Raw genomic sequence first — 144179 nt, 5'->3', positions numbered from 1 at the left:
AGAGACAGAAAAGGAAGATGAAGTATGTTTGGCATTCTGAGCCAAGGATGAGGTAAGACACTTGGGGCTTCAGATGAGAGGAAGGTCATTGGAGGACAATAAGAAGAGAAGATATTCAGTAATTAGATGTTTTCTCTGCCTAATATATAGGACATAAAAAGTTATTGCTGGTGATAGCTCTTATAATGGACACGGCCCCCAATTTAAATTCTTTAAGAGACAGGTAAAAATTTCTTGTGAACCTGCAGGGTCTCAATTGTATTCAGCTCAAAACAATTCATGTGTCTAAGCAGCACATCTTATTATGTAGCTTGGCTGAGATCACATAATTGGTGAATAGCAGATGCAGGGTTTGATCTCAGCCTGGCAGACCCCAGATCAAGCCACCCAACTCTCCACCCACAATATCTACCAAAGTCTTTCTTCTCCCCTTTTTTTCCTTTGCCTTTTATCCCTCCTGTGTAGGATGACTGACAGATAGAAGGGCTTGGTGAAGATCTGACCATGAGGTAAAGGAATTCTCTGAAACCCCTTTTGCCCTGACTACAAGCCCAAAACACTTCCTCTGGTCTTTCTTCACTTTGTCTAGGAGTTTCTATTGCTATTGCTATGCTATTCAATGACTAGCTCCCAACTGGAACCAAGAACTAGATTCAGATATCCTGACTTAGACAGAAGGCACTGTGTATCATTCTTTTAAAAAAATCTATAATAATAATAAAAGCGTAATATGCTAATTAGACCAGATGTCCTTCCAGACGACCTTCCGGACAAAGCCGCGGGGGCAGGGGCTGAGGCAGAGGTGCCACCGTGGTGGGCGGGTGCCAAGGCAGAGGTGGCCGCTGTGGTGAGCGGGGGCTGAGGCAGAGGTGGTGGGGGCCGAGCCCTTTGCACAAATTTTGTGCATCGGGCCTCTAATATATATATAAAAGGCTAAGTGACCAACTGTACATCCATCCAACCATCCGACTGACTGGCCAGTGGGCACATATGACATGCACTGGCAATTTAAAAATAAACATTGACTCACACATGCGCAATACATATAAAGTTCTCACTGGCACCAATCACACGTGTGTGTTTTGATTTGTCATTGTTGATCATATATTTGGTTGTTTTTGTTGACATTCTAAAGCTGAAAGAAAGCAGCAGCATCGACAGAATATGTCTGCAGACCAACTATTGGCACAACATACCATTTGAGTGATGATTCCATCGATTCAACAAATGATGCTGAAAAGGAAAATTTTCCCATTGAGTTTCTTAATAGAATTACTCCTTTGGGAATGCTGTGTCATAAATTAAAATTGAGAGTAGGTGTAATCATCATGCTACTGAGAAATCTTAATAGTAAATGGGGTCCTTGTAATGGTACTAGATTTATTATCAAAAGATTGCACCCTAACATAATCGAAGCTGAAGTATTAACAGGATCTGTGGAGGGAGAGATTGTTCTGATTCCAAGAATTGATTTGTCCCCATCTGACACTGGCCTCCCATTTAAATTAATTCAAAGACAGTTTCCTGTGATGCCAGCATTTGCGATGACTATTAATAAATCACAAGGACAAACTCTAGACAGACTAAGAGTATTCCTACCTGAACCCGTTTTCAGACATGGTCAGTTATACATTGCTTTCTCTCAAGTTTGAAGAGAGTGTGACATTAAAGTTAAAGTTGTAAATACTTCATCACAAGGGAAATTAGTCAAGCACTCTGAAAGTGTTTTTACTCTTAATGTGGTATATGGGGAGATATTAGAAAAAGTTTAATCAATTTATCAGTCATTGTTTTATCAATGTTGTTTTTATATCATGTTTTTGTTGTTTTTATATCATGCCTTTGTTGTTGTTATATCATGTTGTTATTGTTTATTAATCAATTTATGTTATTGTCATATTCATTTTACTATTTTTTTTCATCTCTGACACTTCTATTATAGAGAAAGGGTGAATAGTGATATTAAAATATTTCTTCTAATTAATATCCTTTCAATGTGCATGAATTCATGCACTGGGCCACTAGTATATATACACTGAGTGGCCAGATTATTATGACCACCCCATCAGTACTTTGTTGGGCCACCTTTTGCCTTCAATACTGCGGCGATTCTTCTTGGCATTGACTCCACGAGATGTTGAAAGGTGATGTGAGGAATCTGACACCATGGTTGATGAATAGCACTGTCCAGTTCTGTGAGATTTGATGGTTGTGGAACCAGCTTCCTGATGGCTCTTTTAACTTAGTCCCACAAATGCTCAATTGGATTGAGATCTGGTGATTGTGGGGGCCACCTAAGCAAGGTAAAGTCTCCCTCATGTTCTTGAAACCACTCCTGCACAATATGAGCACCGTGGCAAGGCGCATTGTCTTGTTGGAAGAAACCATCTCCATTGGGATACACCATCAACATGATAGGATGAACTTGACCAGCAATGATACTTAGGTATGTTGTGGTATTCGGACGTTGTTCTACACAAATTAAAGGGCCCAAATCATGCCAGGAAAACATGCCCCAAACTATACCACTGCCCCCACCAGCTTGAAGGGTTGTACTCATGCATGTGAGGTGCATGCTTTCATGCTGTTTCTGCAAAATTCTCACTCTGCCATCTGCATGATGCAACTGGAAACGTGATTCATTGGACCACATGACTTTTTTCCAATTATCGACTGCCCAATCCTTGTGTTCCTGTATGAATTGGAGACGTTTTATCTTGGTGACTGCAGACAGCAAAGGTGTTCGAACAGGCCTTTGGCTTCCATATCCCATAAGATGCAGTGTATGGCGAATTTGCCTACAAACGTCAGGTGATCATAATAATCTGGCCACTCCGTGTATATTGACTTCAGAGAGGAAGGGAGAGGGAGAGAGATAGAAACATCAATGATGAGAGAAAATTATTGATTGGCTTCCTCCTTTATGCCCCCTACTGGAGATTGAGACTGAAACCCAGGCATGTACCTGACTAGTGATCAAATCACCGATCTCCTGGTTCATGGGTCGATGCTCAACCACTGAACCACACCGGCTGGGCTGTATCATTCTTTACAAAGGCAGAAAAGAATTCCCTACTGAACACCAGAGAACAATTTGACACAAAAACATGGGGGAGGGGATAAAAAAGGAAAAAGCAATAATAGACAAAAATCTGTTCAAAATTATGTGTCACTCATGTTTTAACCAATTATGTCACACTTCAGGGCTAAGTGTCCACTAAAATATAATGTAATGCTTGATTATAAATTGTCTTCTCTGTTTCTTTATTTCACATCTATGAAAGTCTTCAAGACCCAATCCAAATACCACCCCCTCTCTGTGGCTGCCTCACTGCTTCCTCCTATGGCAGTTCACTGAGTGTGCCCTTCTCTGTGTCCACAAACTCTGGTACATATTGATCCCATTGTTCCATCACTGCATGTTCTCATATGCCTTTCTCCCATGAACAATGGGAATTTTCTTAAGAATAATAACTGTGCATGGAGGGACCTGGAGAGTATTATGCTAAGTGAAATAAGCCAGTCAGAGAAAGTCAAGTATCACATGATCTCACTTATATGTAGAATCTAATGAACAAAAGAAACTGTTGAACAAAATAGGTCAGAGACACAGAAGCATGGGACAGACTGTAGAATCTCAAAGGAAGGTGAGGGTGGGTGGGAAGAGATCAGCCAAATAACTTGAATGCATATATGCATAACCCATGGACACAGATAATAGAGAGGGAAAGGCCTGGGGCGAGGGTGGTGGGGAGATATGCAATGGGCATGTGCTATAAAGTGTCAATGGGAGAAAAAAGGGGACATATGTAATACTTTCAACAATAAAGAATAAAAAAAATAACTGTGGCCCTGGGCAGGTGACTCAGTTGGTTGGAACACATCGTCCCATACACCAAAAGATTGTGGGTTTGATTCCTGGTCAGGGCACATACTTAGAATACAGTTTCAATCCCCAAGTGGGGCAGATATAAGAGGCAACTGATCGATGTTTCTCTCGCACATCAATATTTCTCTGTCTCTCCCTTCAGATCTCTCTGAAAAATCAATAAAAGCATAATCTTGGGTGAGGATTTTAAAAAAGAGTAATAACTGTGGCTTGTGAACATATATTTTTCCATTCTCCTTAAAGTGCCTGGTACAGGGTAGTTCAATTAATTAACCAGTCCCACTGGTCTTTCTTCAGTGCTTTTAGGACATCCTGCATTTTCCTGAGTTAAGGCTTATGGTCTAATTCCACCTGGTTGAGTGAACATGTTGAACTTGGTGGGGAGCTTTCTGTTAAAAGCAACTCTACTCTACCCCTCCCTTGCCTCTTCAAACCCACTGCTCAGAGTCATTCTGAACAACACCACAATGAAATTCCAGGAAAATCTTGTAATCTTTCTGTTCCCTCTCAAGTAATAGATAAATCGTCTCTTTCAGATGCAGAAGGAGTCATGGAGCTGGTATTGATAGAGCCAGAACCAGTGTCCAGCTGTCCAGGCCCCCAGATAGTTTTCCTTTCTGCTTATAAATTCATTTGTTGGAAAAACCCCTATGTCTTGGGGGGAATCTGCCTGAAACATCTATGCATCTAGAGAATACTTTACATTCTAACCAGTCAAAAACCTGCTCTGAGAGCCCTCTGGGCATTTGTGTTCTCTGTCAGTCTCTACTTCATACTAGCAGTAAGTCAAATGTTGGCTTGGTTTGGATCTGTCAGATCCACAGTCACTCCTCAAACATACCATGCTGTTCCATGCCTATGTGTTGGTGTACATGTTACTCCTGTTGATAAGGATGCCCCTGCATTAGTTAGTGCCAACATCACCTGTTCTGAGTCTTTGCAATCAGGTTTGGGGGCTCTTTCCGCTTTGCTTCATTGCACCTGTGGCATACCTTTACCACATAGTATGTACGTGAGCATATAAATGTGCATGTTTGTGTGTATCTCCATGAGACTCTGAGCTGCTGAAGAGAAATGGCTATACCTTCTATATCTATATAGCTTTAGCATCTAATTCAGTGTCTGCCATTCAATAGTACAAATTTTATTGAGCACCTATTACATACCAGGGCCTGTGTTACACATTTTGTGTATGGCACAAAATCATAGTCTCTGTGCTCAAAATTTTCAATAATAATTGTTGCAAGTTCCCACAACCCATCTTTCTTGCCCCCCCCCCCCCATGATTGCATCTAAGTTCTCAGCATCTTATATCATGCTGAGGTATTGAGTTCTTGAGCAGGGTGTGCGTGGGGTTTCATCTTCAGTTATTGTCCATGCAGGACTCCAGCACATTGCTCCTGGGAGTTTTGTCTAGAAAACCTGTTGGAGTCAGACTTTCTGTCTTTAAAGCTAGTGCTTTGTACAAAGATTCATTCTCCTCTTGCCACCCTACCCACACCTCCCTGGCCATAGGAAGCTCAGAGACACCGGCCAAGACCTTATCTACTTCCAGCCTCTTTCCCACACATGGTATCTGCTCTTAAGTCTCCCTACATTTATTGCGGGTTTGCATCATGCATCATGCCCTCTGGATTGTCTGCTCCCTCCACTCCAAGGCACAAGGGACCCTTTCTCAGCCTTTGAGGATGTCTGTCACCTCTTCCCCATGCTGAGGGAACAGTTTCTAGTCTCAGGAGGTGGAAAACTGTTCCAACTTACCATAAGTTCTTTCTGCCTCTGATTTTGAATTTGAATGTGAAAAGCCTTTTTTACTTCCTTCTGCTGTAGCAATATTCCCCAAAGCAGTGGTTTGTAATGATAATGGCCCAAGTAGGAAAAGAGTAATAGAAAATACCAAGGAAATAAATTTCAGAAATATTATTGAAGAACAGCAATAGCAATAGCAGCTTATCACTTCTTAGCTTTTATAATGCGCCAGGAACTACAATAAGTAATTAATATGCTTTATGTAATTATGATCACAACAACCCATGAGTTAATTATCACCCCTGTGTTACCAATGAGACACAGGCAAAGTGGCCTACAGTCATGGAGCCAGAATCCACTAACCACCCACTCCTGTTGCCACTGTACATCCTGTGGCTCATCCTAGACACAAAGTAGCTGAAAACAGTGCAGTATGGTAGAGTCACATCACAAACCAGCACCACCAAGCAGGCACCCAATAAATATTTGCTAAAAGAAGGCAAATTAACAAATACAAAATAATGGCTACTAAAGACACACACAGAGTCAATTCATCAGGGAAATGATGTGGGGGCTGGTCACTATATTCTCCAATAAAAATGTTACAAGTTGGAATTTTTTGCATGTTCTAGAAGAAACAATGACTGTCCTGAGCACAAAGCTCTGAATACTTCTGTGTCCAGATGTGACATGGACCAGAGCCAAAAGCCTACAAGAATCTGAAAGGAACTCCCTGGAATGAATATATTTATATTTCTTCCATGAACTTGTGCTTTGCAAACCATGACATCCATCAGCACTCTTCAAAGTCACTCTTGCTGGGCTGAGAAAGTGGTCACACTGGAGCTATTTTTAGCTGCTCTGTAGGTTGGGCTCACAGACTGTTACATGTCTGTTTTGGTCCTGGTATTTTTCTTTCTCTTTCCTTAGTCTTGGAGCCGTGTTTACTTCATCAGCAGTTAGCACTGAAAATCTTAAGGGCCTTTAATGGGGAAAATCAGTTTCGAGTGTTTTTAAAGTTCTTAATAGCAGTGGTGCTGGTTCATCATAAGGAAAATTAAGGTGATAATAAAGGTTTTCAAGAGACCTCAAAATGTGTTTTAAGTGCATAAAAATTGGTTTTAAAGAGCAGTGAGCCATGGAAACTTAAAACTAGAGAAATCCTCAGATTAAAAATAAAAAAGCAATGGTCCTGCTTTAATACCACAGGAATAGTCAAGCTATGATAACTTCATATAATATTTTACTGACATTTGCCCTGGACTGTGCTAGGTTTGGGCAAGGAAGTGCTATTAGTATGCATATGAACTTTTTTACAGGATAAGTTATGCACACGTAAAGCCAAACACGTCAGGAGCCAAATGAGACATGCAATTTAGAGACCAGTGAATCTCAGACATTGAGTGCTAAGTGGTTCCAGGAAGCGAGGTCTCCTGGTATGGGCTGAACTGTGCTTCCCCCCAGTTCATAGGTGGAAGTCTCAAATCCTTGTATCTCAGAATGTGTATTTGGAGATATGGCCTTTAAAGTGATGATTAAATTCAAATGAGGTTATTAGGGTGGGCTCTAATCCAATATGACTGGTGGTCTTATAAAGAGAAGAGATTAGGACACAGACACGAGAGAATAGAGAAAAGACCATACAAAGACCCAGGGAGAAGATGACCATCTCTAACAGGGTAGGGGAACGTCCTTGACCTCAAAGTTCCAGCCTCCAGACCTGAGAGAAGACCAGTTCCATTGTCTAAGCCTCTAGGCCAGTGGTCCTTTTGTTCTGTCAGCCCCCAGCAAACAAATACATCTCCTGAGCTGCTGGGTGCAGGATGGCCGCCTGGAGGACAAAGGAACAGAAATGGGCCTGAAGGATGGGTGAGATCTGTGGATGGGGTCTGTGTTCCCTGGCAAAGGACAAAAGATACTAACTGACCCAAATGAAACTGCTGATATCTGACCCTTTGGACCTATAAAGATGGCAATTCCATATAGTTCAAACCAACATGAGCAAAGGGCCTTGGGCAAGAGTGTAGCTGCTTGTCACACCTGGTGAGTGGTAACATATTGCAGTAGAACCTCATGGTCACAAAGTACTCACTCCACTCAGTGACTGGGGTAAGTTTCCTCTCAGACCCTAGTTTCCTCTTCTATAAAATGAGGGCAAGATCTTGCACCTGCCTTGCAGGATCGTGGGGAGCTTTAAAGTAGATGATGCCTGTAAGTGCTTAGCACAGGGCCTGGGACATATTTAAGATCTCAGTAAATGTTAGGATAGCTTTTAGGGTAGGACTCCCTGTGTTGCAGGTAATAGGAGCTTAATCAAAATAGCTTAAGCAGAAAAGGGGGATTATTAAAGGACAGAGATGCCTCACAGACCACAAGGAAAAAGTGCACTCACCCGGAGGGAGGGGGTGTGTGTGACTGTGGCCTCCAGGGGTGTTTGGCAATGTCTGAAGACAGCTTTTATTGTCACAACTAGGAAGATACTACTAGCATCTAGTGGGTATAAGCCAGAGATGCCATTTAACATCCTACAAAGCACAGGACAGCCCCCACAACCAAGAAATATCTGGCCTCAAATGTCAACAGTGTTGCTTATGGAGAAACCCCAGGCCAGGAGCTTAAGTCACCTGAACTTTCAAGACTACAACCTGTCAGTGTGTCCTGGCCATTAAGCTTTGTTCTCTTAGCACCAAACACACTTTTGTCTCTTCTTTGTGATGCTGGAGCTGAGTCTCTGAGAATCACATTCCTGCTCTGCCAACTGGTTCCATGTCAGGCTCTGTGAAGGGCAAGGGATGCTGGAGGGAGTCTGCAAGGCTGGGGGAGGGGGAGGGACTTGCTCCTGCCAGCTGATTTGCTGTTCCTGACTATCACCTAGCACCCAGCTAGTTCTATTCAGTAGTGACTGATTCCAGTTCCCAGCTTTGCTCTGCACATCTACAATCTGCCTCATGATGACCCTTCAGAGGTGTCAACTCAGCCAGTCAACACCCTGCCACAGGGTCAGTCCACAGAGACTTCCTGTGAGCTCCAGATTCACCAATGCCAGTGGCACAGTGCCCTTCCTTAGAAGTCTGGGTTCCAGCTCTTCCCACCCTCTTTCAAACATCCAGGTTCTGGAAACTCACAATTCTTCCCTTTGTTCCTCCAGCTCTAAGGATGTTCCTCCAGCTCTAAGGATGTTAACTACTTCCTGACTTTACTCTCTGTCTAACTTTCATGTCCCGCTTTGCCTCTATGTCTTTCCAGTACCTTTTGGCCAATTCCTATCATTATATCTTCTGTTTAATATCAACAATACCCACAGGCTACTAGGCAACTGGGCAAACAGGTGCCCAGGGGCACCATAGTGTCTGGCTAAGAACACAGACGCTGGAATCAGGTTGACATGTTTTCAAACCTGGTTTTGCTATACACTAGCTGTAAGACATTGGACAAATTATTTCCATTTCATCTGTAAAATGGGACTGATAATGACATCGCTGTCTAATTCTCTTATTGTAGAGGATGAATGAGATAATGACAGTAGCTATCTAATAATACTCTTGCTGTGAAGAATGAATGAGATAAACCGTGTAAAAGCACTTAGCTCAGTGAACGCCTGTTAGGAAACTTTCAAGAGCAGTTGGGTTAGCTTAGCTCTTATTATTTTCTGTCAGTAAGCTTTGGGGGATTAGTATGAGAACTTTGTAAAGCCTAGAGGCAAAACCATTTCAGATAGATAAGGAAAGTAGGAGGATTTTTAAGGCATATAGATTCTTGAATTTCAGAGTGCATTCCATTTGTTAATACCCTTTTTCTCTTGTAGCTAAAAAATCTTTCCACTTTTCTCCAATTAGTTGTCGCGGCCGTCTCTGACCAATGGGGTCCATTCTTGACATCAACTAAGACAGCAGGTTCCTTGCTTGGCACCATGCATGTCTCTTAGGTTGGGCATTGTTAATAGAGAGGTCAGTGCTGATTTGGGGCTATGTGGCCATTAGCCCATGGACCAGAGAGAGTCCCTCCATGAATCAATTTTGAATTCATTGCATAGCAGCAACCCAGAGACTGCCTCAGGTTTTCAGACTTATCCTAAAACAATCCCAAATGAGACAGTAGTTTAAAAAATATTTAAAGGAGAAAGGGTGGTTTTTAAATTATGGCAAATGTTTCATATTAATTGGCAAATCTGAAAATGCCCACTGAAATAAAAGTCTGCATATTTATGTTATAAATGACTTGCCCATTTCTTTCAGCAAAAGAGTAGATAAACAGATTGTGGTATTTTCATACATAGAATAACACACAGCACTAAAAATAACTGAACGAGGTTCATTGTGAATATGGATGACTCTTAGAAACATGTTGAATGAAAAGAGTAAAAGCAGAAGAATTTTACTTTTATAAAATGGTATGACACAATTTTCTAATGTTTAGAAGCAAGCAAAATTAAAAATTAGACTGCTTATGGAAGCATTCATATACACCAATAAAGAAAATAAAAAGGATAATTTGCTCTAATTTAAGAAATTTTTCTTTTAAGAAGAGAGATGGTGTGATATAGTCATACAATGGAGTATAATTCAGCAAGAGCAAAGAACAAATTACTGACCCATGCAACAATGTGGGTGAATGTCACAGACATTATTCTGAGGAAGAAGTTAGACACAAAGGGTATACACAGTATAATTCCATTTATATCAACTTTAAGAACAGGTAAAAACACTCCATTGGGATAGAGATCAATATAGTGGTTACCTCCACATTGGAGAAGGCTGGGGTGCAGAGTAGGGGTGTGAGGTATTAATTGAAAAATTCCCTGGGAGAGGGTCTAAGGGAACCTCTGTGGTGATTTTACTTCTTGATCTGGGTGACTATTACATGGATATTTATATATGTAAAATGTCATTGAAATGAACACTTAAGATGTGTGCATTTTACTATATGTAAGTTATGTCTCAATTAAAAATAGTTTAAATGACTCTAATAGAAGATAGTGATGTATATATTTAAATTTAATGTCCTTTTTGGTAACATAAAAAATAGGCAAACCCCCATAGTTACCAGAATTTTATTTTGCCATTATATTGATCCATTGAAATCACAAATAGAAACTCCACTCCAACCTGATGAATTTTCATAGCACCCAATCCATATTAATTGGAAAACCTAAAAATGTCCACTGAAGGAAAAGTCTCTGCATATTTTGAATACAAATGACTTGTTTATGACTTACCTCTATCAGACACAAACACCAGCAGAATAGAAACCATGTCCCCACGGTTTCCAAACTGTACACCAAGGCACCCTGTGCTGTGGGATATTTTGAATTTTTGAGAGAGATACAGCAACATCTTATCAGATACCACATGCACTTCTAGCTTGATGTCTTTTAGCTTCAGGGTTAGAGTACACTGCATTCCTTCTCATAATGCCATATTAGCTGAGTTTAGAGGTCACTGTCATAAAAAGCAACTAAGCCTAAAATCAATATGGTACAGGAAATGAGAATGGCAGCATCCAATCTGATTCCAAGGATTGAAAATCTGTGCAGTACCCAATAGGCACATCCATCCCGTTTATAAGTATTTGAGGTTATTTAGAACTAATATAAAAGTGCTTTTTTTCCCAATTTATGACTAGCTCAAATGACCTAGCTCAAGTTATTAACCCATAAATATTTATTAAGTTGTTTTAACCTAACTATTTAAAAAAGAGACTTGTTAGTTATTACTTTGAGCCCAAGGGTGCCATGAAAATATTACTGAAATACTAAAGGTGCCATGGCCAAGAAAGTTTGAGAATCTCTGCCAGACTCTTTATGACATATACATGAACATAACTACACACACACATACACATTACCCAGCACAATGTCTGATGTTTAATAACTTCTCAACGAAGGTATTAGAGAATGAATGAATTAATTAATGAAGAGCAGGAAATGCTTCTCTGGCTTACTTCCTCATGCTTCCAAGTGTGCTGAAGTTACTCGTCTCAGTTTGCAACCCCCTTCATTAACTTAATTCCAGCCTTTCATTGGACAGGTTGTGGACAAGGATGTGGAACCCAGGTGAGGTTCTGAGATGCTGGCAGCACCACCATGGATGTGTATAGGAAGGTTTCACAAAGCAAGTGAATGTTACAGAGACTAAAGGTGTAAGACTGAGAGAGAGGCTGGCATCTCCGAAAGTGTCTGCCATAAGGGCTGTCATGACTGGCAGCACATGAGGAAGCCTGAGAACAAATACAAGAGCAGCTGAGAGGGGGCTGAGGGAGAGACTGAACAGAGGGGAAGGGAGGTACAAGATAAAACCAGAGCGAGGCACAGGAAGCATCAAAGTGAGACAAGGCAGGATCAGGAGGTCACAGCACTGAATCTGAAATTGCTTAGGATTTATTGAAGAAAAAGAGCAGGCCAGATATCTAAGAAGGGGTGATGTGGTCAGAGTCTCAGGAAAGAAATGTAATTTTCGTGCTGGTGTGGGCAGTGAGGCACCCAGGGTACCAAAGGCCACCTGGTGAACAGGTAGCTTGCAGAGTCCCAGATGGGCTCTGAGCATGATTTGAAAGGTATTCAGGAGTGAGAGGGAGTGTGCAAAATAGAAGTCAGTGTGGATTCACTTGGGTGAAAAATCTGCTCTGTTAGAGTGGTTGCAGGTGAATAAAAATGATTTATGGTTTCTCTTTAGGCTGAGAAGTTCCACACTGAACACACTCCTACAAATGTGGCCAGAGAAGTGGGTCTAGGTAAGCTTCTCCTTCAGGCTATCTGTGGAGGTGAGTAGGATGTGGCTCAGATATCAAAATCTGCTCACACACCGATTATATCGTCTGAACAAAGGCTTGGATGGCTCACCAGGCTGGCAGTGGGCTCTGCCTGCAGGGCTCATACCAAGTTTGGTCTCATTCTGCCTTTAAGAGGGCTCATTCATTTTGTATGACAGCTCACATTTCAATGTGGATCTTATTTCAGTGCTATCCCAACATCACCATGCCACTTAAAATAAGGTGTTTGCATCTGCGTGAACTTGGAATGTTTTACAATTTATTCTTGGTTGAACCATTCTTCTCTTGGAGTAGGTTATACATTCATTCTGAAGTACCAGTTATCTTTTTGCTAATTCTTCGAGGTTGTGTTGTGTGGTGGTCTTTTCAGTGCCCTTCTTAAAGCAAAAACATCTTTGTATTCAGTACCCTCTAGAAATGCCAGGGAGGCAGGTTAGTCTTATGGATAGTCACTCAACTGGGAAACCTGAGATCAAATCCCAAGCCTATCACACATTTGCTGTGACTTTGCCCTGCCCATCAGGGTACCTCTCTGAACATCTGCTTCTCCATCCATCAAATGACAAGAGGTGGTATGTCACTGTGGGCAAACCATGAGCTTCGGCTCCTGTGAGCCTGGGTTGAATTCCAGGTCCGCCATTTACTAGCATTCTGGACCCAAAGAAGTTACCCTAATCTAAATTTTATTGAGTTTAAAATACAAATTATAATTCCTTCCTCATTGGGTTATTAAGAGAAACAGAGGATTAGTAAGGTTGCCTGATATCTGAATTGAACTTTACTGTTTGGTATTTGAGCCCTCCATTGAGAGCATGGTGGGGGGGGGGGGGGGAGTGAAAGAGGGGGAATTTAATTGGGCATTTGTAATTTCATATATATATATATATATATATATATATATATATATATATATATACTGTAATGGTGATTGTTATAGTTATCTTGTCATGTACAATTATTCCTGCTTACTCTCTAGGCTTATGCCTTACTATGCTGATTTGCAAATTTGACGTTAAGTGTGGGATGTGATTCCTCATAAATTTTGATGTGCAAAGCAGATGGCTCTATGCAGTGAAGCACAGTTAAGAACTTGGAGCTGGCAGGTAGCAATTAGACATAATGTTGAAAACTTCTATTTTATGAACCTACGGTGCAAGTCAGTCTTGGGTCTTTTTTCTTCTTTCTCATTTATTCAACCCTTCTGTTTTCCTGATTTTTTTGTTCTTAAACTTCATTTCTTATGATAAAAATAATACGTAGTTATTTTTTAAAATTAAGAAAATACAGATGATTAAAAAAACATCAGAAATAACCACCAGTAATATTTTGGTGTATAGTTCTAGTGTGTATGTATGTGTGAGTGTAGGTGTAGATATACTACTAAATGACTATCAATATAATTTTAATGTAAATGCAATTTCATAATTTATTTTGTAGGCAACATAAAATGTAACATTAAACATTTGAAAATGTACAATTCAGTGGCAGGCATCTGTTTTATGACCATCACCACCGTCCAGTTCCAGAATTTCTAAAAAACCTCAAAGGAAACCCCATTCCCTTCAAGCTGTCACTCCAAAATCCTCACTTCTAGCCCATGGCAATCACTAACCTGTTCTCTGTTTCTGTAGATTTTATATTCTAGCTGCTGCAAATAATAGAATCATAAATATGCAATTTTGTGTCTGACATCTTCCACTTAGCACAATGTCTTCAAAGTTCATCTATCTGTAGCATGTACGATACTTCATTCTTTTTTATGACTGAATAATATTCCATTTATGTATATGCCACATACAGATCTGCCTAGGGGACTGTATTTCTCATATTTCTAATTCTCACAGCAATCCTGAAAGATGTATAATATTATTTCCATTTTGCAGGTGAGAAAACTGAGTCAGAGAGGGTTATGCAAGTACACATAGTATTCATTCTAAAGCCAGGATCAGAACCCAGGTCTGTCTGTTTCCAAAGTCTGGACACTTTGCCTTTCTGTTCCTTATACATGACTATTTCCTTAGGATAAAGTTCTGAAAGTGGGATTTATAAGTCACAGGACATGCAAAATTTTAAATTATTAATTGCAGAACTTTTTCAAGGCAAGACACTGGTAATTTCATCAAGCTTAAATCAAAAATTTTAAAGATTTAGTTTCAAACTGCCTTTCAAAAATCAATGCTATAGAATAAAAAACAAAAAGAAAATGAACAAGACAAAAAAACAACTAAAAGAAAAAAAAATCGATGCTACAATTTCTGGGCATGAAGGCCATATTCAAATTGCAGAAAAATGAGTCTCTTGTTTATGCCAATCATAAATTGACTGCCAAGGCACAAATATGAATTTAGGCGTCTCAGCTTCTAGGAGTAGTTAGAATTCACAATATCATGCTTTGAATCTTTTGCTTTGGGGCTATCGTGATCAATCTTTTGGTGGGTAATTCAAATCTGGAGGTTGTCATAATTTGAACATAAAAAGGGGGGGCTCCCTCCAACTCCTCTTTAGGAGGAGAGTTGGTATTTGGAACATGATGTTCAAATTCCTTGAGAAAACATTATTTCTTGATAAGTGGAAATTTCTTTGCAGGGAACCTGCTGCTCTGTGTAAAACTAGTTGGTAATTGCTCTAACTTCTGCACTAAATACCAGATAGAAAATAATTTTTTGGTGCTATGAGTAATTCTGGTTTAATGGCTATAACAGAACCAGTCTTGAGTCAGAAAAAACAACAACCAACAAACAACTTTGTGTTTGGGGATTTTAAAATACTTAAAATACTTTCACTTACTTGGTAAGAAAAAAAAAGTAATGCAGATTGTTGTCATTAAAGTTTCCATCATGCAAAAGTAATTTATTTGATAAATTGTTTCCATCTTGTATTTTTGTTAGAATGATCTGACAACCCTAATCCAATGTCAAGTGCAATGCCTGGCCTCTTAGAAATGATTGATTTCATTACTTGCATTGGTTTCAATAAGTAGTGATAAGATTAAAGTATATTAATTTATGCAACAAATATTTATTGAGCACCTACTGCATTAAATTGTTCAGGACATATTAATGAGCAAGTCAAATAGCCCTCTACCTTCATGGAGGTAGACTAGGTAACATAATAATTGGAGAATACAAACCAGACAAACAAAATGCTATGTGTTTGATGGTGATAAATAGAGAAAAAGCAAGGTGAGGATTAGGATGTGACAGGGAGGGTAACTTTTGAGCAAAGACGTAAAGTGACAGAACAAGCTATGTGGTTATCTAGAAGAAAAACTGGTTAAGGCCAGGGATCAGCAGGAGTAAAGAACCTGGAGAAAGATTTCATTTGGAGAATTTGGGAACAGCACAATGGCCAGTGGGACCAAAGCCCAGTGAGTGGCAGGGAGGGAGGTTGGCAATGAGGTTACTGAAGTCTAGAGCCATGGAGACCTTTATAAGGATTTTGGCTTTTCCTCTGAGTGGGAAGCTATTGCAGGCCTTGAGTAGATGTGGCATGCTTATGAAAAGTAAACTCTGGTTGCTATGTGGCAATAGGTCCACAGAAGCAATAGTAGGAACAAGAAGAACTTTTAGCCTTAACCTGTTTGGCTCAGTGGATGGCGCGTCGGCCTGCGGAGTGAAGGGTCCCAGGTTCGATTCCGGTCAAGGGCATGTACCTTGGATGTGGGCACATCCCCAGTAGTGTGCAGGAGGCAGCTGATCGATGTTTCTCTCCCATCGATTTTTCTAACTATCCCTCTCTCTTCTTCTCTGTAAAAACTCAATAAAATACTTTTTTTTTTAAAAAAAGAACTTTTAGAAGCCAGTAATCCAGGCTATGATGGTGGTAGTGGCTTGAGTCCTGGGGGAGACATGTTAGAATGCTAGATTCTGGGTGTATTGTGAAGATAGAGCCAATAGGGTTCACTTATGGATTGCATCTGGGGAATGAAAAAGGAGAGCTCAGGGATGATTTTGAGGATTTTTAGCCTAAAAAAAAATGAAATTGCCATTTATTAAAAGGGGAACATTTCAAGAACAGGTGGGTTTTTAGCTGTTTTTGTTATTGTACTTGGTCATGGGGCGATGCATGAGTTTGGTGTGGAATACGTTAATTTCAAGATAGCAACTTAGAAGTGCAATTGGAAATGCCCAACAGTCCAGCAGCCAATTGGATGTACATAACTGAGCAGGAGTCCTAGCTGGTTTGGCTCAGTGGATAGAACGTTGGCCTGCGGACCAAAGGGTCCCGGATTTAATTCTGGTCAAGGGCATGTATCTTGGTTGTAGGCTTGTCCCCTGCCTGGGCCCTGGTCAGGGCATGTGCAAGAGGCAACCAATAGATGTGTTTCTCTCACATTGATGTTTCTCTCTGTCTTTCCATCTCTCTTCTACTCTCCCTAAAAATCAATGGAAAAATATCCTTGGGTAAGGATTAATAAAACAAAAATCAAAACAAAAACTGAAAAAGGAAGGAAGGAAGGAAGGAAGGAAGGAAGGAAGGAAGGAAGGAAGGAAGGAAGGAAGGAAGGAAGGAAGGAAGGAAGGAAGGAAGGAAGGAAGGGAAAGAGAGGAGAAGAGAGGAGAAGAGAGGAGAAGAGAGGAGAAGAGAAGAGAAGAGAAGAGAAGAGAAGAGAAGAGAAGAGAAGAGAAGAGAAGAGAAGAGAAGAGAAGAGAAGAGAAGAGAAGAGAAGAGAAGAAAAAGTGAGCAGGAGTTAGACATTTAGGAAACATCGGTATTCAATAGTGTATAAAGGCAAGGTTTAAGGTAAGTATAGATAGAGAAGAGAAAAAGTCAAAGGACTGAGCCCTAAGCAGCACCGAAGATTTTAGAGGAAATGGAGATGAACAGAAATCTGCAAATGAGGTTGACGAAAATAGAGCCATAAGGGAATAGTGTCTCAAAGTTAAGAGTAGAAAGTATGTTCAGAGGAAGAGAGTGTTTGGCTGTCAAATGATGCTGAAGGTCAGGTATTGTCTTAATTAGTTCCGATTGCTGCAACAAAATACCACAGGCTGGGTGGCTTACATAACAGACATTTCTCACAGTGCTGGAGGCTGGAAAGACCAAGATCAAGATCCAGATTCATTTCCTGTTGAGAACCCACTTCCTGGCTTGTAGATGGCCACCTTCTTACTGTGGCCTCGCATGTCAGAGAGAGAGGGCTCTGGTATCTCGTTTTCTTCTTATAAGGATGCTAACTCCATCATGAGGGCCCTACCCTCATGACCTCATCTAAACCTAATTACGCCCCCCCCCCCCCCCAGAGGTCCATCTCCCAATACCATCACATTGAGGATCAAGACTTCAACGTATGAATTATTTCAGGTACCCAAGCTAATCCATAATGATGAGCACTGAGCACTGGATTTGGCAGCATGAAGTCACTGTTGACTTTGAAAAAGGTAGTTTTAATGGTGTAGAAGGACATAGTCAGTTAGAGACTGTATGAGACAAGAGTCATCATGGAGAGATTACAGGTTGTGCTTTGCACAAAGGCACCCATCTTAGGGGCAATGGGGCTTCTGAACTTTGCTGGTCAAGTTCTCTACCCACCCTGAATGGCTTTGTCAGCCCAGAAGAAAGAATAGTTTTTTAATAATTTGTCTGCCTGGAGTAGGCAGAATTGTAGCATAGTATCCAATATTCTGGCCCTGGGTATACATATAACTCCCCCAGTTACTTAATCAAACACTAATCTAAGCACTAAGTACTAGGGTGCTGTTACAAAATCTGCAGATGTAATTAAGGTCTCACATCAGTTGACCTTATGGAATATTTATGGGTGAACCTGGCTTAATCATGAGCTCTTTAAAAATATAGTTTTCTCTCAGTCAGAAAAAAAGTCAGAGACACATATTCCAACTGGCCTGCAGAAAGCGAATCTCCAGGTTGTGAATTGATTATGGGTGCCACAGGGAAGACACTGTAGGTGCCTCCAGGAGCTGGGAGAGGTCTCCAGAAAATAGCCAGATGGAAAACAGAGACCAAAGTCCTGTGACACAAGGAACTGAATTCTGCCAATAATCGGTGAGCTTCAAAGAGGAACTTAAGCCCACATGAGACTGTAATCCTGGCCAAGACCTTAATTTTATCCCAGGACAGAGGGAAAAGAGAAATGGAGTGGGAGATGAGGCCAGTGTAGGCAAAATACAAGCCATGTGTGTGGGAGATGAGGGAGGACCTGAGGAGGTCCTCACTTCCTCATGATGGCCAATGAGATTTGTTCCGATGGCCTCCTGGCAGATGGGGGTAAGGGGGTTGTGAGGATTGGGATGCAGGTGGGGTCCTCATGTGACACGCAGCTCTTTTCTTCCTGCTCCCACCCCCTTTATATCTATGTCCACCCGTGGCAGTAGAAGGGGAGGAGCGCTGTATGTGAACGTGCTTGTAGAAGGATGGAGCGTGATATGAAGGGGACACATTTGTTTACAAGTTCATCTGATAAAAAGGTGACATCTGTGAAAAAAAATCTCCAGCCCTAGTTTGATTCCGCAATAGCACCTCAGGCATCCACTCAGGCCTCCAACAACTCCCACTGCAGGCTGGAGCCCGACCCAAGGGAAAATTAGAGCACTTTCTTTCAAAATCCATGTCTCCGTCTGGCCAGCACCAAGAAGGTCCAAGAACAGACTGAGCTCCTAGCTTATGATCAGAGGTGGAACCTAAATTTTGTAAGTTTGGTGCTTTGGAGCCCATTTTCAATGTGTTCCTAAATTAACAACTTTATTACAAACACAGAGTCCCAATCAAAGTGTGTATCCTGGGAGAAAACATCTAGTGCCTCGCGACTTATGGCAATGTTTGTATTAAAAATAAAAACCTGCACAGCAGGACCCTCCTTTCAAAGTGCCATGGCAAGTACACATTGGCAGTCAAAGTTGAGTCAGAGGGGACATGAGTTGCCAGAGGACTTCGAGCTATTATGTGATGTCCAGATAACAATAGCCAAGTAAAGAAAAGTCTGTGGACATACAAACATAGGAAATCCAAGTGGGGCAAGAATCAAAAGTGCATCTTACTGCTGCCTAATGTTCACAAAGAAGTCTTACCCAACAGTGTGTGTGAACTTTTTGTGACTCCTACTAGCAGAATGGGTATTCTGGGGACTTTTAGTTGGCCTTGCTCACCATGTCATGGGTGTAAGAGGGAGCTTTGAGATGGGTCTGGTCTTCATCTACCGGTGGTGTTTCCCGTACAAAGAATAGTTCTGGGAAACAGCTGGTCCCCTAGGATCTGAGGACAATTTTTACAAATGGAGCACTGAACGCTCCCATTAGGAATACCAGTAGGGTCCTTGGCCATCAGAAATTGATTTAATTATGCTGATTACTAAAGCGCACAGGAAGAAGGATCTGGAGGACACCCAGGATCATTTCTTTTCCATTTGTTTTGCAACTGTTTAATCTCTCTCCCCAGCCCCCAACACACAGCAATCATTAGAGCTAACTCTTTCTCCTGGGAGCTGACAGGGGTGTGCAGAGATGGCAAACCAGTATTGCTATCAGCTAAAGAAATATGCACTCTGTAAACTTCTTCCAACTACAGTGATCTAGGTTCATAAGCAAACCTCCTAGTACCCACCCCCCATCATAGTGCCCTTAAATTAGAGGTTGACTCTGAGGGACCCATCTCAAACTTCCCTCTCTGAATGGCAATACTCAGGAATGCACTCTGCTCATCTTTCCACCACCTTTGAATGAACAGGCAACACAACTGCCACATTACTTGAGCAGAGACAACATGCAGTTAATTCATTTAAAAACATTTCAAGGTCATAGATTCAGGGTGACACTGAAAATCTGGCTTGTTGTCCTTATGTATACATTAATCTTTAATCTCCAATCGCTAGACTTCAAAAATACTAGGCTTCCTGGGTTGTAGTCATTTCATCACTTCTTGATTCTTCTCAAGGGAATTATTTAGTTCTTCAGCATATGGCCTCTTACTAAGATTGTAAAATCAATCCTTTAAGGAAACAGAGTTAGTGGAAGAAAGCTGAGGAAGTGTGGCACTCTCCAGGGATATATGAAGCCACCAGTACATCAAAGGACATCATTAGCTTGCTTTGAAAGGGACTGCAAATTTTTATAAATGGAGCACTGAATGCTACCATTAGGAATACCAGTAGGGTCCTTGGCCATCAGAAATTGATCTCTTGGCCTAAGTGAACATGAGGATATTGGAATTTCAGTTATGTCTGGAGTTGCAGAAGGTGGAGAGAGGAGAAAGATGCATAGCCTGTAAAGCACAGGGTTCAGGGTTGAGAAAGGGTTCAGGGCATCTGTGGGACCCAATGAAAAGTCCTGGGCACCTGCTCAGAGGAAAGCAATGATGAAGGATGACCAAGGCAAACTTCACCTACCTTTCTCTTTTCTTAAGTCAATCCAGTTGCTTCTCTATTATCCAAAGAGAATAAACTTTTCTAGGAAACATTGTTTTAAATGCTTGGTTTTTAGGTATGTTAAAATAATTAAATTTTCATGGTTGGCCACCAGACAGTGTATATTTTCTCTCAAAGCATCCCACTGGCTTTACACAGAGGTGGTATTTAGGGGGATCAAAATGGAATTGTACACACTGGAGGCCTTTTCATATGAGAAGAAATTTCTGAGGCTTTTTTCTACCCCAGTCCCCTCCTAGCCTCTGCTTGAGCTGCCAAATACAATCACCAAAGCCATCAGAATTAGAGTGTCCTGGTCTTAGAAATTATAAATCTGTATTTTCAAAATTCCCCTAAGTAACCAGGTTTGGTAAGCACAGAAAATCCCCAAGAATGCTAGGAAAGATGGAGGGGAAAGAGATGAGGGGACCAGTGGCAGAGGCCAAGTGGGAGAAGGGGCTGGCTATCTCTCTATGTCCTTCTGTAGCAGGAATACGACACTTCTCATCCCTTATTTCTTCTTGTCTGTCCACCAGCTACTGGAAAGAGTAAAGGACAGCTGAATGAAAAGGCCCTTGCCTGCCCTCTACTAGTGATATCTGCATTTTGGGGTAGGACCCAGTGCAGTCAGGTTGCTTGGCTCTTTGTGACCAGTGTGAATTACCTAATTCACCCAGCCTCAGTTTTCTCATCAATAGCACTCACTAAATGGCTGCCATAGTCAGCTATGGGCCCAGGCCAACCCAGAGTGGGCCATGATTTAGAGCCTCCAGACAAGTCCTCACTTGGCAGGTCTGGCATCCCCAGGCCCCAAAGATGTGCCAGGGCAGCAGTGAGGTGATTTTTAGTGCACAAAAGCCCTGATGGAGCTCCGAGCCAACCTGGGATATGGACCAAGTCTTTCCCATCCTTTCTCACACTCCTTTCTATCCAGCCCTGCAGACTCTGAACCCCCAAGTCCCCTTCTCCTCACCATCGTCTACCTACAAACTCTATTCCTTTGAAGATGGCTGCCGATAATTATTGGTCTGATTAAAGCAATTATCCTGAAAGTATGGATGACTGGTGCAATTGAAACTTTTCAGGGAGTATTGTGTATTCAAATACATCTCTGCGTGATGAAATGGATTGAGGAAACAGATCAATATGGTCTGAAGGGTCTCCTTGACTATTCCAGAAAACTCTTCCCCCAAAACTGATCCCATAGCTTCACTGGACAGTTTTGTCTATAACTCCATACTACACAGACTATTAAATGCACAGACACTCCTGGGAGGAGACAGTGTTGGCCAGAGTTAAGACTCCATGAGAATATTCACTAACATCCTTTTTCTTCAAAAGCCAAGGAGTTTTTCGATGGTGTTTACCTGCAACTGTATTCTATTCCCAAGCTCACTCTGCCGGTTTGTAGGCCTCTGATTCCACAATCTTGAATGAGTTAACATCTTAAATAAGTAAAAATGTTGCCCCTTCAAGGCCAGGAACATAGTTGAGCTTTAAGACATTAAGAAGCTCAACCTTCCCTGGGGAAGTTGTATGAACTGCCTATCTTTCTTACAATTAGGCATGGCTACACATGACAAAAAGTAGGAAAAAAGATAGAAATATATTTCTCTCTTATATAAAAGTCTAAAATACGTGTCCCAAGGCCAGTGTGGAGTTGCAGGGGTCACTGAACCTGGTTCTCTCTGACGCAATGCTCTTCCCTCAGCGGCCTGCATTCCCGGTGAGCACATGATCCAACATGACAGCTCTTGTCAATATGTCCACATTCCACCGCAGAAAACAGGTGGGGGAGACTTAAGGCTGCTCCATTTAAGGACACTTTAATAAATTTAACACAGTTTCTATTGAAGTCCCACTGACCAGCATCTAGTCACATGACTAGGCCTTTCTGTAAGGAAGGCTGTGAAGTACAGTCTTTTATCCAGGTAAGTTTCACTTCTAGGTTGTTGTGGGTTTTCTTCTGCCCTCCTGTCTTCCGTAACCTCAGCCTTGGAGGCATCCGCAGGTATGTCACTGGCCAGATACCTGCTCTGGAATTTTCTCTGCATTTTTGTACAGGCTCATTCTTCCCTCAACCTGACAGTCAGTGGTTACATTTCCAGTCTTCACTTCCCTGGTCTGTTCCAACCTCATCTCTCATAGCAAGTCAGTTCTGTAGACAGAAAAAAAAAATCTAAGCAACGTAGGGGTGAAGAAAGGTATGGTAGGTACTTTCCAAGAAGGCCCCCAATGTTTCTCATCTCTTGATATTCACACCATTATATAGTTCAACCCATATGATAACAGGGTTGGTCTGGGTGACCACTGAATATGGCAAAAGTGATGGTACATCACCATGAGGGCAGGTTATAAAAGACTTTGCGACTTCTGCCTCTCTCTGTGTCATCGCATCAAAGCAAGCCCAGTTCCATGTTATTAGGACACTTCCAGAACCCTATGGCAAGGTCTGTGTAGGGAAGAACTAAGTCTCCTGTCCACAACCATGTGCGTGAGCCTTTCTGCAAGCAGGTCCTCCAGCTCCATTAAGGCTTTACATGGCTGCCGCTTCAGGTGACATCTTATCTGCACCTTCACGGAAGACCCAGAACAAAACCTATGCAGCTGAGCCAGTTCTGATTTCCTGGCCACAGAAGCTGAGGTTAGAAATTGTTTTACATCATTATTTTTTGGGATAACTTATGTGAAATAGATAACTGATACTAAAAGCCTTCCACCTTCTTCCTCAGTATCCCCCCTAGAAGAGGTAATGCATATCTGATTGGCCAGATTTCACTTAGCACAGACGGCTCCTTTTAAAAGAGTATAGTGGGAGCTATTGATGAGATAAGATGTAACCATCCCCATTTATAACTCTTCATATTCTCATGAGCAAGGTGGGAGCAAAGAGAGGTGTTAAAGATATAACCATCTATTAATTTGCTTTTAGCAGAGGGAGCTAAAATCTTTCTTTTCAGGGAATGGGCAAATATCAGAAAATGAGTCAGAAATTTTAAACTGAATAACCTTAGGAAGCTGCAAGACATGAAAGAAAAAGATAGGAAGTGAGGAAGGCAATAGTTAGGTAGCTGATGATCCCGAGAGCCGCAGCCATGGGACCAGAGCATTGTTCTTTAACATTAACCAGAGAGAACAAAAATAGCACTAAATTCCTGCACAGGCTCTGGGGTGGCAGAACTTTAGGATAAAATCAGGTGAGAAGAGGCTTCTGTGATCCCTGTCCACCAAATTGCTTTGAAGGCAGAAAGTTAAAAAACCCTGAAGATTAGAGATAGAGTAAAAACGACTTAGGGGAATGTGATTGAAAGACTAACTGGCTCTCAGAAGATTTCTATGCCACATACAAATGAATGGGATTTTGAAAGTTCAATTATTTTTTTAAAACCAAAAATGAATCTGCCTTGTCGAATGAATAAGAACTCACTGCTTAAAGAAAATAAAGGCCTTGCTTAAGAAAGATTTCATCCACTCTGTGGTCTTCTCCCTGTTTTCTTTTATATGCATGAGAATCTGACCTCACCATGGGACTTTGGTAGACTTTTTTTAGTCTTCTGATAAGGGAGTGGTCAGGCCTATGAGAGGGCAGAAAAACAAGGAGGGAGGAAAGTTAGGGCACAGGGTTTGACTTAGCCCCTATTGACAACTGCCACATTTCTGCCCAAACAAGTGACTACTAGGAAAATTTAGTCATCAAAAAATGAAGAATAGCCTGTCCGGCGTGGCTTAGTGGTTGAGTGTCGACCTATGAACCAGGAGATCATGGTTCAATTCCCAGTCAGGGCACATGCTCAGTTTGCGGGCTCGGTCCCCAGTGTGAGGTGTGCAGGAGGCAGCCAATCAATGATTCTCTCTCATCATTGATGTTTCTATCTCTCTTTCTCTCCATCTCCCTTCTTCTCTGGAAAAAAAATCAAGAATATGGAAAGGTCTATGATTAAAGTTAGTGAACAATTTTATTTTTTCATTTTTATTTCAACCTCTCATTCTCCACCCCCAGCCTAACACAAAGTCCCTTTACCTGTTCATCCATAAGTAGCATAGCATAAGCCCCATCCTGACACAGAGAGCCCATGATTGCTGATCTGTAGTCCTTAGGCTAGGTACTCAAGGCCTGGGGCAGGAAGATCCTTGCTCTTAATGATGACCAGGTCTATCACTGAATCTTCCTGTGGCAGGAAGAATTGTAAAAATGACATGGACACCTGTTCTTGTATCATTTCCTTCCCTTTGAGTGTGGGTAGAACCTGTGATTATGATGAGATGTCACTCCATGACTGTGACTTTACATGGACAAGGAAGATTGCCCAAGTGAAGATGGCCCAATACACGACTCCTTTCAAAAGAGCTTTCTCCAGCTGGCTGCCGAAGGGGATGTTAGAAATTTGAAGCACAGAAAGAATTTGATGCACCCTTGCTGGCTTGAAGATGGAGTGGGCTGCATGGCAAGGAATGTGGGTGGCTTCTAGGAGCTAGGAGCACCCCTGGCTCAGAGCCAGCAAGGGAATGGGAAACTGGTTCCCAAGGAACTGAATCTGGCCAACACCCTGAGTGAACTTGGTCTTCTGCCTTTTCCAGCTTGCAGAAGCTGACCACATTCCTTGGCTCACAGCACCCTTCCCGCAATCACATTGGTTTGACCTCTGCTTCTCTCCTCACATCTCTGACCCTCCTGCCTCCCTCTCTTAGTAAGGACCTATGTGATTAATTACATTGGGCCCACCCAGATAATCTAGGACACTCTCCTCATAGCATGATCCTGAATCTAAAGAAAGTCAAACTCTTTGAAAAGGGGTTTCCAGGGGCTGCAGGTGGGCAACTAGGGAGAAGTTGGCAAAGAGAACAAACTTTCAGCTGTAAGATGAATAAGGCCTGAGGAGATACAGCAAATCATGGCGACTATAGTTGATAACACTGTATTGTATGCAGTGGCTCTCTGTATCCATGAGTTTTGTCTACACGGTTTCTACATCTAGGGATTGACTAACTGCAGATAAAAAATATTTCAAAAAAATGTTACTTTGTTGCTGATGTGTACTAGGTAGTTAGGCCCATTCTGATTGCATCTGTACTGAACATGTACAGACATTTTTTCCTTGTCTATTATTCCCTAAGCAATCTCTATATATAAAAGCCTAAGTGACCATCCGACCGTTCGACCAGTAGCTATGACATGCACTGACTACCAGGGGGCAGACGCTCATCACATAGGCATGGAAACATGGAAAAGACTGATGAATCTCAGAGGGAAGCGGGGAAAGGGGAGGGTGGGAAGAGATTAACCAAAGATCTTATATGCATACTAGAGGCCCAGTGCATGGATTCAGGCCCTGGTAGGGTCCCTCAGCCTGGCCTGCAGGGATTGAGCTGAAACTACCCGGTGTACAGATTCGTGCATTGGTGGGGTCCCTAGGCCTGGCCTGTGGGGATAGGGCTGAAACCAGCAGTCCAACATCCCCCAAGGGGTCCCAGATTGCGAGAGGGTGCAGGCCAGGCTGAGGGACCCCATCGGTGCACGAATTTGTGCACTGGGCCTCTAGTATAGTATAACAATTATTTACACAGCATAGATTGTATTAGATATAATGAGAAATTCAGAGATGATATAAAGTATATAGGAGGATGTGCATAGGTTATATGCAAATAGTATCTCATTGTATACGAGGGACTTGAGCATCCGCAGATTTTGGTATCTGTGGGGATGCCCTGGAATGAGCCCCTCAAGGATACTAAGGGGTGGCTGTAATTGAAATTTGATAAAAGAATAGAACTGAAATGTTCTCACACAAAAAAAGAAAAAAGAATAATATGTGAGGTGATAAATGTGTTCATTAACTAGATGGGGGAATCCTTTCACAATATCAAATTACTATGATGTAGTCTTAAATATCTTACCATTTTACATGTCAGTTATGCCTCAATAAAGCTGAATTTTAAAGAAACTCTTAATCACACATGTAAAGTTCCTTTGCCATGTCAGGTAGGCACAGGTTCCAGGGATATGGATGTGAGCATTCTTCAGCCTTCTGTAAAAGGCTTCCCTCACTTTGGTCTCTTTAATTGTTTTTAATTTTCAATGTTTTTTTGCTATGCAAAAGAGAGTAAGATGCTTTTGAAAGACTTTCTTTCCCAATCACTCATTCATTTACTCAATAGTTATTAGATGCCTCGTTTGCAGGAGAAGCAAGAATCAATAATCTGTGTAAATGACATTCCCCCCCGACGTTCAGTTTATATGCCAAACTATACCACTCTGCTGATGCATGTTAGACATTGAGATATAATGGTAAGCAAAATGACAAATCCTTGCCCTTACTCATCAAACACCTGCGGAGGTCTAGGATGGTGTCTGGACACGTGCATGTTCTAAAGCTCCCCAGGTTATGTTGATGTGCACTAAAATGTGAGGACCACTGAAGCCCTCACGCCTGGCACCACCTAGACCTGCTAAATTAGGATTTCCATGGGAGGGGCGTGAAGCTAGGGGCCACTATATTTAAAAATCTTCCTTGATGATTCTGATGTACACAAAACCTTAGGTTGGCCAGCTTGAGACATAATGGTCCACAAATTGGTGCCTGGAGAGGATAGGATATGTGAAGTGATGTTTGACAAGTTAGAGAAGAGAAAGGTATGCAGGTGTTTATGGGAAGCCAGAGGAGATACCTATCCTCCAAGACCTGGGGATGATAAGAGGTCTCATAAGGAAAAAAAATCCCCTTTTCTCCACTAGGAAGTATGTCTAGGGCACCAAACTAGACTTCAGAGACCTATGAATCCACTGGTGAGTGAGGACTCTTTGGTATTTCTAATAGTTTGAGGGACCATCAGGGAGGCATCTCCAAGCCGGATGGAATTTGTCTTCAGGGGGTTAAAGAGAGACATGCCAGGTGAGGCTGTTTACACCTATCCAGGCTATAAAGAGCTAAGAAATATTTTTTAGAAAAGTATTAGACAGAAAATGAAATAGGCAGATGAAAAGTCTACTTACCACCATTAAGGGCAAAATCACCTCTGAGAAGCACCTGAGGGCAAGAGTCAGGGTGAGAGGATGAGAATAGGATTCCATCCAAAGGCTGAGCTGGGAGGATACCCACACTGGGGGACAGAGGCAGCTGTGGGCTCAGGGCCCTGAGCAAAAGCAAAACCCTCTTGAGGCCATGAGTGGGAAGAGTCTTGACTGGTACCAAGAGGAAGCCAAAGGCCAGAGCTCTGTTCTGCACAGAAGGACTGTCCGGGCTTCAATTCCAATCCCCTCGGCCAGGCAAGAAAGTCCAGGGTTCCAGGGGTCCAGTGAATGTCGGCTCACTAGCTTCATGGGGAGTGCCATGTGGCTTGTCATCAAGACAACTTTATGACAACACTAAAATAATTTTAAAGGGAAATATTCACCCATGAAACCATCTATCTCATCTAACAACTTAATAAAGTCTTCAAGAATGTTTTTTCCCCCCATTGATTTTTAGAGAGAGTAGAAGAAAAGGGGGAGAGAGAGAAACACTGATGTGAGAGAAACACATCAATTTGTTGCCTCCTGCGTGCGCCTTGACTGGCACTGAGGATCAAGCCTGCAACCGAGGACTGTGCCCTTGACTGGAATTGAACTCTCGACCCTTCAGTCCACAGGATGACATTCTAACTACTGAGTAAAACCGGCTAGGGAAAGAATGGCTTTTTTGAGAACCAACGTTCTTATAGACATCAAACACCTATTCTGATTTAGAAATTAGTTATTTCTTTAAAATATCACACTTTCTACATCTAATGTTAAGTTGCAAATAATAAATAAATATTAGAACATGGATAAACATGTAAAATAAAACTCAAATAGCACAAAGAAACACAGTTTCATTTGAAAATAATCTTAACTCCTGCCACATTATGTAAGTGACTATTCAGTAACACACTGTGTATGGAGGTTTTCTCCAGTTCTCCACAGGCAGGTGATGCATTTTCGTGTGCAGCCGCTGGGGGCCCCAGTCCACTGTGCTCCCTGGAGTCAGAGAGGCCGCCAAAGATGGATTAACATTGATTTAAGCAGTAACATGTTACAGATATTAAGATGGTCCAGTTGTTTGCTATTATTAAAAACTAGAGGCCCGATGCACGAAATTCATGCAAGAGTAGGCCTTCCTTCCCCTGGCTGCCGGCACCATCTTCCCTCTGGCACCCAGGACCTGGGCTTCCCTCGCAGCCCCAGCTTCGTCCAGAAGGTCATCCGGAAGGACGTCTGGTCTAATTAGCATATTATGCTTTTATTATTATAGATGCTGAAAAATATCTTTGTAGTTAAATTATCTTTTCACATCTCAGAATATATTTTTCACTTTGTTTTTTATTGAATTTATTGGGGTGACCTTGGTTAATAAAATTATATAGAATTCATGTATACAATTCTGCAATACATCATCTGTATATTGTATTGTGTGTTTACTACCCCAAGTCAAGCCTCTTTCCATTATTATTTATACCCCCTTTACCTTCTTCTAACTCCCCCACCCCCACTTCACTCTGGCAATCACCACACTGTTGTCTGTGTCCATGAGTCTTTTTTTTATTTTTTTTTTACTTAATCCCTTCCCTTCTCACCTAGCCCTAACCCCTCTGACTAGCTGTTAAGATTAAATTTCTGGAAGTATATTGCCCTGGCTGGTTTGGCTCATTGGATAGAGCATCGGCCTGTGGACTGAAGGGTCCCAGGTTCGATTCCGGCCAAGGGCACATGCCCGGGTTGTGGGCTCGATCCCCAGTAGGGGGTGTGCAGGAGGCAGCCAATCAATGATTCTCTCTCATCATTGATGTTTCTATCTCCCTCTCCCTTCCTCTCTGAAATCCATAAAGAAATATATTTTAAAAAATTTCTGGAAGTATAAAAGTTAGAAAAGATTATATATATTAGATAAATATTAAAAATTTTCCCTTCAGAGAGGATGAGTCAATTTATACTTCTGTCAGCAGTATGGAAAAGTGACTGTTTCCTACGCCCTCACCAACACTGGGTAGGATCATTTAAGAGTCATGGGGGGGCGGGAATAAAAAATAAAATAAATAAAAAAAATTTAGTGTGGAAAAAAGTGATGGGGGAGTAAAGTACAGCACAGGAAATAGAGTCAATAATATTGCAATAACTATGTATGGTGTGAGGAGGGTACCAGACTTATCAGGGGATCACTTTGTAAATTATATAAAAGTCTAACCACTATGCTATACACCTGAAATTAAAATAACATTGAATGTCAACTATAATTGAAAAATTAAAATAAAAAAGTCATTGTCCATTGAGAAGCAAAAAATGCTATCTTATCTTAAATTATTCCTTTGATTACCCATTAGATTCATCATCTTATTTTTTGTCTATTTATATATTTTCTTTATGAATTACCTATTCATAATGTCCTATGCCTATTTTTCTGGCAGAAGTATTAAACTTTTACTTATTGATTGGTATTTATTGATATATAAGATTCTTATTGTATAACAAATATAAAGATTATAATATATTCTTAGTTGATTATGTAGATTTTATATATGTTTAATAATATAAGAGTACAATAGGTAATAATATAATAGATAAGAGTATAATATGTCTTAGTCTACCTTAGATGTTGCAAATATTGACAAGCTTAGTTCCATTGGTTAAGTTCATTGGCATTTATATTCTCCAAAAATTAGTGTTAAAAGGAGCATAAAAGGGGACCTTGATGGGAGAGAGACAATATGATACCTAATAAAGTCCAAATGCTTATGAAGATGAATGACAAGATATTACTTCTGGAATTCATATAGTTCAATTTTCTTGATATTTAGGAAGAAATCCATTCCTTCTTCTTCACCTGCCGTAGAAGAAAAAAAGATTTACTTGTTGCTTTGAAAGATTATTACATGCTTTCCCTTCATTTGCACCCATAACAGACAAGAGATAGAAGAAAATTAAGTCCTTAAGTTACAGAAATTGTTCATCTGATCCAGTGAAATAATTTTGTTTTAATTTTTCTTTTAAAGTCCAAATAGGTTTATGATTACTTTTGCACCTTTATTTTTCCCAGATGTTATTTATTCTTTTGAAAAAAATATATATATTTTATTGATTTCAGAGAGAGGAAGGGGGAGGGAAATAGATAGAAACATGGATTGGCTGCTTCCTGTATGCCTCTACTGGGGATCTAGGCTGCAACCCCGGCTCTGATTGGGGGGAATCCAACTAGTGACCTCTTGGTGCATGGGACAACGCTCAACCACTGAGACACACAGGCTAGACCAGATGTTATTTATTCTTGAATTTTCTGTCACCATTTACTGGCCAGAAGAAACCTCAAAAGTGTTGGAATTTCAATAGGCAGCCTCTGTTATTTTCTTTGCCCGAACTGGTTTGTATATAAGAATTGTTTTTGTAAACTGTTCCCTAGGATCTTGGGAATTACTTTTAGGTAAAGTTTTTCTCTTTGTTATACACTCCCAGGATAACAGTAGTTAATTTTGTGCAACTTGGATTTTTTGGTTCAGCAACATTTTTGCTAATTCCTGTTGATGTAAGAAACGTCCAAACCTATTGAGAATTTTTATGAGTTTATTTGAGCAAAACTGACAACAGCCTCCCAGAAGCAAAATTTTAACAGATTGGGAAAAAGTAAGGAGGGTTACATGACATCCATTGGTGGCAGATTAAGGAGAAAGGCAAGGGTGGGGGACATTTCTGGCATTAGATAAAAAATAAAATGAAAAGACACAAACTTCCTTTCCATTGGTGGGTACAGGATAGCTAATAATTAACATTTACAGCACATAGAGGTGGTATTGGGGAACAAGCTAACAATGAGAGGTTTTGTTGTCTCGTGCCCTGGGAGGGGAGGGGGGCTGGAAAGGGAGATTACTTTGGCATTTCAAAGTTATGTTATCTTACAAGCAAAAAGACAATAGTCAGGTTCACTTAAGATTGATTTTTGTTAAGAAAGCTACAGGCCTAGCATGTGACTTCCGGCCATGACTCACTTTTAGTTAGGAATTCTTATGTTCAGATGATCCCAAGCGGTTACTTGAGGTCTCTGAGTTTGTAAGGCCCACCAGGCAGGCCTCCCCCAAGCTTGTCAGGTTTAGTATGTGGCCCCTTTCTTGTCCACATTACAAATGTCTTGCTTCTTTGGTAGAGAGTCAATGACACATTTGGAGTAATTTTATTTTTTTAATAGTCAACAAAATACCAGTCATGTTTCATAGCTTTCATTCAACATGAGAAATTTACATGCTTCAATTATTATGACAACTTAATTTAACATATATTTGAGGTATTTTAGCACATTTTTTCCAGAGTCAATATATTAACTTTATCACTTTTCCTTTGTTGTGCTTGTTGTCCACTGCCCCCCCCCCCACCTCCCCACCCCCGCCGCCTCCTATACTCTGGATTATTTATGTCAGATTTAATACCTTGAATTCAAGTTTACATCATTCAACAATGACTCACATGAGGTGAAGTATATTGCTGCTATCCGCCCAGTGAATGTTCATTGGTTAGCCTTGCTATTCTGAATCACAGACCAGCAGGAGCCCCCATTGCCCTGAGCAAGTCACTTCATCCCTGTGAAACATAGAAAAACAAGATTGAAAGCATGAAGTGTGTAATCCTCTTGCCAGAAATTCAGGTCCTTGGGGAAGTTGTGGGGGTGACATGCTGTTCTTGGATGCAGAACTCATATGTTGTTGATGTTCATGCAGTACATGGGGAAATAGAGCTCCAATCATATTAAACTTCTCTGTGCTTGTCAATAAACCTATGACAATCAAATTTATGAAAAATGTCCACCATGTGTCATGATGCCTTATTTTGCAACTATTCTTATTTCTCTTTTATTTCTTTTATATTAGCTTTGCCTTTTCATTCAGGAAAGTTAAAGGATGTTTTGGTGTTTTTTTTTTCGGTGATATTTGAACTTTTAGATGACTAAAAGTCATCCTTCATCTACTTATTATAATCTTCTTCATAATAAGAATAATAGTTGATTAAAAACTTGAATCCATTTTTAGTGCCATCAGAATAACTTGGGGGAAAGGGAAAGACTATATATAGTACAGAATGAAAAGTTAGGCTTATCATTTATACAATAGTCATCTGTAAGTTCTCCAGAGAAATCTCAGCTCACATATCCTTGTGTGCGTAACAGCAGGAGGTGGGAAGTAAACCACAGAGGAAGATTGTGTGCCAGGAACATTCCTCAATGGGAATCTGAATCACAGTCCAACTTGCCCACTTGCCGAGGATTGGCCAATTATCTTGAGTAGACCTGGACCAAGCTTCTACTTCAAATCAGAGCAGAGGGGCCTTGTCTTCTAGAGTGAAGACTCTGATCTAGAGAATGAAAAAGAAAATGTGATATTTCACAGCACCCAGGCCATTTACTGGCCAACTAGGCACTTGACTTGCAAAAAGCTGAGTGCTCCAGAAGGACCTGCCTTTCCAGACATCTCTCTCAGGAGCCGGACACAGGGCTGCTATCCACCTACATGGAGCACCTGGAACTCTTAAGGTAGAGTCACTTCTTGGGACCAGAGTATGAATGCTCTATGCCTTTCAAAGATTATATCACTAATGACATAAGCTGCCTGGGTAGCATGGAAGATTTTGCTCCCATCCTTCCTTCCGATTGAAATTAGCAAGTATTTTCTATCATTAGAATATAGGTCCATGAGAATTAGGACCTTATCTTTTGGTATTCACTTTGAGTTCCCAGCTCTTATCACACTGCCTGTCAGAGAAAAGGTGTTCAAGGAATGTTGTGGACTCTGTGAATGTGGAATGAACTAATGAATGAATGAGATAATGCATTGAACATTTAGTGTACTAGTATACCATCAAGAATATGCCTTCTGTGACTGATGTTATTAATTATAAGACAACATTCTGTAAAAGGGCACTGCTAACCTGTGTTTACCTCCTGTGGATGCTAAATCAGACTAATAGGTCCTGTCAGGTCCACCCACCCCAGATATCCACTTGAGAGAATGCCTGACGGAGTCTGAATTTGAGATTTATTACAAAGATAAAAGCCATTGATGAGGTTTGGTGACAATCCCACACTCCTAATGAGAACAAGTTTCAGTATCTTAAATCCAGTCAAACATGAGAGACTATGAATGGCCGACAGTGGGTTTTTTTAATGGGTTTTAGTTCCTTTTTACTAACAAGCTGGTACCCAACTTACCCAAGGTGGCTCAGGCCTCATGTAGGTCCCAACTGTATATATTTTTGAGGGTTTCAAGTTGCTTTTGTCTTCCAAGCTCCCCTTCCTTGTATGATCACAGAGTCTTCAGTCTTTGTTAATCGGCTCTCATCGCTCGGAAATCCTATCTGTATGTTCTGAGCCACCCATGGAGAAGGATTTGGTTCTGGAGCTCTTTGCAAGGAGGCAGAAGGAATCTCTTCCCTCTTAGAGTCCTTCAGAGATTGCATTCTGCATTTGTCAACACCATAGGTATCCCCTTTAAGCATCCCCCAGACGAGAGCCTCTTGGGCCCTGGTGTTTATGCCTTCCACACCCAGAGCCCTTGCTTACACCATCATGTATTACTCTATTTAACCCCTATAATTACTCTGGAGCCAACAATCATTACCCCATTTTTCAGAATTTGCTAAAGGCAAACTCCCTAGGTGTACCCCATAAAACATTAGTCAACCAGAGACTTCACTTTTAAAAAAAGTATTTTATGATCAAGCATGTTTGAAAAAAGATGCATAAATTTCCTTCTTGAGTATTTCCAATGCACATTAATTCTGAAGTAAAGACATTTATTTAAGTTTGTTGAACCCAGGATTTCCCATGCTGTGATCTCTCTATTCTTATATAGCATCTTTGGAAATGCTGGTCTAAATAACAGAATAGGTAAGAAGAAGAGGGAGGGGAGAGATGTAAATATATGGCTTGCCACACAGTCTACCTTCTCTAGACTAGTTCATTAATATGTATGTTTATCATAATATACACAAGTTTATCATACTATACATAATGTACCCCACAGCATACCACAGTGCCTTCTTTCTTTTTACTGATTTATCAATAATAAGTTTATCTGAATATTTCAGTGGAATGCTGAAGGGAGAAACTCTGAAACTAAGGAAAAAATATACAGGACCATTTTGTGAGTAAGGGAGAATAGGGATAAACACACAGAGAGGGATACTTCCAGGCTAAGTGCCTCAACAGTGACTTAGAATGAAGAAGGGAAGGTTGAGGAAGCAGCCCAGCAGACTCCAGATTTTGGGCATTACCATTAATAATACCCTTCACACTTACATGGCACTCTATAGTTTGCAAAGCATCTATAAATGTACCATAAAATGGGATTCTCATAGCCAACATGGCTGGTCAGATTTTGCTGTTATGAATGAGGAAGGAAATTACCCAATGTCCATGCAGTTTGTATTCTAGTTGGGAGTTTAACCCAAATCTCACTATTATTTTAAATCCAGGGTCTTTCCAGGGCAAGGCTGTGTGATTGATGAGGAATGAGGCTAAAATGGATAAGGAATAAAATCTGGGGACAAATTAAGATGCGAGGAAAAGCATCTTAAGGTCACTCATTTCACAATTCCCCTGGAACTGGTCACACATTGCCAGCCCATTTGGGGGGCCAGCTCAGAGCTGGTAGCCTAGTCTGACATAGGAAGCATATTCAGCTTTGCCCCTGAGAGGTATCACCCCATCTTTAGCTGAGGCTGATGAGATGTTTGGGAATGTTAAGAATTAAATGGGTTTGAAGTAAGGATTTTCATAGTTTCAAATTGCTCCCCACAGATCAGGCACAGGAGTGTAGGAGAAATTGGAAAAGCTGGTGAATCAAGGGTTAGGGGACAGGAAGAAGGAGGATTTGAGATAATCCTGAGCTAAGAGGGAGAGGCAGCTTGGCAAGGGGTAAAATTAAGAGTCTGTATATAAAAGGGGAAGAATTCTTCAAAAGAAGGAAAAGCAAGTGTTCAAACATCCCAGAAGAAACTTCAAGGGAGTCCTAATTAAATCATGTCGATTGAATCATAAATTATGTCCACAGTGAATACAATGCATTTCCTTCTCTCTACATCATTTCCTTAGAATTTCTTGTGTGTGCATTTTACTAAAGCACCAATCATTGTGGTAAGATGAAAAAGTGGCTGGTCCCATTGACCATTACGAGAAATGAAGCATAATCCCTGAACCTCACCCCAGAAGGAAAAGATTAGTGATGGAGGCCTTTCTGGTCTCCTGTCAGCTCTGTGCCATGCAAATATCCAAAATAATATTTTATCCCCCCAGAAAATGAAAGATGAGTTTCTAAAACCCTGGCTTCTGAAGTAGGAGTAAATCTTCCTCTTTGTTAATCATATCCAGATTTCTTCCCTCAGTGCTGCAGAGCTCTAACTTCTTCAGGCAATTTCCCTCCAGGACTCACAGGACTAGGAATTTCCTGACCTTCCTCCAGGAGCCTGTGACTCAAGTTAGGATCTAACATCCCTCTGAGCATGGAGTATGTCTATTCATGCTTTTGCCCCAAGGAAAATACTTCAGTGTTTTCCTCATCACCTGCAGGATAAGGTCAGAATTTTTTAGCACAGTGTGCAAGGTCTTCGGGATGTGCCTCAATCTCCATGTCCAGTCTCAACTGGCAACTCCCCAGCTCTCGCTCCATACCTCAGACTCTCTGAGCTGTTTGCCTTCACTCCAACAGCTCGGTCATGTTTTCTCCCACTTCCAAGGTTTGGCTTAACACCTTGCCCTAACCTGAAATGCTGTCACCATAAGCTCCCACCCCCTAAGTTCTTTATTGGGCCACATTCTTACAATCTAGAATTCAAGTGTCATTTCCAGAAGTTTTTCCTGTATTCTATTCATCCCATAACCCAATATGCCTTAGACAAACACCAGTCTGATTGTCTCCCTACTCTATTTATATCGCACAATTATTTTTGAGTGCTTGCTGGATGTTGAATATTCAAAGCTGATTAAAACAAATATCCAGCTTACGTTGGAGAACACCAGTGATCAAATTATCACATAGAAAAATGAAAGCATTAAGTAAGAACTAATGAGTAAAAGGAAAGGATCCTACGGATACCTAATATTATAGGCTAGGGAAGAAAAGATGAGGAAATAATAACTGGGCTAAAATACAAACCATAAGTAAGAGTTAACTAAGTGAAGAAAGGAGGAAGCATTCCAAATAGAATGGTAAGTCCTGCCTTTATCTTAAAGCCCTGACAAATAGAGGCATGAAACCCATTTGTTGGGAGATTGAAAGCCTGATGAATGAAAGAGGGCTTTAATAAATACATGTTCTATGAATCATCTCATGTCTCTATATTATCAGCCAAAGAACTTAATCTGAAAGGCATTGACTCTTCCCACTGCCCTCAGATAAGGAGAGCTGTTTCAGTAGTCAATCCCAAAGGGCCACCTGCCACCAAAGGCTAGTCCAGAGGAAGTCGGTAAGAAAACAGCTTCTTGGGAGTGGAGACCAATAGTCAGCGGCCAAATGAGCTGAAAAATAATGGCAATGTTGGGAAAGAGGAGAGGAAGTGGAGATGAAAGATGAGAGTAGGGATCATGCAAAGATAGTCCTGGACCTCGAAAAAGCAGCTGGTGACTTTCTTTAGTTTGGTCGAAAGCCAGGCATAATTATTAAGAGTAAAAACGTATCCTAGAAATGGTGAGAGGAAACCCGAACCCTTGGGCTCTGCAGAAGTCAAGTTTGTTTGTTTTCCCAGCCCAAAGTCTGTGTTTGTTCCCAAGTCTTAGGGCTATCTGTCCCTGTTAGGCCCCGAGGGACTGAGGGAGGCGTTGCCATGGAGAATGGGCCTCTTAGGAGGGAGAATGAACGGCCTTCTAATCTGGAAAAGCATGAGTGCTAGGAGTCAAGCTGGGACCAGTTCTATGTGACGATCTTCCTCCAAGGCCAACTTAGGGAACGTTTGTTTATATTTTTTACAATAAAAATGGTATTATTGTTACCCTAATTTCATTAAGTCCTTTTCTCTTTCATTTTTTTTTTTAATTCACTGTGTAGGGAGTTTAATAATTAATTTTCTTTTTCTCTTAAACCTCTAAAGTGATGCCAGGAACAGATACACAAGAGTTCCTCTTAGGAGGGAGAACGGCCTTCTAATCTGGAAAAGCATGAAAGAGTTGGTCTCCATCGATTTTTAGTCAGAGTCATTGTCAAACAACATAATCATAGGCAGCTGTCCATGTCCAAGGAAGCTATTTGCTCAAATATGTGCTCTTTCCTGTTGCTCTGAACTTAAGTACTAACCTTCAAATCCATACTTGGCTTTTAAAAGGGATTCTAGAATACCTTCTAGAAACAAGGGCATATAGAACTCACTGGCATATGCTATAAAGTGTCTCTGACTAGAACTCAGCCACTTGAAACCTCAACTTTATAAGAAAGGTTTAAAAAACCAAAAATGAAAAAGAGAACCAGGAAATAAAAGTCCCATGAGCAACCAGAAGCCATAGAGTAAGTTTCATGGATGGAATTTTATACAGATTACTTGAACAAACACGTTTCCAGATCCTCAAAGAAGCAAAAAGATGGTAAGAAAAGAATACTAACTCTGAAGCTACGCAGCCCTCAGTCAAGTCCCATCCTTTCCACTGACCAACCACGTGAATTTTGGTAAGAGGCAGCTCCCTAGACCTTATGTTCTCTATCCATAAATGGGCAAGATAAAACTTAGCTTAAATGATTGCTGGTATGATTAGAAATGAGAAAATATGACCTCAAAATTAATTCTGACCTACTTAGCTTTATTTCCAACACCAATGCAGCAGGCTTTCTCCTCTGGACTTCCCCAAGTCCACCACTGAATCAGACAATAATTCAGAGTAGGAAGAAGTTTACATAGATGGTGGTGGTGAGAAATGATCCCTGGTCTGCTGACATCAAAGAAAAAGCTGACACTAGAACTCAAATGATACATCTTTCTGGAGTCTGTAGGCCCAGAGTGGGATAAAATAGTCCTACCCTCCTCAGTGGGCCTTGAGAGCAATGTAAAAACTTGGCAAAATAAGACTAATTCAATATGACAATCTCTGCCCCCAAAACTTTTCAATTTATCCAGAATGTTGTAGTTAAATAGGCAGGGAGAAATATTTTAAGAAACATTTTTATCTATTATTCTTCAAGTTTCATTCATTCAACTTCTTAACTGAGCACCTGTCATGTTCCAGGCACTGTTCTATACTAGGAATATACCACTTAGCAAAACGGACAAAAATCTCTGTCTTTGGGGATCTTAAATTTTTGCAGATATAAACAGGCAATAACCAATGAATACAGCAAATAAGTAAGCAATACACTTATGTTAAAAGGTGTTAAGTGTGTTGAGGAAATATAGGGCAAGGATGATGGAAGTCAGGAGAGATAGGAAAGGGAAGGGACAGATTATGCTTTTAAACGGAGTAGTTAGGGAAGACTCCAAAAAAGTTTTATACCAAAAGAGAAACCCCTTTGATGTTTGAAAAACACAAAAGGAGGCTGGTTCTGGGAAAGCTAAAAATAAATAAGTAAAGTACAACTCTTTTATTGATATTGAATTTCTAAACTGAAATTTAGCTTTATATCTCACAACCCAAGTAGACTTAATTTTTTTAGAATAAGCTCAGATGGATCCCACACTGTACCTATAATATCAACAAACATTTACATGCTCGATCTATTTTGATGAATGAATAAATGAATAATGAATAAATGAAACATTATCTGCTGAGAAATCATAGCTTAATTCACTCTAACAAATTGAACTATTATCTTCCAAGTGGTTTGTTTGCTTATATTGTTCCCCAAAACCTCATTCTCCCTGTTTTTCTCCCTGGTGAATTTTCCAGGAAAGAACATCTATTTTAGCCAATATAGCACTTTTCACTATAAAACTCTACTCTTAGGCAGCATCATACCAAGCTATCTCATGGCTGGATTTCCTTATGATCCTTTTTGTTGTGACGAAGACCAGAGGACCAGTCTGCTGTGGTCAGGGTTGGAGGGTCCCTGATAGACAAGAAGAATTAGATTACAGACTGAGCCTCTCAAGACAGATTCTTTAGAAGGAGGCTATAAGAAGGGCAGCCACATATAATTTATGAACCAGCAGATATAAGTAGTTTCAAGAACAAATTTAAAAATGGGGTGAGTGGGGTTAAAGTTGTTAGATTTACTGTGTGAATCTCTACTTTTTAAAAATTTTATTTTTCAATGAAGCTTACATTAATTGCCGAATGCTTTTTCTGTGTCTATGGATATGATCATGTGATTTAAAAAAAATATGTTTATTTTATTTTATTTTAGAGAGAAAGGAAAGGAGAGGGAGGGAGAAAGGGGAACTGAGAGAGAGAGGGAGAGAGAGAAAGAGAGAAACATTGATATGAGAAACACCAACTGGTTGCCTCCTGTACATACCCCAACTGGGGATTGAACCTGCAACCTGGGTATGTGCCCTGACCAGGAATTGAACTGATGCACAAAGCGACGCTCAACCAACTAAGCCATACCGGCCAGGGCTCATATGATTCTTTTTAAACCTTTTCTTTCCAAGTCCTCCTTTATATTCTTTTAAAACAAATAAAATAAATATTTTTTATTGACTTCAGAGAGAGAAAGGGAGAGGGAGAGAGAAACATCAATGATGAGAGAGAATCATTGATTGGCTGCTTCCTGCACACTTCCTACTGGGGATTGAGCCCTCAACCCGGGCATGTGCCCTGAGCAGAAATCAATCCCTGACTTCCTGGTTCATGGGTAAACATTCAACCACTGCAGCACACCAGCTAGGCAATCATGGGATTTTTATTCTTCATTTTGTTTATGTGATGTATCACATGTATTGATTTGCAAATATTGTACCAGCCTTGCATCTCCAGAATAAATCCAATTTAGTCATGGTGTATGATCTTTTTAATGTATTGCTGCATCTAATTTGCTAATGTTTTGTTGTGGAGTTTAGCAACTATATTCATTAGGGATATTGGCCTATAATTCTCTTTCTTTGTAGTGTGTCTTTATCTGGTTTTGAAATTAGGATGAAGCTGACCTCATAAAAAAAGCTTGGAAGTCTCCCTCTTGGATTTTTTGGAATAGTTTGAAGAAGATAGGTATGAGTTCTTCTTTGAATAGTTGGCAAAAGTCACCTATGATGGCATCTGGTCCAGGGCTTTTGTTTGCTGGGAGTTTTCTTTTATTACTGCTTCCATTTCATTAGTTGTTTTCTGTCCATTCAGGTTTTCTGATTCTTCCTGATTGAGTTTAGAAAGAATGCATATTTATAGGAATTTATCTATTTCACTTAGGTTGTCCAGCTTGTTGGAATATAGTTGTTCATAGTATTTTCTTACAATTCTTTGTATTTCTGTGATGTCAGTTGTTTCTTCACCTCTTTCAATTTTTTACTTTATTTATTTGGGTCCTCTCTCTTTGTTTCTTAATGAGTTGGGCTAGTGGCTCATCAATCTTGTTTATCTTTTCAAAGAACCAGCTGTTGGTTTCATTGATCTTTTATATTGTTATTTTATGTTATTTATTAGTAGAGGCCCAGTGCATGATTAAATCATGCACGTGTAGGGTCCCCTAGGCCTAACCTGCCATACAGGCCATATCCACTGCCCCACAAAGCCTAGCACGCTCCGCGGACACTGCTAGCAGCCTGCTCCCCGCTTTTGATGGCAGGGGGTCCGCTGGTGCTGGAGCGGACACACAGCTCCCCGCTTTCGATCGTGGGGAGCTGGCTGTCTGTCCGCTGGTGCACCAGGCCTTTCGAAAGCCTCTGGTGCGGCAGAGGCTTTCGAAAGGCCTGGTGCTAGAGCGGACAGACAGCCAGCTCCCCCACTTTCACTCCCCGCTTTTGATGGTCCGCAGCAGGACGTGGGCTCACTGCCCCAGAGGCCCCTTCTGTGCCGCAGCACAGCCATGGTGCAGACGCTGAGCTCGAGCCGCCGCTGGCAACGCAAGCTCAGTGTCCCGCCGGCCCAATCAGCCACCCTGGCCACCCCGAGTCCCGCCCCCTGCGCCTCCCGCTGGCCCAATTGTGGGCGTAGCGGAGTGATGGTAATTTACATATTACCCTTTTATTATGTAAGATTTCTGATCTTTATTGTTTCCTTCCTTCTACTTACCTTGGGCTTTTCTTGTTGTTATCTTTCTAGTTCTTTTAGTTATAGAGTTAGATCACTTATTTGAGATTTTTTTTGTTTCTTTAGGTAGGCCTGTAATGCTATGAATTTCCCTCTCATGACTGCTTTTGCTGTGTCCCAAAGATTTGGGGTTGTTTTGTGTTCATTTTCATTTTTTTCCAGGAATTTTTTTTATTTCTTCCTTGATCCATGTGTTTGAATATTTTTGAGTGCTTTTATGGTAGTTGATTTCTAGTTTCATGACATTTTGATCTGAGAAAATGTTTGATATGAAGTCAATCTTCTTGAATTTGCAAAGGCTTATTTTGTGTCCTAACAGGTGGTCTACCTTAGAAAATGTTCCATGTGCATTTGAGAAGAATGTATATTCTGCAGCTTTGGGATGAAATGTTCTGTAATTATCAATTAAATCAATCTGATCTGGTGTGTTGTTTAAGGTCGCTATTTCCTTGTTGAATTTTTTGTCTGGGAGATCTATCCAGTGATATAAGTGGGGTGTTAAAATCCCCTACTTTGTATTGCTATCAATCTCTCCCTGAAAATCCTCCAAGAGGTTTTTTTCTTTTTTTAAATATATTTTAGTATTTCTAAATTGGGTACATATATGTTTACCAGGGTTATATCCTCTTGTCGGGTCTATCCCTTTAGAATTATACAATGATCTTTGTATTTTTTATCAACTTTGTTTTGAAGTCAATTTTGTCAGACAGAAGTATTGCTAACCCAGCTTTTTATTTCCATGCCCTTACTTTCATCCTGTGTGAGTCTTTTGTTCTAAGGTGGGTCTCTTATAGATAGCATATTATGGGTCATGTTTTTCTAATTCATTCAGCTACCCTATGTCCTTTGGTTGAAGCATTTAATCTATTTACATTAAGCTTATTATTGATAGATACCTATTTATTGCCATTTTTATTCTTTTTAAAAAAATTTTTATTATTGATTAAGGTATTACATATGTGTCCTTATCCCCTCATTGCCCCCCACCCCACTCCTGTTCATGCCCTCACCCCCCTGGTGTCTATGTCCATTGGTTATGCTTATAAGCATGCATACAAATCCTTTGGTTGACCTCTACCCTTACCCCCACCCTCCCCTACCTTCCCTCTGAGGTTTGAGCATCTGATCAATGCTTCTCTGTCTCTGGATCTGTTTTTGTTCATTAGTTTATGTTGTTCATTATAATCTGCAAATGAGTGAGATAATGTGATATTTATCTTTCTCTGACTAACTTATTTCATTTAGCATAATGTCTATGTTCCTCTCCCTATTATATTTCTTCTTATAGTAGTCTTTTTAGTATTTCTTACAATTCTGTTTTAATGATAATAAACTTCTTTAGCCTTTTTTTGTCTGGGAAGCTCTTTATTTCTTCTTTAATTTTGAATGATAACCTTGCTGGAAATAGAGAGAAACGTTGATATGAGGGGGAAACATTGATTAGCTGCCTCCCATTTATATCCCAATGGGGCATTGAACCTGCAACCTGGGTATGTATCCTAACCAGGAATAGAACCAGTGATCTTTTGGTGCATGGGACAACACTCAACCAATTGAGCCACACCAACCAGGGCAGCAGCCATAATTTTTCAAGTGCTTACAATGGACCAGACATCATTCTGAGTTTTCTTCAGATATGAACTCATAAACTTCATACAACTCCATGAAATGTATCCTATCAATATTCACAGGTTACAAAAGGGGAAACTGAGGCAAGAGAAGTTCAGTGATTTGCCAGAGATCACACAATTCTAAGTGACAGAAATCCAAAGAAAACCAGAGAGAGTTGACTCTGGAATCCCAGTGCCTGACCTATAATCTACCCTGCCTTTAAGATGGACCAAACATACTGGTTCTTTAAAACTTTTCTAGTTTTGTGATCCCTCTTTTGTTTCATTACTTGGTTCAGTTCTAGCCTCATAAGTTTTCTTCACCATATGTATATGAACATTTACATACAGGTTCTTATTATACTATACGTAATTCTATATAATAAAAGCCTAATATGCTAAGTGTCCAATCGTCCAGTTGGCCATTCAACCAATCAAAGCATGATATGCTAATGATATGCTAAGGCCGCTGAACCACTGGCTATGATGTGCACTGACCACCTGGGAGCAGACGCTCCGACCGGTAGTTTAGCTTGCTGATGGGGTCCAGCTGATTGGGAATGAGTGAGATAGGCCGGACACACCCTGGAGTCCTCCCACGGTCCCTTCCCAGCTGGCCAACCTCCCAGAGGGATGTTGGAGAGCTGGTTTCGGCCCTATCCCGCAAGCCAGGCTTCTAGTAAGTTTTATATTTATTATAGTATTAGCCACATTGTATACACATTTTATGTCTATTAGCAAAAGTGGATTTACAATTGTTCGTATGGAAAATAATGCAATAATTAATGTTACAAGAATAAACTCTGTGTTTTGTGTACTCACAACTATAAACCTACTTTGCCCCACCCTTTATGTACAAAATATTTATTCATCTGTTCACACTCTGAGGGTCCTTAGGAAGCAGGAAAACTAAGGTACAGATATTGGCAGCTTTTTGGTGGAAATGAGCCATGACTGGTTCCCAGAGGAGGTGGCCACAAGGGTGTGGGGGAGAGATGAATGTGGCTGTCACAAAGACTGAGAGCTTCTAAGCCTCATGGGTTTTTGGACACAACATGTGCTCTGGCGCAAACCACACACTAAGTGAAGTTTCTCAGATTCATCTCAGTGCCTTCTTTCTCTGCTCAGATTCTGGCAACTGTTTCTAGCCAGTCGCTCCCAGGCCATCCTCCACAGCCCAGATCTGCTTCAGCAAATTTGGATTTTCCCCCCAAACGGTGGCTCCCTTGGGCTCTCTCATTATTCCAGCTTCCTCTGCAATCAGTATCTTTTCTCTTTTCTGATGGCTCCTTTATTAACAGGGCCTGAAGGCTAAAATCAGTTTTGTTCTTTTTTAACAAAATAAACTACTTCCATGTTATTTTATTTCATTCCTGAATACTCCCACTTAGGGGTGTTTTTTTGTTTTTGTTGTTTTCTGGGGTTTTTTGGTTATTGTTTGTTTAATGAAGTCCTGGCTGAAGGCACTGCCCCTGGAGTCTGGAATTTTCCTTCAGCCCCAGCCAGCCACGCCCTCTGCTTCCTGTGGGCCTGTCCCAGGGGCCTGCAGCTGGAGCAGCTCTGCCTGTCCCCATTCCCTGTTCTCCTCAGGCTCCTGCTCCACTGGCCTCTCTGAGAACCTTGAATACCCAAATTCCCATGCTCCTCCCCAGATACTCCCAGATCCCCAGTCTCCTTGGAGAATATTTCCTATATTTATTTTTCAGCACTTCATAGTTTAAGTATATATATATATATTAGGGAAGGTGCAATTGATTTCTTTCAAAATAAAAATTTTCTGGGTAAGTCTACAAAATGAGCACTCCTATAACATGGTATTTGCCTCACCTTGTCCCTAATTATTTTTATTTTTTTTTAAGTACAAGGTATTATAACCAACACTGAAAACCCTAAAGATTCGAATATCATTTGGATTTCAATAGTCTTTAATTACGCTCCACGAAAGCAGAGCCTTTGTTCTGTATACTGGTATATCCCAAGTGCTTAACATTTACTAGGCACTCAGGAAAACATTTTCTGAAAGGAGGAAAGGCCTCATTATTTAAGAACCATTACTAAAGACTAGGAAATACATGAGAGACTCATTGATAGAGCTTGTTGAGTATAAACATTGAAATAATCTAACCTATACCAGTGTCTCATCAACCTGTGAATTTAAGTTATTTTAAGATTTGTCCCACTCTTTATTTTACTGAATTTCAAATAATCAAGGTATCCCAACAGAGAAACAACCCACAAGAATACAAAATTTAAGGATGCTCATTTTTAATCTGAACATTAAATTATTTTTAAAAAATATTCCTATAGTGTGATAACATAAAAACATTCAAACCTGTAAAGAATTTTTGTGAGTTTATTTGAGCCAATCTGTCAACAATTGCCGGGAAGCAGAATCTCAACAAATTGGGATAATGCTCCCGAGAATGGCGAGTTACATTTATATTTATACATTGCAATCAATGAAAGGGACCTAGGTGGGCTACATGAATTTCATTGGTGATAGACCAAAGAGGCGGGAGACAGCAAAGTGCGGAAACCCCTGGGACTGGATAAAAAGCAAAATGATGGACACATACTTAAGTGGGTGTAGGAACAATTAACATGATAATGAAGGAATTTGTGGTATCTGTCCAGGCGCCCAGGCACATTGGTTTGTGCCCCAAGGGGTCCAGAAAAAGGGAAGTTACAACTTACCCAGACATTTCAAGGGTATGTTATTATATATGCAAAAAGACAGATAGGCTCAGTTAGGGTAAAGGTTGACCTTGTGAGTGAAGATACTGGCCTAGGATGTAACTACCCACCATCACTGCTTTTAGTTAAAGTTTAATTTCAGACCATCCTTTGTGATTACTTTAGGTCTCTGAGTTTGCAAGACCGCCATGCAGGCCTTCCTGAGCTTGTCAGGTTAGCATGTGGCCCCTTTCATCCACAAGTGCAAATGTTACCTGAGTTTTCAAGATAAAGGCTTTTGTTGCTGTTTAGATAAAGTATATGTAGTAAAATATATTATTTGCTATAATTAATTTCAAGTCATTCCTGGATAGTTCTCTGGCAAGGAAGTCCTTCTCTTTCTTCTAGCAAATCCAATGTTTAAGCAAAAAAAGTCTTTGTTTAATATCTTTATATTTACTAGTATAGAGCCTGGGACATAATAGATACTCAATATGTTTGTAGAGGGAATGAATTTATCGATGTATTCACATAGGGTTAATAGCGCCGTATTTCAAAGGCTAAGTTTGACCAAATGGCCAGTGAGTGACATTGACATACGAACCCCATGGAGCTACCATCTATCTCTGGAACATGTTATTGTCCTATATTTTGAAAGAAGAACTAAAAAGTTCGGCCTAGTTTATCTTATTTTGCAGAAAATGGGGTTCTGAGAGATCTTCACTAACTTCATCAATCTTGGAAAGAGAAGAGGTTGTGGGTGAGATAAAGTGGACTAGAAAGTTCCCTGGGTTTGGAATTTTATAGAATTAACAAACTTGTGTGGTCTTAAGACAGACACTGATATCTGGATTAATAGAGACATGTGGCCCCTGTCACCCTGTCCCCTAGTTGACAGCCAGTCAGCCATCAGACATATGAGGGAGACGATGCAGATCTGCCCAAGAATTAACTGCAGACACACAGTGAGCCTTGCCAAGATCTCCTAAGCCGAGCTGACTGACAGCTTCACACCATTAGCCCACAGATTTGCAGGCAATATTAGATAGCTGTTTTAAGGAGCTGAGTTTTGAGGTACCTAACCAATGCACACCCATTTATGTTTATAATTTCTATAGATAAGCAAGCTTAGGAAACATTAGCCTGGAAGATATCTGCAACTTTCTTGAAATCAAGAGATAAGTCTGAATGCCAACCTGTATAAATCCCTTGGTATTTGGCTCTTCTGTCCCATTACTTGAACACAAATATAATTAGTAAAAGCTTACATTGACTTTTAATAGCTTAAAAATCCACTGAAAGCTATAAAAATAACCATATTCCATGATCACCACAGTCTCTAAAAATGTATTTCAGTTTTTCTATCTCTAGAAATAAAGGACACAATTAATGTTTAAAGTAAGTAATGATTCTTGTGTTAATTCTAGAGTAATGAGCTATGGTATCAATGATTTTCAAGTTCATAATTTGGGAGCCTGGAAATAGATACTGAATTCTTTGTGATTATTTTTTTGTTTGTTTGTTTAAGCCAGTGGTCGGCAAACCGCGGCTCGCGAGCCACATGTGGCTCTTTGGCCCCTTGAGTGTGGCTCTTCCACAAAATAACACGTGCGGGCGCGCACGTACAGTGTGATTGAAGGAGTACCCTAATTAAGTTAATAACAATGTACCTACCTATATAGTTTAAGTTTAAGAATTTGGCTCTCAAAAGAAATTTCAATCGTTGTACTATTGATATTTGGCTCTGCTGACTAATGAGTTTGCCGACCACTGGTTTAAGCAATAGACACATTCTGTACTCCTTCTAATCCCTTGCCTAATAACAACACTATATTTTAATATTAATGATTAATACCTATTGCTGATACATGCTCAAGATTAATGGCTTGAGCCCTAGCTGGTTTGGCTCAGTGGATAGAGTGTCCGCCTGTGGACTGGAGGGTCCCGGGTTCGATTCCGGTCAAGGGCACATGCCTGGGTTGCGGGCTTGATCCCCAATGGGGGGACGTGTAGGAGGCAGCCAATCAATGATTCTCTTTCATCATTGATGTTTCGACCTCTCTCTCCCTCCCCCTTTCTTTCTGAAATCAATAAAAATATTTCTTAAAAAAGATTAATGGCTTGATGACTGAACAGGAAGTCCTGTGTATGTCCACAGGCAAGTTCTCTTAGCTAGTTATTAATCACCAAAAAGTGAACTGTTCTGAGTCACAGCAGCAAATGAAAGAGAATAAAAGCTTAGTTATATTGATCATTTTTAATTTGTCCTTAGGCAGCTAGCATGCATAAGGCAAGGCATTATAGGAAAATTATATATAGTAAAAATACCAGGAGTCAAGTTGACTGAGGGATCTCACATTTCATTCTTCTTCAGAGGCTGATGAATAAGCTACAACATGATTCTAATGATCTGACAACAAGGAAAATGAACTAGTTTTTCAATTAACACATTGATTAAAGATTTCACAAGTGCTTTTATTCTCCTTTTACCAGCTAATTAGTTTTCTTATTGAACAAAAAATTAGCAGCCTGGCATGGTCTTGCCTATTATAATATTTTGCTTAGACCTCTGATATTTTGAAACAGTAAAAAGAAAATAGCACCATGAAAGTGATTCAAAAAATAACCCCTCTTTGAACAAATTTGCTTGACAGTTACAAAGCATATTAAGTTTTATCTAGCATAAAATAACTATAGAAGAGCCTTTATTTTTTGAGAAATCCTTTATGAGCTAAAATAACCATATATCAAGTGGAAGAAGACTGAGGGAATAAAAGAAACTGGCTGTGTGTAGCTTTGGGGCTTCATGAAGCTCTATTGTATGGCTGTGATAGTTTCCTTTGATCCCATCTAAGAAGTAGACAAGGCATTTTTTTTTTTTTTTACAGCCATTGTATAGATAGAGAAAATAAAGTTCAGTGATATCAACTTCGTAATTACTGCACAGGTTGTACATGCTAGAATCAATAATCAAGCACATTTAAAACAAGTAGGAAACTTCCAGTTCAAAGTGGTATATTAGACATACACATCTCCTACCTGTGCCCCCACTAATTTATTGCAGGGGACTAATAATATTAATTTAACGATTAATATTAATTTTAACTTACAACTAAGAAGAGAAAGGGGTGCATCAGTAGATTTAAAGTTTTAATAAATTTCTAGAAAAATGGAAAGCAGATGCAGGTATTGTGGATGATCCAGGTGGAGGAATTTGTGGTCAAGAATAGATAGAGATGGATGAGCATCTGAGAAGGAAGTTGACCTGCCCTGACTTAAAAAACCACAGGCAACCTTGAATTTGGGCATTCTAAGTACAACAGAGGGTCAGGATGGACCATGAGGTGAAATATGGGATAGAGGACAATTTAATCTATAGAATGCAGGTCAAATCATCCTTGACCCCAAGAGCGAATGCACAAGTCGACAGTCATTCACCCTTTCAGTAAGGACAAGTCTTTTATTAAAAATTAAACAAAAAATTCATGAGAACTAAAGCCTTGTTGTTAAAAGGTACCCGAAAGAAATGGTCTGTACATTCTAACATTAGGGTTTCCAAAGCAAAAGAGCTAAGATACCACACTTTCACCCTAAATTATATAATAAACAAGCTCTCCCCTTCTTCATACAGCTGCTTTCCTTAGAAACACCTCTGGCCTATTTGACTTTTTCTTTTTTTAATTGATTTCAAAAAGGAAGTGAGAGGGAGAGAGAGATAGAAACATCAATGATGAGAGAGAATCATTGATAGGCTGCCTCCCACATGCCTCACACTGGGGATTGATTGAGCACAGAACCCAGGCATGTGCCCTAATGGGAACCGAACCATGACCTCCAGGTTCTTAGGTCAACAAAACCGCTGAGCCACACCAGCCAGGCTTGACTTTTTAACTACCCACATATTTTTAAAAGTTGTTTTTATATATGTGGAAATTAAAACCTGAAGTAACTTTCTTATTAAATTCTCTGTCATCTTAGAGCTCATTTCCATTTATGTTTATAATTTCATATTAATTACAAGTTATATAATTTATAATTTTTCTGGCTTAAAAAAACATATACACTAATATAATTTTTTAATAATGTGAATTAGTTACCAGACTGATTATCACAGCATTGGATATTGTAAGAAAAAAGGTGAAAAAAGTCAATATAGAAATGAAAAAACAACTCACTTACATGAAAAGAAATGCTATGAGGCCAGTCAAATTTTTAAAATATGATTTATTTTCATAAAAATATGTCTATCATATATTATTGAAAACAATTTATAAAATACAGCATAAGGCATTATTAGTTTTATTTAAAAGTTATACTTAACTTTTGAGAAAAGTCAAGAGAGATATTTAACAAAATGGTAACTGTAATTGGTACTGGATGATGAGCTTGTTATGCAAAGTTCATATTTTCTTTCTTTTTTCATGTTTTTAAATTTTCTTTTTACACATGTTATATTTAAATATTTTTATAGTTTTTTCCTTAGTTTTCTACTTAACATAGTGTAAGTTCAAGTTTTTTTTAAATGGTAAATGCTTTTAGTTAAAAGGTTTTGTCTGATGCACTTAGATTCTTCTCTTTGAAGACATGTACATACTAGCATATTACTATATCAATTTATTTCAACACTTCCCTATTGTTGCATATTTTTGAATTATAATGGATGCTAAAAGGAAAATACTTATTCAAAATCTTTATCTTATTTCTGAGAATGTTTTCCTAGGAGGGAAATTACTAGACTTAGAAATATGAATTTTATTAAAGTTCATGGTACATGTCACCACATTTTACATTTGCAAATATTTCTCCATCTCCAGTTTTTTCATATTATTTCTTAGATTTAACTCTGTCATATTTTTATAGTTGTAAGATATGACTTTAAATTTAATTTTATTCCCAGGTATTTACTAGTAGTCAATATTCCCAACAATATTGTTCAAAATCATTTCTTTATATTAGGTACAATATTTATACATACATACTCAATTGGTTACAGAACTACTTGCTTTTTTTTCTGGTGATTTCTTTACATTACCTTTTGGTGCTAAGAATTATACTGTTTCGATTATCAAAGTTTTGAAATGAGTTTTAATATCTAATATAATAAGCTCCTTTTTAAAAAGTTTTAAAGCAATTCTTAAAGTATGACTTTTCTATTGCTGTGCCATAGATTCAATTACTACAAATAGTGGCTTAAAACAACACAAATTTATTATGTCACAGTTTTTGTGGGTCAGGATTTCACAAGGCTGATGGGGTTTCCTATCTGAGGCTTGGAGTCCTCTGCCAAGCTCACTGGCTATTACAGAATTCAATTCCTTGTGGTTGAATGATACTATTTCCAATAGGAAAGACAGCACAGATACTCCATGGTGTGACCTGGCGATAGAGAAATGCAAAAATCACCACTTAATACTTCTAGTCAACAACTTATAAAAAGCCAGTGTGAAGTGTCACCCAGACATTTTTGTACTTTCCAACATTTGAACATTTTCGAATACTTTCAAACATTTTTGCAAACTAATGAATATAATGAGGTAGGCTAGGTGCTCTTAATTGTGCTGGACAAAGTTAAAAAAATAAAAGGATGAGTTCAGGTATTCTAATTCCCAGCTCAGGTGCTGCTGGGAATGGATAAATGACCTGAAAGCTTCAGTATGTGCCCTGAAGGAGACCCTAATCTGCAACCGTAGGGCTGAGATTGCTGAGAATCAATGTTACAGTGGATTTATTATTTAAGATCTACTCAGTCACACTGGGAGGGTCCAGAAGACATAGCTTTCACCACCAATGTGAAAAATAAGCTCATGGGGCAAGCTCTGGCATCCCTGAAGAGTGTGGTGAACCCCCTTCTCTGTAGGCCAGACCTTACAGTGGGAGCTGTAGTCACTTGACTGGGAAACCTAAATGCAGTGGGAGTACAGTTGTCCCCCCTTATCCAGTTTCACTTCTCGTGGTTTTGGTTGCCTGCAATCAACCTTAGTCTAAAAATGTTATATATACTCTGCTGGATTATTTCCAGTTTTTAGCTACAATGAGTTGTGCTGTTACAATCATTCTTGAACATGTGCTTTGAAGGATATATACCTATGGGGATTTTAAATGGAGCTTTTATTAAATCTATACATAACTTTGGCAAGAATTTAATACTTACCTCCTTTGACCAGGACCATGACAGATGTCCCCATTTATGAAAAATTCAAGTTTCTTTCAGTAATGCCTCTTCCCTATGCACCCAGATTGATGCCCTTTGGCCCTGGCCAAGGAGATGGAAAGACGAGAGGAGCAAGTAAATGCGGCTCTCTCTTTTTTACTTGCTAATGTTGCACCATCTTGGCAGAACATTGGTTTAAGCCATTTTACTTATATTCTGTTCTGAGAATAGGTACGATGCCTTTGCTTCGTTCCTTTTTCACAAGTGTTCATTGAGCACAGTCATTAGCTTTCACAACACCATCCTTGGCTTTCATTCTTGATTATCTCTTGCTCATTCAATTTTTTTGTACATGACCTTTTAAAATGTGCACTCAGTGGAGAGTTCCCTGGGGGACAATTTGGGTTGTTTTAGAGACTTCCTTTTCTGCCGCATGCACTTTTTAAAATGCCCTTCCCTCTTGAGTCATACTCCTGTTTACAACCCATTCTTCACATTAAAAACATTTATCTGCTTCAGTAAAATCTTGGGAATATGTCAGATTCAAGAAGAGAGAAAATAATCTCTGCTTACTGATATGACAAGAGATGTACATGTGCAGGTTGGGAAAGAATTGTTGTGCACCATCTTTGGAGACTCACTACCATGGGAAACAAAAGAGAAGTACACACCCTAGGGATCCTTCTAAAACACGTCAAATCATGCCACTTCTCCACTGAGGATCTTACAATGACCTACAAAGTGCTGCAAAACCTGCTCCAACCCCTGAGCCTCTCTTGAGTCCAAGTTCTTGCGCTCTGTTCCTAGATCATTGCATTCCAGACCCACTGTTAACTGTTTCCTGAACTCCCCAAGCACTTTCTTATCTCAAGGACTTTGCCTTTGCTCTCTTGTCTGGAATGGGAAGCATTCTCCAATTATCCAAAAGATTCCTTTCCTCGCTTCTTTTAACTCTCACATCAAAAGTCAAGGAAGCTTGTCATGACCGTCTTACATAAAATAGCAGCCTCCATTGTCTCACTACTATGGACTACATACATCATGCCTCCTCCCAATATGACTGCACTTGAAAAAAGAAATAGCTAATGTTGAATGAGGTTACAAGGATGGGGATCTACTCTGATTATTTGTAAGCACTCTCTCTCTCTCTGCCATGTGAGGAAAAGAAGGCAGCTGTTTACAATTCAGAAAGAGAATGCTCACCAGGAATGGAATCAGCCAATACCCTGATCTTTAACTTCCCAGCCTCCAGACTGTGAGAAATAAAAGTCTGTTGTTTAAGCAACTCAGTCTATGGTATTTGTATGGCAGCTGAAGCTGACTAAGACACCCACCAGCACCCTCTGCCCACCTACCCTGCCTGTAGTCTCTCCCCACCGAACTACATACTCCCAGAGGAGAATCTTTGTCTTTTATAAACTTGGTCTGTTGCCCTCTCTCTGATACCTAAAAGAGGGCTGCATAAAGAGCCTACTGATAAATATTTGCTGAAAATTTTGAATGAATGGGTAAATAGGGAATTCTTTAGCATTAATAAGGGTAGAAGCAGCATTGTTTTTCACCAGCTAAAACTATAACATTTCTCCCCTTTCCCAGCAAAGACAGCAGATGTTTTCAAAAGATAGCACAGATGAAATACTGCTGGGATAACACATTATTTAAACCCTATGAGAACAGAGGGGAACAGGAAGTAAAAGGTGGGATGATGCTAGGTGATTCTGGACAGTGCACAGCCCAAAATCTCTAAGGTGGACAAATTTTGCTTTCACACCTGTTCATAAACGTGCATGTAGTTGAGTGCAGTATTTGAGTGTCGTTTACCCACAGGAACCTGTTAGTGCCGCATAGGTTAGTAGATCAGTCTGTCCACTGGGAAAAGGGACTCAGTTCATTACAGACCCACCATGTGTGTTTTGAGTCTGCGGCAACACCGCAGGTATATCTCAGAGCATCTTCTAAGAGCTCTGGAGGTTTGTTTCCATAGCAGGCTTGCTGTTGGTGCCCACTGAGACACTGTGTAATGAGTCTGTGCCCAAATGGTTTAATGCCAGGACATTAACCCTTTACGGGAGATCCTCACTAGCTCAGTCACAGGAAAGGGTAAGTCTGCAGCAAGCTCTGGGACGGACTGGGAAGCAGCCGTGACACCTGTTCCCTGGGCGTTGTGAGTACTTCACTTGTCTGTGACATTTCTTAAGTGCAGACTACTCGGTCTTTCTGGCTGAAAAAGGCAGCTGATAGTGCAGCCTGGTTTACCGACCTGGAAACGGATACTGAGTTAATTGCTTAAGGTTGGGTCACAGAAGGAATTAAAGAGAAATCAAGTGGAGGAGTGGAGGAATCAAACTAATGGTCTGGTTTTTAATGCCAATTCCACAGCGAGAACATAAAAGCTACCACCTAAGAGGTCATATTTAAGGGACACTTTTCTAGCTTCCAAACCAGAATATCCAGCTCAGTTTCTCTCTTATCAAACCATTTCTCTGAAAATGCATCCCCAGAAGAAACGTGAGAGCTACAGGAATCAGGTCCACAGAAATGAATTTGCCAGGCACCCTGAATTAGTTTCCTAGGGGGGACATAACAAATTACTGTGAACTTGGTGGCTTAAAACACAGAAATCTATTCACTCATATTTCTGGAGGCCAGAAATCTGAAATAAAGCCTTTGACAAAGTAGATTCCTTCTGGGGATTCTGAGGGAGGGTCCCTTCTATTCTCTCCTAGCTCCTAGTGGTTCTGGCAACCTTTGGTATTTCTTGGTTTATGGACAAATCACTCCAATATCTGCCCCTGTCTTTGTATGCCTTTCCCCTCTGTGCCTCTCTGTGTCTTCTTTTCTGTCTCTTACAGGGTACCCATCATTGGATTTGTTGATATCACCAGGAGATTCTTATCTTACAGATGCAAAGACCCTTTTATTCCAAATAAGATCACATTCTAAGATTCCAGGGGTTAGAACTTAGACGTGTCTTTTGGGGACACTATTCAACCCACTACACACTCTTAACCTACACTTTCAGTAGGCTCCCAGTCTCATAGCCACAAATGTTTGCATTACTTGGTTTTAAAGCACAGATAAGATGAATGGCATCGAGCTTTTTTAACCTGTAATAATCCCTCCCTTCTCTAAAGCCTTATTTCATTCTTTCTTTAAATCTCTTCTCCATTTATATTTTCTCAAACATATTTAATATTTTATAGATTCCAGCCACTCCCTCCCCCAAACCCATTTGCTCCTCAGACATCTTCATTTTTACAAATCCATATCCAGTTACAGAATATGTTGAAGAGCATATGATCCTGACCCTGTGACTTACAACTTTGTCATGTCACATTGAATGAGGTACTCACCGTCGCAGGGTTCAGTCTCCTTATCTGTAAAACAGTGTTTGCCAGAAGAATTAAGGGCATTATATATAAAGCACTCAGTTCACTGCCTTGTTCATAAGTAGCAAGGGCTCGGTCAATGCTAGCCAGTATTCTTCTTCTTCTAGAAAACACATTTTGTCTGTGTGTTATTGAGTGCCTTATCTAGATGTGTCACAGAAACAGGCATTGTGGGGAGGGTTTTTGAGTCCAGAGAAGAAACATCATCACCCTTAGAGAATTCACAAATGGATTGTTTTATGTTCTGAAATTCTAAGAGGCAGAAGGCTCAGTAAAGCCCTTGAATCAGAACACAACCTGCATGGATCATGCTCTTTCTGTGTCTAGGAAGATGTGCACTATCATTACTGATACTAGGTATTTATACTAATTTAAACCTCTTCCCTAGCACTGGCTGGTGTGGCTCAGTTGGTTGGAGTATTGCCCTGTGCACCAAAGGGTCACAGGTTCAATTCCTGATCAGGGTACATACCCAGGTTGTGGGGTTTGATCCCTTTGGGGTGTGCATACAGAAGGCAACCAATGGATGTTTGTCACATAGATTTTTTTCTCTCTCTCCCTCTTTTTTCCTCTCTTAAAAAAAAAAGAAAGAAAGAAAAGAGAAACAAATTAATAATAATAAAAGCTTACTAAATCTCTCCCCAAAAGAAATTATCTTTCAATAACAACTTTTTCTCTCCTGAAAACTTGCTTTCTGCAGCAATTTCCTGACAAGTCTTACCAAGTAATTTTCCATGTGATTACTAATTTTCAAACATCCAGTCACTTTTTAGCAATCTTTTCTTAAATTGTGGTGTTTTGATTTGCCCAGAAAATTCTACAGATCTAACCTCACCACAGCAAACTCCCTTTGAGCTGCTGCACTATCAGAGGAAAAACCTCTACCTGTGACGCCCTTGGGTTTCCCTGGAACAGTGCAACTATTGGCCCAAATGATGCCCCAGAAGCACTGTCAGGCTCCCCTGGTGTCTTCCAAATCATTAGACGAATCGGTAATGATCAGTCAAGTCTGGATGCCAAATATATTTCCCATTTCTCTGCCAATTTCATGGGAATAACAAATCTGCATATTGTTTGTAAAATGAAGCTCATGGATTGTAACCATGCATCATAAATCATGGTATTGATAGCCAATTACTCAGTTTCCTGATCTTACTAGATAGCAGAATGCCATTATTTCTGGGAACATTCTAGCCACCACTATTTAAATCTTTTTTTTTTCCTAGAAAGTTCCTTTGTACTTTTTTCTTTATTTTATTTTATTTTTTCAATTAGTTTGCATTCAATATTTTTGATATTAGTTTCAGGTGTACAGCACAATGGTAGACAATCATATACTTTACAAAGTGTTCCCCCTGATATTTCTAGTACCTGGTTCCATAGGTAGTTATTACAATATTATTGGCTATACTCCCTTGCTGTACTTTACATCCCCATGACACTTTTGTAACTACCAATGTGTACTTCTTAATCGCTTCACCTTTTTAACCCAGTCCCCCACACCATCCCTCCTCTGGCAACTATCAGTCTGTTCTCTGTATCTAAGAGTCTGTTTCTATATTGTTTATTTGTTTTGTTCTTTAGATTCCACATATAAGTGAAATCATATGGCATTTGTCTTTCTCTGTCTGACTTATTTCACTTAGCATAATACCCTCTAGGTCCATTCAGGCTGTCACAAATGGTAAAAATTTCATTCCTTTTTATGGCTGAGTAATATTCCATTATATATATCTATCACCACTTTTTTATCCACTCATCTATTGATGGGCACTTGGGTTGCTTCCATATCTTGGCTATTGTAAATAATGCTGCAGTGAGCATAAAGGTGCACATATCTTTTGAATTAGTGTTTTGGGTTTCTTCAGATATATAACCAGGAGTGGAATCACTGCATCCTAAGGCAGTCCAATTTTTAATTTTTTGAGGACCCTTCATACTATTTTTCATAAATAGCCACGAATAATTAAATCTTGACTCCTCTTTTAAGTTCCAGACAAAGGTTACACACTGAAATCCCATGTAACTAATTCAGACCCCAAATGAGTTTTGTTTGGAAGATATATTATAGGCAAATTGTTTGGGGAGTTTGGGAGGGAGTTTGCTTTTAGGGGTCAAGTGCTTCCTGGTTCAACATGGTCCCTACCACTCTATTGCATTTTTATCCATTTACGTTACTGCCTAAAATCATTTTAATTGGTAAACCCTGAAGAAATGTAACAATGTCATTTGATGTGCTCAGTAGTGTTGGCTAACAGGTTCACTTAGAGTTACTAATATCTCATAGTCTGCTAGGCACACCCATGTGGAGCTGGCTGGGTAATCCTGACTCATGGTTTTATATTTCACCCTTAGTCAGGGAGTTAATTGTCAGATTGTTTGATTCCAAGAACCACATGCTAAATTTCATTCAGTTACCGAACTTTGGTATTTCCTAAGCTTTGCTGTAAAAATACCAGAAACAATATGCTTGAAAATTTTCCTCAGAAAAATACTTATTTGTTAATTTAAAATTTTAAATAGCATCTAATCTGGCCCAGTAAATCTCAGAACAAAGTTTAAAGTGTTCCCAGGAGCTTGAGTTCATGTGGCAGAGCTAACACCAAATGAACATATCAGTCTTTCCCACATGGAAAGCTTGTCTACTAAAATAGGTAGGTGTTCCCCAGAATAAATGTTCCTTTGTCAAATATACTGGGCCAGCTCTCTAATAAATATAGGTAAATATTTTTTTAATTAGGACATCTGGGTTGTTACTATGCTCCAAGAAGAGCAATAGCCCATGTTATTTCCCAAATTCATTTGTCTAGCAAAATCTTTGTGCACAGAACATCTGTTCACCAGTATTCCAAGGCACATTAAGAATGGCTGAGGCTGACTGGTGGGCAAAATTTGTGAGAAATGCTTAACACTTCCACGTCATCCTGGTGACTGAGCCACCCCCCCAAAAAAACACAAAAAAATATCAGACCTCTCTGCGACCTTGAGCAGGTTTCAGAACTGCTGTGAATCATTTTCTTCATGGAGGAAGTGACCGTTAAATGCTCTTCGGGTTTGAATAGTTTCGGCTTTCCCCCAAAGCTTTATAAAATCTTATGTGGCAATTTTCATTAAATTCCTAAATGGAAACAAAAAAGAGGGTACTACTCTGTAAAACAGTTCCTGGTCTTCCCAGGCCCACCTGATTTTGCACAAATACAGTAAGAATTTCAAGGCCAAATGGTAATTATTTTCCCAGAGACTCATTGCATTTTCCTTAAGTGGCATTTCAAGCCTTTGAGTGTTAGGATCACTGAAACTGTCCACTGTGGCTGCTTCACCAACCCAAGATTTTTTAGGAAATTATTATCAGAACCCTGAGACAGTCTCACGTGGGAAGGGAAACCAAGAGAGGCTAACAAACTTAATTATTTGGTTTCTTAATTGTGATAGAAGTAGGTGTGAACTTAGACCCCCTTCCGTGTTTCCAGTTTATCCATGTGTTGAGTTTTCTCTCTTTATAATGGGGAATGAGGACGAATAAGGAGGTCATGGGCACATCCCCTCTCCTTCTGAGTCTTCACTTCCTGGGGTTTAAATCTAATGACTCATTATTGTCAGAATTGGCTTTAGTGGTCTGGCAGCAACCCACTATTTTCAATAATAATTTGCCGTTTGATGGTTCAGGAATAAGTGGAAGTAGTTAGTACAAATCACAAATACAGGCCACCAACCTCTTTAATTTATGACTCTTCTTTTCAAACCCAAGAAATGGGAAAATATATTTATGCTTGTTTCTCAGCCTAAGAAAAAATAGATTTTCTGCTTATGGATGAGAACAGAGCTTTGTCAAATGGTTCATGAACGGGTGAGAATTCCCACCTGCCCTCATCAGTTATACTTGTAGCGTAATGAGCTCAGTTTTCCATATTTTACATGCTAAACAGATGTGTAACTGAAAAAGTATAGTCACATTCAACCACCTGATTTGATGACATGGAAGGTCCTGATCACATCTGAATCCATTGGTCTTCTTCAAATCTGTCCCATTAAAAATATCTCAGAGCCACTGATTTCATCTTTCTTTAATTTTTTATGCTCCCTTTGGGGCATAAATAAGAACACTTTCTTAAAGTTTCAGCCAACCCCACTAGATTCCCTAGTTTTAGACCTCACACATTATGATACATTTTGTAGATAATGAATGTAAACCCATTCTGTCTGTCTGACTTAGTAAATAACTTGACCTCTCAGATAATCTTGGATTTGTCTGCTACAACTTGCCCAAATCTTGGTTGCTCTCCAGCCAGTGATTCTGCTGGAATGGTACTAATGAAGCTGGAGCTACAGATTCAGTTCCCCTGGGGACTAATTAGCTTCACACAGAGGAAAAAAGTCTTCCAAATTTCCTGTACACCCCCAAGCCATCTATTTTGGAAGTACACTCACTGGGGAAGGAAGGGTATTCTAATTCATTCTCTCTAAATCTACAGAATCTTTTTTCTTCTCAACTAAGTTTCTAGCAAGAGATGTTTTAGATTCATTAGCTCTGCCTCCTTATTTCAGAGTTATTTCTTAAATGTCTGGCTTCCTCCCTCCTCCCAACACTCCATTAAAATAATTCCTGCTAAAACCACCAACAATCTGCTAACTATCCTGAGTAAGGACTATTCAGGGCCAATCCATTTCTCCAGGGAGGAAAAACAATGGCAAACATGGCCGCGCTCATGGAAAATGAAGGAGCCTCAGTGGATGCTGTACTGCCAGACCTCCCCTCCGCCCCCACCTGCTGGGGTGGTTGGGGGCTGAAGGCTCTCAGCTGAATTGATCTTTGGGAATCCCTGTCAGCTGAAGGAAGCCATCTCTCCCAAAGTCTTGTGCCTTTCTGGGAACAGCCAGCATCCAATAACTGGTTAGTAGGAGAGCAAGTATTAAGGTCCAGCCCCCTTATCTTAAATAAAGACAACCCTGAGGGGCCATCCTTATTCTCAAGCTCCCTGTGGAATCTATTGAAACCTTTATTGCAACTGCCATGATATGACACCATCCTTTGATGAGGACTACATTGGACTCGTTCACCATGGAAGGGACAGTGTTTGATTCTGACAGACATATGAACACATTTTGGAGGATCTGGGTTTGACTTTCCTCTCCATTGGGCTTCAGCCAGCAACACTATCTGAGAGTGTACAGAGAATTTGAACTACTGACATGGTTTCTATATAATGTTCTGTTGGATCAAAGAACCCACATTACAGCAAAGAGATGTGGCAATGGTCATATGACCATAGAATCTACTGGTCCCATTACTTACTGCACCACTCAGAAGCTGCTGGCCTGATAGAGCAATGGGATACATTTTTGAAGGTGCATTTAAGGTGCCAGCTTGGAGATGATAACCCTGCAAGTATGCTGCGTCTCCACAACTAAGGAAGGATTCAGCATAAATCAGTGATCATTATATGGGGTTAGGTCCACAGAAGATAGAATACATATAACCAGAATCAAGAGGCGGAAGTAGGAATAGTTCTATCCATCATGTCTGGTAATGTGCTTTTGGTATTAATAGCTGTAGTTTCTATGGACTTAAAGGTCCTAGTTCCTAGCAAGAAAACACTAGCTCCAAGAGGTAAGACAGTAGACTCATTAATTTTTAAGCTCCTGGGCTATATCCAGTCACTTCAGTCTTCTTATGCCAAGGGTCTAAGAAAGCCAAGCAAGTTGTCTCCAACATGGCAGGAGTGATTGATTCTGCTCATCAGGAGGAGATTAAGGCTACTGGAAAGGAAAGACTATGTTTACCACCCATGTGATCCACTTGAACTTCTCTTGGTGCTCCCCCGTCCAATTTTGATAGTGAATGGATGAATATGGCAGCCATAGCCTGAGAAGGGCATATTGACCAGTATTCAGAGCCCTCGTGGTTGAGGTTCTGGGTTATCTCACCAAGTAAACCACTTAAACCAGCCGAAATGACAGCTGAGGGTGAGATAAATGTAGACTTGGCAGATCACTTGTAGTTTTGAGACCAGCTATAGTGGTGGGACCTGTCATTTATCCTACTAACCTTTTCTTATAAGTTTACCCAGGGAAAGAGATCAGCCAGGATCCTGGGGAGTTGTTCCCAGAAGGTGTTATATGAAAAACTTGGATCCAAACAGTGTAAAGTGTAGAGAATAGGGCACCACTTAGATCCTTCCTCTCAATATTAAAGCATGCATTCTTCCAGTTGCTGGGAGTGTTGACAACAGAAGTCTTTCAGATGAGTTTTCCTCCAAAAATTGCCCTATGTTAAGTAGAGCAACCTTGCACAAGGTCATGCCTTCTTCTCATTAGCAGCCCCCATCCAGTGACTGGACAATCCTGGGAGGGTATAGAGAATCAGCCCCTTTGCATCAAGGCAGGACAACTCTGAAAGACCTGAGTGTCTCTGACTATATTTCCAAGGCTGGCAGATGCCCTCCAGACCTTGAGAACCAGGTCATCCAAGGCTCTGGTTGCCTCTGGTTCCCTGGCTCCAGACTACAAGTGTAACCCTTCTCTGAGATTCTCTGGCCATTCCAGAGAAGCCACGGGACATGAGATCTTTTCTGTACTCACTTAGGCAGCCTGAAAAAAAAAAAGAGTTAAATCAAATCTACTTGGCGAAGCTAATTACTTCATTAAAAACACTTCAAAATGCTTTCTGCAAATTGATGCACAAGTGATGGCTATGTATTCCACAAACATTTATTATCTTCTTCGTTGTGCCAGGAACTTTTCTGGGTGCTAACTCGTGAGAGGTAAGAATGCCTCAGGAAAAGTAATGGTTGTTTTATAAAATGCACATTGACTGAGATCCACATTCCTGCTCTAGACAAGGGCTTTGCTTATGGTTTGTCAGGGTGGAGATGATCTGCTTTGACTCTATTCAGAGTTCTACCCTCTGACCTTTATTTGGGGTATTGCAGCTCATCCTGCAATCCGCTCGGTTCTGAATGCCCTCTTTAGATATGATGTCAAGGGCAAGCGCTGTCTCCAGGAAATGCTGACTTCAGAGGCTGCATCCTTCCTGGTCCAGTTAGTCCAACCTCCTCCAAAACGCTTACCAGCCCTAGCTGGTTTAGCTCAGTGAATAGAGCGTCGGCCTGTGGACCAATGGGTCCCAGATTTGAGTCTGGTCAAGGGCACGTACCTTGGTTGCAGACTCCTCCCTGGCCCAGGCCCTGGTTGGGGCTCATGCAGGAGGCAACCCATAGATGTGTTTCTCTCACATTGATGTTTCTCTCTGTCTTTCCCTCTTTCTTCCACTCTCCCTAAGAATCAAATGAAAAATATCTTCAGGTGAGGATTAACAAATAAACCCCTCCCTGCCCCCCCCCAAAAGAAAACCAAAATGCTTCCCAGACTTTTTTGAACTCAGTTATGGTACTATGGGCTGAACCACCATGCTGACCCAAACATTTATATTATTGCTTAACCGATTTGTTAAGTGTTATCTCTCCAGATAGTGGATGAGCACCTGGAAAGCAAGAAAAAGATCTTAACATTGTCCTAGCTCAGTAAATCTAACAGGTATTCAATAATTTGTTTAAATGAATATTGAATGAAATTCATCAACAGTTGGAAAAAGTGAATGAATCTTGACATTTCTCTCCTCAATGCCTGCCATGGCTTCCCATCACACTCAGAGGAAAAGCCAGTTATTCTAGTGGCCACCAAGGCCCTCTGTGACGCAGCCACCTGCCACCGCCAGGACCTCAGCTTCTCTCAGTCTTCCCCTAGCTCATGTCTCTGGCCTTCTTTGTTCCTTGAACACACCAAGCATTCCTCAAGACCTGGCAAGGGTTGCCAGATTCAGCAAACAAAATACATCAAGCCAAGTTCAAGTGGAATTTTAGATTAATTACTTTTTTGGTAGTTTGAGTGTGCCTATGCAATGTTTGACACATACTTAAACTAAACAATTTTTTAAATCTGAAATGTAACTTAACCTGGCATCCTGTGTTTTACCTGGCAACACTTTGTGCTTCTCCCGCTGCATGGATCATTCTGACCCTAGGGGTCTACATGGCTCAGCTCTCACTTCCCTCTGATATTGCCTCCTTAGAGAGGCTGCCCTTAGCACTGTCCAGAAGAGCACAACACCACCATCAACTCTGCTCCTCTCTGTCCCCATTCCCAGACTAATGCTAGCACTTATAGCAGAGTTTATTTTTATAGGCTATTGTCCATCTTCCCCCACTGGCATTGCAACCCCATGCGAGCAGGGACTTGTTTTATTTACTGATACATTCCTCATTCTTGGGACAGAGTCTGGCACAGGCTAGGCCCTTAGTAACTACTTGAATAAATAGATTTATGGCTTAGAACTTGCTTTAAATTGCTGGTTCCTATAGAGACTATTTGTAGGTAAATATCCAAGTTTTAAATTTTAATATCACTCTCCTTCAGGATTAATATCCCCTCTTATCCTCTCTTTCACCCACTATGACAACCTCTCCCTTAAGAAAACATTTCAAACAAGAAGGGAATTTACCTTGACTCATAGGCTTCTTCTGTTCAGCTTTCCCCACCTTTGTTCCATGATGAATGCCAGCTTGAAGACAGAGATGTCATTTATTTAGAAGTTATAGGAAAACATTAAAGTTCTCAGCCTTTAATTGGCAGAAAGTATAACATCAGAAGTCCCACTGATACTTGAATCAGAGGACTTGTTTGACCTTGAGTTTTTCCTGAGATGATGTGTGGGCCAATTTCTCTGTAATTGACAGTCTGGGGAAGGCAAAAATGGACATTAGTAATTGAGAGAATAACGCATGTTATTCCATTCCATGTTTCATTTTTCTATGTGTCCCTTGCCCAGGGATAGGGAGAGAAATTGGCCTCTGTCTTATTATGAAGCTCAGGTAGAAAGGAAATTGTAGCTGTTGCACAAACCACCAGGTGAGGAAAACTCCTCTCATTCCTATTTCTCAAGCACTTGAAGGATGAGGCATTATTTGTAAGCCTCTAATAGGCAATACCCTGGTTTTTGCCAAGTTGACAACAATGAAAGGGAATCTGAGCTCACCCATCTAGTACCCAACAGGATGGTTTTTGCCTTCTGAATTTTTGCCCAAAGCAAATGCTTGATCCAGGATAGTACCGGTCAGTGTAGACTAAATGGGGCTCAGAAGAACCCAAAGCTCTCCAAAACTCCAGTAGTGAAGAATCTTTGTGACTCTATCCTGCCCCTCCACCACTACCACATTTGGCCAGGCTCCATCACCACGTGCCTGATTCCCTGCCAACCAACACTTGATTCCAGGCCCTGCCTTGGGAATCTGGAGGTCCCTGCCAGGCACTAATCTTCACAATTTCTTTCATTTGTTCAGAAATTGTTAGTGATACTCTAGCTTCAGCCCTGTCAAGGGCTTCTGCCTGGCTTTCAAAACCCTCATCATCTACTTTTCCCCCACCCAACTCTCTAATTTCTACCTTCTTTTCTAGTCTGCATCCACCTCCAACTATTCTTTCAGAGTACTCCCTTACCCATCTCTATACCCAGAAACTTGCCTCACTTTCAGTTACCCACATCAGCCTTTATCTACCTCTCTTTGAAGGCCCTAACATTCCAAATGTAGCATTTGATTATGTACTTGCTGCATTTTAAAGTTTGCTGTTGTCTTTTCTCCCCAACTAAGTTGTAAGTGCCTTGAGATCTGGAATAACTATATGGAAAATAAAAACCAAATCTGATTAATATATTTTCAAATGCCCCCAATGGCATAGCACTTAACACCAACACCTAAGTTGGTAGCTATACCTTAGGCCAGGATGGGCAACCTTTTGAGCTTGGTGTGTCAAACTTCGCCAAAAAACTGAGCATAACTCGGGTAGTGTGTCACTTTGAGGAAAAAACTAACTCCAAGACTCTAGTCGCAAATGTTTCATCCTCAGGAGCAGCAAATGTTTCATCCTTGGCATGCGGCCGCGTGTCATCAGAAATGGCTACGCGTGTCAGTGCTGACACGCGTGTCATAGGTTCGCCATCACTGCCTTAGGCTCTCTTCTATGAGCAAGAAAAAGGATGAGGTCTTTGTTGGCTCAATGGCTTCCTGACAGTGGATATTGGACAAGATTATTTCAACAAATTCGGGGAATCTGCAGTCTCCTGATGCTGGCTCAATAAATCTGGTCTATAGCTTCTTTTTGAGGAATCAAAAATAAACATCAATGTGCTCAACACTGATGATACATTCAATCCTTACAACAAACTTATGCAAATGGATTGTTATCCTCATGTTAAGACTTTTAAAAACCTTAGTCAGGTAAAAACAACAACAACAACAAAACACACAACAAAAACAAATAAACAAAAAACCCACCCAAGTTCACATAGCAAACAGTGAAGTTGGCATTTAATACAGCCTGAGCTGACTTTCAAGCCCTTGAGTTTTGGCTTCCAGAGCATCTCTCATTCATTCCATAGGTGTTACAGATTTCAAGCACCCACATCGTTAGGATACAAAGGGGTGAACAAAAGAGTGTGTTCAGAGGAGCAATTTATCAAATGTTCAAATAAACTGGCAGCATCATACAGCTAGGAATTAGTCAATACATTATTTCTTTACATTTCCATGGATATTTGAAAACACTAAAACCACAAAGTCTTCAGCGAACACCACATTTGTTCAAAAATTTGACATGCTGAACTTGATAGTGCTCAGAAAATATTAAACACCTAAATATGATTGATTATACTCCTTGGGAGGGGAAAATCAATGTTTTATTTTTCCTGCGGTTTGGTAGAGCTTGTTTTTTTAAGGTCTTCCTTTTAAAATCTAAATGCTTAATTCATATAAGTCCTGGGACCCCACATAGCTCCATCTTACACTGAAAAATGTATGGCTCAATAGCCAAAAAAGTAATTTACTTACATCTCTTATAGCATATCAAGAGGGATCAAATTCTTAAACCACGAGAACACATATCAAACCCTATTTCTTCTCACACCCATTTCTCTTCTACACTGAAGTTGTTTTAAATTCTCTTAGTTGCGAAACCCCCCAAATTCTTTGAGACTTAACCCACATGAACTCTCTCTCTTCCACTTCTCTCCTCTCTAGTTCATGATTTCTCTCCACATTTTTCTTATTTGAAATTACACATACAAAAAAGACTAGCAGATTTGTGATATTCTTAAGTGTGGGGAATTAAAAATGACCATAACTTTTCACGCCTCTTTAAATCTATATCTTTGCAAATGTAATTTTGTGGCTTCTACCTTGAGGTTGAAGTGATGGTATGTCTGTTCCAAGCTTAAACTTGAAAAAACAAATGCCTTGCCTGTGTCTCTCTTGCACTCCCTCTTTATCTCTCAAGCCTACTGTAAGCTGAGTAGAGAAGAGGCTCATTGATCCAACAGGTATCCCTCCAACTCATCATAGATGCATGAGCAAGCCCAGCTAAGAACAGAAGAACCACCCAACCAACCCACAAACTCACGAGCTAATGAATGTTGGCTGTTTTAATCCACCGCCTTTTGGATTGGTTTGTCACACAGCACTCGCTAACTGATACATTAGTGAAACAGGGAAAATCAGAAGTGGACGGAGAGGTAAAAGAGCAAATACTCACTTATACATACATTTTCTTTCCTTTTGGTAGAAGCTGATATTTATCAGTGAGAGTTCCCAGCAGTCAGTAATACTGGGATTTAATATTATCATTTCCTTCTTCTTTTGGTATGATCTACAAAATAACTGTGGTCAAAATTAAAAAAGAAAAGAAAAAATTACCTATGAACTTCCTATTACAAATGTAGAACTTTTTTTCTAGCCCCTGTTTGATCACAACAATGTAATCTGCAATCTCTTTTATAATCTAAAGCAAAGGTCTTTTTCTACCAACACATGGCTCTGGTCAGTCCACTGCTTGAGGGTTTTGCTGTGAGCAGTGCCTACATATCAAAGAAGCATTTATCATAATCTGTGAAAGGTTTGTGTGTGAGCAGCAGTAATGTGTAAGTCATTGGTTCCTGACAGAGCTATAATGAAATCCACATATTGGCTGCAGCCACTTAGGATATATTCCTCTTCTGAAGATATTTGTTAGCCTTCAGACATTTTGGACCTAAATTGTTTTGAAGTTAAGGTATATACCTCTGAGATACTGCCAAAGAACTGCTTTTATCACACCAAATTCTATTCCTACATAATATTCTATATCCTGGTTTTTTAAAAAGCAGAGCTATAACATAATAATGATGATAAAGCTTTTCCTCAGGATTTAACAAAACACACATTTCAAGATAAATTGAATTAGGAAATAACATATAATGTCACCACCTGGTGACTTCCTCAAAATGTTACAACTATCTCCATACCAATAATCAACATTTTATTAACACCTTACAGCAAAAACAAACAAGCAAAAATGGTAATTTTTAAAAGAACATATGGGAATTGTTCTGTAGTGTTTAATAATCTCATAAAGAAAAAAAAAAAAAACCACAGTGTATCAAAATGTCTTTGGGGGTTCTTTGCTTACAACACAGAAATCAACCATAACTAAATTAAGCAAAAAGAAACTTATTGGGAAGGATATGGGATGGCTCTCATAATAATAATAGAAAAAAACCCAACAACTAAAAAACAGACTTCAGAAAGGACAAGGAGGATAACATGCCATTGCCCTTTCTATAAATATATGTTGTATGCTTACCATTTTAACTTATCCCCAATCCTGCTATGAATCAAGCTGAATAATCAAACAACCTTCTCCCATCAGGCCTATGTATTCAGCCTTTTAACCAGCTTTTCTGAAAGGAGATGTCACCTTCACTGTGTTCCCAGATGTCTGTTTGTTCTCCACACAGAGTGGAAATGATTAAAAAAAAAAAAGTTAGAATTGTATTGGTCTAACTTGAGGTTGATCCCCCTCCTTCCAAATATATGCATGTGAGTATCTTTCCACATAAATGCAATGGCAGAGTTTCCTATGAGTACATTACTAGTAAGGCAGCTCATCCTGGAGATATGCTAGCATCACCTCATCACAGATTGGTGGAGAAGGGACAGAAGTCATAATAAGAAGGAGCCAGGGCAAGGTCAGGGAGTAGCCCACAACTAAGTTAACCAATCATGAAATATAATAATAATATCAGGTAATAGTTATATAGGTCAAGTACTTCACATGCATGATCTCATTTAATTGCCTTATCCACTCTTGATTTAGGGTTATTTCTCTTACCTGCAGATAAAAAGCCTATGGATCAGAAGCTGAAAACATTTATTAAGATTACACTTGTAAGAAGTGTCAGAGCCATTCAGACCAAGTCATTCTGGCCCCATGGCCCAGACTAGAAATCGCTGTCCTACAAGGGAGACATCCAATGCTGGAGGTGGAGACGGAGCAACCAGCCTGAGGGTTCTGGGAGAATGTGTAAGGCAAGTACCCCCAGAGAGGGAATTTGACAAGAACTGGTCAGGATATGGGAAATCCAATCAAGCCTGCCCAGCCCTGCCAGGAGTTAGACCTGGTTTCAAGTCTTAGCAGCAACCCATGTGTGAAACAATGTCTGCCTCAGACATGCCCAGTATAAAGAACAGAGCAGCCCTAGCTGGTTTTTTTCAGTGGATAGAGCATCGGCCTACGGACTGAAGGGTCCTGGGTTCAATTCCAATCAAGGGCACATGCCTGGGTTGCAGGCTCAATCCCCACTAGGAGACATACAGCAGGCAGCCAATAAATGATTCTCTCTCTCATCATTGATGTTTCTATTTCTCTCTCTCTTCCCTTCTTCTCTGAAATCAATAAAAATATATTAAAAAAAAAAACAACAACAACAGAGTGACCTGTTACTTAATAGGTCAGTCAGGTGGAGCCCAGAGCCAATGGCAACATGTCAGCGGTTGAAAACCATTACCTGGTCCTGAGTGTAGATAAACAATTACCCAAGAGTCCCTGAAATGAAACAGAACCAGAACCTATATACTCTCTACCCCACAACAGCCCCTCTCACAACCAGTATTGTGCATGCACAGTTGCTGTATCCATCCAGGCCTTTGATCCATTGTTTACTAAACCAGAACCCTTCAAACCTGCTCAGCCCCTTCCTGCCCCTCTCTCTCTCTCCAGTGACCTGATCCTTGTTTCTCAACCCAGAATCCATTTGTCATAACACTGTTTCATTCCAAATATGTCCTCCTTAGATTCACAAGACATCCATTGATGCTGGCTACCATGACTACACAGCGAACTTACTACTGTACCTTCGGTCCCCAAACTGGACCACTTGGCTCCTGATGCCAGGCCAGATTAAATGCAGTTTTACCTGGTAATTTAGATGGCTGGCTACCTTCCTTGGGGAGGTTATCCCAAATAGTCACTCCCAATTGTATCAGCACCTGTGGTCCCAGACCAGTCTGAGATAGCTTACTCCCCACCACTCCCCAGCCTGTGAGTGGGGTCCCCACATACTTGGGAAACAAGCTTGAACATATCATCACAACAGGTTGCAAAGCAGAAGCCCGGTTTTATTGACCAGCCCTACATAGTGTGGGGAAGGCTGTGTTCACACGGATTCACAGCACTCACTGCAGTGCAAGTCCCCAGGATTAGGGCCACTATGAGCTACCTGACTTCATACAAGAAGAGCTGGAGATCATGGGGAATGCCATAGCCCCTCTGCCTCTTGCATGTCTTTCCACTTCTCAGTGTCTGTACTTGATGTTCTATTGTGGGGGACCTGCCTCCTCTTACTTCCATCACAGGTTTCCCCAGAATATCCACTGGCTTTTCCCATTTTGAAATTGCATCTCTTTTCTGCTCATTTTTTTGGGGGTGGGGGATAAAAGTAGCTGTGACAGTCCTTTCTGCAGCTGGCCCCTTGGCCCATCTCCATGCAGATGGAGCTCTGCTCCTTCAGGCGCCGGGCTCTTAAAGTGATGGCTTCACTCATTTGGGGCAGCATTGAACCCTCCAGGCGAGCCTCACAAGAATAACTTCAGCTTGGCTGCTGCTCAATAGTTACCAGAAGCTCGGCTAGGAGGAGCAGTATTTCCAGAGGTCTGCAACTCTTCCCAGAGAGGAAGACTGTTAATTGAGAATGAGAATGGTTTTCAGGAGTCATTATATATGTATAAAAATGCCTTTTCCTGAATATGCCTTTTCCATAGCTTTGATCAGATTCTCTTCTTCACCCATCCTTCCTACATCCTATTAGTATTGTACCTGGAATATATCTGCACCTGCATTCCTCCCCATCACCTTGATCCAAGCTCTCAGAACGGCTACAAGCTCCCTCTGCCCTCCTGACTTATGTGCTCTTGCCCACCTCTAACAATCAGACTCTAACTACAACCAGAATAATCCTCTAAAATGCAGGTTTGACTGGGGAAGCTGTTAACTTGAGAGTGTTCCACCCTTCCTCTCATCCACTAAAATATTTTGCTTTGGCTGTATGTTCTTGTTTTTTTCTGCCCTCTGTGCATGTTCTGCTTTTGCCAGCCCAGTCTCCACAAATGCTGTGATTCTGAATCAAGACTAATGTTTGGAGAGATGGTACAGAGAGGGATGGGAGAGAAGGTGAGGTTGTGAGAAAGCAATGGGCCTGCAAGCTGAAGCTAGGGAAGAGTGAGGGTGAAAGAGAGAGAGGGTGATGAAGAGGTGAGAGGTCCCAGAGCTGCTCTTGAACTGGGGTGGATAGAAATGGTGGTTCTAAGAAGTGCTGCTGTTTGTTATGAATTATATTGTGTGCTAGTCATTGCAGTGGGTCGAATAGTGTGCCCCAACACAAATGTCCACCCAGGACCTCAGAATGTGACATTATTTGGAAATATGATCTTTGTAGATGTGACTAGTTCAGGTGAGGTCATACTGGATTAGGGTGGGCCCTAAATCCAGCACTGGTGTCCTTATAAGAAGGCCATCTGATACACAGAGAGAAAGGCTGGGCAAGGATGGAGACAGAGATTGCAGAGATGCAACTCGAGGAATTCCAAGGATTGCCAATTACCGGAAGCTAGGAAGAGGCAAGGAAGGATTCTTTTCTAGGCCTTTTGGAGGGAACAAGGCCCTGCAAATACTTTGATTTCAGACTTCTAGCCTCCAGAACCATGAGAAAATCAGTTTCTCCTGAGAATAATACTCTGCAAAGCTCCCCTCTAGAAGTCACACATAATGATCAGAAAAACCTTTGTCTTTCAGGGACAATGTTTTGCATTTGAATGCAGTACTGTGGCAAGGCTGAGCCCCAAGGTGCCCAAAAGACACTGATTTAAGCTTTATAATCATGCCACACCCAGATTATAGCACTTTTTTATTCTCTTAAGAGAGAGAGAAAAATCCTTCTTATGGTCTCCAAGATGGGTTCTATGTCTTCTGGACCTTGCTGACCTCTCTAGACTTAGGTGTGACATTCTCTTTCCCAATTTCTGTCCTCCTGTCCACAGGTCATCTGCAGGTTCCTCCAGGGCCTCCTGCTGCTGTTCCCCTCCCTAAAATACCTTCCTACTCCTACACTTGCTTTAGGACCTCAGTTCACATATCACTTGCTGGGTTGTGTTTTACCTTAATTCTATCAATGTAAAAAATATCCAAACCTGTAGAGAATTTTTATGAGTTTATTTCAGCCAAACTGACAGCAATTGACTGGAAGTAAGATCTCAGCAGATTGAGAAAATGCTCCAGAGAATGGCAGTTTTGCAGCTTATTTTATGCATTAGAATCAAAGGAGATGTAAGGAGAGTTACATAAAATCCATAGATGGTAGATTAAGGACGCAGCAGGGAAATCTCTGGGATTAGATAAAAAGTAAAATGGAGAGACACATACTTCTTTTACATTGCTGTTAACAATTAGCATTTATAGCACATAGAGATGTATGCGGCAAACAAGATAACAATGACAAAAGATTACTCTGACATTTTAAAGGTATATTATCTTAGATGCAAAAAGTGAATGAACAGGTTCATTAAGGTAAAGATTGACCTTTATCAAGGAGCTGCAGGTCTAGGATGTGACTACCCACCATGGCCTGCTTTTAGTTAAGAATTTTATGTTTAAACCATCCTATGTGGTTACTTTTGGTCTCTGAGTTTATAAGCCATGCAGGCCTCCCCTGAGCTTGTCAGGTTTAGTATGTGGCCCCTTTTCTATCTACAATCCCACCCTTTCCCAGTCTATTCTCACATAGTTCCTTATACTTTCCCTTATTATTTATTATAGTTTGTTGTTATATGTGCATATGATTATTAGATCAACTCTCTCTGTTGCTGCCCTTTCTCAGTAAATATTTATAAAAAATTAAGAAATAAGTGAATGAATGGGTGAACTCTATAAAGGGCCTTGAGTCACAAAAAGTTAATAATTGCCTTAAAATATTCTAAAGAAGGACATATTCAATATGATACTTTTAAGCTGCAAATAAAAGAAAGAATAACTCAAAATTGACAGGATAGTAAAGAATAACTATTATCTATAAGGAAGGGTTTCCTCGGTAGGGGCCTCAAAGCTCAATGACATCATGAAAGAACCAGGTTCTTCCCATCTTTGGTCTCTTCCATCTTCAGCATGTGCCTTAGTTCCTCTCATGGTCACAAGATGACTGCTGTAGTTCTGGGCAACAGGTAGAAGAAGTTATCTCTTATTTCAGAAAAAATCTCTTTTTATCATCAAAGAAACCTTTCTCAGAAGCTCTGTCAGTTGACTTCCCAGCAAAACATTTCTACCTCTAAATCAAGCATTGGTTAAGAGAATGGAATTATAATTGGCCAAGATTACCGAGAATTTGTCCTAAAATAAGTACCAGAGAGATAAGATGGATAGATGTCTGAGAAAAATTCAATTTTTTTAACAAGAAAGGCAAATGGCCTTTCCAGATGAACAACTGTATCCACTATACATTGATTGGCAATCAGTGTGCTGTAGAATATCATAAGCCCTCCACAGGCATATTGCCAGATTTTGATCTGAGCATAGAATTTATTATATGAATGCCCATCTTGATATGTTAATAGGCATCCGATAGAAATGCTATATTGAACTAATTGTATGCTGTGGTGTGGTACAATGTTTATTTTCCCATGAACAAGAGGTAGAAGGTATCAAATATTACCAAGGTGGGTGCCCTTCAGCACATAAAAACCTTTTCTCATGAGTAAATCAAAGTAAGAGTTCAGGATAATGGAGACATAGGGCTAAAGAGTCTGTTCTTAACCACATAATATCAAGTGGTTTGTAAAATGAGGAGAGTGGGAGGGATAGAGAGAGGGTAGACCTCTAGAGACTGTTTTAGTTGAAGGTGGTGCTGGCTGTTGCTCACAGTTGCAGGGTTTGAGGGGTGCTAAAGGAATCCCAGTGCTACTCCACTCGAAAATATCTGCATCACTGAGTGATCCATTGCTTACTATTTAAGGTTTAAGACAGGACAAGATCTCATTAAAATGCAAATATTATTTGGAAGGAAGTGAAGCGAGTGTTGAATTTGATTTATCACCTTAGAGGGACAGTCCTCTAGAATGAGGCACAGAGCAGGTGACTTTGGAGTGTGGAAGGAAGACCCCAAATTTATCAGGTGTCTCAGGAAGCAGGAAGAGAAGGAGCCCATCTTAGAAAGGCTGTAAGGAGCCTGCATGAGAATGCAAGAGGCCAGGCACCCACAGCCATGAGGACGGAGAGGAATAGAACCCAAAAGCTGAGGAAAAGCGCTGGCAGAAGTCTCACTGTCCTGGATGTTTTTCTAGGTCATCATGGTTCTGCTGGTCATCATGGGCCACCCAAGCTAGGAGGAGTGGGATTAGCAGGAGTCTAAGAAATCTCTCTGCTGTGCCACATTTTGTTTACTTTCCACTGGAGAGCCCCCACTCTTGTCCTCATTTTTTCAAACCCTAGGATCTAAAGTGGACATATTAGTCTCAAAAAGACCAAATTTATCTAAAGCACTGTTTCCCACTTCTTACATGTGACATGGGATACCTCTGAGGCAGCACAGAATCTGGAAATGGATGTTGGAATCATGATCATAAGATCTGTTTCTAGCTGCTATTAATATGCTTTTTCATTTTATCTTCTCAACAAGCTTCTGAGGTAGTATGACTACTTTAACAACAAATAATGATAATGAAACTTACCCAAGATTTTAGAATAGCGAAGGGGAAAGCCTAGATTTAAACACTGGTCTTTCTGATGCCAAGCATGTGCTCTTACTCAGTTATCCACATTTCCTTCTGGTGTATCTATGGGGCCTTGGGCAGGTTATTTGGGTTCTTGGGCCCCAGCTGCCTTGTAGATAGGTGGGTTGGACCGGTCTTCTAAAACTTTAATGTTCATATGACTCAAGTGGTGATCTTGTTAAAATGTATATTCTGATTCAAGAGGTCTGGGTAGGGCCTGAGATTCTGCATCTCTAACAAGCTCCTGGGTGATGTTGATACTACCTGTCTAAGGACTTCATCTTCAGAAGTAGGGCTTGGGCTAATTCAGTGCTTAGATGTGTGTGTATAAGTGACACTTGGCAGGCATGTTAGAGAACTCGGAATCAAATGAATGCCAAAAAAGTTGATTTTTGGAATGGATTCCCAGATACAGTTTTTTAAATCCTCACTTAAGGATATGTCTTTTAGAGAGAGAGGGGAGAGAGAGAGAGGAGAGAGAGAAACATCAATATGAGAGAGAAACATTGACCAGTTGCCTCCCATATGCAACCCACAACATAGGTATGTGCTCCTTTGGTGTATGGGATGATATTCCAACCAACTGAGCCACCTGATCAGGGCCCATACTTAGAGTTACAGGAGTGCTGAGGGAGGAGACATCATCTTTTTAATAAGAATCTTAAAGATGATCATGCTGGCTATCTTTGAACTACACTTTAAATGTAGTTCAAATGCTAGACTATTGATCTATAAGGTCTCTTTCTCACTCTAGAAATTTTTGAAGATATGTTCAGAGCTAAGATGATGTTGGCATTAACAGCATATGTCAATAGATACAGTCAGTCAAAGCTCAGGCTTACAGACCCCCTCGCTGTTGAGTCGCTTGTTCCTAAATCCTTTAGGGTAGATAGATACAAAGTGTAGATTGGCAAAGCTGAAGAGGGTCCTCTAGTGGTACTTTATGGAATTATTGCTTTAAAAGTGACAGGAGATCTCTGTGTCTGGTAGAACTTAATAACTGAATTTTATTCTTTAATAAAAACCAGTCTTTTTTTTTTGAGGTCTTATAAGGATGGGAGTATCATTATCCTCATTAAATCTAAAATGGTGTGTAAGGAGATGTGATAAGTGGAAGCAGATGAGGGAGGTGGGTCCTTTCCCATGATGGAGACGCTGGTGACCTGGAACATTGGGAACCGCAGCACAAACATAGCAGCACATAGAAGCTGCTGCCCTGTGACCAGGTGCAGAGCATGCTAGGCAGCCAGCCATATTTAAAACTTTTATATTTTAGCTGAGGAGCCATTTTTGAGAGTTTACAAGCTACTTTTTCTTACTCTGGAGTCTGGATGAGCTTTGATAATTTGGGATGGGGGTATTCCTGAGAATTTGGAGACAACCCAACAGAGTTCTCAGAAAGCTTTCTAATCTGCTATGAAGTTAGAAACCCAAGAGAACAAATCCTTTCCTTATACTTAGAGTGGAAAATCTCAAATATTTATTTTCACTTTCTACTCCCCTAACATCTGTTAATAGGGTTTGGGAATAACTAAAATAAATGCTATCATTTATTAATTTGTGACAGGCACTATAGAAGGTGAATCAGAAGGTGCATAGAGCAGAATCAGCAAGGAACCAAGCTAGACCAATTAAAATTAACTGTGTGCTTCAGAATTAACTATAATAGTATCATGACTGAATGTTTGTGCCCCCCCCCAGATTCATATGTTGTAGCCCTAACCCCCAATGTGGAAGAACTTGGAGATGGGGCTCTTATGGAAGTAATTCAGGTTAAATGAGGTCATGAGGATGGGGCCCTTATCCTTTAGGAGTGTCCTTAAAAGAGGAGACATCAGGGGTCTCTCTCTCTCTCTCTCTCTCTCTCTCTCTCTCTCTCTCTTTCTATCTCTATCTCTATCTCTATCTCTATCTCTATCTCTATCTCTATCTCTGTCTCTATCTCTATCTCTATCTCTATCTCTATCTCTATCTCTATCTCTATCTCTATCTCTATCTCTATCTCTATCTATCTATCTCCAAATGCTCACACATGGAGCACATGGTGAGAAGACAGACATCTGCAACCCAAGGAAGAGCCTCCAATTGTGAGAAAGTAAATTTCCATTGTTTAAGCCAGCCAGTCTTTGGTATTTTGTTATGGCAACCCAACCAGACTAATACAGTTAATACCTGTGAAGCTCTTTGGACTTCACAAACAGCTTTAACCTAGATTATCATTCTTTTCTCACCACAATCCCATAAAAGTATTGTTATTTCTCTTTTAGAGATGGGGACACTTAGGCCCTGAGAAATCCAGGACTTGCCCATGATCACAATTAAGAGGTGGCAGAAATGGGTCAGGAAACCAGGCCTTCTGGCCCCCAGTGTCCAGCCTTTTGAGTTCTTCCAACACGCAGTGGTCTAGAGAGCTGGAGGGGGTGGAGGATAGGGGACATATAAGAAGCAGCAAAGCATGTAAGATACCCAGGCACCAAATCTAGCTTGGTCTGCTAGAGCAGTAAAATTAATTGCATTTTTGTTCATTCATAATAACAAACATTTTTATGGCCTTTTCTGTTTAAGGCACTGTGTGAAAACTTAAAGATATTAAAAAAATATATATGGTCATTGCCTTGAGGTTAGAGCCTAAACCAAACTCTTACATCCGAGGCAGGATGTGGTCATGTGAAATAAGCAACCCATACTTAGAGTTACAGGAGTGCTGAGGGAGGAGACATCAATGTTGGCCTGGCAAAGGGAAAATTGTGAAGGATGAAGATTATTTCAGTGGCAGAGAATGGTGGCAGATTGTGTCCAAAAATGGGCACAGCCATCCCTTCCATCCGGCATGCCCTTTGGCAATGTAACTTTCCCCACTCCTCTTGTTATAGACTGAATTGTGTCCTTTCAAAATTCATATGTTGAAGCCCCAACCCCCAATGTATCTCTATTTGAAGACAGGGCTTTTAAGGAGCTAATTAAGGTTAAATGAGGTCATGAGAATGGGCTCATAACCTGATAAAATTGGTGTCCTTATAAGAAGAACAGAGACACCGTACTCTCTCATACTGTGCTCTTGGAAGGGCCATATGAAGACACAATGAGAAGGTGGCCATCTACAAGCCAGAAAGAGAGGCCCCACCAGAAACCAACCCTGATGGTACACTGATCTTGAATTTCCAGCTTCCAGAACTAGGAGAGAATGAATGTATGTTGTTTAAGCCACCCAGTCAGTGGTATCTTATATGGCAGCCCAAGGTGACTTCAACATCTCTCATTAAAATGTGGAGTCTGCTTCTCCTCCCTAAGTCTGAGATAGCCCTATGACTCCCTTGAATGCAGCACAAGTGACCTTGTGCCCAAACCATGGCTAGTCCTTAAGAGGTCTTGTGACTTAATTTCTGTTTTCACCCTCTTATTGTCTTGAACCACCATGTACAGAAGTCTGAGTACTGCTGGACAACCCATGCAGAGAGAAGCCTTTCAGTTTGAAATATGACAAGGGGGAAAAGCCAGTGAAGATGAAAAAGCTGGAGGAGAGAGAAGACCGAGTTGCAGCATACCACTGAAGGGCCACACGTGAGTGAGGCCATCTTGAATCCTGCAGCTGCACGAGTGAGATCAGATGACCTGGTGAAGCAGAGAACCATCTGGGCTGAACCCTGCCTGGCAACCCATGGCATCATAAACAAATAAAATGGTCACTTGAAGCCATTAAGATTGGGATAGTTTGCAATTCAAAAATTAGATTACTCATACAGGTGGGTTGAGAGAAGGGTATTCAGAATAGAGAGAATGGTTTGAACAGTGACACAGTGGCAGAACACTACAATAGGAGTGATTCTGATTGGTAAAAACTTTGGAAACCATATCAGAAAAAATGAGAAGATAAGGCTAGCAAGATGGATTAGAGTTAGATTGTGGAGAGCTTTCATCGTCATAAATTTTTATTGAGCACTTACTAGGTGACTCTTAGCTAAACCCTTTTCATGGATTAACTACTTGATTCTCATATAAGCTTATGAGTAGGTTGTACTATTATTATCTGCCATTTTACAGATGAGGAAAATAAGGCCCAGAGGTTAAATTACTTGGAAAAAATTACATAATGTGAGACTGGAATTTGAACACAGGCAATCTAACTCCAGAGCTTGTGACCAAAATGTCTACAGAAGATTAGCCTAAGCCAAAAAATTCAGACCTAAGTGATAAGCCTGGAATTATTTTAAGCAAGTGGTGGCATGATTGAAGCTGTATTTTAGAAAGATTATTATGCTGACAGGGATGGAGAGAATCTGGAAGTTGAGAGGCTATTTAGGATGTTATGGGAGTGGCCCAGGTATGAAATTATAAGGATCTAAATTTTTCTGAAAAATAATGGGAAAGGGGTGAATAAGAAGGATGTGGGAAAGAAACTAATCCACCGCCCCAGGGTGGATATGGAATGAATCAAAGGAAGGGGAGGAGTCAAAGCTCATCCCCATTTTCCTGGCTTTGATGATGGAGACACAGTCATCCCTGTCAGACACTTTGGGAAGGATGAGACTAAACTGGCTTTAGATTTGTTAGATGGTAGGTGACGATGGGGTACTAAGTGGAAGTTTCTACCAGGCTTTTGAAGATACGTGTGTGGGAACTTAGGACAGTGGTCAAGGCCATCTGTAGACACAGACTTGGAATTCATATAGAACTAAGCCAAGTTACACCTCTAGGGGTGTCAGTTAGGGAGTCCTTGGTTGCAAGGAACAGAAACTGAATCTGGCTAGAAGTAGAAAAGGCTCAAAAGAATTGCTGTGGACCTCTACTCAGCAGGGGCAGGGGTCACAGTGGTTCTGAGGGCCCAGATGAGAAGAATTCACAATCTCATTAAGCTGGGACAAATCAGTTCCAATGACTTTCCCCACTCCCTTCAGGACTCAGGGTGCTGGGAGGGGATCATATGCTCACCCCCTGGCTAGAAGAAGGAAAGACACCATGACTCCCATTTTTGACGGGGAGGCACATAGAGCCCGAGAGCAAACCAGATTCTGAGATCAAGACTGGGGAATAGATGCCGGGTGGCCACAAGCCAGTCAATGTTGCCTCCATGCAGAGTGTGAGGAGGAGAGGAGATAAAGCAGCAGGCAGGCAATTGCATAGCGCCCACATATAGAGGAGGAGGATTTGATGAGCAAAAGATAAAGGCTGGGTAAGGAATTGGAGGAGAGAGACTAGACAAAGGAGTTTCAAAAAAATGGGCAAAACACCAGAGTTAAATGCTGCCCAGACATCAAGGGTGGTGAAGAATGATGAAAACATACTGAGGCTGGCATTGGAAGTGATTGGTAACAGAGCTTTGGGAGAAGGGTCGGGGAGGGATGAAGGAAGGGAGAGAAAGGGAGACACAGTCAATGATGCAGGTAAGAAGATAGGTCAGAGACCTCTGTGGAAGTAGAGAGACAACATCTATTCCTTGAGTGTAAAAGGAAGACAGCTAGGTTGTTGTTTGAAGGGGTCAATGTCACAATGACCCTCAGGGTTTCCCATCCCTATTTGACCAAATAGTGCAAGTAGACAATAGTACTTAGCCTAGCACTTAGTCAATGTTTTTTCTCTGAAGCGCTTGGTGAAAGGTAGTGACGAAAATGGGGAAGTGTGAATTGATGCTCTGGTTTAATGTTTCAGAAGTTACAGAAAGAAGAAATTGAATTTATTTGAAAGCCAACTTGAAAGGGAAATAAAAATGCCTTTTATAAGCTAAAAAAAAAAATCATAACAATGCAACAGTCCCAGAAACTAATTGTCTAAGTGAACTGTTATAACCAGAGTTCTTTCCCCTGGCTGAAACAGTCTTACATAACAGCCTTTGCATCTATAATGTTGTGTAACAAGTCGTCTTGTGGGGTAATGTGTTTTCAATTGGGGGTTAGATAGAAGAGGAGCAACTATTATCTTATTATTGAAACACCAGTCATTCTTCCAGACAATACACATCACCCATTGGAAGCTAAGGATAGTTTTTACTTAAATACAAGGCCATACTGTTAGGGTGTTTGGGGGAGCAGGGGGATGGGGCAGGGGGATTTTCATCTTCATCCAAAGCACTCAACACTGGACCTCTTCCAAGAGAGGAAACGAGACTAAATAGATCATTTGTTTTATTCTGTTTGGGCATTTCTTGCGTTTCTCCCAACTGCGGCTTATGGACACAAAGCCAAACTCAGAGACTGACTAGAGCTGGCTAAACTCCAGGTCACTTTTTTTTTACTTTTTAAAGGAATAAACAATTTGAAGCTCTCTCTAAGGATTAAGGCAAGCCACACAATTGAAAGACAAAATGAAATTCTGCAGTGAATGTAAAGTTTCGAAGAAAGAGGCAGGTAGGAGAGTTTAATGATTTGGATTTCTCAAACAAGACCAAGGTAGAGAGGCGAGGCACATGCTGCTTGAAAGAGCACATCTGTGAGAAATCGTTTTCAAAGAGGGTCAAACACTAGATGAGCTGCTCTCCTGGGCACCAACAGAGGTAGGAACACGGCTTCTTTGGAGCAACCCCCTAATGATGGGAGTCAAAGTGCCTGGTGACTTGAATGTCACTTGAAAGCTTGGGAGATTGCTTCTGTATCCTCTTACTGGCATCAGGAAGGCCAGCCAACCCCAGCCATGCTCATTCTATAATAAGCATAGTTGGTATTCCCGGCATATACCGCAGGCAGAATGGGTCTTTGTCTTGAATCATTTCCCTTTGGGAGACACTCATTGGCAGTCCCATCCAACGTCCAAGGAGAGAGAAAGGCACATTAGTGGTTGGGCTTAGTTTAGCATATTAGTTAACACTGCATCCTGTCTGATTTCAGAATCGACAAGTCATGTACAGTACTGCTCAAAATGTTCCTTCGACAGTACTGGATGTAAACAAAAGAGATAAGTTCCAGAGACACCTGATGGTCTTTTATATATGAAGAATCTGGAATCCAAATACACTCTAATTGGTAAAATGAAACATTTTTCCCTTAACAATGCTGGTTCCATTAAAACAAGAGACTGAAACCCTTTAAAATAATACTTGTGCATTTCTTTCAAAAACTTAGAGTATCTTTTACTTTTTTAACTTTAGAGTAACTTTACTAAAAATGTAAAATTACAAATAATTAACCAAAGTGTTTGCAATACACATCAGTGTAGCAATGTTAATGTCCTTATTGTCATATTGTATAATTGTTAATATCCTGATTGTGATATTCTAAAACGTTACCGATGGGGGAAACTGGGTAAAGTTTACAAGGGACCTCTCTGTGTTATTTCTTACAACTGCGTGGGAACCTATGGTTATCTCTGGAAAAAAAATTCAATTAAAACAAGTGATTGAGATAGAAATGAACATGGGGAATTAGGCAGGCTTTTATCACCTGGCTTCACCCACACTTTTTGGTTCTAGTTGCTTCACTAGTCCCTTGAATGACTTCCTTCCATCGGGAAGAGGCTACTCCTAGCTTCTCAAATACACCGAGTTCATACCCACCTCCAGCCTTCTCCTCCTCCAGCCTTCTCCAAATCCCCATTATTCTTCCCAGCTCCAGCTCACCCTCCTGACAAGACTGTCTCCAGAGCAGTACTTATCATGTCAATAGCCACCAGGCACTTGTTCACCAACCTTCAACAATCATTTATTGAGCAACTACTATCTCTGTAGAATTGGCTCTAGGCACTAAGGATTGGCTGAGTTGGAAACCATGCTGAACTGGTTTCTCTCCCCTGCTTTCTGGGAGCACATAGTCTCATGAGAAAGGGTGGGAGAAAACTAGCCAAGAAACAAGTTAAAAAAAAAAAATCAAACCATGATGAGGTCTATGAAGTAAGCAATGGGTTGTAGAAGGGAGGAAGTGGTCAAGTGGTCAGGGAAAGTTAGCTCAAGTGATCAGGGAAGGTTTCCTAAGAAGGTGGCACTTGACTTGTGACCTGAAGTATAAGGAGGCAGTCATAAGATCCTGAGATCATGGGCAGAGGGAAGGGGAGCATTTCAGGCAGAGGGAACAAGAAGCAGGGCTTTAAATCCTGCTCTGTAATTGGATATAAATATTAGGCTTGGCTGTAAATAACAAGACAGGTTTTTTTGTGTGGACTGTTTTCTTTTTATTTAAGGGCCAAACCTCCCATAGCTCTGAGAGGCTGTGAATACCCTTCGGCTAGCCCAGACTTTATACTTAAAAGCGACTTTCTCACCCTAACACATGCACACACCGTCTAGCATGGTCGCCCACGGTTGCCTACGCGCCAGTTGCAGATTCCAAGTTGCTCTCATCTGTGGATACAGCCTCAGCTCAAGGCTGTGTCTTAGATTTATCTCATTTCTTTCGCATAGCTGGGGCCCTGGGCCTGCTGGTGAGGGTTCTGCGCTGTCTAAGGGCAACATAATTATGTCATTAAGTTGGGTCCCCACAAACCTAAATTGACCCAAACGAGGGCTGAATAGGAGAGATCTGGGTAACACAGCTGGGAGCCGGACGGTGGTGATTTGTCACGGGCCTCAAGGGTCTGCACTTCCCTGCGCACAAGGTCCAGTCCCGTGGGCTGCAGTTGCGGGTTGGGAAGGGCTGAATTCCCAGCACTCTGCGGTTCCTCCCGCTGTCAATGCCAAGGATCCAGTTTTCTGAATTCACTCGTCTGCCTTCCGCTTAAGGCGATGAGCTGCCGCTCCTCGGTCCCCGTGGCTGGAGCAGTAGAACACCCCTGAGAAGCGCCTCGAGGGGTGTTCTACCCCTTGCCGGCCGCGACCTGGCACCCTAATCCCCATCACCCGGACCGATGGGCGCTGTCCCAGGGGACAGCTAAGACCACTCGCCCAGCGTCCCAGGGACGCGCCGGGAGCCCGTGGGTCCCTCCTCCTCCCACCTACACCCGGATCCGCGCGACCCACGTGCAGCTCGGCCCAAGCAGGCGCCGCACCTCGGGGTCACCGCGTCTCCTGGCGCTTTCTGGGCACAGTGACACGACGGTGACCCCTTGGGGGCGATATCCGCGAGGCGGCGCCCAAAGTGGGGGCGTCCCAGCGTGCGGGCGCGGGGACACGGCGGCCCGCTGGCACACAAAGGAGGCGGCGGGAAGGCGGGGCGGGGCGGGGCGGGATTGGCAGGAAGGGGCGGGGGCCGGGGGGACGGCGATAAAGCCCCCGCCGCGGCGGCTACTGGCTAGCGCTCCGGGGTGCACTGGCTGCTCCCGCTACTCGAAGTCTGCAGACGCCACCGCCTCTTCCTTCTCGGACCCTCCTCCTCGCCGCCGCCGCCGCCACTCTCCGGCCTCCGGTCACCCGCCCCGCCGCCACCCGGCTTCGGCTCGCCAGCTGGGGATCCCGAACCAGGGGCGGTGAGTACGGGGTGCGCGCCCCGGTCGGTGGTGGGCGTCCAGGGCCGGGAGGGGAGCAGCGGCGATGCCTCTGAGCCGGGGACTGTCCCTCCGCGCGCCGCCGGCTCCCCGCTGCGACCTTGCTCCCGGATGGGAGGCTGCGGGGCGAGCGGGGCCCGGGGGCGGCGGCGTCGGGGCGGAGGAACTTTCTCAGCCGCCCTTAGGCTGCGGCGGCCGGGGCTGCTGTGCGCCCGGCCCCTGTGCCCCGGAACCCGGGCAGGGCGAGGAGGGTCCGCGCCGCTGGGGCGTCCAGGTGTGCCCGCAGCTGGGAGTCCTGGGGAATGCGTGGTTTCTGCGGGTCCATCCTAACTGGCCCCCGTACCCCTGAACCAGAGGTGCCCAGGTACTCCTGGGCATCCCCTACCCTGTAGTTTGCATGTGCGCTGCCTTACAAGGAAAGACAAACGGACTCTTGTTTCCATTGCCTGAACAAGGTGGGGGTGATCAGTGGTTTGGGGGGTTACGGGGGGGGGGGGGCTTTAAATTGGCCTTTGGGGGGGGGGGCTTTAAATTGGCCTTTGGGGGGGGGGGCTTTAAATTGGCCTTTGGCATCCGTTTTAATCCTATGGAGCAGGTCTCTGCTATTTTCATCTTCTGTACCCATGGGAATTGCGATGCTGGTTAGTGACTACAGGTAAGATGAAAAGTACTCCGAAATTCCGGGCGGAATTGGGTATTTGCCTACAAACCGATTGGGAAGGGAAGGCTCCGATTACATAAGACAGCACTCACTGTACCTGAGGTATTGTGGAAAGTGCTATCGGAGGTTTTAGTATTTCAGTGCAAGAAAAACAATGTTCATGTGTGTCTCTCTTGAGAAATCTCAAATGCTGCCGTGTCTTGCTTTGACTACTTTGCAGAGAACATTCTTATATTTAGCATCCACATGAAAAGGTGTTTGAAGGTTTGACTTCCTCTTTCAAGCCAGGAAGCAATTTACTTCTCTGAACTGTTCAGGGACAATGTATGTGATAATTTATTTTTTATTTTTTATTTTTACTTTGGAGATTTTACATCCAAAGTTGAACACAGATAACTGAAAGAAAAGTAAGTGTTTTGCTAATTTGTCTAAAGCGCACTTCCAAAATCGAAGACACTTTCGAGGCTTTCTGCATATCTCGATCAGCTATTATGTGCTGTTTGCAGTATTTCAGCAGTAATTTTCTTCAGCTCTGCAAACGAAGGTGTTAGCCTAAATAATCTAAAGTTTCTTTCAACCCTTACATTTTGATTCTCTATTAAAATAGTGTTTGAAAATAGTGTACAGTGTGAGGCAATTATTGAAGGTCATCAAGATGTCATCTATCTTTTATCCTTTAAAAAATGAATATGTACAGAAAATTTCTGCCTCCCATGAACTTCACATATGGGTGTAATTTTAAAAGGACAAAAATGACTCAGTCTGAAAAGGACATTCATTTTCCGATCCAGACATAAGGGATTAGATACTAATCAGACTGAAGTGGCAGAGTTCGGAAGTGAGGTGGTGAGTTGGCCAGGTCCCTGCTACTCCTCCTCTATGTGGCTTCCTCTGCCATCCGGGCACTCCCCGGGCAGACTTTGGCTGCTGGCCTTTCTTTTCTTTCCTCCAGTCCCAGAGTCCATGGTGGGGGGGGGGGGGGGCGGAGGGGTGCTCTCGATCCTTGACGGTCTCAAATCCAGTGACCTCCACCCACTCTAGCTACTTAGTGCTCTACATCCAAGTCTTGCCCTCTCCCAGAGAGGCTCCGCTTGTGAAATAAGACACTTCAGCATCTCAGTGTCTCTGAACCATCCTTCCAAGTTGCTGACTGGCCCTCCCATTGCAACTCTTCTTCAACACAAGAGATCTCTTCCCTTCCTCCTTCCCTTTGGGCAGGTGACTTCATGGCCCACTCTACCCTACTATAGGGACCACTGGATTAAAATCTCTCCATGTCCTACCCCATTTCCCTCCTACAAACTTTGCCCAGTCATCCAGGAAATCTCCTTAGGCATCTACTGTGTCCAGGCACTAGTGTATGGTAAAGATGGAAGGTACCTGCTCTATTTGAATTGTCGTTCTTGTGGGAGGAAACAGACAAAGAGCAAACCGAATTATGCTACCATATAATGTCTGATAATAAAACATGAATAGGGTAGAAGAATAGAAAAAATCAAGTTGGAACTGGGAACATCGAGAAGGTTAAAGAGAAGGCCTCCCTGTGGCAGTGCCTAATGTCTCCCTAGGAACTCTTTTCTCTTTTAAAAGTATTTTTAAAATTCCATCCCCTCCCTTATCTCTGTATCCTCACCTCATCTCCAGCTACCAGCATGTCTCCCCGGGCTTCTGAAATGAGTTAACACCGCCCCTTCCTTCTGAGCTCTGTGCGAGCTGGCCAAAGTCTCCCCAAAGTAGAAGATCCGCAGTTCCTGAATGGGTCACCCTGCGGACGCTCTGCACACCTCCCTGTGGAATTCGATGTGATCTTTCCTTCCTTCCTGGTGCTTTCTTCCTTCCATGGTTGCCATCTCCTCCTGCGTTTCCTTCTGCCTCCCTGGCTTCTCCACTGCCTCCTGGAGAGACTCAGGGCTCTGTCCTTACTCTCTATGTAGTCTTTGGGCGACCATGTGCCCATAGCTCCAACTTTCACCAAGTACAAAGTGAGTCTCCAGCTGGTGACCTACAGGCTGGCGGACTTATCCATGCCCTTTAGGAAAAGCCTACAATAAATCCAAAACTGGTTTTAGTTCTCACCATCCACTCCAGACCCATTTCATCCTTAGCCCAAATTTGTCCTTCTCTCTTTTTAAAAAATACATATTTTTATTGATTTCAGAGAGGAAGAGAGAGAAATAAACATCAGTGATGGGAGAGAATCATAGATTGGCTGCTTCTGCGTGCCCCCCACTGGGAATCGAGCCTGCAACCAAAGCATGTGCCCTGACCAGAAATCGAACTATGACCTCCTGGTTCATAGGTCGATGCTCCACCACTGAGCCACGCCAGTAGGGCCCCTTTTTTTTTTTTTTTTAATGGTGGCTCTATCATTCACCAAGGTGCTAAAGCAGGAACCTCACTGTGATGCTAGTCTCTTCCAGAACTGGCCACATCCAGACACCCGCCAAGTCGCATTGCTTCTCCACGCTGTGACGTCCTGGAAACCTCTGCTGGGTCACACTGGCCCTGCCCTGCTTCAGAATGTAGAACTGGCAAAATGGTGGCCAGTGTGTCATCTCCAGCTGGCAGATGTGTTGTTGGCCTGGACAAGTATACAAACACTGAATTATATTTAGAAATATCAAGATGTCATTTGGATTTATAGCTTCTCTTAAAAGTCAGAAGACCTGGAACATGAAGCTAACATTCCTATGTGGCAACACTTGGCTGGCATGGAGTTTCCAGTGCCCGGCCACGCTGGAGGTTGCTTGCTTTCTGGTTCCCCCTGGACCTGTGACCCTCACTATAGTAGCTTGCTGGCTCCCATGGGCTCTGAGCTGGCGGCCACAGGCTGGGAGACCATTGGCTGGGAGACCATGACAGCCTGTGATTCCCTATTGGCTCACCCGGTCTGCCCACTCTCACACCTGGTTTTGCACCCCTTTCAACCGTCTTCCATGGACTGCTGGGGTGACTTTCCTCCTGCCCCTCAAACCCAAATCTGCTGTGTCCCTCCTGAAAAAAAAACCCAGTGCCTCCCTCTTGTCTTTGGGTCAAACCCAACTCTGAAGAAGTGGTTATGTTGTATCACAGGTTGGGTGTCTCAGGTTGAGAGGTGAGCTCTAGCATCTTTCTGTGGCGTTGTACCCAAGTTTCTTTAAGGAGCATGGTTGATACATGAATCTAGTGTTACCTCACCTGTGTTGCGATGCAGTCTCTGCTGTTTACAGCCATTTCCATAGACCTCTCCACCCTCCTGCTTTCTCACAACCTCCCTGGGAGGAAGTGGGGCATGGTGGGTTCCACATCCCAAATAGCAGTGGGGGACTAAAAAATATGGAGGCATGGGCTGCCCCACCAGCTCTCAGCGTCTGGAACATGGAAGGCCCCATTTAACACATGGTACCCAGAGTCAGACAGTATGTTCCCAAAGGCACTCAGTTGCATTGGACAGTTCTGCCTCAAGAACTCCTTAGCACTCAGCCAGGGAACATTCCACAGTGCGCCACTGTCCCCCACACGGACACCCTAGGATGCCAGCCATTTGTAATGACTGACAAAGCCTAAGCTTTCTTCAACCTCTTCACACCTCCATGCCTCCTGCCCTTCCCAAAACTTTTGTTTTCTTGCAAAACGGAACTTTCTGCAGACTCCTCGTACCCTCCTTGCCTTTGCCACTCCTGAACCGCTGCCTAGAATTATTTTTCTCCGTCTTCTGTCTGCATTGATTGTCTGGGAATCTTCCCCCCTTTTCAAGACCTGGGTCCAGTATCACCTATTCCAAAAAGTTCTTCCTGAAAATCACTACCCCCAGCCTTCCATGGCAGATCTATAATGTGTGCACACACACACACACACACACACACACACACACACACACACACACACACTTTACCCTGATGGCAGTTTCTGTGTTATAGCAATGCTAGAGGTCCAGTGCATGAAATTTGTGCACAGGGGGGGGGGGGGGAGGGGGGAGGGTCCCTCAGCCAGGCCTGCACCCTCTCCAATTGGGGACCCCTCGGGGGATGTCCGACTGCCAGTTTAGGCCCAATCCCTCCCTCTCACAATCCATGACCGCTGGCTCCTAACTGCTCACCTGCCTGCCTGCCTGATTGCCCCTAACCTCTCTGCCTGCCAGCCTGATCACCCCTAATTGCCCTCCCCTGCTGGTCTGGTTGCCCCTAGCTGCCCTCCTCTGCTGGTCTGGTCACCCCTAACGGCCCTCCCCTCTCGGCCTGTTCACCCCTAACTGCTCTCCCCTGCCGGCCTGATCACCCCTAACTGCCTCTGCCTCAGCCCCCGCCACTGTGGCTTTGTCCAGAAGGATGTCCGGAAGATGTCTGGTCTAATTAGCATATTACCCTTTTATTAGTATAGATGCTTTACCCACCAAGCCTGCATGTTAGTTTCATTTGCACCTGCAGGGGTGCATGACCCAAAGGTATTTAATGGATTTCTGAACTAAACTATATTCCCTTTTGTTATAAGTTTACTACATATTTCATGAAAGAGTGCTTGTTTTTCAGGCTGAAAGGGAGCTCTCCCCCCAGAGCTCCACCCCTGGTTCTGGTACTTCTGCATTTAACATTACAGGGTAGGGGAAAGTAGGTTTACAGTTGTTCATATGGAAAAAGACATGCAGGTTATGATTATTACAATAGCTCTGTTAACTCTGTTTTGTGTACTCACAACTGTACCACCTACTTTTGCCCCACCCTGTATATCTTTACATTAAAGGAAATCTTTGATCAGCTATGTCTTCTGAGAATGAGCATTACTTAGAAAAAAAGGCCAGAGAAAAAAAGCAGAAGTTTAATACAGAAGTGCTTCTGTGTCTGTGTTCAGTTATCCTCATCTGAACCTCTCTTGGCTTGGTTCTGTCTTCCTTGAGGTCCGTTGGCTGGGCTGTGCTCTGTATTTCATGATTTGTACAACGTAGGAGAATGCTTTCTGCTTTATTTCCATTAATCTTCTCAATGATGGTGATGCATGCCCTCTTGCTACCACCCCCCCCCCGCCCCCCCACCGCATAGTAGTTTTTTGGCTAATGTCTTCAGCCAAGTGCGGTGGAAAGAGTCCTGGGTTGGAAGAGGGGTTTGGGCTGTGCCTCCAATGATTTATATAGCTGACCACCTAGAACTTAACTTCTTTGTCTATACAATGGCTCAATGGGTATGTTGAAATAATTATCAGAAAGGTGTCTTATTTTTTAAGAAATGTAAGTTCTAGGGTTATTTTTCTGTCTGATCCAGCTTTCTCATAAATATCAGATCTAGAGGAAATTTTTTAAACATTTTTAAAAATTTAATTTATTTTTCCCATCCCCATTTATCCTCTCTATGCCCTCTTCCACCTCTACCCACCCCCTTTCACCCTCAAAATCACCACACTGTTGTCCATGCCCATAAATTATCTCTTTTTTTCCTTTTTGCTCAATCCCTCCACCCCGCCCTGCATCCCCCCATGAACAAAGAGCTGTCTGCCTGGTCTCATGTTTATCTACATGAAATTCTTCTTTTTCTTTTAAACCTATGAAATCATTCAGCTTGGCTCTTTAGTAATTAGAAATAGCACTGAAGGCCAACATGAAGATTTATTTAGTTTGTATTCCTACTTGGATGGATTCATAAAAAATATTAAGTAAATTGTGTCCCATATACTTGGCTCTTCTTTGTAAACCATTATCTTCATCCATAAATGTGCCCATCTTTTCTTTCCAAAACCAACTTTCCTCGTAAATAGATTACAGGTCTGACCTGAAAAATCAGTGTTGGGTTTAAACACACACACACACACACACACACACACACACACAAAACCCTTTGGTGTAGAATGGAGTAAATGCAACAAACTACATCTTTAAGTTATTTGTAATCCACAAGTTCACAATTTGCCTATGAACACTGAGAGATTAGTAAGATTTTTATTTCTCTTTTGAGAAATGCTGCCTTTCACCCAGCAGGCCAAGTCTATTTACACAGTCAATGATTCTCCCCGTATCCTGGTTAGGTTTCTAGGTCTGGATGTAAGCCCAGTTTGGAGAAGTTGGCGTCCCCTCTGGGGCTTTTTGTGCATGTGGATGGCTACTGAGCCTAGGCAATCTTCTATTTGTAATTCCATTCATGCATATTGACAAACATGTCCCCTGTTTCATCCTTGAATTCCTTCAAAGGTTGAGGTGGACACGCCCTCGTTCAAGATTAGATCCGGAACACCACATGCTCTTGCTTCAGTTTGACCTCAGACTTTGTCCTTTGCTTCAGAAAATAATTCCAGAATTGGAATTCATGGTGCCTTTCTATTTTTATCATTTCATTCTTGAGAGAGAGAGATAATGTGGAGGAGATTTTCGTTTAAAAGGAGAAAAAAATCCTTTGCAAAGGCAGAAGGATTTGTCGTAGTGATTGGGAATCTTGGTAAATATACTTTGTTTGTTTTTGTAATGTCCTCCTCAGCCCTGCAGTGAGAACTCTGGTAACCTGGAGGATTAGCATCAGTATTTCCCCTCCATTTAGTGCCAACTAATATAGTTCTAGAAAAAAACAAAACAAAAACATTTGTCTTTAGCCTAAGTTTTTAATGGACCAAATTTTGAAAGCGGGTTTGGGTATGTGAGAGAGTTTAATGCCAACTACAAAGTCTACTTGAAATAAGTAAGGTGATTGTAAATGAAAATAGATTTTTTAATTTTTTTTATTTTAAGAAAATGCTGTGTAAGTAATGCAGTGTTTGCTTCCTCTACTAATTTTTTGTTCATTTTTAAAATAAGAAACCCACTTAGGAAGAAATTATGTTTACTGAGGATTTGGTTACTGTTTAGATTATATGAGCTATCAACTAATGCATTATCTTTTCTTAAAAGTGCAGAAACCTAAATAAAAATAATTGACACAATCATGGGGTGCAAGGTGGAGCTATTGGTTTGCACTGCCACCGCTGAGAGATGGCGGAGATGCCTCTGGCCCTGGAGGTGACTGGAACCAAAGACTCAGGGCCTTGGTGCTCTCTTTTCTCCCCCCTGTCTCTTGTGTCTGGAGGTTTTCTTGATTCAGGGAGCATGACGAAAGGCAGCTTCAGGCTCACCTCCCTACAGCCTCATGATCAAAGAGGAAAGAGGGGCTTTCTGCCATTTCCAATTGGAAAAATCCTAGGGAGGCACTCTGATTGGCTCAGTTTGGGTCATGTGCCTTTCCCTGGACCAATGGCTGTGGTCAGGGGAATGGGATATTATGATTGGCCAGAATCTGAGTCACATGTTCCAGCCTGTGGTCAGGAGGGGTGGGAGCACTGAGAGAGGTGTGCTGCACAGGCAAGTAACCCCAACTGCCGTTAGTTTTGTTTTCAGTTGGCAGAGGATCTGTGCTGTCTCCCAGAGCCTTGGGTCTGCCTGTAGGACAGAGGCAGTATCCTTTCCACTCGAACAGCTGGGGAAGAGTGTGGAGCAGCTGGAGTGTCCTCGGTCATACATACAACCTGGGTGTGTCAATGCCAGGGCCTGAACCCAGGTCTGTAAATGTGTGAACTGTGAGCTGATACCAGGAATGTTCAAATATTTATATCCCATCAATTTTCATAACTTCTCAAAAATAAATTCCTGTCAAACAATATGCCTCCTCTCAAAAGAGCATCTTCTCCCTTTGCTGTGTAATAGCCTTCAATCACACAGCCAAAACACCCGAGACAGGGAGAGGCTAATATTTCTGTGTTATGTTTCAAGTAATGTTTTTATGCCTTGGACCTCCCTGCCCCAGTTTGTTCCTTAGACATTTGTTTTCTCATGGGACTCAAACTCTAAAATTAATGCTGACTTTTGAGTTGAAAAGGTAGAGTGCATTTACCCAGACTCCAAGGGAGTAACTTAGGCTGAGCTGGGTCAGACTCAACATGACCAAAGGAAAAGTGGGGCATGATTTTTAAAAGATGCCTAATTAAACTCCACAAACCTATGAAGACTTAGCTTAGACCAGTGGTCGGCAAACTCATTAGTCAACAGAGCCAAATATCAACAGTACAACAATTGAAATTTCTTTTGAGAGCCAAATTTTTTAAACTTAAACTTCTTCTAACACCACTTCTTCAAAATAGACTCACCCAGGCCGTGGTATTTTGTGGAAGAGCCACACTCAAGGGGCCTAAGAGCTGCATGTGGCTTGCGAGCCGCAGTTTGCCGACCACGGGCTTAGACTATTGTTTGAGATTTAACTTTTCCTAGTTTTTATAGTTCTTTCTGTTTTAAATAGTTACCTTTATTTCAAAATTTGTCACATCTAAATAGTATATTTAGTCCCCTTCCTCCTCCCCTTCCTTTGTTTCATGTAGTAATCTGGAGTGTGGAGGATTGGGAGGCCAATGGTTTTGGGTCTGAATCTAGATTTGATCAGTTACTAGCTAGAGGCCAGGAGATCATAGCTCATTTGCTAAACTTTTCCAAGCCTCAGTTTCTTCATCTGTGAGTTGGGTATGAAGGTAGTTATGTGTTAAGTCTCATGAGGATGAGGTAGAGAGTATAGTTCAGGTGCTGAGTACAGGGTTTAGAATGGAGCTGACTTCCAGGGCATGACATGGTGCTGGTAGGGCTTCCATTTGTCCAGGTGAACATTTCATTCCTCTGGGGCTCATGTTTCCTTTCTGTCTTTGACCTGGTGAATGAATGACTTGCTCTGTGTGTTCACATGCTTTGTTTCCAGACTCCTTTCCTGTAGCACTCTTGGTTGGCAGTACTCCCAGTGATCAGTGGTCATCTGTCCTTCCCGCAGGCTTCCAGGTCTTCCAGGACAGTGTGGAGAAAGGATGGTTCATGCATGAAATAAACTCCCTCTTACCCCTCTTGTGTGAGGAAATGTGAGAGCTGTGTTCCCAGGAGGTCTTTCTAGGGGCACATTTCAGGCTAACCCTGTCAGGGTAGGTGTGTTTTCTTTCTTATGTTAGTTACAAAGAATGAATAAAGGTCTATGGAGTACAAGATACTCTATTTGGCTTAATATTCCTGTCTTTGCAATATTAAACCAAATAATAAAGAGCATCCAGAGTATTCCCTTTTTGTTTTTGTTTTTCAGATGTGAAAATGTCATTCTTACTGTATTCAGTGATGTCCAGATACCCAGTAATAACCATTTGAAACACATGCTGAATGTATTTAAAACATGTGGTCATTTAATTATGATTTGATTTCCTCAATATACAAAAGAGTTCTATGAATATTCAATTAACTTCACCAAGCATACCCAGATAGGAAATGTATTCTATGCTGCCATTAATATGACTTTTGGGAAATTTACAGGCAAATATTCATTTGAGATTTTACACAGTACTCAACGCACGCCCACACCTGAACTGTTGCTCAGACAGTGGGATGGTAGAGGTCGGGGAGAATCTGTGTGATGACTTAATTATAAAGAGAGCTTTCTTTCTAAAGGTGTGGATTTTCGCTTTGAAATTCATTTACCAATAGACTCATATCATCTTATGCCAAACCTATGTTCATTTCTTAATGACATGTTAATTAAAATAGCCATTTGGAGGATTGGCCAGAGATGCCAAAGTATTCAAAGTAAACCTGTTCTTGTGTAGCAAGGAGGTAAATTATGAATATTCAAGTGCTAGTCATACTAATGTGAATTAATTCAGCAAGTCCTTTCAACATAGTTGTTATAATGCGTGTATATTTTATCACTTATTAGCCTAAAATTTCTGTGAGTAGGATAGTATTTTTTTCACATGTACCATGGGCAAAATTATGCTTTTGTCTTACTCTCTACCTTGTGTTCTACTTATGTGTGCGTCTTTTCTGCCCTGGTAGGAGCCCTTGAGGATTGTTTGGTCTGTCTTATCATTCTGTGCTCCTTCCACAGTACCTGCCCAAAGATGCTTGAAGGGAGCAGCAAAGGAAAGATGATGGATCATCAGTGTGTCAAGTACTGTTGGGCACATTTTATATATATATGTCATCTTGTTGAATCCTAACAGCCCTTGTAAAGTAGAGATTGGTACTAGTTTATAGGTGAGAAATCTGAGATTCGGGTGTGTGAAGCACCCTGCTGAGACTTCCCCCCATGTGTTTTTGCCATGGAAATTTTTTATTCTGAAGCATTGTGTTCAGTGGATGACTGAGGCGAAACAGTCATTTAACTTTTCCTGATACCCACAGGTGAAGGGTCGGGACATTGCTGCACAGAGAATGAATTTGAGAGTCCAAGGAACCTGGGTTTAAACCCCAGGTCTATGCTTAGTAGTTTTGTGGACACAAAAATACACCCCACTCTGTGCCCCATTTCCATAGCTAGAGAATGGAAACGATACGGCTGTTACCTTCCATGCAGCGAAAGACAGTGTTGTCCCCGTTTCACAGACAGGGAGATAGGAAGTACAGTGATTTAGGTCAGTTGGCAAGGTCAGGGCTGTGGCAGGTTGAGAGCTCATGTCTCTGCTCCTGTCATTTGTCACCTCTCCAGATGCCAAGTCTGGGTACAATGTGGTAACAGATCTGCCACCACCTGTCATCCACCCTTGATTAGTCCTCAGAGTACCCCACTGACTTGGGGACAGTTACTATCCATTCCTTAAAGCCACTTGGCTGATTCGTGTCTACTTTTCTCCATGTTGTTCACTTCCGTGATCTCAAAGAGGATTATTCCCAGAGAGTAAAGAGATTCCCCAAGACTTACTCCAGATGAATCTGGCCCACACAGGTCTTCAAAGGACTGGAAAGTGGCAGCCCTTTTGTATTTGGGTGACATTTAGTTTAAGAGCTAGTTTTTGAGCACTTACTGTGTTAACGGGTGCTCTGAAGGACACAGAAGTATCCACAAAACAGATTGACCTTTGAGGATCTTACATATTTAGGTAGAACAGGCATATCTGTGATACTTGAACAATACAGCATAGTCTAGAACAGTGGCACACCATAGTGGAGTGAGGGGGGCAATTAAGGGGTGTATTATTTGCAAAGGAGTTAAATTCAACAGTGAAATAACATCACAATTGGTTTGCTTTTCGCTGTCACGTGCCATGTGATGAACTAGTCCTCCACCGGAACAGACCCGTGACCCTGACCCTCAGTACCGCACTGTTTCAGTAATCTTCTGCCAAGTGAGTGCTACAGATGAGATGCTCAGGGGGTCAGACTGGGGTGGTCGGTGTGGACTGAATCGTTGCGAAGCTGCATGAAGTCTCTCCTTTCCCTCTTGGTGTGAAAGGACTCGGGGGGAGCAGTGTGTGACCCTAATGATGGAGCAGTCACAGGCCAGTACGAGCTTTGGGCCACACAAGTTCTTTACAGGCACTGCCTCCTTGCATCCTCACGGCGGCCCAAGTTCAATCTGTAGATGTGGGCCAGTGATGGACTATCTCCAGGTCTCAACGTCCTCCCACATGAAATGAGGGCTGCAATTCCTGCTCCCCAGGAGTCCAGGAGGCTCAGCAGTGCTAACACCAAAGCCCCTCACACATAGGAGTTTCTCAAATGTCAGTCATCACTCCTGTAGCGTGTGTGAGATATAGGTCTGTGTGTGCCCTGTGTGCGCTGGCGGCGGGGTCGCTGATAAACACGAGTGCCCAGGCAGCCCTCGTGAGTGATGCAGTCATTTTTTTCTTTCCCATTGTTCTCCACAAAACCCTTTTAGCCCTAAATTTTGTAGGATTGTTGTTGACTTGTATCAATAATAAAGAGTTGGTCATTTAGTCTCTCACATACTCTCTATGGCTAAATTTAAGGAAATAACTTCTTCCAGGGAAGAGATTCAATCCCTGAAGAAAAAACAATGACAGTTTTATTGTCAAATGAAGTTTTATGAAGACTGTTAAAAAGTGTCATGGTCAGTGATCCGCTGTGGGGATCCAGAATGTATTTTTACCTCTGAGGGCAGCTGTCCTGATGCGCCAGGAAGGGCTTCTTGCGGCTTAGGATGGATTTTTCAGTGACAGTGTCATACAAGACTTGCAAAGTGCTGTATCAGAGACAACTTGGAAGAGAAGGAGCTGATGGGCTCAGACAAATTGTTAGACAACTCAAACAGCGATGACAGGCATGTAGATGATGCCTGGGAGAACTCTGAATTAAATTGCTTCATGGAAGGTGGGAATGGAAAGAAAAGGACTATTTCCAAATCATAATATGTGTGATTTTTACATATTGGTCATAAAGTTTATTTAGTCCGGTTAACCAAATCTTGGGTGGGAGTGGAGAAGGGTTGTTGGGGATCTTCTCATTGGGAAAAAAAGGAAGGCTGTCTTATTTTGGGAATTATCATCATACATTGAAGCACATGTAATTAGAACCTAATCAAAGAAAGAACTTCATCCTGGGAGAAGAGGTGCCCCTTACAGTGTGGGAAAGGGTGGTCGGATGTACTGAAAACTCTTTTCTGCATCTGGGAACTAAAGTGAAGGCGAAAGTTCCAGAATGGGATCAATGTCACTCCTGAGGGCCGACGGAGGGAATGGAAAAGGACCTGGAGGGATTGAATAGGGAGAGGCAGGTGACAGAAGCAGAAGGGTCTCTGCCCTCTCTCTGGGAGACATATCTGTATGGTTTCTCATCTCTTCTTTGCTATGTGATGTGGGCAGATGACTCACTCTGTCTGCATCTCTGTTACCTCAACTGTATCCCAGGCTTAAGTGACATTCAGTGAGATGGCATGCACATAGTAGGAGCTTTATAAATGTCCCCCCTCACATTTCCTATGCAGCTACTCACCAGCTCCATTGTTGATGAATAGGACATCTTCTCCATAACTGGTTATGAGAAATTGGAGAAATTTAGAATATTTCTCTCCTTATAAAATTTTGACAAAAAGAGGCTGGGCCTCCTCCATCCCTAAAGATTCCTCAGTTGGTAGCTTTATAGCAGTGGTTAGACAAAGGTGACAAGAACTTTCATGAAGTCACTGATTTTTAATTCCAGAAATTCATGTTCTTCTGCCTTAGCTTTGGATGTGGGGAGGTGAAAGGGTTGGTCCTATGAGGAAAAGTCCTGTGGTACCTGAGACTTATGTCAGTTCTCAGGACGGTGTCTCATGTGATCCTTGTAGCAACCTTCTGAGGTACAGGATGGGGGAGGGGACTATCATTGATTTCATAGATGAGGAAACAGAGTCACAGAGCAGGTATGTGACGTGTCTTAGGCAGGCAGGCCTAGGACTAGACAACAGGCCTATTCCACAGTTGTGTTAAAGTAGACACAGGTTTTTCATGGGAAATAGCTGAACAGCTCTCCTAACCCCACCGAATCCCTTTAGAAGGCATCAGCGGGGACCTCAGCAAAGAAACTAAGTCAAGCTAAAGGGAGAACCTCAGTGTTGGATGACTAAAGATGCTTGAAATTGTGCTTCCCATCACTTCAGATGGTTTCTAAGGTTTACAGAGCTTTGCTGGTCCAATGGCTGTCAGGGGAAAATGTAACTATAGAGTGGTCATGTTAAATATTTCTTTGGGATTTTATTTGTTTACAAACTCTTTGTACTGAAAGAAGAGAGCAAAGGACCAGAGATAAAAGCTGAGGAGCCCTTCTTAAAGTGGCTACTAATTATCTTATCTTCCCCTTCCCTCATTCTCTCTTCCTACTTTAGAATATTTCCAGATCCTATGCCTAAAGATGCATATATCCCTATTTACTTGTTTAATTTACATAGGAGGCTGTTTCATATAATTTCCCATTCCCAACTTCCTCTGCGTAACTATTTTACCTGTAATATGTACCCAAAACTTACTCTGAAGGAGGCGGATGAGCTAAACCTGTTTGCGTCTCTTGTACTACACCCGAGTAGAGAGGGGACTCAATTACAAGAACCAGAATGGGTAACTGAGAAAGAAGAGATGAAAGTATACCTAGGTACCACAGAATCACTTTTGTGGCTGCCAAAACTTAGTCCAAAGCATTCCTGGTCATCCAATGAAAAAATGGAATCCATATTTTTATGTGAAATCTTTAATATAATTGGAGAGGGGGTAGGAAGGATGTTTTCTGTCTATTTATCCCTGAACTTGGGGACATATGTGTGTTAGGAAGCTGAACTACACTGAGCTCTTCCTTTGTCTTCTTCCTTCTCAGGTTATGAAGCACAAGTTCAGTCCTGCCTTCCCTCCATTTGCCCTGGGGAAATGGTTGTAAATAAATAGTCAATGGTGCCCAAGGGAGAAGAAAAACCATAGGCGGGGTCATCAAATGGTGCTGCATTTTATTTGTGTGAAGTCCGAGATGCTGCCTGCTTGGGTGGACTCTCTGGAGATGGCATTGCTTAGGGGCATCCACAGCACGAAACACAGAAGATAAACTAGATTTGTTAGGACCCCCAGGGTTGTTACATGTCAGAGACTAACAGTGACCACTCACAAGAGACAGAAGAATTGGAAGATGGCCCCTTGGCCAGTTAGCACATTCCCCACATTAACAAGATCTTCATGGGGAGCCCAGTTGTTACTGGGTTAATTGATAAGTACAGTATGAAAGTAAATGAGAGAGATTATGGCTCAAGTCACAGAACTCAACCTGAGTTAGTTCCCTATGGCCTGTAGGGCAGTTTCTACTCAGTCAGATGTCAAAAGAATTCCACATAGTAGGTGCCTTCATCACCAAATGTTGGGGACATCTACACCTTAGTTATAGATAAGGCCTTAGCCCTTGATGACAAGTTTTTGAAACAGATCATTTCTGAGTTCTATCATTATTTCTAATTCCATTTCTTAATTTATGGAATAAAAGCTAAGGGTTAAAGGTTTGCATATCTAATATATATTAACACTAAAGTTGTGAATGGTGCTTTAACTCATTTGATAAATATGCATCAAGTGTCTACTATGTTTTTTGACTCTAAATTCTGATGCTTTTAATTCTTTGCTAGTTTAATTATCATTTGTCTTTTGCCAGAATTGCTCATCGCTCTCTCGTCTTGGCTAGTAGGGTAAGATTTTCACCTCTTACTAATTTACTGTATAGAGGAACATTAATGATGATGGAATTTAATGTGACTGCATGTAAAATAAAGGCAACTTGACAGTTTCCTTGTTCGCCTGGAACTCTTAATGCTACCTGCCACGTTCTACCTTGTTTCATAGTCCTTTAAGTACTTCTGTCCTCTGTTCATCTACAGCTCAATGTCAGCCTGTGCTCTCCCTTCATCCTGTAATGTCTTCCATGTGCTTGAGTTGTGGTGCAGGACCTCAGCTGTCGCATTAAGCAGGAAATCTGAGTATTGTGCAAGCTCTGAAGCTCTATTAGAAATGGACAATGATCTTCAATCTGTTAACCCTGAGCCTGGGCACTCCTTCTTTGGTACGTGTTACTTTGACAGTCTCTTCCTCATTGTCACAGATTCTGCCAACTCCCATTTGATCAACCGTCAAGAGTATTGAGGCAGCCTTTCTAACTCTAGGGTGGTGCTGTGGGCACTTGACATCACTGCTTGGGCTCCCATGTGAAGGATGTTCTACGTGGTCCCTACCTGCTGGCAGGCGTTTTGCTGCTGTTTTGGAGATTTTCCCTGGGCCACAGACATTTGAATCAGTCAATTCTAGGAGTGTTTGTTTTCTCAGGAAACACAGTCCTATTAAAGCCATTGTTTTGAAAGTCACCCAGAGCATTAAAAATCTCAGGTCATCAATTCATAGTGTGAAAATTTAGGAGTGGTTGGGGTGCTTCAGGCAAGCAATATTGACTTAAATGCATGGAACACTTTAAGACAGCATTTGATTGTACATTTTAAAGTGGGGAACACAAATTGAAATTCCTCCTGGGAGTTTTAAATCATGCATTATATGTGCAGTATTTTCAATTAGCTGCAGAAAAAGAAATCTGTTCCGTGTGGCTCTATTTTTACAGCTGGGAATTGCTCTGAGAACACAATTGACTATTTCATACATGTGAGATTTATTTAAATGATTCATGGGGCATTTGCAATTTAACCAACAATTGAAAATATTGTTGCCGTGTGGCAGGTAAAGCCAGGAAGTCATTTTGCATTCCTGAAGAGGTGCTCGAAGCTCAATATACCCTTAGTCCAAGGGGCGGGCATGGACAGGGGTTAGAGCAGTATTGAGATTCAGACTTTCACATTTCATTCCTGGGTTGTGCCACACTGCGGGCAGAAAGAGAATGCTTGACTGCTTGAGGATTCTATGGAATGGTGCTCTCAGGAAGGACCCGAGGCACTGGGCATTCTCCGTTTTTCTCTCCTGTTTTCATGTACCAGACACAGACGAACGATCAAATCCTTTCCCCAGATCTTCTCTGACTTTCTATTTCTCCCCCTCCTTCTCGCCCACCCCCCATTCTTTGCCACCTGTCTCACATCAGACATCACTGAGAGAGATTACTGATGCCGAAAGCTAAGTTGAGTTTTGGGATGGACCAACCATGCCCTCCATGGTGGTTCATAAACATATCTAGAAGTTAGGAATGCATGTTCCCACTGAAATGATGCTGTAAACAGTGGTCAGTAGACACTTGATGTTAGGAGATACTGTATTACCGCATTATTGCTCAAGTGATTCAGACAAAGGTTAATCAATCAGGTATTTTGTGGGCAGAATTAAAATCATAACCACCAGTTTTTAATTTTTCTCTTGATCAGTGGTTCTCAACCAGGGGTAATCCTCCCTCTCTCCTCCAGGAACTTTTGTTGATGTCTCCAGATATTTAATTTGGTTGTCACAATGAGGAGAGGGGGAAACTACTAGCATCTAGTTGGTTTAACCAGAGATAATGCTAACCATCCTATAATACACAGGACAACCCCCAGCACACAGAATTACACCCCCCCCCCCAATGTCAGTAGATCTAATGCTGTGAAAGCTTGCTCTAAAACTTCTTTTAACAAATGACTTCCCCAAATAATTTAGATCCCAACCTGCTTATAAGATGGTGGCTTCTGTAATCAAGGTTAGTACCGGAAGTGAATCATGTTGGTTGTTGAAGCCTGCTTTCTTCATCAGTGCCTCAATTACATAGAGAGCACCTCGGTGTCCCCTGTGCCATGTTAGATACTGGGGAAGAGTGGTGACAGGACCAATATGGTCCCTGCCCCACCCTCAGGCACAAAGAGAGGGGGAGGAGACAAATGTTCTAGTCAGAAGGAATGCGCATATGGAGGGCTGAGGCTGGAAAGGTTCTGCGACCTCCCAAGGGGAGAGTGTATGTCTAGAAGGAAGAAATCCAGCCCAGGAGGCCAACTCACAGGCTGCGGGAACGGGTTTGCATTTCATTGCGAGAGCTTAGGGAGGCCACTGGAGGGTTTGATGCAGGTCTCAGTGCCGAGGGGCATGGTCAGCCTTTCCTATGGGCAAGGTCACTGGGGCAGAGCAGACTGTGAGTTGGGTAGAGGAGACTAATGTCCTCTCCCAGGAAGTCTGGTGGCTGGACTGAGGGCAGAGGAGGTGGAAAGAGTAGGCCATGCAGGAACGCTCAGAGGAAGAATGAAAGAGTTTGCAGGGTTTCTAATGGGGCAGGGGAAGGATGAAGGATGACACCCAGACTTTCTGCTTAGATTCTTGGGTGGATGGGATGCCCACTTTCTGAGATGCAGAACCTGCAGGAACAGTGAGCCCAGAAATGAGGAGGCTTTTTTCTCTGATCCTAACATTTCTGTGAAAAGGGATAAGGGGACTTTGATATCTTTCTACCCAATCTTTTTTTTTAGAAAAATAAATTCAAGGTTTTAGAGTCTGCTCTACTCACTAAAATTCAGGCTATTTTTCCTGGATTGCCCTTTCTTTTCAGTTACCATCACAATGGGCTTTCCAGTTATTTCTAAGTGGCTCCCTTGTGCAATCATCAAGCATTTTCTGTGTTAGATATTTCCTCCATCTAAGCAAATAACACAGTGATGAGACTCAGCTTACAATCCAGACTCTACCATTGAGTCTCTCGACCACTGAGACAGGGTTTTTTTATGGGCTTTGTCGTACTGAAATGTTTTAAAAATTGCTTTAGTCTAATCATGCCTTATTTCAGTTTATGCTGCTCGGAAACACTTTTCCTTATTCATGAGCCTGGCCGTGGCTTGGAAAGAACACACGGAAAACCAGCAGAGCCTGAGGCCCATGTCCTAATTCACCCAGTGACCATCAGTCATTTTCTGGTCCTGTCACCAGGGCCATTCTCGGAGGCTGCATCGGGCCCTGCTGCTTCTCCCTCCGAGGGCAAGGCACTCAGGTCACCTTCCCTGAGGACTTGTGACCAGAGGTGAAACTCTGATAAAGTCACATACTAGCTAGAGCCTTGAACCTCTTCTACAACAAAGAAATGAAGGGAATGGGCCACAATGGTAGAAAAGACCACGAGTAAATAGAAAAGGCAGCTTTTAAAATCCCTTTCAATTTTTAGAACTTGGAATCTGGGAACATTTTGCCTAGTTGAGGGAACTGTTCAGATGGGTTGGCGAGTAGACCCTAAGAGGCTGAGGATAGAGGCCAAGGATGCTTCAACCCTCTGTGATAATGGTGGTAAGTGGCAGAACCAGCTTCGAGGGACCCTCAGTGTATTCAGTAACTGGTGGAAGAACCTGAGATGGATTCCCCCTTTTTATGCCTCTCAGCAGTCTGTAAGGCCGGGGCTACTATTATACCCATTGTACAGATGCAGAAACTAAGGCACAGTGAAGTTATATACCTGTTGAAATCACACAATTAATTGGTAGTGGACCTTGGGTATGAACTTGGGTGGTTTGTCTCAGGAGCCTACAGAAGCTAAGAATTGAGGCTGTCACAAATTATGAAAAGGCACAATTATGCAAAAACATTAATGGTACTTTTTTAGAAAATTTACATTTCTAGTGTAATTGTAGGATGGGGAAAGGAATTAAAGTGAATAAAAGATCTGTCTTAAGGTACATTTGTTTGCTGACTACAATTTTAAAATAAGTGTTCTTTTTGTTTTGTTGTTTTTACTTTTGATGTTAACAGAGTTATAGATTCCTGTCCAGTTATAAAAAAAAAAAATACAGCCGAAACCGGTTTGGCTCAGTGGATAGAGCGTCGGCCTGCGGACTGAAAGGTCCCAGGTTCGATTCCGGTCAAGGGCATGTACCTTGGTTGCAGGCACATCCCCAGTAGGGGGTGTGCAAGAGGCAGCTGATCGATGTTTCTCTCTCATCGATGTTTCTAACTCTCTATCCCTCTCTCTTCCTCTCTGTAAAAAATCAATTAAAAAAAATATTAAAAAAATATATTTAAAAAAAAATACAGAGAGATCCTATTTACTGGTCACCTAGTTCCCCCCAACAATAAATACCACAGCTAAGAAACTGGCATTGGTACAATCCATCCACCTTATCATATTTCAGCAGTTTTACATGCATTCATGTGTGTATGTATTTGTGTGTGTGTGTGTGTGTGTGTGTGTGTGTGTGTGTACTTATTTCTGTGATGTTTTATCACCTGTATATTGTGTGGCCACCTCCATAGTCAAGACACAGAATAGTTCCATCACAAGGCCTCCTCATGTCACCCTTTTACAGTCACATCCATCCCTTTCCCTCCCATCTTCCCCAGTTCCTCGTAACCTCTAATATATTCTCCATCTCTATAATTCTGTCATTTTAAGACTGTTTTATAAATTGAATCATACAGTATATAACCTTTCAGAATGGACCTTTTTTTCACTCAGTATAATTGCCTTTAGATCCATCCAAGTTGCTGTGTGTATCCGTAGTCCATTCCTTTTTATTGCTGGGTACTGGTCCATGGTGTGAATGTGTCATGATTTGTTTAACCATTCGCCTATTGAAGGACATCTGGATACTTTCCAGTTTGGGGCTATTGCGAATAAAGCTGCTATGAACATTGGTGTATAGATTTTTGTGTGAACATGAGTTTTCGTTTCCCTGAGATAGATGTCCAAGATTGCTAGATCATATGGTTAAAAGCGTGTTTAGATTTGTAAGGAACTGACAAACTGTTTTTGCAGAGTGGCTACACCATTCTACATTCCCACCAGCAATGCGTAGTACCGATTTCTCTGCATCTTCTCCAGCATTTGGAGTTATCATTAGTTTTTATTTTAGCCATTCTGATGGGTGTGCAGTGGTTTTAATTTGCACTTCCCTAATGGCGAATGATGTTGAACATCTTTTCATGGGCTTATTTGCCATCTGTGTATCCTCTTCAGTGAACTGTCAGTCCCTGTCTTTGGACCATTTTCTGATTGGATTGCTGTTTTCTTTTTACTGTTGCATTGTGAGAGTCCTTTGTATATTCTAGCTACTCGTCTTTGTCAGATAGGTGGTCGGCAATATTTTCTCCTAGTCTGCAGCTTGTCTTTTCATCATCTTTGCAGAGTCTTTTGTGGAGCAAATATTTGTAATTTTGATAAGGTCTGGCTTACCAGTCTTTCCTTTTTTGGGTCATACTTTTAGCATCAAGACCAAGATAGTAAAAGTAGGGTTTCACTTCCTGCCTCTTCCAGTGTGCGGTGCCTGGTGGTTGAGGAAGAAGCCGTGGGGCAGGGTGGACACGGGTGTGAATGCGTCTTCAGCTTCTGTCTAGTTTGGACTCTGGTGTGTGTCACCATGAGCTGTTTGTCCTCAGTGGACCTTGTCTTAGACTCTAAGGTGGTATAGTGTTAAAATGAACGCATTTCCAGAATCTGTTTCCAGGCCTTTTGGTGCTTGAGATCCTCTGTCTGGGACACTGGGCCCTGTCCCCATTCCTCTGCCCCTTTGTCCGGTCACATCCAGCTCACCCTCCGTGTCCACCTGCGTGCCCCTCCTCCAGTGCCCCCCTCAGCCCTGTTGATGTTGTGGAGCAGACTGTCCTTGCTGGGTCGCGTTCGCGTCTCCTGGGCCTTGCAGGATGTTGAGCAGCATCCCGGGTCTCTGCTCACTAGACAGTAGCACCCTCCCCACCGGTTGTGACAACCCAAAATGTCTCCAGATGTTGCCAAATGTACCCTGAGGGACGAACCTGCCCTGATGAGAAGCCAGGCTCTAGACCATTGGCTCCAGGAGCGTGGGGCCGGGCCCACTTTTGTGCATGCTCCCACCTCAGCACCCTGCCTGACCCATGGGTGCTCCCCTAGTATTTGTGAAATAGATAAGTGGGCAAACTGTACCTACCACCTAACAGTGTTTTACATGGCAGCCTTGGAAATAGCACCCCGATTTCCAAAGGACCAAGTGGGTTTAATTGTGAATTCAGCCCTAGAAATGCTGGTCCCTGTCGACACAGTAGAGTATTGGTGCCCTCGACCTTCTGCCTGGCCGACGGGGGAGGCTGCCTGAGTCTGGAGGTCCAGCCTGATAAAGCCCACATCCTCTCCTAACACTGCCAAGCAGGGGCCCTCCCCACCTAGAGGAAGAACCTCCATCCTACACAGGCTCCCACCGCCTCCCAGCTCTCCTTCTGAGAAAAGGAGGGCATCGCAGCAGGCAGAAGGGGACCTCCCGCAGGTGGCATTTTGGAGATAATTTGTCACAGGGTGATAGTGGAGACCCAGTTCAACCTTCACCTGCTGAGTGTCCTACCTCTGCCGCTGGGCCCTGCCCTCTTTTCATGAGAGAAGGGAGGAAAGTAGGAGTTGGGGCTCAGTTTTGCTTAACTAATTAGTTCAGAAAGTTCCCAGGGAGTAAGTACAGTGGACGTAAGAATAATTGAGGGTATATGAGCGTGTTTGGGGTTTTTCTCTTTATACCTGGCATTTCTGTTCCCTGAACCTGAATGAGAAAGCTAGCTTTGGTTCAGAAAACAAACACAAAGGCCATGGTGGGGGTGGGGGAGCAACCAGGCGGTGGGAGGGGAGCGGGGCCCACAGGAGGTGATGACTGGTTATGTCAGCCGTTCCCTGCTGCTGCTGCTGCTTTATGGGAAGGATGTCAGCGGTACAGGAGGATCTGCAGCCTCAGGAGTCTGGGCCAGGCTTCCTCCTGCGAGGAACAGCTGCCTGATGAGGGGGCCTGGTGTGGACAAACACCCGCCCTGATGCTCGGCACAGTAAGCTCTGGGTAACGCAGGCATCCCCACTTCTTCCAACAGGCTCTCCAGGAGCCTGATTTGATAGGGGGGCTGATGCTCAGAGCTTTCATTACTGGTCACTAAACCCTCCCTTCTGGGAGCCCCTAAGGGGAATGGGCTGGATTCCTTCCTCTCCCACATAGAGAAGCCTTGGATGGAAATTCCAGGGGGAGCCACGGTGACAATTGGCATCAGTGCCGTAGTTGCTTTGACAAGAAGCAGTGTGTGACTTCAGACTGGAGCCTGGATTCTAAAGTAAAGAAAGTCCATGGGATCTTCGTGTGCCACCTTGGGGGGGAGTTGGAATGTGCACCTTCCTGTGGGCCAGCGGGGTTTCTCATCCTTGGCACTTGGCACTGACGGACGTTTTGGGCCGGATAATTCCCCGTGGTGAGGAGCTGTCTTGTGCATCGTGGGATGTTCAGCAGCAACCCTGACCTCAACCCACGGGATGCCAGTAGCAATCCCTCCCAGGTATGACAACCAAAACGTCTGCAGACGTTGCCAAATGCCCCCTGGGGGCCGTGGAGCCCCCTCCGAGCTGAAAACCACTGCACTGGAGTAACAAACATTCTGTTCCATTCTTGTTCCTTGTAAAGCTGTGGTCACTTGTTTACTCCGAGTCACTGGTGATGTAAGCACGGGACGGAGAGGTAGAAAGAAGTCAGTGTTTCCTCACTTCTTCCTCGGTCAACCCTTTAAACTCCATCACAAGGAGCATTGTGACATACCAGCTAAGAGTTCGTATTCAGACACCTCTTCACCTTGTATGATCTCTATGGTCTGGGCAGGTTGTTTAATTTTTTCGGACCTCTGTTTTCAACATCTATAGCATATACATACTCATGCCTACATCTTAAGTCAAGGGTTCAGCTAGATGTTGAATATATAAAGCTCCAGGTACAGGGTCTGGCACATGTAGACATTCCATAAAAGGTGGCCATTAATTTTGAGTACTTGAGAATGCATTCCACAAGTTTTAAGCAAGTTGGTATTTTTTTAAGTTAGCAATAAAAGTTGCTGCTGCTTAAAATAAGAATGAAATCAGTTCATTTCCACTGAACTACAATTTATTTCATAAACTATATTGAGTTTCTACTATATACCAGATACTCTGCTAAACTTGGGGAATAAAAAAAATGAATAAACTATAATCCTTGCCATTAAACATCTAGTGTGTAGATGTAGTCACATGAATGGTTCCAGTCATATGCATCAAAATAGAACCACCACTTATTGAAAAAATCTCAATATGGAGTGGTCTGTGGGTTGTAATGGGGTGTAACATTCATTTTAGTGTATATAAAGGGCTCTCACTATATTATTTCACAACTCTCTGTTTTTCTAGCAACTGCACTTTTTATTCCAGTTTTTATTGAACCACAGTTCTTGTGCTCTGTAGCCTTTTCTGCTCCTCCTTGCTACACATTTCAGCTGATCTGAGTTCCTGCTGCTGCGTTTTTATAATCAGAAAAGGGCTGCTTGTTTTAAGTAATGTGTTCATTGTATACATTTTGTAAAATATCCAGAACAGTATAAAGAATAATATATTCATATTTCTACCATCAGAAATAAATATAGAGATAATATCTTATACCATCTTTCTAGTCTTTTTTTGTGCCTGTGTAGAATTTTTGCATAGTTAATTATAGCATAGTTTTCTTTTCAATTAAGATATATGCAGAATATATTACCATATCTTTATGATATTGTGTTAGAGGGATGTCATGAACTGACCCTTACTGTTGGATGTCAGAGGTCATGGTCTCCCAGACGAATTGCTGAGCCAAGAATAAAGTGCAAACCATTCATTGAGGAACAGTCCCCAGGTGACAGAGTAAAAGAGTGGGGGAAGTGGGTGTTAGAAAGGGGATCAGCCAATCAAGGGGCAGGGGCGTATCAGGTGAAGGCCCACACTCAGCCTGATCCTGGAGAGTTCTGTGCCACCTTGAGGCAAAGAAGCTGGGCTCTCATACTCCCGGACCAGTAGTCAGTCAGTGGCTGTTGGCGTCTGGGGTAGAGGAATGGTATGTGTCAACTCCCAGCCACTTAAAGTCCACTAAGAAAATGGGCTGCAACTCCCAGTAGCAATTCTCCTAAGGTGATAGGTGCAAATTATTGGTGTCAAAGCACCCAGGAGCCAGAGGAGAAGGGCACAAAGCTGGTGAAAGATCACCCACAGTGTTCCTTCTCTTGGAAATTGAGGTTGCAAATGATAATTGCTATGCAATTACTTATTGCAAGAATATTGTAATGATTTTGCTACTAGAAATAACTGTACAGTGAACATGTTTACACCCAAATCTTTTTTTGTTATTAACTTAGGGTTGACTGGTAGGAGGGGTGTTACTGTCCCAATAGGTAAACACATTTTTAAGATTATGCATATCAAAAATTGCCTTTCAGAAAGATTTTCATCAATTTACACTTCTAACACTTACTCCTCATTTTTTTACTAGCAGCAATCTAGAGAACATTGATTTCTCACCTATCAATTGGGGATCCATCAACAGCATCAGAGTTATTCTAAGGGGCCAGAAAACTCATGTTCATGGCTCAGCTTTGAATACAGACTGAATATATAATTCAAAATATGATTTTTGAAATGTATCAAGATGCTGTTATAGATAAAACAAATTTGTAGTTTATAAAAGTGTTTCTGAATGTGTGGTAGTTTTTTTTATCATGTATTCTTTACAAATACTAAAAATAGAATTGGTCATGAAGTGTCCAATACTTTTTTTATGCCAAAAAAGGTGATACCTTCTTTTAAAGATTGAGAACCACTGGTCAGTATCACCATAATGTCTTGAGTCATCTCTGAACTATCGATTAGGAAATCATCTATTTGAACTATTGCACTTTAAAGATTTGTTAATAAGAAAACCTATAGGACTTGATACTATAAATAAAACAGATTTAGTGACATAAGTCAGTAGATTAAAAACATATCTCAGCACCATTAAAGGTTTTTGGAACATACTCATCCACCTCCACTGCCATCATGATGCAACTACTCCTTTCTCTTATAAAGACATCAAAACAGACCAACATTGTCTCAAATATTTGAAAGAAGCTATAAATATACTTTTATTAAAATAGAAGTGCTGCATTTGATCCATTTTCTTAGCTTGATCTTTGAGATGTTCTAAATAGATGTTGAAATTTTAAAAAATTAGGAACTGTTTCAGGTCTTGACTATTGAGGAAGACAAGGGGAAGAGAGCCACCATTTACTGAGCACCTTCTCTGAACTAGATACTGTGCTAGTTGCTGACTATCTTTCTGTTTGTTCTTATGAAATTCCCATGACCACCCTTGAAATTTGATTCCTAATATGGTACAAGAGAAAGCTGAGGCTGATAAAGATTTTGACTTGCCCTGGATCTCTTGGTTAGTTGATAGTAGAATGGGATTTGAACCTTAGATTAATTTTCCCTGACACTTAGAGGAAAATAGAATAAAGGTCTCATAAGGTTGCATTTTAAAAGGCAACTAACAAAGCCCCAATTACCTTCTTCTTCCTCATAGCCTTCCTCCTTCAGCCCAATAGAGATTTAAGAATGAATGATAGCGCAACCAGCATGTCTCAGTGGCTGAGCATTGACCTATGAACCAGGAGGTCATGGTTCGATTCCTGGTCAAGGCACATGCCCGGGTTGCAGGCTCGATCCCCAGTGTGGGGCATGCAGGAGGCAGCCAATTAATGCTGCTCTCTCATCATTGATGTTTCTATCTCCTTCTCCCTCTCCCTTCCTCTCTGAAATCAAGAAAAAAATATTTTTTAAAAAAAGAATGAAGGAAAAGGAACCCTCATGCACTGCTAGTGGGAATGCAGACTGGTGCAGCCACTGTAGAAGACAGTATGGAGTTTCCTCAAAAAGTTATAAATGGAACTCCCATTTGACCCAGTAATCCCACTTCTAGGACTATATCCCAAGAAAACAGAAACACCAATCAGAAAGGATATATGCACCCCTATGTTCATAGCAGCACAATTTACAATAGTTAAGATTTGGAAACAACCTAAGTGCCCATCAGCAGATGAGTGGATTAAAAAACTGTGGTACATCTACACAATGGAATACTACACCACTATAAAAAAGAAAGAACTTTTACCATTTGCAACAGCATGGATGGAACTGGAGAGCATTATGCTAAGCGAAATAAGCCAGTCAGAGAACGATAAGTATCACATGATCTCACTCATATATGGGATATAATGATCAACATAATTTGATGAACAAGAATAAATCCAGAGACAAATGGCAGAGGGGTGCGGTTAGAGAGCAACCAAAGGACTTGTATGCATGCATATTAGCATAACCAATGGACACAGACACTGGGGCGGCAGTGGGGGCTTGCCCGGGGTGGGAATGGTTGCGGGGGGGAGGGAGGGTGTCAATTGGGGAAAAAAGGAGACATGTAAAACTTTAGACAATAAATAAAAAAAATAAAAAAAATAAAGAATGAATGATGGGAGACATCTGTAATACTCTCAACAATAAAGATAAATTAAATAAATAGAGAGAGAGAAATAAATAAATGAATGTGGATAAAAGGCATTTGGATGTCAGTTTAAGTATCTTACCTAGTAATAGAGAAACATGTAAATTGACCATACCTCCACTACGCCCACAGCCAATCAGAGTGAGTATACAAATTAACCTAACAAAGATGGAGGTTAATTTGCATACATACCTGGGTCCCAGGAACCTCCTCAGCACCCAGGTCACTCCCAGCCGGCCATCGGGCAGAGGCTTTAGGCTTGGGAAGGGGCCGAGCCTGCGATCGGAGGTGTGGGTGGGGGAACCCCTTCCCAAGCCTAAAGCCTGGGGCAGAGGCTTTAGGCTTGGGCAGGGGCCAAGCCTGGGATCAGAGGGAAGGGGGAAAAATCAATGGAAACATATCCTCAGGTGAGGATAAAAAGAAAAATAAAGAAATGTCATATCCTATGAAAGACACATCTTGAAAATGCTTAAAGAAAGTTGTCATTTTTTTCATGGTGAAGGGACTGAAGTCCATGTTGATGAAAATACCTTGGTGGCTGCAGTGACTGGCAGTGGCTGCAGCAGCAGGGTGATGGGGCTGGTGCCTTCCCCTGATCAGCCCGGTCGCCTCCCGCAAAGGGAGGCCAGACTGTAGCTTAGGTCCGCTCCCAATGGGACATCCCCTGAGGGCTCCCAGTATGTGAGAGGGGGCAGACTGGGCTGAGGGACCCCTCCCCAGTGCACAAATTTTGTACACCGGGCTCCTAATATTTAATAAAATGCATGCCTCTTCATTGGAGAAACCTTTTAAGCATTGCTGCCATACACCTACACCTCTGTGACTGAGCATTTCTTTCCTGAGTCTTTTAAGTTCATTTTTGGCTACATTAATTAGCATCATAGATCAAGTACACACTTTGAGGTCTTTAAGCCTCTCCCCAGTAACCTGAAAGAACACATTTAAAACCACCACACTGCAGTCACTTTGATCAGTTAGCATTTCCTGTTTCTTCTCTGAAGTTTTAAAGATGCTGACTCATTCGGATACCACTCAGTACATTTCCCAGGGTATCAAAATGCACTTCACTTTTGCTTGTTCCTCTAACTTTCTGCCTTAAGAGAATGCGGAAGATGTTTGGAAAATGAAGACAGGGTTGGGTGAACATATCTCAGGGATGTTTGTAGAGGCCTGAGAGACCGGAGTCCTCTGGCCATTCCAGGACCATATTTGAGGCTCAACCGCAACTGTTTGTGCATTAACTCCTGTCGCTTTCCCGGGTCAACCCCTGAAGGTCTCTAGAATGCCCCTTGCCAGACACCCTGAAGAGTTAGACCTTTGCCTGTTGGTAAGAGTATTGGTGAGAAGCATTTGGCATGGCTGCTAGGCAGGTCAATCCTACTTAAGACCACTAAGTCTCAATTTGGCAGCCCAATACCTTTCCTTCACAATTATTTCTTTGAGAAGAAAAAAATGTCATTAAAAAAAAAAACTGTTGGGGAATCTGATGATTCTCATATAATCCGATGTGCTGTTTTTCTTTACCTCCTGTAGCCCCTCTAGAAGGAAGAGTTAGCCCAAAGACAGAATAATAAAGGGTTCTAGGTACTAAGAATGAGGATCCTAGAATCACAGAGACCAGAAGGATATCAAAGCATTCTCAGTGCTTGATGGGGGCAGGGGCTGGTCGTCATACCGCCCCTCCCCCCCCCCGAGATAAATTAGGGGACTTTCCTTGTCATACTGTGTGCCAGTTGTTCATTTCAGACACTTGCATTGTTAGCATCCCACTTTTAGGATGAGACTCACTGCCTTCACTTGAGGATTTTCCATTTGATAGTCTAGCCTAACTTCAATGCCCAGCTTGCTCCCGCAGCTTTTCATCATCCAGTGTGCCTCCCCTGGGCTGTATTGCCATGGGAGGCAAAGCAATTCATAAATAAACAGTCTATCTTTCATAATTTGAACTTCAATATTTGGATATAGTCCAGAGAGTGATGCAAATGCATTTTGGACTTTCCCCATTGGCAATGCCCAGTATTCCCAGAGCTAATTTAGAGTTTATTAGGTGAGCATACTCAGATTGTGTTCTCTAAAGTCTGTCTCCTGCTAAAAGGAAGCAGAGCCCCCTAGAAAAGTGGCTGATTCCTCCTGGGACAGGAATAGGCACAATGAGCCTGGAACATCTTGTCAAACCAGAAAACAAATCTAATGAGACTACCGTTGTATGAAAGGTTCAGGAGCAACCTGAAGAGGCTCCTCTTGAACATCAATAAGGATAATAAAATTTCAGTAGATCGAAGCCCTTAAAATATATTTAAAAACATGAGTTTGTAATTATACTAAGAAAACAAACAAACAAACAAAACCCCTCTGGTTAACTCTAAAAATGCTGGGTAACCAACATATTGTTGTGAGAACAATATAGGGAATGACTCACGCATTTATCCTGCCTTTGCTATACAAATTGAACCTCAGGATAACCATGTCATTGGTTATGGAAATTTACTTTTTATAGAAGTGTTCCAACTAATGTAGAGGGAACATTAGACTTACAATAGCACCATTGGGCAAGCCCTAATAAAACAATGCACTTAAGCAATGATTATGAGTAGCTGCTAAGGTCACCCCCCCAAAAAAAAAAAAAATAGAAAGAAAGAAAAATAGCATTGTTTCCTTTTTCCAGCACCGGGTCCAACACCTGAATGAAATATTCCTAACAAAAAAGAAGAAATTTGAATCTGATCAGCCCCTAGAGCAGAGGTAACAAATTTCCTGCAAAGAGCCAAGTAGTGAATGTTTCTGGCTTTGCTGGTCACATGGTCTCTGTTGTAGCGAGGCTTAAACACAACCACAGACAAATCAAAGTGTGGCCCCCATCTTACCCACAAGCGTGCAGACCCCTGCTCCGGGTCCACCAGTTTACAGGAAGTACAGAAGACACATCACGTGAATGCCGTTAGCAAAATCCAGACTGTGGGAAACTCGACAGGACAAATAACCTGGTTTCTTCAACCAAAAGTTCCAAAGAAAAAGTTAAAAATAAAGCAACTAGAGGAAGACTTTTTAAAAGACAAGAAACATATCAACCACTTGCAATGTGTGGACCTTATTTAGATCCTGATTCAAATAAATTATTTTAAAAAAAGAAGAGAATCAGGGAAATTTGAATACCAACTAGATATTTAACATATAAAAGAATCATTAATTTTCAAGTGGGATAATATTGTATGTGTGTATATATTTTAAAAATATGTATTCATAGTCAGGCTTAGAGTATGTGTTAGAAATATTTAAAATTATATGGTGTCTAGAATTTATTTCATAACAACCTTTGATTTTAAAAGAAATAAAATAGGCCATGAGTTGATAATTATAACATGTATCACTTTAGACATTTTTAGAGAATGAAAGGGATGGAGTACTTTCCATTATTAGACACTCTTGGGCCTCCTAAAACAGATGTGAATCATCTGGCTAAGAGTTGGAGCCTGAAGAGTCTTTCTAGTGTTTTTCCCCAAAAACTGTTTACATCTTATTTGTTATAGTAAATAGAGCTGACAGATATCTCATTAGCTCATATGTCACATATAAAATACGTTTTATTTTATTTTGTAAATAAGAATTTATTAGGTTGAAACTAAGGTTCTTTTGTGACTGGCTCTCCTAGTCTCTCATTGGTCAATGGAGTGGCATTCATTTAGGGCAGGGGTGTGGCCACAGTGCTTTCCCAACCTAGAGGGATGACGTCAGTGATGGTAACAGGGAGTGAAGGGAGCTGAAGCTTATGGGAAAGCAGGCACCCAGCCCTGAGGAGTGGTTGCTATGCAGGATGTTTGCCTGAGAAATGAGAACTCCAAGTTACTGGAACTCCCATTCATTTTCGTTTTTCCTGAGAATAACTCTAAATCTAGATGGTATTTGACATTTTCTAACTTTTAATTGCTTAAGTATTTTAATAATCCCTTGTATTCCAAACCAAACAATTGGAGCAGCTGCAAGTCCATGGGTCAACCTCTGGTTTAGCATCTACCAATGGTAGGGCCCTGAATAAGACCCTGTGGGCACTAGGATTATAAAGTCCCATGGCCCTGCTTTCTGTGAGCTGTCAGGGGGGGGGGGGGGGAATACTTGAAAAAACAAAACAAAATGAGAATGCAGATAGGAAATTCTAGGGAATTCAGAGAAGAGGGTGAATAGCCCTATCTGGGGCAATCAGGGAAACTTCCCACAGGCCATGGGTGGAGTTGGGGGAGCTCTGGTGCTTAGTAGGTAGAGGGTAAGGGAGAGAAGCAAAGGCCTGGACATGGGCAAGACCAAGGACTAGCAACAAGGAGTACCACCCTATAAGGGTTGGTAGATTTCACAGGCTAGAGTTTTTCAGGCCAAGATATTGTCCTGAGCAATCAGGTGAAAATATGCAGCAAACAGTTGGAAGTATGGCACTGAAATTCAGCTGAGGATTTGAGCTACAGATTTGAGCATCATCTGGTAGAAGTGACGACTGAAGTCATGGGGTCTATGGGAGCGGTGCTCTGCCTACCATTGACAGGTGGTGCATTTATAGATGTAGGGATGCGCCAGGAGTCTGGCATCTGGCATTTTAAATCTCATTTAAAACTCAAAGCAGTACCCAGTTATATCAAAAACATTCCCCACACCACACTGAGAAGGAAAGCTTTGGAGGAAGAGAAACTAGAAGTCTGTGGGGAAGGAGAAACCCACATTTGGAAGGACATGCCTGTAACCATGGCTTTATTTACAGGTTTATGATCTTCCTCCATTGGTGACTTAAACTAAGAATCTTTTTCTTTTTTACTGTTATGAAAAGAATATTCAAGATATGGAAACATATGGATGCTATGTAATACAGTTGGGCAACATCTTTATTCTTCCCCTCTTACTTGAAAGTTTAAAGTGTAATTTCTTTTAAAAATAAACAGGAGGTTACTATGTTCTTCCCAAAATGAGATCTCCTCATCCTCTAGAGGCTAAGAATTTCAAAGCCTGAACTTCAACAGTTATTCCATGTAAAAGATTGTCTATTTGGACACAAATAGGTATCTGTAGTAGGAATTTTACAAGCCTAAAGGATTCGTGCATCAATAGCCACTCTCCTAGCTACAGAACTTTGGAGAGAAGTAAAAGCTCGGTCTCAGACATGTACATAAGCCAGGTGAGTTCAGACGAGTGAACGCTTAGCCTAGGAAACAGAGGAAGTGATGCCCAGAACATCAATCAAAAATAGCTCTGATTCCAAGTTCTGCACAGCTCTGACACTGTCCTGGTGCATTGTCATCTCCCAGAGGTCCCTAATCCAAGAAACCAAGGAAAATACCAATGGCAGCCTTCCCCCACTTCATAATGGAACTGTTCTTTTAGAAAAAATATTCATAACCGAGCAAAATTCTGCTAAATAAGATGGCTATTTATTCGGAAGGTTGTCTTTGTCGACTCTGAGACATTGGAGCTGTTAAATTTCCATCTGTTACTGATCCTTTATACCCGTTTTACAATCTTCTACAGAAATCCGTAACATTTAAGTGAATCAACTGTAAGCTATCAGAGGCAAAACCAATTTGATGTCCTTTATGAGTGTGCAGATTCAAACATTTATTCAAATATTTGCTAATCCAGGAGGATTTCTTTGGGAGGCTTGGGTGTATAAATTCGATGGCATGCTATAGGTAAAAGCAAGAATAGATTACAATGCAAGGGTCAACAATTCAGATTGATTTGGCTCCAGTCACCAAATTTGACCATTTGTAACCAAGATTGTACAAATAGTTTTATACTTACCACTAGAGGCCCAGTACATGAATTTGTGCATGGGATGGTGGACCGTGGGTGGTTGGCCGGCCGCAGGAGGTTGGCTGTGTTGAGCGTCTGCCCCCTGGTGGTCAGTGCGTGTCATAGTGACTGGTTGACCGGTTGTTCTGGTCATAAAGGTCGCATATATATATATATATATATATATATATATATATATATATATGGTTTTTAGTCTATTTAATTTTAAAGAGGAAATTTATCACCAGAAAAAGAGGGAGGGAAGACAGACACAGTGTCTAATTTTTAGATAAAATGAGCAAAGCTTCCATAATCAGGATTTGGAAGCTCCCCAATGTCCAACAGGTGGAGAGAAACTCAGGAGATTGTAGTGGTATTAGAGCCAGTCCTAGGTGCCAAAGTCAAAGTAGGCCACGCTGGCCATAGGAAAGCCCCCAGAAGGAGCGTATGTAGGCCAATTAGCTGTTTTGAATGTAGACAGGCTGCCTTTATGCAATTACTTTACTGTGAAGCTCTGGAGAAACTCTGAATCTCTAAATTTTTTTAAAATGAGTGAAAAAAATTGCAACATCGCCTTGAATGATGGCCTTGGTGTTCACCTTGTGGCCCTATGTGTGGAGGTGGTAGGCGGGAGCTCTTGCTGCCAGCCCTCTTCCACCCCAAAGAATTTACCCTCCTTGGAAAGTTTTGGGCGCTAAACAGTGACTCAACACAATCATTTTCCCAGTCACAGTCAATAAATATGATTTTGATGCCATGAAAAATAATTAGAAAAAATAGGAAGTATGTAATCCAGCAGGTTTAATCCCACATGTATTTATTGGCCATCTACTATGATCTAGAGGGGAAGGAGACACGTACATAGAAAGGAAAGTGAGGAAACACCAAATGCCCATTTGCTTAATGCTGCCCTAATTTCTCTTCCAAATTAGCCATAACACGATTTTTGCTTTTGTTTTACTGGCTGCCACCTTGAGGTTCTTATTGAATGAAAGTATTTGCTTTTCCATAAACACATGTACCACTCCTCATACTTCACAACCCAAGAGAGCTCAGTAAAGGGTAATCAAGGAAGAAATCACATTTAATAAAATCACGATTATTGAGAATATCCGTGTAATAAAATCACCATATCGAGAATACCTGCCCCATTGTATATTTAAGAATGTCCCTTAAATTTATTTTAATCAACAATTCTTTCATTAAGAAAGGAATATGTTCATGTGAGAAAATCAGGTATGTGGTGTATAGTTAGTTATATGATAATCACAGCCACATGAGTGGTTTCTTCCTTAGAATGAAATCCAAGAGCCGGATCAGGCTCTGCAGGCCCCTCAGAACCTGCCCCTCCTTCTTTTCACCTCCTCCAAGTTCTTTATGTCTCAGCCACCCCGACCTCCAACACCAGGTGTGTTCCCACCTCAGGGCCTCTGCCCTGCCATCCGCCTGCCTGACAGGCCCTTCGAACCCTGCTCAGCGCCCTGCTGGGTCTCTCATCGTTCAGGCTTCGCCGCCTGTGTTCCCTCTGCAGAGGAGGCTTTCTGGATAACAGCCCTGTCTAATGTTGCCCGCACCAGCCTGTCATTCGCTGGCATCACTGTGTTTTCTCGTCTCTGCCCTGATCCCTCTCTGACTACTTTATTACTTCCTGGTTTATTTTCTGTCTCCCTCTGGAGTGGAAACTCCAGGAGAGCAGGGGTCTTGCCGACCTTTTTTACAGTTGAATGCCTAGTGCTTAGACGTGGGCCTGACACACAGTAGGCCCTCAGTAAATGTTGGTTTAATTGGATGGACAGTGGTTCTGAGTAATAAATAACAATTAGAATAGTGTCTGGTGCTTAGTTGTCCCTCCCCATCCCCCTAACAACATACAGTCAAAACGAATGTAATCTGTGCTGTTCTTTCTTAACTTTATTAAGAAGGGATTCAGTTATACTGGGTAAGGTAAATCACATCTGGTTGAATACAAAGTAGTCCCCCGAAGTGCCCATTTCAGGAGAATTTAAATGATCTTTTTCTAATCTAATTTTCAGATTGGCCTTGCGCGCAGGAACCATGTCTTGGCATTTCCCCCTCTTCCTCGTGGTCACAGTGACTTTGCCCTCCGTGTGCCTCCAGTTTAATCCTCAGCCTCTGGAGGAACTCGGCTCTGACATCGGGATCCAAGTTTTCCACCAGATTGTCAAGTCCCGACCTCAGGACAACATCGTTGTCTCCCCCCATGGGATCGCGTCTGTGCTGGGGATGCTGCAGTTGGGAGCCGATGGCCGAACCAAGGCGCAGCTCACCTCTGTGATGAGATACGGCGTGAAAGGTGCGTGCTATGGGCTCTGGCCACAGGGCCTGACAGGAGTCTGGGGATCCCTTGCTGGGTCTTAAAGCCCCAGAAGCCAGCAGAGCAGCCCTGGTGCCATCCGGGGCTTAAGCCATCTGCTCTAAAGCACAGGTGCTGCTGTGTTGGGAGTTAGGAGAGCTGGATTCCAGCCTGTGGCTGTAGGGCTTTGGGTCAAACCCTCGATCTTTCAGTTTTCTCATCTCTGAAGAGAAACTGCCCATCTGCCCCACCTTCATGGGGTACAGGGCTAAAAATGCCTTATGGCTGTGAATGCACTTTTAACAATGTCGACTGGGAAGGTGGGTTGTGCATGGCCATGGAGGGCAGCACGAGGAGCCTTATGGTGATGGGACCCTTCTTTGTCTTGACTGGGGTGATGGACATGTGAATCTACCTGGGGGATAAAATTGCATGAAGACACACACACACACACACACACACACACTGCCATCTGAATGAGCTCTGTGGGCTGTCCCAATGGCAGGTTCCTGGTGGTGGCATTGCCATTCATAATGTCACCAATGGAGAAACTGGGTGAAAGGTACGTGGAACCACCCTATACACTGTTTTACAACTTCCTGTGAAGCTATAATTATCTATATATATAAAAGCCTAAGCAACTGAAAGACCGAATGACCAAACAACCCATCAACCGGTTGCTATGACGCACACTGACCACCAGGGGCAGACACTCAATGCAGGAGCTGCCCCCGGTGGTCAGTGTGCTCCCACAGCCAACCTCCCATGGCTGGCCAACCTCCCACAGCCCCTCCCCTGGCCGGCCACCGCCCACCCCCCTCCATTCCCACCCCCTGGTTGGCCTCTATCGCTGGCCAGGCCAAGGGACCCCACCCATGCACGAATTCGTGTACCAGGCCTCTAGTTTCAAAATAAAAGGCTCCAAAAAAAATTTCTTAAGTGAGGCCCAGTTCTTGGAAAAGGCTTAGTTCTTTTCTTTACCTGTTTTTAACAAATGACTTAAACCTAACCTAGAGCTTTTATGTCCCATCATTGTTGTTTTGCTTTAGCGCGGGTTTTCTCACCCAGGGTTACCTGCCTCCTCCACGCTGCAGGGGACCAGGTGCAGGACCAGCTTCGGAGCCTTCCAGGCATTGTGACCTTGAGCCAGTCACTTCTCACAGCTTAGTGACTTTATTGGGAAATGACACTTTTTTCTACCCATGCTCCTCCACCTCTGCTGGCCTTGACTGAGTTGACACCTTCAGCTGGAGAGGAAGATGAGTGAGGTGGAGTTTGTGCACTTTGGGTCCCGTTGGCGATGGTCTCAGTGTGGCCTCCAGCACTCCCGGCTCCAAATGCCTGACCACCTGCCGATGACACAGCGTTAACGTTCTGCACGAGTTTGCAGTTTGTTCACCTGTCGGAAGCAGGGAAAGAATAATACTTGGGACACACTGTTCTGCTCAGGAGTTCAGAAACTCTTGGTGGCTTAGAACTTCACAGTGAATCACGGCTAGAATTTAGGGCCTTTCCCAGGGCAATCTGTCTGCCAGTCCAATTCCAAAACAGCACTGGACTTTGGTTGTTGGTTTTAATGCTGAGCCATGCTCATTTTAAGCAGTACTTCTAAAGTTTTGTGGATATTGGCCTTTGGGCAGCGCCCCACCTCCCACCCCTCACCCCACTTTTTCTTCCTCCCAAACCTCTGTGACGTCCATTGACATGACACACTGATCCCAAGGAACCCAAGTGGTTGCTCAGTCCTTACTTCCGGCTCCGCCTCTGGGAACTCACAATAGTGATGCTCTCATTGAGGACGAAGGCAGGACTGTGTGGGGCAAAAGAGGAGAGATCTGCTCTGATCTTCTCCCAGCAGGAGATCAGGGCGTGTGGAGGAGGCCTTGTGGCTGAACGGGACAGAGTTGGGACGTGGCCTCTGACGTTTGCTGCTCCCTGACTTGTGAAATGGGCCAGCCCCCTCCATCCGGTCCTGCCCCACAGAAGGTGTGAGGAGTAGAGTCCTGAGAGACCTGACAAAGGCCTTAGGACCACCTCTTCACGGAGCCTGGGCGTCTCTTCCCTGCCCTGGTTTAAAGGGTCAGAAGAGGAGCCTGGCCGATGTGCCTCGGTTGGTTGGGCATCATCCCATGCACCAAGAGTTTGCAGGTTCAATTCCCAGTCAGGGCACTGCCCAGGTTGCAGGCTCGATCCCCAGTAGGGGGCGTGCAGGAGGCAACCAGTCGATGTTGATGTTTCCCTCTCATCAGTGTTTCTCTCTCTCCCTTCCCCTTTCTTTCTCCCTAAAAAAAATCAATAAAAAAATTTTTAGTTAAAGAGTCAGAAGAAGAAACGCTCTCAGAGTGACAAGACTTGCAGGGCATTCTTAGAACAGTGTCATTCTGCAACGTGAGTGAGAAGGATCTGTAATACAAGCTCTCTGTAGAAACACATTGCATCCTTATAACTTATTCTCCTCTTTCCCATGCTCTAAAACTGAGCGGAGCGCATACGGATGGCTTGTGTAAAATAATGCTTATGTTGCCATAAAATTAATCCCTTTACTTTTTGAGCCTGATATCAAGTAAAAATCATTGTTCTTGGATGATGGCACATGGCCACTTTTTTATAGTCTTTCAAATGCTTATTTTATTCTTTGTTTCCCAAAGTAGAAAAAGGTAATCATGTTGTTAAATCTTTGGCAGGAAAGGAAATAGCAGTCATGATTGTTAAGTGAGAAAGAGAATGGGTTGGGAAGATTCCTTTCATGTATCCTCCATGGCTACATAATTGAGGCGCTTACCAATCTTTCTGTCGACCTGGTACCAAGAAAGTCCCCCAGGAGAATGAGGTCCACATGGGAAAGGTGTTGAAAATGCCTTCAATGTGCCTGATTTGATGCTCAGTGCATAACTGATTTTTAAGACCCATTAACAGTTGTACTTTATTTAATTACCCCTCCCCCTTTTCTTAACATGAGGACACTGAGAACCCTACTAGTATTATCTTGCTTATTCTGTTGTTATTGCCGTAAGATAGAAGATACTTTGAAAAATAACTTCTCAAAATTCTTGTGGAAATACTGCCATGTTTTCTCCTTTCCCCTCTAGGAGCTGGTAAAACGTTAAAGAAGATCAACAAGGCCATCGTCTCCAAGAAGAATAAAGATATTGTGACGGTGGCTAATGCAATGTTTGTGAAGAATGGCTCTAAAATCGAACTGCCTTTTATTACCAGGAACAAAGATGTGTTTCAGTGCGAAGTCCAGAATGTGAACTTTAAGGATCCAGCCTCCGCCTGTGATTCCATCAATGCGTGGGTTAAAAATGAAACCAGGGGTGAGTGGTCACGGCTCCCTGGGCAACATTTTGTATGATTTCACACTTTGTGAATGAAAGCGTGAGTTAGACTCTAAGATCCTAACATGTGTCTGCAAGTCCAGTGGCCCTTCTGTTGGCAAAGGCCAAGACCCCACTGGCTGGTCTGTCTTTTCTTTCTGAGCAGGCCCCACAACGCGGCTGCCTTCCTTCCCTTTTTGTGCCCCTACTCGTGTCCCTTGGGGATTTTTCCCCTGTGGCACAGGCAGCAGAGCAGAATACAGCCCTGCAGACCCTCTTCTTTCCTCCCTGCATCTCATCCCCAGAAACCTCGTGCACTGGCCCTTGTCTGTTTTGAAATTTTTGCTGCTCATTCCTTCCTGCCTGTGTATCTGTTGTCTTCATTGCGTGGGATGTCCTTCGCAGCCTTTAATATTCAGGATTGGTCTCTCTCACCTTCCCTGACTCTTGCTCTGTCATCTCAGGAAGCAGGTGCCTCATCTCCAGTTCTGATGGGCATATGATTGTGCCTCTTCTATGCCCTTCATTATAGCACTTGCCACACGGCATAATGATTACTTGTTTACCTGCGTCACTTCTCCCATGAGACTGAGCCAAATCGGACATTGGCGTTTTAAACCTGTTCATTTGTAAACTGGAGTTCCAGGTGAAAATATGCAGGAAGAGAGGTAGGTCCAGGACAACAGAGAAAAGTGAAGTGTAGAAATGTAGATTTGGGAACCATTTTTCATAGAAGGGAGAGTTAAGGGCACAGGAGTGGAAGCAAAAGAGACTCAATAGAGAGAAGAAGCTCAAAGAAAAAACTTGGGGAAACTCCAGCTTTCAGGCATGTTTCTCAGTGTGGTCCCTGTCAAACCTGCATAAGAATTACCTGTGGCGTATGTTCAGATCACTGGACCCCAGCCTACTGAATACTTCCCTTCCCCTGGTTAGTGCCTATTCATTCTCACACTGTCACATGAAGAGCAGAACAGTTAAAAGAGTACGTTCTGAGTTTGAATCTCAGCTCTGCCATTTATTGGCTGTGTATCCTTGGGCTAGTTATGTAACCTCCCTGTGCCTCTACTAGAATAGCCATAACAATGTTAAGGTTGTTATGAGGATAAAAATAATACATGTAAAGCATTTAGCAGAGTGCCTGGCACTTAGCAAATGTTCAAGCGTGAGCTATTTTGATAGCCATTAGCTCAACTAAGTAATACTTCCTCAGGGAACCCATCCGTGCCTGACCTCGCCAACCAGGTCAGATTCCCCTTATTTGCCCTCACATCCTTGAGTGCTTTCACTTAAGGTAGCTGTTACCACTGCAGCTTTATACTCTTCTGGGTTTACTTATGTCAGCCTCCACCTCAAGGACACACAGCTCTTTGAGGGCAGGGTTTATTTATTTATTTGTTTGTTTTGTTTTCTTATCTAAAAGAATACGTGGCACCTGATAGGTAGGCATCTAAGGATGGATGGGGCCAGGCCAGCGTTGCTCAGTGGTTGAATATCGACCTATGAACCAGAAAGTCACAGTTCAATTCCCGGTCAGAGCATATGCCCAGGTTGTGGGCTCGATCCCCAGTGTGGGGCATGCAGGAGGCAGCTGATAAATGATTCTCTCTCATCATCAATGTTTCTATCTCTCTATCCTTCCCCTTCCTTTCTTCTCTCATCATCAATGTTTCTATCTCTCTATCCTTCCCCTTCCTCTCTGAAATCAATAAAAACATATATTTTTAAAACGGATGAATAGGCAGGTGGATAGTGAGTGTATTGGAAGACACGTGGATGGACAATGGATGCATGTTTATGCCAGTTACTGATGGCAGGTGCCCTGTGTGCCTCATTGCCTCTAAGCTATGCATTTCTTGCCTTTCTTTATCTTTTTTGTTTATTTTTTTTCATGTCTCCTTACAATATCTTAGTCCTGCTAGTGGCAATCAGAGGTTTTATTTATCTTATATAAAAAAAAAAGGTTGAAGAGATTTCTTCAGACACTTAGTGAGCACTGACTGTACGCTGAACTCAGAGCTAGGCGGGATTTTAGGAAATGAATGACAGTGTCCTTGTTCTTGCACAATTCGTGGTTCAGTTGGGGGAGACAGACACATTGCATTTGTCTGGAATAAAATACCTCGATGTCATGGTGGTGCTGAGCATCGGGCTTTATGGAAACTCCTGGGAGATGCGTGGGAGGCTCAGAAAGGTGGACAAGAGGGACCATGGAGCTATGTCTTTAAAGGCAGGTAGGGGCTGCACTGGGATGTTCCCAGCAAAGGCAAGAAACAGTCACTATGGGGGACCCACTCTAAGGAGCTTGCTATCACTGGAGCACAAAGCTCTAACTTCCTTCCTACAGTCTGTTCATAGAGGCCGTCCTTGTATTGAATAATGGCTATTTAAAACATTTATTTTCCTTCAGATCCTAAGCTAAGGTGGCGTTGGTGCCCCCTTGTGGAAATAGGGAGCAGTGGTGAAACTGTCAGGGAACCCTGGGTCTGCTTCTCTCTGGTGATTTATTTATATGTTTGTTTATTGTACATCAGAATCTTCTTGCGCTTCCTTTAAAACGGCTTAAATCTCTCCGTTGAGTTAGACATTCTTGCTTCTTCAGAAACTCTCACCATTTCATACATTATAACTTGCATTTATATTATGCACTTCTTTTTTTTTAAAGCTGCATTGAACTAATTTTTAACAGCTTTGGGTATTAGTGATCTCTCTTGCACGTGTACACACACACACGTGTGCGCGCACACACACACACTCAGCTGAATCTTCCAATAGGAAGCCAAAGGAACCTAAAAACCTAAATGAAAGTCCAAAGGGTGAGGCCCAGGTAAGCGCTTTGCAGGATCCTGTGGCTTCATGGAGCCTCGCAGGACAAGGGTGGTTGCTCCTTCACTCCTGACACAAGCGAGGTGGACCCTCCCCACATCTTGACGTCTGGGGAAGAGCGTTTTCCTTCCAAATTAGAAGTTCTGGGAGAGAACTCACTTCTTTTCATCTCTGTAATACTAGCACCTAGCTTGATCCCTGACCCATAAATATAGACACCGATTTTAACTTCCACTCTTCTTTACACACAGATTACAAACAATGCTCAACATTTCTAAAAATCTTAAGAGAACTTCGGCATTCACCTTTGATAACACTGCGCATGATAAAGTGTTTCTTTATTTTGACTGTGATTAAATCAACTCAGTGGTTCAAACAGCCCGACTGCTTATCTTGTGCTGACCAAAACCTCTCACTGGTCATCACACGTGTCCGTTATTAGCCAAAATAGGGAGCCTAATTAATAATTAAATACTGTATAGCTTATTTGGATGAGTAAATTTTTCTAAAGCATGGGGCTGATAGGGACTAGCTATAAAAGAATTTCTTGATGAAAAGTTCAGTAATCCCTACATAGAGGATCTCTAAAGTCTTTCCAGGTCTCTGATTTTTAACTTGTTTTCAGCTTTACTTTTTAGTGAGAAAAAGAACCAGAAAGTATACAAGCGTGGTGTAAAAAATTGCTTTTCAAAATCATTTAAGAATCCCTTTGATTTTCCCATTCTCCTGACCCAGCAGCTGCCTCTGCCAATCCTGAGTTTCTTCCTTGTTTGTTCTGTGACTTCACAGGTAAGATCGACAATCTGCTCTCCCCTGACCTTATCGACGGCGTGCTCACCAGAATGGTCCTGGTCAACGCCCTGTATTTTAAGGGTTTGTGGAAATCACGGTTTCGGCCCGAGAACACAAAGAAACGTCCGTTTGTGGCAGCTGACGGGAAGTCCTACCAAGTGCCCATGCTAGCCCAGCTCTCTCTGTTCCGGAGCGGTAAGTTCACACGTGCAAGGCTCCTTTCTAACATACGGTTGATTTCAGACAAGCTATAGAGCAATAGATGCTGAATCATCACATTTGTATAAAATACTTTCTATATATTCATACGTCTCTGGACACCTGTGTTGGAGGATGTTCAATTAAATGTTAGCAGAGGTAGTATTTCAAATGATTCTTTTTCTTTATTTCAATTTGAAATTAAAAAAAAAATGTATCCATTTTGCAATCAGGAAACAAACAAAAAAAAATGGCCCACCTCTGCTGCCATTACCACAGCATAGATAACTGAGGCTGGTGGTTGCATTTTAAACCTGGTTTTATCAAAGCATTGGTGGTCCGATTGACATGACTCTTCTTTCCAATGTATAAGTTAACCTTGACGTCTCCAACCTATACCTGGACATGTGTTTTCCAAGTATTTCCTTTGTATATTCAGTATGTATTAGCTTCAAGCATTGCTCAACACTTCGCCAGCTGCCTGATTCTTTAAATTAGGGAATGACTTACATGATGGATGCAATAAACAAAGTCACTTTCCTCTCATTTATTATTCATCATCCTTCTTGGTAAAATGTTGTCATTCACTCAATAATTTTTTAAAAAGATAACATATATTTAAGAAGTCCTGCAGAAACATATCATGCGAAGCAACTGAGGATAAGGAAAGCCTTTTTGCCCCAAAGTTGCTATCAAGAAGACTCCAGCGGAATGCTAGCATGGCCACCAGCTCGGAGCCCAAGTGCAGCTGTGTTATCTTTTTTTTTTTTTAATATATTTTATTGATTTTTTTACAGAGAGGAAGAGAGAGGGATAGAGAGTTAGAAACATCGATGAGAGAGAAACATCGATCAGCTGCCTCTTGCACACCCCCTACTGGGGATGTGCCTGCAACCAAGGTACATGCCCTTGACCGGAATCGAACCCGGGACCTTTGAGTCCGCAGGCCGACGCTCTATCCACTGAGCCAAACCGGTTTCGGCAGCTGTGTTATCTTAAGGTCAATCTTTGCACACATTCTAACAAAATAAAAAGTGAGGGGACCTCATTTACTGAATGTTTCTATTGAAAAAAATAAAAGACAAATAAGTCAGTAGTCAAATATGAAAATGCAAGGAATTCCACAGACATTCCCAAAAGATTCAAATATGTGTGTTTACAGGAATGAATGTAACCCACTTTTCTTGAGTATATAGGATATTTCCAGAAAGGAAGCGACATATCCCGGGGAGCTTTTCCATTAAGAACTGCTTTGTCTCAGAATATACGTGTATGTTTTCCAGAAAGCAGTACACAAATACATCCTCATCGTCAAAGGTTCATTCTCTGTGGAACTGCAGTACTGGGCCCCTTCCCTGATTTGTGTCCTCAATTCTCCACCCTGTTCAGGCCCCCAGGAGGCTGCATCTGTGGGCTGCCTTGCCCTCTGGCTTCCAGCTGGGTTGGCTAGTGGGGAGAACTAGCAGATTGTAGGGGCAAGGGAGGGGAGAGGGGTTAGGCTGCTGACTTCCCAGCCCTCTCCCTGCAGTCACCTAGGGCCCTGCCTCCCTCCACCAAGGTCTTATTTAGCTCCTGCCATCAGGGCGTGCCCAAAAGCTCTGGGTCACCTCCTTCCCTTCACCCCTCCCAGCTTAAGGCTGGTAAGGGTGCCCAACTATTTGTAGCCCAGGGTACCGTCCTAAATGGTTTCTCTGTACTCTGCCCATGCCTTATAAGCAGTCCCTTCATTAAACTCTGCTTTTCACCGAAAGACAGGGCAGGTTTGTCTTGTTGCGGCTGTGAAGGGAGCACAGAGCTAGCTGTCTGTGGTGGCCCCAGCAGGCATTCGTCTTCATGACTACAGACCACTTAGCCGGTCTCGCATTTTCTGGTGTCTCCTCGCAGGCTGGCCACCACGACCAGCCAGGGCTCAGGGCTGGGCAGTCCCGGCTGAGACAGGCCAGGCTGCCAGCCTGAACCCACGCACACGGCCTCTGGTGCCACCAGCCCCACGTTCCTGGGCCTCCCCAAACCTCACTGTTTCTGGTCACTTGGCCGAAGCATTGCCATCCCATTTATCAGTCTTGCCGTCTTTCCCCCATGAGATGTCATCAGTTAGTAACATTAAGAGAGAGGGGGACAGTAGGAAAGGAGGGGAAAATTCTCTTGACTCTGTCCATTAAGTATAGTTCTTCGATGATAGAAACTTTTCTATTAAAAAATCCTGAAAAATCCTTCTGTAGTAGAAGTATATTTCATGCTCATTGCAAAATCCTCAAATCGGACATATATAAGGCAGAAAGTAAATGTTCCCCTACAATTCCATTTCCCAGGATAAAAACCCCTATTAAGTGTCAGGGATAGCATTTGAGACTTTTTCTATGGCTATCTGAAATATGTCCGTAAGACTTTTTCACATACAAAGAATTACACCGTCATTTCTATTCTATAATCTGCTTTATTCATTAGACAGTATATCATGGGAAACTTTTTGATGTCAATGAGATCCTTTTATCAGCTGCATTATATGCCATGGCATAAATGTATCATAATATCTTATAAACGGCCATTGACTTTTCCCCCATAACACACAGCATGGCAGGGACCATTCTCGTACATAAATGTTTAGATACTTGTGCCAGAACTTCTAAAGGTAATTACCTTGAATAGGAATTGCTGAGTCAAAGCAGTTACACATTTCTTGTGTTTATGGTTATGAATTTAGACTTAGAAATTTTTTTAAAAGCCACAAACAATTCCAGAAATACATATGCATGTTTGTGTGTGTGTCAGTATATTTCTAGATTCCACTCTCCTCTGAGCTTCCTACTCATACACCTATTCATTTTACTTCTCTTTGGTCGTCTATTAAATTCTAGTTCCGTAGATAAGCGCATTGTGGCCCTCGCTCATCGAGTTCTCTCTGCCCCGTGTTCCTCAGCTCAGCAAATGGCACCAGTTCTCACCCAGCTGCTTAAACCATCAGCCCTCCCCATCAGCTCTCTGCAAACTCCCTTTGTTCCATCCTGAGTACAGACGACAGGCCGTGGGTCTACTTGTTGTGTAGATATTTCAATATCTACTAAGTATAGCTGAACAGTTCCTTCAGAACTCAGGACATCCATAGTTACTTGTAGTTGAAGGTAATTTGGGTAATGCTCATCTATGAGGCTTTCCTGATATTAAATATTTAAAATGTTCTCTCTGATTGTACAGACTGTTAAGAGTTTCTTAACCTTTCATTGAGCCTACCTACTATTTCCTCCCTTATAGGACTTCAAATAGGAATCGGAGCACTTAGGGAGCTTTCCAGAAAAACTGGCTCATCCCCAAAGCACCACTGACAGAAAGTCCTAAATCATCTCTAATATTTTTACTATTTGGTTTTCTGCCTTTTATTTCTCACTAAAGGTTTGGTTGATCACCATTCATCGAAGAGAAAAGGCTGTTTTTCCCCTTTTCACATCTTCCCGTCTCTTCAGAATGAAGGAGCCTGCTTCATTCGCATTGTTATGTTCTCCAGAAATCATCCTCATTAAAGCACGCTCAGTCTGCTTCCCAGAGCTGCGGGATGCAGGGCCTCGGGCAGGACACTCAGGGGAAGCAGTCTGGGACCAGGCCCCACACCAGCTTCCCAAATACCCTTTCTCTGTCTGATTCATCCTGCCCAGGAGCTGTGCTCTACTGCAGCTCATGGGGTTTGTCTTGGTGGATCAATTCTGTTTCAACTGCTTGAGCAGCAACCTAACACTCAAGAAGCGAAGTGTTTTACAAAACCGCTGACATCAGTAGATGAAAGTTTTTCCTTCGTGCAGCCCCTGTGCTGAGCACTGTGCAAATACTGTATATTCTCACTTCATTTTCACAGCTCTCTAAGGTAGGCACTGTTATCCCATTGCACAGATAAATAAACTAAGACCTGGATAAGGAATTTGCCCAAGTCCAAGAGATAGTGTGTGTCAGAGTCAGGATTTGAATCCAGGTCCTATAACTCCAGATCTCATGTCTCTGACCTCTGCGCTTGCCCTCCATAAGGCGACACTGTGAAAGCAGTGCTTTAGGGACCGAGTGGAAGGAGAGGACACGTGTTATTTTTTGTCTCCTGGCTCCTCAAGCCGCCAAGTAAAGATAAGCATGGAAGGGGTTTGTTCTGAGGGATCCTCGCTGACATTTGTCATCAGCTCCTGCGATCAGAAGCAGAAGCAGAGCCAGGGAGAAAGGAATCGTGGGGCAGAGCCAGGGAGAAAGGAATCGTGAGTGACTGGATGTCAAATGGTTAGTTAATGATGTCTCCAGTCGAGGCTGGATTAACTGGCGGAAATAGAGGCTGTCTCCTTGCCTCAAGCACACTCAGCTCATAAGTTTTTATTATTCATGGCCCCAATCCTTATCTGAACATTAAACACTTCTAGAAGTGGTTAATGAATACCTCCAGGTGCTTACTCCTCGCCCTGGGGTAATCATTTATTAACTGCTTCCCAAATTTCAGTTTCTAAAAGTTAGCTCTGCAAGAGGAGGGACCTAATGTTTTCTTTGAGGATTAAAGGGATTATTAGGAAGTGATTTTTTTTCTCACGTTCCCATGGATTTTTCAGTTTCTGCTGAGACCATTGTGTTATGCAGGGTAAAAGTAGAGATGAGGGTCCCATGTTTGAATTGTAGGTAACCTCAAGACAAACTCGGGCTAGCATGAGCCTGCACATGCACAGATTGCCACATATTTCTTTCTTAAGAGGAACCTGCAATGTCACCCTGTAGTGTCAGCCATTCTGATTGCTTCACTATTTTCATCACATTTTATAGTTAAAAGTGTTTGTTATGTAACAAAGACAACTTCACTGTCTCTCTCCCTCCCTTCCCCCATCTCTGGAGACCTGACGTGGATATTATCTATCTCCAGTGCAGTGATTGGCAAAGGTCTTCCTCAAAGAAAAGACAATCATGAGAGAAATCACTTTCTCTTTTCTCTTTTCCTTAAATATGGTGTCCTTCTAGGTCATTTAGAGGAGAAGGAAGAGGGGGCCAGTGCTCAGTGGGCACCCACCCTGGGTCAGGCCCTGCTGAGTCCCTTACATATATTTTTTTCACATTTAATCATCTCAACAACCCCTGGATAAGGAGTTTTCCCAAGTCCAAGAGCTAGTGTGTATCAGAACCAGGATTTGAATCCAAGTCCTGTAACTCCAGATCTCCTGCACTGGTGTCTCCATCCTCCATGCTCAGAGGCACACAGAGGTTAAATAACCTCACCGAGGTCACCGAGTTCTTCTTAAAAAGTTTGAGATATGTTTAATAAAACTTTTCAGAAATCCACTCTAAGTCTAGAAATGCTGGTTTTCCATTCACCACATTATTTTTCTAACTCAGTACATGCTGAATGTAGAGGTTTCATGGGATCCTAAAGTGCTCTGTCCAAGACTTTCCCCAGGGAGCTGGTAGCCTCTCTGGGCCCATCCCCATGAGCTGGGCTTCTTGCCAGTGCCCATCGTGACTACACTTTTATTCACTCTAATCCGAGATGCTCAGGCATGCTGCTCAGTTGCTAAATGTTTTGAATATTTTACATGGGATAAAAGGGTTCTAAGGTTCTAAGATCAGATTAGTTTGGGAGATCTGGGGATAACTAGAGTTAAACAGTTTTCTTCAGAGTATCTCAGAGCCTTTATAATGTTGGTATTATATTCTCTGCAAGAGGCAATGGTCCAGTGCTTCCTAAACTCACTGGGTATGGAACCCAGTTTGTCCACCGAGCATCTTGCAAGTTGCCAGAGTTCTCTACATGACATTTTGACAAATACTGGTTAAGTCATTCTTGGTTTGTTATTAGTAAGTACAAGTACCATAAATTATCTAAGAGCCCTAATGATAGTTACTAGAATGAATGAAGAGTGAGCAGGGAGTCAGGGTAGTGAAGTAGGAAGATGGTCTTTGGCATTAGGTATACTGACCCCAAGTCCTGGTGCTCCACTTCTTAGCCATGTGTCCCTTGGCAAGTTACCTAATTCCTCTAATGGTAGCTTCCCTAGTGGTAACATAGATGTCTTATACCTACCTTATGGGACACTGTGATTGTAACTGTGTGGAAATGGTTGGTATGGGCTGGCACAGATTGGGCCCTAAACAATGGAAGCTGTTTATTCCTTCCCTCCCTTCTCTTCAACATGCACGCGTAGTCTTGGCTACAAGAATCCTTCTCAGGCAGCTCAAATTCATTTCTTTATTCATATGATAAGGATCAACTTCTTGCAAAGCACTATATTCTCAGTGCCTCCTGACCTAAATTCCCCTCAACAGAATTAATGTAATTTTAGTGCCACCCAAAGGCATTCTGTTTAGACAGGTCTAGACTAAAGAAAGGGAATTCTTTACAAAGGAAGGAAGAAATAACTGTCCTTATCTTTGTCCTCCTAAGGAAGCTATTTTGCATGGCTCTCTTTCTTCTGACTCTACCATGCTGACCAGCAGTCACTCCCACCACATTTGGAAGTCATCAAGGGCCTACTGAACCTGCCTCTGATTTCTTTAGGGTCAGCAAGCACCCACAATGGCTTATGGTACAACTTCATTGAACTGCCCTACCACGGGGAGAGCATCAGCATGCTGATTGCGCTGCCGAGCGAGAGCTCCACCCCACTCTCGGCCATCATCCCTCACATCAGCACCAAGACCATAGACAGCTGGACCAGCATGATGGTGCCCAAGAGGGTGCAGGTCGTCTTGCCCAAGTAAGTGGCTCCTTTTCCTGAAGGAGAAAACAACGGAAGTGCTCCATTCTTGATGGTTGATGGTGATTGTGCCAGATACCAGACAACACGAGGCTAAAATCTGGCCCATCACGAAGCCCACTTTATTGTGCAGAAATCACATGGTCAGAATGCAAGGCTGTGCTTGTGGGAAAGTTTGTTGTTATTCCCGTGCTTCTGGTATGGCCAGCTAATGACAGTGGAGGAGAGAAAGTAGATGGCCTCGGAGCCTCCACAAAACCCCAAGCTCCAAACATGTCTCATTTGTTCAAAAAACTGAAGAACACATGCATGTCATGCTATTAGTATGATGAAATTATAGTAAAGTTTAGTAGCGTTCTGTTCTTTGATAATGAGCTTCATTTTAGTTATGTTTTAGCTGGAAGTTACTGACGACCAAGGCCCAGAAGGTAGGTGGTAAGGAAATATTTTGAAACCACCAGGCAGAATTCATACATTAGTATCTAGGGCAGTTTTTCTGTTATACCCTGAAAGTATTAGACAGATGGAATTTTGGCTGTTAAGACTTAAATCCAAAGGAAAAGTCATCTCAGATTCTGTCTGAATCCTGAATTTCTAACACAGAATGCCTTGTTTTGCCTAGATGGTGAAGGGGGCAATGATGTCTTCCTTCTATGAACTTTTTAACATAAGTGTTGGGCCTTTCTCTAGGGCTTTTAACCACCCAGACCTCATGGTGGTAACTTCCCATTCTAATAGCTTTTAATTTCCAGTCACTGAATTAAGAAGTCAGAGAAATACGTTGATAATAAGTATTAGTAATCTTCCCAAGATTATTTTTTGTTGTAAAATAAGCCTTTACATAGGCAATGCTTGGTATAAAGGAATGAGATGGTGACATTGTTGGTAAATTACAATTATAATTAATGGCTAATTGCCATTCCTACCCATTTGTGATGAGAATCCATTCACCTACCCTGTTGCTCTCTCATAGGATGTGATCAAATCTAGTAAAATATCCCCTGATGAAACATTGAATAGCTGACATGTGGATGCTATAAGGCCAAATAGCCTATACATATTTAAGAAACCAGTATTATACCCAAACACAATACCATGACTCCTATTCCCAGTGTTTGCTCTCATTTTAACATCCTGAGATGCTTTCAGATCTCTCCATGAACCAGCAGGAATGCATCTCCTCTCTTTTGACCATCCCCAGTCCCGGTGAGGATGGTGGCTTTTACGGCAGCCAAGGTGATGGCTCTTTGGTTGGATGTGGGGAAAGACTGTAGACATTGCAGAGTGTACACATTTGTCAACACCCGGCATCTCCCGTCCACACAAGAGAGGTGCTCCTGTGGATCTCCCTGAGACTGGAACGGGGAGCCTGTTGCATGTGAGGATGAGAGAGCCCCCCACTTGCTGTTACTATATGTGCTGCTAATGCCAGCTGAGGGCCTGAGGGATGACTTGTTCTCTAATTACCTTGGGATTAAGATTGACAATGCAATTTAGATTGTTGTTCAGAGCGTGCTTAAACAGAAGCTGTTGGTAAACATTTTCCCGCTGGCACTGATTACATCATTTTATATCATTCATAGCCCCGTGATTTTTCCTCCTATTTTCTGCTTTCATGCTAGGTTCACGGCCACAGCAGAAATGGATCTGAAGGAGCCGCTGAAAGTTCTTGGCATCACCGAGATGTTTGATCCGTCAAAGGCAAATTTTGCTAAAATAACAAGTATGTTCAGTTTAAAATGTATTCTTAAACTTGAAGACTTTGTTACAAACTGAGTCTCTGATTTGTTCAGAAAGGAAAGGTCAAAATTACGAATGTGTTGACCTAAAACTCTCCAGGGTTTAATTTGATATATCGCCCAGTGTTGCTGTTGATCCTTAATCATTTCAATTAGCATGTCAGTCATCCCTGCATTTCACGTGTACTTTTCCTGTGAAGCCCACGTAACTCTACACAGGTAAAGAAGTATTTTGTGTATTGTCTCTATTACCGAAAAATTTGGCCCTTACTTAGGTGTTAGTTGTTATTTTTTCAAATGCACACTTGTCTCCTCTGTTTGAAAAATCAAGATATTTGGGGGCTCTCAAATACTTATTCCCACCAAACAACAGCAGGCATGCACAATATCCAGATATGTATTTTGGAAATTCATGCCCATTAATCTGAAGTCATGTAAATTCAAAGGAGTCCAATTAGAATTTTTCTTTGCCAAAACTTCTAGGACACATCTGGTATGACATCCCTTCTTAGCCCACATAGGTACCTTTTCCTGGAGCTACGTGTGACTGGTCATTCCTTTGTCTTTTTTAATTTGGGGCATAGCAACCTCCTCCCATAGCAAAGTCATGGCTTAAACACTACTTGCACTCCATTTTGTATTTTTCCCCTTGAGTGCAAAGGTGCCTGCTAGTGAACACTTGAGTGCCTGTCCCAGGGACACACTTGACCCCCACCCTGGGGAACCTGCAGTGCCGTGGCTGTCCTGATGGTCTCCTCCTGTGAGCCAGACACTCATCCCGGTCCAGCGGCAGCCCCATCACCTGGGAGCTTGTTTGAAATACATGATGTTGGGTCCAACTCAGACCTACTGTATCAGAGTCTTCGCTTTACCAAATTCCTCAGCCCAAACACATTTGAGGAGCACAGTTTTAATCTGCACTTTCCCCTTCAGGGTTAGCCTGTGTAGCCTAACTGCTACCTAGTGTCCCCAGGGAGTTCACAGGTGTTCAGAGGGAAGACCAGGCTCCCCAAATTCTCCTGAGACCTTCTGTTTAACCGTGCAGGTGACATGGCCCTGCAAAGGGGCCCCTCACTCACCATCGGTCACATTAGAGCCAAGCATCGGTGCAGCCAATTTAAAACCAGATGGGGTGGTGAGCACACAGTACAGGATACAGTTGGTGGATTGTAGAATCGTACACCTGAAACCTATATAATTTTATTAACTAGCTAGGGGCCCAGTGCATGAATTCCTGCACCTTGAAAGGAACTGTGGGTCACGAGGCTGCGGTGGGCACAGGGGCAGGTCTTGGCCCATCCTCTTCACCCTCGTCTGGCCCCTCCCACTGCACCCCCAGTCCCCTGACTGCCACTGCCACCTCTCCCATGCACTGACAGCACCGGCCCCACTTGCACCCACTGCCGGCGTGGAGCAATTGGGGCTGGCACCAGCAGCAGGTGTGAGCATGGCTGGCATCATCAGCGGGTGCGAGTGGCAGCTGCTGCCCCAATCGCCCCTCAGGAACAGGGGTAGGTGGAGAAACCCTGAGGGGTGATTGGGGCCAGCAGCCACAGCTTGCACCCGCTGATGGCATGGAGTGATTGGGACCGGTGCCTGACACTGGCAGTGGGTGCAAGTGGTGGCTCTGGTGCCAGCAGCGGGTGCAAGAGGCGGCTGCCAGCCCCAGTTGCCACTCAGGAGCAGGGGTAGGTGGAGAAGCCCTGAGGGGTGATCGGGGCCAGCAGCTGCTGCTCACAACCACTTATGGCGCCGAGTAATTGGGGCCAGCACTGGACACCGGCAGTGGGTGCTAGCGGCAGCTCCGGTGCTGGCAGCAGGTGCAAGCGCCAGACGGGACCGCGGTGTGTGGGAGCAAAGAATTTTCAGTAATCACCAGAGGCTTGTCCCAATGACAGCAATCAGCACCCGCCTTGGTCTGGCGCCCCCACTCACCTGCTCCACCATCCCGCAGCAGCCAATGTCCTCCATGTTCCGCGCTCTGCCACCTGCTGCCAATGCCAGCCATGTTCCGTGCGCACCCCCTGGTGGTCAGTGCACATCATAGCGACCATTTGTTCAGTTGTTCACTTGTTCAGTTGTTCTGCCATTCGGTCTATTTGCATATTAGGGTATTATATATATACATGTCACCCTGATAAATTTAAAATGAAATAAAACCAGATGACACAAGAAGCACTAGTTCCCTTTGCATCCTGGCCCATGTCCAGTCAAGGCTACCATTAACCTCTGTTCGTGTTGCCCCTGAAAGCTGCCCCCAGTGGGGGTTGCTGGAATGGTAAGGATTTGCTGAGAAGGAAAGTGAATTCACTAGAAGGTTCCAGGGACAAAACTGTGTTTCTGAGTCTGGCCCTCACAACAGTCTGACTGGTCTCCTGCTTGACCCTCTTCTCTTACTAATACACCCACGAGATGAGTGGCTTTTGTTATGAAAAGCCAGCACCTACTCTGCCACTAACTTGCCATGTGATTTAAGGGCAGGCTTTTTTTAACACTCTGGGCCTCGGTTTCCCCATCTGTCAATGCCATCTGAAATCCCTCCTGGATCTGACATTTGTAAGTGAAAAATAATGTTGGCTTGCTGCTTCTGCGTAACTGGGCTTCCTTCTTAAGGCTCCGCTCTGTTTATTGTTTATGAAACTCTCAGTGATTGGAGTTGAATGGCTAGCAGCACTAACTATTTGGGGTCTGGGACTCCCTCCTCTTGAGTGATATCCCGGGTCTCAGAGCAGACACGGCAGGTGGCAGGCCTCCGACAGCCTCCAGTCCCCGGGACTGTGAGAGGTCGCTTCTCCTCTGACACCTTTTCAGAACTGGACTTGGCCATGGCTGAGATTCCTTTTCCAGCTACACAGATGGTCTGCATAGCAAACAAACGCTGTTGTTTTTGTCTTGTTTTCTGGAAACAGGGTCAGAAAACCTTCATATTTCTCACATCTTGCAAAAAGCAAAAATTGAAGTCAGTGAAGACGGAACCAAAGCTTCAGCAGTCACCAGTAAGCCGGGGTCCTGGCGGGGCTGGTCCTGGTGCGGGGGTAAGGGGTGAGGGGTGCTGGGCTTCCCCAGCTCACTCATGGACTTCCGGTCAGGTGCTGTGGGGTGACTGTCCGGACACAGTGGGAAATGAGACAGATCGAGGACCGGTGCCCGTGGGCCTCTGAGTCTGTATCATTAAGGAAAGCACTTCAATGAGAGAAATTCCTCCAGGACAAGAGTTGACAAACTCTTTCTGTGAACTATGTATTTTCTACTTTGTGGGCCCTACCGGCTCCAAAGCAGCTTCTCCACTCTGCCATTGAAGCGACAAAGCAGCAGAGATGATGCAAGCCAAAGGGCCTGGTAGTTTCTACAAAACTTGGTGAAGGCAGGATCTGTCCCCACACTTGGCCTGAGCACAGCAGTGTGCTGAGACCTGCTCTCAGCAGGACAGAGCATATTCTGGCTTCTCTTGGCAGAGAAGACCAATCTTCAGATAGAAGCATAACATAATAGCACTTAACTCATAGGAAACGAGTCAATCGGGTTTACCCAGGACGAAGTGAAGAACTAGCACGCAGCTGCTGATTGGAGCAGGATTGCCGTGCAGCCTTTCTTGATCATTTGAACATCCACATCCACAGCTTTCCCCTCGACGGCTCATATAATGAAGGAGGAAATGGAACAATCTTAGGTTGTTTCCTTTTTACCCCTTGATTTTCCACATGAGATTGCTTGAATAGATATGACCAAGCCCTGTGAGCGCATAAAGTGAACCATATCTCAGCTGCACTTGTAACTGGGTCAAATATTTCTGGTCATTAAAAGTACCATTTATATCCACAGTAGACATGTTATTGCCTTTCTAAAATAAACATTTAATATTTATTCCTTTAAAATAGCATTTGAAGCAAAGACCTAGAATAAGAGGGGTTGGAACTTTTTAAATGCCTCCTGCCTTTTCTGGGTGATTATAAGTGACATATACGTTTTTCCAAAGTTATTGACCCATTTTGCCAACAGCATAACTATCAGGACTGGCTACATAATTTACAGGGTTTTTTGCAAAATGAAAATATGGAGCCCCTTGTTCAAACCTGATTGAGAATTTGAGACATCAGCAGCAGGACACTAAACCACGTGCAGGGACCTTGTGAGTGTGGGGCCCTGCGTAACTGCCCAGGTCCAATCCTCATGAAGCCCAGCCCTGCTGTATTAGTCTGCTCGAGCTGCCATAACAAGTCCAACAGAAATTCATTTCTCACACTTCTGGAGGCTGAAGTCCAAGATCAAGGTGTTGGCAGGGCTGGTTTCTCTTCAGTCCTCTCTCCTTGGCTTGTGCATATCTGCCTTCTCACTGTGTCCTCATATGTGTGTGTCCATCCCTGGTGTCTCCCTCTCTTCTCATAAGGACCCCAGTTTTATTGGATTAGGGCTCTACCTTCATGCCCTCATTTAAGTAAATACCTCCTTAAAGGCCCTATGTCCAAATACAGTCAAGATGGAGATTAAGGCTTCAACATATATGTTTTGAGGGTATTCAATTTAATCCATAACACTTGTTATTGAGTTGTTATTAATAACCCTTTGTTGAATGATTTATCCCAACATAGCTGCAGATGTTTTCTTTGTAATATCAAGCTCAAGTCATTAATGCTTTCTGGGGCTTGAACAAGAGGACCAGGTCAATGCAGCAAGCATGGGGCAGTTATGCCTGGCACTACCACAGGCTTATTAAATTGAAGCCACTGTTGGTAAGCATGGCAGAGGAAGCATGTCTAAGACCATGAACTAAAGCAGTTTGCTTTCTAAGTCCAATGTCTACACCAAGATGTGATGGACAACACATTAGGTCCCAACAAGTGGTCTATGTTGACAATGGGAGGGAAACCTAGTCGTGCCAGAGAAAGAGGCACAGACTCAGAAGCTGAGCATGAAGCTGGGCTTTGATATGCAGAAGGGATTTGAATAGGCTGAAAGGACCAGCTGCCTTCATCAGAAAGGCAGATGGAATAAAAAGAAAACAGCCACTAATGATGGTGAACAAACCATCATTATAATATGTTTATGTCATTTAACCCCCATAGAAACCCTACAAAGAGTAAGTGTTTTTATTAAAGGTGGTGCTCATGTAGCCTAAATGAGATGGTAAATGCAAAGGGCCTAGCCTATGGTAGCTGTTCAGTAAATGGGGACCATTGGGCCTGTAGGGATACATCCAGCCCTTAGAACAGGAATTAAGTGTGTCCCCAAACACCGGCATCAAGGCTCCATCGGGCCAGCTGCCTCGCTGGCCACAGGCTGGGTGCACAACATGTTTCTTTTTCTTCCCACAGCTGCGATTCTAATTGCAAGGTCATCTCCTCCCTGGTTTATAGTGGACAGACCTTTTCTATTTTTCATCCGACATAATCCTACAGGTAAGTGATTCTCCTCTTCCATCGGTCACAAGTTAGAATTCAGAAAGGTGGATTGCCGTTGTAGTTACATCCAATGGCGCTGCTCTTAGTCTATTTCCCATGTGGCAACAATCGCCAGCACTTCAAATAATATAACCACACACGTTGAAGAGAGAGGAAAATCAGACTATGTTTATAAAGTGTGATGGAATCTTTTAAACAATGACAAGATTGTATGTTTGGGTTGTTTTGTTTTGACTTGTTTTTTAACATGTAGAGAGCTCTGCCACCCTTTGGGCCATTTTTAACATCTATTGATTTTCTTTTAAATAAATGCAGTAAAGTTTTACAAGAAGCTAGATGTCATCAACCTCTGTATGCCCACTCCACAGTTAAGACTTGAGATTTGTTAAGTCAGTGGATCTTGGCTCTGAGTCATTGGTTCAAACGTTAGATCCATCTTTAAGGGTAACAGTAGTTCCTATCCCCTAGTACAACTCTGAAGAATAAATAATAATGTCTTTGTGGAAAGGTTGGCTTCATGTTGGCACAGAGTAGGAACTAATATATTTAACTCTTACCCTTTTTTAAATCAATAATATAAGCTAGTTCCTTATCCTCTTGTCTCATTGCAAGTTCAATGTCATAATTAGTGTGCGGCATAATCTCTAGCCACATGTGGCTATTTCATTTCAACTTTTAACTCATTTAATGTTATTTCATAACATCACATAAAATATAAATATATTTCAAGAGCTCAGTAGCCACATGTGACTCATGGCTGCCATCCTGAACCATGAAGGTATAAACCATTTCCATCATTGCAGAAAGTTCTGTTGAGAGCAGTAACTTAAACTCACCCCAGGGACCTTCCCTTAAATGTGCCTTCCATCTTATTTTTTAAAAACTGTTTTTATAGTCATGCATCGTTTTCTTTCAATCCTATAGGTGCCTTCTTATTCATGGGGCAGATCAACAAACCCTGAAAGGTCCTACAGAAGAAGCCATGCAAAGCAAACCCAACTTTGCTATGAAGAGAAGACTCCTTGCCTACATCTCTCATAGTTCTGTCAAATATTTTTTTACATTACTTTCTTTTCAAAACTAGTTCTTAGGAACAGAGACTCAATGATGCAAGCATTTCTATTCCAAGGTGTGTTAAAGGCGGGAAAAAGGGCAGGAAGGCTGGAACACTGTACTGAGCAATGACTAGAGGGCTTCCAAATGTTTAAAAGAGTCTTTAAACTACTGAGTGGTTACCTAGGTAACAACCCTCTTGAGTATTTACTGTCCAGTTCAGGATTTTTGTTTTGTTTTGTTTAATGTATGGCTTTGCAGAAGACATTGAATCAGTGTGATGGGGGGAAAAGACAGTTTATCGTAGCTTTTACATTTTTATGAAAAAAAATATTATTGGCCTTTTAAATTTTTTTTTTGGTCTTATCCAAAGTCTTGATAGTAAGCGTTCTTTGGGGGGTAGAAATAGCGAAATCTCTAGCCTCTTTGTGTTTTTGATGTTGTTGTTGTTGTTTTATATAATGCACGTATTCACTAAAATAAAGTTTTAAAAACTAATGTCTTGCTAGACAAGGTTTGCTGTTGTGCAGTGTGCCTGTCGCTACTGGTCTTCTGTACTCTTTGGATTGCATTTTTGTATTTTGTACAGAGTAAAAATAAAGTGTTATGAGTAGTAAAAAAAAAAAAAGTTATTGTCTGCTATTTGAAAGTACAACACAAGAAACAGAGACTTGCCTGAGTGGCATGGCTCAGTGGTTGAGCATCAACCTATGAATGAGGAGGTCATGGTTCAATTCCTAGTCAGGGCACATGCCCAGGCTGCGAGCTCAATCCCCAGTGCAGGGCATGCAAAAGGCAGCCAATCAATGGTTCTCTCTCAATATTGATGTTTCTCTCTCCCTCTCCCTTACTCTCTAAAATCAGTGGGGGGGAAAACCCACTGATTTTAGAGAGTAAGGGAGAGGGAGAGAGAAACATCAATATTGAGAACCATTGATTAGAATATATATATATATATATATATATATATATATATATATATATATATATAATTTTTTTTTAAGAAACAGAACCTTTTGAAAGGACTTCAACCTCTTCTGATAAACCTTTGCATTTTGGTAAACTGCAGGAAACCCAAAGCCCCTGGCTTTCTCCTCTAAACCTGTCAATCAGACACTATTCCCTGCTTCACCCCTTCCGTCTGTAGATCCCTTCAGAGGAAGAACTATCCGGTTAAACGCACCTCTCATCTCAGCTGCCTGTTCACTCAAGTGAGGGCCAAGTATGACCAGCTAAAGGGATTTGGTAGCCAGCGCAGAAAGAAGCCCCTGGGGACTCTTGTACTTTGGAAGTCGGAGTGAATGGTGGGTGTGTCAATGTGTTGTTTGGGTGGCAGGCTGGAGCACTTCTTTTGTGAAATGACAAGATTTTTGTTTTGATTTTTTGGATAAGTAATCACAATTCTAATGTTACCATTTTTTAGTTGCCGAGGTTTTTTTTTGTTTGTTTTGTTTTCTTCCCACTAATTTCTCTAAGATTTGGGTAGTCTTATCTAAATCAGAATGATTTCAAATATTTTTTTATCAAAACTTAAAAAACTTTTCTAACCCATGAACTCTACTCTTTACATATTAAAATATCACATTCAACAATCCACCAATTTGCCATTTATAATTCTTATTTGTCAAGTGGGCTGAGCTTTGCCTAAGTTTGGGTACTTTGGTTAACCCCGAGAGAAGGGAGAAAGGGGGAATTTTTTTCCTTAGCTAAAATAAGATGCCAATAAATTATTTTTTAAATATGTTTTTATTGATTTCAGAGAGAGGGCTAGAAACATCAATGATGAGAGAGAATCATTGATCGGCTGCCTCCTGCACGCCCCCTACTGGGGATTGAGCTCAAAACCCAGGCACTGCCCTGACCATGACCTCCTGGTTCATGGGTCGATGTCAAGCCCAGCACAGCTGGGCTCCAAAAAATTATTTTGAACAGTTACCTCAGAACACTTGTACTCTAGCGAACATGCTGGTACAGTTAGTTATTAATGCCTTTTCGAGTTAGTTTTACTGGTTTTCCAGTTTCCTGATCCCAGTTATATTACTTTAAATAGTTTAAAATAAGAATAGTGTAATCAGTAATCCAAAAATTGTGCACTCCATTCACTCACTCATTCAACTACCTTTGGGGTACCAAGTACCAGGGGGTACAGAGATAAATATTTCTCTACGCAGTTTAATTTTAGAAGAGAGAGAGAGAATCCTAGCACATTGAGGTATCTGACTATTGCAGTGTGTTTACATGATAAGAATGAAGACCCAATGGGCATTAGTCCAAGAGTAAAGACAAAAAGACACTTGCAGGGCCAAGACTAGCTTCCTGGGCTCTTGACTAGCTTCCTGGGCACTGCTCATTCCAGAAAAGACCAGAAGAGTTCACCTTTTTATTACTGCCCAATAGAGTAGCCCTGTTATGTGACACAGGTGGGCAGCTCCCCAATAATATAAATCAGCCACATTTTACTGGGCACATTAAAATTGAATATCTGGCCCGGCTGGTGTGGCCCAGTGGCTGATTGTCAACCCATGAACCAGGAGGTCATGGTACATTGTTACCAGGTACATTGTTAGTGTTTGCAGATTAAATTGAATATCAAATAGAAAAATAAAAGTGAATTTTTATACTTCTTAGTGGTATACCTCCTCCATCTGAAGTTTATAATCCCAGCTACCAAAGGCAGAGAAGGGTGATATCCCTCATGCTTTTCTTTGCTAGACAGGAAAACGATCCCAGGACTAAGAAGTGAGTCCTAGTGGCAGGTTGTCGGGATCCTTACAGACATCATCGTCA

The 144179-nt window shown here is 42.2% G+C and overlaps 1 protein-coding gene across 1 annotated transcript; it reads left to right on the top strand.

Moving 5' to 3' along the window:
- The first annotated feature begins 83986 nt into the window (after positions 1-83986).
- On the top strand, positions 83987-142020 carry SERPINE2 (serpin family E member 2). The gene is made up of 9 exons (XM_079783198.1): positions 83987-84176; positions 119087-119367; positions 122457-122684; positions 126297-126494; positions 133003-133201; positions 134824-134924; positions 137850-137936; positions 140253-140336; positions 141264-142020. Exons 2-9 carry the CDS (start codon positions 119109-119111, stop codon positions 141299-141301), a joined length of 1194 nt encoding a protein of 397 aa, XP_079639324.1. The 5' UTR covers positions 83987-84176; positions 119087-119108; the 3' UTR covers positions 141302-142020.
- The last annotated feature ends 2159 nt before the right edge of the window (positions 142021-144179 follow it).

The sequence above is a fragment of the Cnephaeus nilssonii genome, assembly GCF_951640355.1.
Source record: "Cnephaeus nilssonii genome assembly, chromosome: 10".
Lineage (NCBI taxonomy): Eukaryota > Metazoa > Chordata > Mammalia > Chiroptera > Vespertilionidae > Cnephaeus > Cnephaeus nilssonii.
The sequence above is the reverse complement of the archived record's forward strand: the minus strand, read 5'-3'. Positions and strand labels throughout refer to the sequence as shown.

Bases quoted from the DNA above. Each gene is read 5' to 3' on its own strand.
- SERPINE2 (XM_079783198.1), top strand. From the start codon at position 119,109: ATGTCTTGGCATTTCCCCCTCTTCCTCGTGGTCACAGTGACTTTGCCC. The intron at 119,368-122,456 runs GTGCGTGCTATG...TTTCCCCTCTAG, and splicing joins GATGAGATACGGCGTGAAAG to GAGCTGGTAAAACGTTAAAG. The intron at 137,937-140,252 runs GTAAGCCGGGGT...TTCTTCCCACAG, and splicing joins CAAAGCTTCAGCAGTCACCA to CTGCGATTCTAATTGCAAGG.